This window comes from Dreissena polymorpha, chromosome 2 (assembly GCF_020536995.1).
Source record: "Dreissena polymorpha isolate Duluth1 chromosome 2, UMN_Dpol_1.0, whole genome shotgun sequence".
Lineage (NCBI taxonomy): Eukaryota > Metazoa > Mollusca > Bivalvia > Myida > Dreissenidae > Dreissena > Dreissena polymorpha.
In genome coordinates, this window is record NC_068356.1 from 71,470,870 (window position 1) to 71,603,369 (window position 132,500).

Here is a 132,500-nt window from a genome sequence, read left to right on the forward strand (position 1 = left end):
TTTATATTTAATCACCAATCGATTTAATACCTATAAAAATGAAATATGAATGTATTAAAAATCAAACAATCTCAGGTAATTTGTTTATTTAACAATCTCCATTTAATCTTAATATTTCGATTCAAAGCATCAATCATCATCCGTTATTTAATTTCCCCTTTGAATAAGATTCTGTACACTTTAATTCGAATGGCATACTAACACTTCTTAGTTATAAGTAACACTGTTATAAGATCAATGAGTATACAAGTATACATATAAAATACAAATCTGAATCCGTCAAGCAAAATGCTCATCCCTTCGTGTTTATTAGTAAATAAATAACGTGGCATTTGAAAAAAGTGAAGTTAGGTTAATTATTGATAACGCATGGATATATTAATGCATGTTTGAGATGTTCAACTGTTATTTAATTATATAAAATAACAGTTTTTATTTATCTTATTTTTTTTAAATTTAAATTGTATTTATGTTACAGCAGACAACAATAGATAATTATCGTTTTATACTTTGATCGTAGTTAATCATAATAAATCCTAGACATGATATTTTTTACACTTGTATTACCCATCTTACGCCTCTTCACACCTATTTGTACGGTGTATTGAATTTCTAAATGTGGGACACTCGGGACGACACCGTTTTTTATCTATTAAAATCTGTCATTTAATCTCGTAATTAACAACACTCATTATGATGAAGGAAAAGTAATAGTTATGCAATAATGGCGGGTTCTTATACAAGCATTATAAATTAAAACTATAAAAAATGAAAACACATTCTGACCCATTCAAACGGAGTGCGCCTGTGAATGTATGCTGTATAACGACAGACAAAACAAATATTTCGGTTAGAACAAAATAAGCCTGTAAGCATATATATATATATATAATATATACTATATATATATATAATATATATATATATATATATATATATTCACACATATGGCCAGTTACGGGTCTCTGATTTAGAAATAGGTTATGGGGTTCCCACTTTAAATACATGTATCTCCATACCCTTTTTTATCCGATATAAACACGAATTAAGGTATATAGGGGTACCTACTATATTATTGTATATAAATACGTCATTTATTTAACGTCTTATACAAGGAAATATATAGCGAACTTATTTGCGAGGTATATACAATTTCAATTTCAGACGTGATTGTGGTTTTTCGATTTAAGACCTTATTGTGGGATTTGATTGCATTACCTCCCCTACACCCCCCTCATAGTAATTAAAGGAGCCTAGAATGCGGGGTTGTATATAGACCCCGTTTTTATATTGACCTCGTAAGTACAGTCTGAAAACTACCGAGACCGCGTAACTGGCACTATATATTAGTATATATATATATATATATATATATATATATATATATCTATATATATATATATATATATATATATATATATATATATGTATATATATATGTTGTATCTATATATAAATATATATAAATATATAAATATATATATGAGGGTCTCGCAACAAATATTATATAGGCCAAACTGGCGATAAACTTAGAAATAGACGATCTGTTCATAAACAACAAATGCGAGACCCCTCAACAAGACAGATGCCTTTAAGTAAACATTAGATGAATGTTCACATTATGAACCAAAATTTAAAATATTGCCATTTTATTTTCGATCAATATTTCAGCTAGGTTAGCCAAAGGACAACATGTGTATTTAAACCCCAATTAAATTTGAATATTTATTGACGTTATGACGTCATAATTGATATGACGTTATCTCCATGACATTTTGACGTTGTAATATATTGTATTATGCCCTGATGAGCTATGGTTATATCAATATATATTTTTGTTATATACCTGTTTAATGTTTTAACAAAATACAGGTTGTACAATCGTTGAAATAAAAAATCCCGTATTACGCTACTCGTTATTTCCAATTCCGTATTACCATACTAGCCGGACTACTTTGACCCATTTAATGACGTCACATTACTTGCACGGAAAATAGAAATATTTTATATTACGAAATATATTACGTAGTACATCGTGTGACGTCATTTCTGTGGCGAAACACAATAGTTTTATCTAAACTCTCTGAAATTGAAGGACATGTCGGACGTGGTGTTTTTTAACAGTAACTATGTGTTAAAAACGTTTTTTGGAGTGTGTGTTTATCATGCATAAATGTATATTTATAAATGTAAATGTATAAATATCCAATACTTTGCTTTAAATTGTACCGATATATTTTTGATGTCTATGATTCGAATGACCTGTGACTTTGTTTTTTTGCATATTGTATTTGATATTTCATGTATACTCATGGTCATATTGCCTACTGTATTATCAAATAAACTCTAAACTCTATATTTTGATAGGAATACAATACAATAGTGTGGTTTAAAACTAATTTTCGATAAAGACATGGAAGATAGAAGTGGAAGTGCATATCGTTTAAACGTTTTTGTTATAAACATCGGATTAAAGTTGTCAACTTAATTGTTATAAAAAATTGGATGAACGATGGCATTAAGGTAAGCGTGTTGGAAACCTGTGTTTTCCCGATTCGAATGTTTAAACGTTAATTTACATAATCTGTATTCATACGCGTCTTTAATAAACTATGGCGTACCGTTTTAGTCATTGTTTTGTCAGTTTTGTTAAAGTAAAAAATACATTTGTTAACTGTTTTCGTTAGTTGTTTATATAATAAAAGGAATATTACGCTAGTCAATTGTTCTCGAGTGATACAAACTCTTGGAACAATTGACAAGCGTAATATTCCGTAAAAAATCACAGACACGTGTTTTGACTTTTATTATATCGCTATAAGAAAATTGCCTGCGCATCTGCACAGTCTGGTCAGGAGCTACTATTTCCGCTCATAAGATCATGGAACCTTGCATGTCTTTATAGCATTAAGGGTAGCTCCTGGCTAAACTTTTCAATTGCGCTGTCTCGTCAGAAGCTACGCTGGTCGGATATGGCATAAGACCCATGTTCGCATGGCGTAACGAATATAACCCTAACTTTGCATATTTCGTGCTGACTTCAAACGTTACTGTTTAGTAGATATATTTTTTTTGCGTCGACACTTCAATGTGTAAATAGCGGTATTCGGAGCTCAGCTAGTCACATGTACGAACAGCGTTCTAGAGTTGTATGCAGTTGTGTCACATTAAAGCTACCCGAGTTGATGTTTGTATATTTTTCCATTTTTGTTATGTGTCTCAAAAAAGTGAGTTTGAGTCAAAATGTGTTTGTATTTATGTCAGATGTGCATTTTTTTCGGTAAAATCGGTCAAGAAATGCCCAAAATTCAGTACAAAGATAGGGCTTTTCATGTCTATACATGCCCAGAAATAATCTAAATTTAAACACGCGCGGGTCACATGTAAAACCACGTGACCATTGCATCATTGTTCACAACGCCAGTTGCATGAATGATGAATAATTATGTCATTACCCGTTAACAATGGGACAAGCAAACAGACAGTACATAGCAGCGTAATCTTTTTTGCAGCGTGATTTTTTGTCAATATCTATGCATATTACTCAACATATTTCAATAAAGTTTCATCAAGCTTGATAAAAACTCCCTTTGTTTTCAATCCACAAATCGGCCTTATTGAATTCGCTCTGATTTGAGAAATCGTTTCTATGCAATCAGCGTGCATTCTAACTGTTTACTAACATGATATTCAATACACAAATCATGTTTTATAATCACGTTACTAGGGCTATCCGTCGAAATAATTCGTTCGTAAATTGCTTGTGTTATTTAGTAGTTCTTCTTTGTTTTGTAAATAGCGTGCTAGGTGGAAATCACTTGAAATTGGCGCTCACATGACCCAAAGCGTGTATACGTTACAGGTTAATAATAGTCTTGAGGATTCCGTCATGTACATGATTAGGTTCCTTTTTCTATTTTTTTGGCATTTTTTGTCACAATTTTTGCGAAAATCAGTATTTAAGAGTTAAGCTTTAGAATATATCTGACGAATACTGATCAATTCTGGTCAGTTGAGATAACCGAATTGTTGTGAGACATATCAATTTGGGCGACTTTAATATTCGCTTATTGACAAAAACTCGAGGTCATCTAAATGTGAATGAAAATACAAAAAAACACGTGGATTGAGGTCAGTTCTATATTAATGCCACAAGTACATGAGCTGAAACCCCAGACAGTTTACTCAGTTACAATACAAATATTAAGACAGCTTTGAGTAATGTTACACGTATTATCGGGTAAAGACTATCCAACGCATGACTGAAAACACTAACATTAACGTACATTACATACATATAGGCATAGCATTTCAATGCAGTATCTTTGAAAACATACATTGCAAGATAAACAAAACTACTAACAATATTTTAGGAACTGTAACTACCTGATATAAATATAATATCAAATAATATTAATAGAAAAATATTCTAACGTTAAAAAATAAAATTATAATTTGAATACAATAAAATATTATCCTTGTCATGCGATAATAGGTCTTATGTCATAAACGGCCAGGGTGGATCCAGACCAGCCTGCGCATTCGAGCAGTATGGTCTGGAGCTATCTTATCCACAATGAACCGTGTGTGACTGTATAGCGGACCAATAAATGCGAGCGATTATAACACATTTCACATTGTAAACGTGCGCTATTTACACAAATACAACAGACAATGAAACATTCAAACTGTTAAACATAAAATAGATCAGATTCACGTTTAAAATGCGAACGTTTTAAAAAGATCATAAGACTTAGAGAACGTTTATCAAGAGTTAAACAAACATAACAAATGCGACAGGCATTACATGTACATGTATATTATATTGACTAGCATAAGTAATGCATTCGAATTGTTGTCTCCTTATGCAACGAAACAGCACAATAATTTCCATAAAACTGGAATCGCCTTCTATTGTGCAAATACGTGTCTAGAAAATACCAGCAGTAATACTATGTACAATTCATAAGAATCACATTTCTTTCCATTGAATCGAGTACCAGTAGGGCCATTTATGCATTTGCAAGAACCAGGGACGAAATTTTCCGCTTTGATATATTTTTTGTTAAAATGATTTTTTTCTAAACGAAAGCGATTCTGTAGGGAAAGTTTCGTACATGATTAGTCCGTGCGGACTGCAGACGATAATCAAGGACGATGCTTTACGAACATGCATTAAGTCCGGTTTTCCCGCGGCACAGTTGTGTGTTTACACAGTTTACACAGTCAAATGTCAATTTATTCAATTCACGGCCCCAGATCAATAAAACACAGTCAAAACAATCATTGCGAAATTAATTTCGAAATGTTGGAAAATACAAAATGTAAAATACAGCCCAATTATTAGACCAACGGCCTGTGTGTAGCGATGGTACAATACCAAACTATTGCATATAACTTTTTGTGGTCAATACTCCGAATATATGTTTCATTGACCCATCCATGTAGTAACTGCTTGCCATGAACACATTAGATTGGTATAAATTGTGTCCCCACATATTTAGTTGCACTATACACATAGCTTGTACCCCTAAATTTATCCGTTTTATTATCACAGTCAGTTTCTGAATTATTTATCACAGTCAATAACAGCCACTAGCCACAAGCACGATCGTAATTTCCGGAACACTTACGCCGCCGGGAGATGTATTTCATCACAGTCACGTATATTCATAGGAACGCTTTATTGTTGGCATTTATTATTCGAGATCTCATGCATATCCTAAGTACTCGTAAACATGCAAACGATGTTTACGGTGTAAGAACGGTATACCATTAAATCATGTATCCCACGAAGCGCTTGGAATGTACCATTATTTAATTTTGAATGCACATGTATAAACGTCGGGAGATATTCTTCACTGAATACCCATGCCTTACATATAAATCGTATCCCAAAAGCTATGCCGACTTTATCCCACTGGGATTAGGCCAGCATTTGTTTATTATCTGTTTTATGGGAGCGACCAACCCTATTTTTCGACAAATACAGCTAAAAATAAAAGTCACTTTCGTTTTTTTTTATTTACATTTCACCCGCCGACCTACTATTGTATCCAAGACTAGAAAAAATTGCGCAGATTGCCGAAAGTGTTGTTCAAAATTTGTTTATAATACGGGTTGTTTCGTTGTTCCAATTCGACTTGCAAAGCGTCAGCGATTTTCATTGGCTATTGCAGCCAATACCACACGCTATTAGCCAATCGGTGAGTATTTGACAAATGATTTTCATATTGCATTTCCGAAATGGCGGACATTAACATCAACGAGACAAATGTAGCATATTTTAAAATCAAATTAATTCAAAACGGAGCAGAAACAATTTCAATTAGAAAAGATAATCTTCAGAACACCATTGTTGATATCATGCCCATATTATGTGATATGAAATTCAAAATAATAATGAGTTTTTGCAGATGATTCAGAGGTGTCACCATCGATAACTTTCGGTGTGTAAAAAAGTTTTGGGTAGGTTTAATAAATATGCGTATTTATTAAAATGCATATCCTGTAATATTTTTATAGATTAAAATCAACATCCAGAAAATGTCCAAGAAGTACTACTTTACGTTTCTTTATAATGAACATGAGGACTGAACCACAGGTACTTGCATCAATAATCCCATTCCCCTGCCAACCATTTATATTCTTTATTTAGAAAAAAGTATGCAACCCAGCTTCTGAAGAAAATAGTATTGGGTCCCGATGTTCTTATGTCCGTCAAAGTCACAAGAAAGTTTTATTTATTTTTCTTGACATTATTTTTCAAAAATGAGTTATTATTTAGCCGAAATATGATGTTCTATCAACTGTAAATAATGTTTTCATACTGCAAGATTTGTACTGCAAGGAATGCAAATAAATTTATCACACCTCAAGCTCTGTTGATAAATGTACTCAGTGCCCTCGTTTGGCCGTTTTTGGGGACGAAATTCGGCCACATTCCCACCTTAAAATAGTATACTTTCTTCCCCTATTTCTTCTAAAAACTCCACACTCCAAAACATTTTTTTTTAACTTTTATACCTATGTTGCCAGCTGGTATCTTACTATAAATCTTTGATTAAATGTATATTTATGTAAATTACATTAAAATAGAGCAATATTAAGTGTTGAATGATTGGTGAAAAGATCTTGTAAAATTCCCCTTTTCGCCGAAAACAACGTGAAATTCCCCCCTCTAAGGGCCCCGGCCCCAATCCCCCAAAGTGTAGCAAGGGCCCTGGTGCTTAATCGGCTCTATGTATTTGTTCCAAGGGTTATTATTATCTTCACATTTATATAGCTCTCTCTGTTTATATATATCCAAAACATGTACTTGCTGTTTCTCCTTAAAATAATACAGACAACACATTCCATAGAAATTTTCATTTGAACTTAAACTGTGAATAAGGGAGGAACAAAATAATATGTGCAACAGTTTACACCATTTTATTTTGACAATGCTGTGAGTCTTTTACGAAATTTTTAAAATAAAATACTATTTTAAAATATACAATTACATAGTTCAAAAGTTGTGTTCTATATATAATTAATCTTGCGAGTAAGTTATATACAGTCAGCAGAGTAATTCTACTAGAACAATTTAAATCCTTGCTACATGTGCTATTTAATTCTTTATACGGCTTTCACTTAAGAAAATGTTCAATGAATTAAATCTAGGTTTCAAGGTATATTGTGTCTTTTACCTCAATATTTTGTTGGTGCTTATGTGAAGCCAATGGACATGATACAAAACCTACGAAGATTACCGCCATAAAATGTCACATACAAAATACTAATCACATAACCCATGCGTTTTGAGAGAATAATATTGTTTAACTCTTTATTATATAAGTTTACATTAAGCATGCGAAACAAGGACGGGTTATTTTTAACTCCAAATGTATGATTTGATCACATCTAGAAGAAGAAAACACTAACATGTTACACACCACATATGGAACCACTGACCCTTGCGGTGTCTGTGTTGTTAGGGAATATCAAAGACATTAATCTATATAAAACAGTTGACCCCTGAAGCGCAAACAGTTTTGACCACGGAGACATGCTTTGAGGAAACTTAGCAATGAAGTACTATATGGTTGGCATGCAACGCAACAAACCAAAGGGCCTTGCGATTTCAGAGAATGATTATATTATTTATATTTATAAGCAAAACAGTAACCACTAGGGAGGGCAAATTTTCTGCATGATTTGAACAAACTTCAAAGAGAACCTCATAACGATGTTGCACACCAAATATTGTAGTCATGCCTCTTGTGTTCACTTTACATATATATCCACTATAACTCTCTCTGAATATAAAATGAAATGCAGCACATGTTTTTATAAGTCTATAACTCACGGTTTTTAAATAAAATATTCACATTTTATGTACTAGAACGTTCACTACACAAAGTTTGGATCAAGATCAATTTAAGCGCAGTCTGATCAGGATCCAAAGTGTTCGCTTAACATCTTTAGAAGTACTGACTGAATGACAATTATGTTGAACAGTTTGGATCCTGATCAGACTGCTCTTTTTGGAGCCAAAATGGTCGCAATCGCCCTAAGGTCCAATTTCCTGTAATGTGGCTCATTTTTTTTTCTTATGTCAGATTGATACAAATTATCATGATATAAAGCAAGTCTGTTGTATATTAAATAGTATTTTTAGTGTGCATATTCCACCCATGGATGAAAGTTACAAAGTTGGTTGTTATTTAAAGCTATTAAACAATTTCAAAAGTTTTCAATTCTTTTTTATTTAAGTCAAATGCATGCTATATTTGTTATAAACATGCATATGATAAACACTCAACAAAAGTTTAACGATCACTATAATACACTACACACCTGGCGTGGTTAATGGTCTCTATTGAAGCAATATAGTATAATACATGCGAAAGGTGCTTTTACATATAAATATATATAAAAATATGTTTACTATTATTATAAAAAGCTTCTACAACAGTGTAATAAGATATATAAAACACTAAAAGGTTAATGCAAGTATACATAAGGTTAAATTGGCTTATTTTTAAATTTTCAAAAATAAAAAAAAATATATCAATTTAGACAGTTTTATTTTTATCTTTTTGGTAGACTGCTCACTTTTCATGATTTTATTGTTATTTTTATTTATCCCCCCCCCCGACTCAATTTTTTTGAAAAGTTTACCGTTAAACAAATAAAAAAATGCTGGCCTTAAGGAAAGTATACTACGAGTAATGCTGACGGTCGTCTATGCGGTGGCAAAAGAGGCGTCGCGCCAGGCGAATCTCTCGTCCCCGAGGAAAGCCGCGAGCTGCTCGTTGTAGGGCCGATAGAGCTCCACCAGAAGGCGCTTGGTTTCTGGTAGCATGGGCCCGGCCGACTTCCGCTTCTTTGACTCGTAGAATGGGGCCATGTTTGCCATCTGCGTGAGAACGCGGTCGTTGGGGACGTCTAAATGGTCAATTTAAACAAAGTCGGTTTTAAAGTTGCAAATGCTAGTGACCGATTTCAAATAAAGTGGCATTTCAGAGTTTTTCTTTTTTAAATTGTTAACACATTGGGAACTATTAACAAATGTTAGATCGTGTATGCGTTTATTAATACCACGTGCCAAGCATCACGTTGTAATAATCACTGATAAGCGGACCGCATAGGCTTATCAGGCACGACACTTTATGCTTAGATGGGTTTTCGTTAAAAAGAGAGAGAAAAAGAAAACCGATAAAACCGGAAACCTTATTGCATGTGCTTAAAGTGTCGTCTTAGAATTATCTTAGACAACACTTTAAGCACATGCAATAAGTGTCGTCCCTGATAAGCCTGTGCGATCTGCATACAATTATCTTAGACAACACTTTATGCACATGCAATGAGCCCTGTATTACAAGAGCGCGTTTCTCATATATGTATTTGTTTGAATGAAGTTTTAACTTAACAGACGTCTAGTATGTTCCTCTCCATCCAGACTTATATATGAGGGTAATACTTATACTGATGTGTCGATCTGTTAACAGAGCCGAGTGTTAACAGAAGAATTATTATCCAGTTTTTGGTAAGACTTATTCAAGAAAGTATTTTTTTCTCGATTGTATCGAAAGCCGTGGGCTTCAACAATCTCTCTCAAGTATGAGAACATTTTTTTTTAAAGAACATGTACTTTGTGACTTAAAGGGACCTTTTCACGTTTTGGTGAACTGACGCAATTAACAAAAAAGTGTTTCAGATTCGCAAATTTTCGTTGTAGTTATGATATTTATGAGTAACAGTAATACATTTACCATGCTCTTAAACATACATTATATGCATCTATTGACGATTCAAAAACCTGAAAATTATAAAGCGTTGCAACTCAAAACGATTGAATAATTTGGCGAGTTATGTTGTTGTGGTTATATTTTGTGACACAACGAGGATTGTTTATCAAAAGTATAAAATACATCATTCATCGGATAAGCACGGATGGCCGTGTTGTCTAAGCGTCAGACTTTTACTCCAGGGGTCAGTGGTTCGAGCCCAGTTGATAAATACTTTTTTTCTTATTTTTTTTTTACCTTGCTTTGTAGGTCCAATGTTTACATTCATCAATATAAAGCATATAATTACAAACTTCAATACATGCCAACTCTGTGAAAAGGTCCCTTTAAGGAAGATCCGGAGAACAGACGCGAATGATGATCAAGTCAGCGCCTCACGGTCGTAAGTAAGAGACCTATCCAGTGCACCTCTAAAACTAAATAACATGTTTGGACTATTGCCTGACGGACTCTATTATTATTATTGCCTTTTTGCACCGGTGTGCACCACACTCGAACACTCACCGACGTTTAAAAAGCGGAATATGTCCGTCATGGTGCCCTTTATGTCCACCGTGTAATCCTCGTTCCGGAAAATCAAGATCTGCTCCCGCGGAAACGCATTTAGCCACTCCAACAGGTGCACGATGTAAAAGCTCGTAAAGATTGGAGCCTGCAGTAAGCAAAGACAATACGATAACATTTGAAAGCATTTTCGCGTGCTTTCTCAACGTCCGTGCGGAGATCGGACTGTTTTTTTATAGCTTATCAAATCCTTGCCGTCACTACGAATGCCTTGGTGACGATCCATGTAAACGATATTTACTATTACATATGATTTTAAGCAGACGTTGGTAAACCTTTTTCTATTATTTTTCACTGTAAACAATATATAAAAATGCCCATTTACGTAAAAAGCTGTATGTACGTCGTCGCCAGAGAAGGAGCTCTGTCAACGGAATAATGAATACATGTTCTTCCGTGTACCAGGTTTTATTCCGCCATCATTTTATACAATAAGAATTGAAAATTCATAAAAAAATCTAAATTATTTTACTTTTGTAGCATTTTACTAAATTGTCAGAGTTGGTGGATCCATATTTATGCCCCCGGTAGGGTGGCATATAGCATTTGAACTGTCTGTCCGTCCGTCCGTCAGTCCCTCCGAAAACTTAAACATTGGACATAACTTTTGCAATATTAAAGATAGCAACTCGATATTTGGCATGCATTTGTATTTCATGGAGCTGCACTTTTTGAGTGGTGAATTGTCAAGGTAAATGTCATCCTTCAGTGTTGAAAGTAAAAAAAATACAATCCAAAGGAAGTAATAAGCTTTATAAGGGAAATTATTTCTCAACCTGCCAAATGATATATTGAACTTTCATTTCCAAGTGGCGCAATAGGGGGCATTGTGTTTCTGACCAACACATCTCTTGTTTTTCTATGTGTTAACATACTGAGCTTACCGGCAGCGTTTTTCTAAAGGACTGATCGTAAATTCAGTGACGAATGCTATGGGAGCTCGTGCATGCCTTCCATCGTTCAATGGAAATTACCACATGGTCATGGAAGGATTGTGCCGTTTTGCCGTATTGACCATGGAAATAGTGAGAATACAACCTGAAAAGTCGGATGCAAATGTGTAATAAGGTGGTCATTGCGAATGAAATGGTCTATAATCGTTATTATTTTCTTTTGTTTACATTTATCAAATAAAACATTTAAGGATGAGCTTCAAAAAAGGCCAACATCTGTCATATCTTTGAAAATTACTGTAACCCCGAATAACGTTACCTGTCGACGGGATTCCGTAGCATGAGTAGCAGCTTGACGTTCGGGTTGACGTGGTGGACGGCATATGGCGTCGTCCAGAGCAGCTCGTCGGCGCCGGGCGTGTTTTGCGGCAGGTTGCTCTCACGGAAGCGGTCCCAAAAGTCCATTGGATCACCGTTACCTAATACACGTGGGAAATGTAAAATAATGCATGAATCCGGATCTGCATTACTTTGAGAAAAAAAAACACCTTATAATTCGTATGTTTACTAAACGCTGACTCATATTACCCACTATTTCGCAAAAATAATAACGGTTGAGAAAGTATGTGATTTTTTAACACAATTATATGTATAAGGTTTGTTTGTACTCACAAATTAGTATTTTTTTTCAAAAGCTAGAAAAATCCTAAGTTTATTGCAAATCAATATAATGTATAAAAAAATACATAATTGTATTTTTGGTTCGTTCTGGTATGGAAAACACCATTTATATACGACGTCGAGAACCATGAAGTTGATGTAAAATGTTATAAATGCATTGATGGTATGACATGATATATTATTGTATATAGATTAGGAGCGAGCATAAATGTAATCAGTGATAAAATGCAAGATTAACTTATTTACAAACAAACCCGTGATTTTGTTGTGTTTGCCATTGGTATTTGTGGTCTGCAATTTGGAACTAAAGAACTGGTTTGTAAACTCTTCCAAGGTCATTCCCATCTTGAACTTGCCGAATTTACCCGCTGTAAACCACAAGAAACAAGGGGTGAGAAACAATAAATTACGAAAGTTTAAGCTTAGGGCCTTTCCATGTATAAGTGCTTCGTTTTATTTGTGTAAACATTAGTAGTGAACATTGGTCTTATATAGGTGAACATTTTATGGAGTTTAATATTGCATAAAACATACATAGAAAACTTCACAATGGTATGCGGGTAATATTATGTTTCGGGATTAAATAATATAAGTTGTAGTTAAAAAAAGCGTGTCGTAAAAGCAACATTTCTTTACATTACCGTACCAATAAATCGCATAAAGACGACATGTTATTGGCTCATGGCTATTTTTACTGAAATTTGCATTTCAATACTGTGTTAATATATATAATTAACTGGTTTAAAGTGTGCATACTTTCCACTCGAAATCGCGATCATAACTTACTTGTTTCAAATCGCCTCCATGACCAGTACCAGATTTCTTTCCCAAAAATGCCCCTGTTCGGAATGATATCCGGGTGCATGTGCAGACGCTTGAATAAGTCGGAAGTTGCGCTCTTGCACATTCCGATCAGTTGGAAGTATGGAAGGCAGCGGAACGTGTTGCCATCGAGCCAACAGGGGTTCTTGTAATCCGGCAGGAATGTCGGGGGTTTCTGCAAAGTACATACTACAAAATAAAGGGTGATGACGATACGTGCTGCAAGGCTACAGTTATTGTTATTGCCAATAGACCATAAATGCAAAATAATAATGGTGTGAGACCAGGCCCGCAGCAATGGTTTTGAAAAGGGGGTGCACATTTTCTCATCAATGATTGTTATTGACCAACGAAGTGGCGAAGGGGGTAGGTGCGGGAGAGACTACCCCCCTCCTGCAATCGGGGGGTTGGAGGTCCTTCTCCTAGAAAATTAAAATGCAAATTAAAATCGTGCATTCTGGTGACTTTTTATTTGTAGTTAGAAACTGAAGTCAGAGAGCATCTTTATATGAAATTTCACTTTCATTGACCATACTCAGTGACTGACACAAAAACGCCCCCCCCCCACCTGGCTACGGGTATGGAGGCGGTTGTGAGGGAGCGGGGCCGCTGAGCATTGTGAAAACTAAGAGGTCACGATGCGTATTGCAACCTACAACATAACTATACCACGCATTCCAAAATATGCCTTGACGATATGAGTCGTGTTCTGAGACAACTGGGCTTAAGGCCTGTGCGTAAAGTGTCGTCCCAGATTAGCCTGTGCAGTCCGAACAGGCTAATCAGGGACGACACTTTCCGCCTAAACTTGATTTTCGGTAAGGAGGGACTTCCTTGAAACTAAAAATACCATAAACGCGGAAAGTGTCGTCCCTGATTAGCCTGGGCGGACTGCACAGGCTAATCTGGGACGACACTTTACGCACATGCATTAAGCCCAGTTTTCTCAGAACGCGACTTTTTTTATGTACTTCTAATTCATGGCAACTGACAAGTGCACACATTAAAAAGAAAGACTGGCGAATCTACATATGGCGAAATAGTGTTGGCGTGCGTGCATAGTGACAAATATGTTGTGACGCGTATACGTTTTGCAAAATAAGCTTATAAGATTAAATAAAGAAAAAAAGGGCTTTTCAAACAATGGAATGACTGCTGAATTGTTCGCTGATTCGATACGCCTCGCTGTTTGGTTTTGTATGACTTCGTGGTATTTGAACATCTGTGGACCAATCTTAATACATATAAAGTTGGATGCATCCTGTTTTGTGTGTTAAGAGACAAACTCATTAGATGTTCTACTATCGAGGCATTTACCAAAAAACAAACATACTGTATGCCTTACCATACAGAGGATGTCCTCCACACCCGTCATCCGCTTGGGCCCCGCGCAGGGATCCGGCATGCCTGGAAACTCTGGGCTCTCCTTTATACCCGGACCGAGGGGTTGCAGATTAGTCAAGACGCCTGGAAGCTTGTTCGCTATCTGTGATATATCCGTCATCCTCATAGAAACCATGCGTTCTGCCTTTGGGACACTCCGGTCTGGAATAACTTGCGATATGGCGTCTGTTTGCTTATCGTTTTGGGGTGCTTGCGTTGTATTAACCGTATCTGTTAGTTTGTTCCCTGTCTGCGATATATCCGCCATCGGCAAACGAACCAGGCGTTCTGCTTTAGGGACACTCCGGTCTGTTGGAATAACGTTTGCGTCCGTTTGCGTTTCGTTTTGGGGTGATTGTGTGTTTTTAACTATTCCTGTATTAAATCTGTTTGTAAGTGAATCAGCGACATCGAAAGTTTTATATAGCCCCACTCGTTTACCGGATTCGCCAGTCATCAATACTCTGTACCCATCCACCTTTCCGTGTTCAGTATCATACCCGTGCATGTTTAGCGGCTGGAATTTTTGCGTGATTGTCATGTCGATATATTTGAACGCGACCCCGTACAGCGCCATCAATAAGAAGCAAATAATCGCTAACTTTACCAATAATGTCCGCCGGACCTTCTGCAAGCAGTTTGTCGCACTCGCAGCCACTCCATGAGCTTTCATTGTCAGTGGAAACTGAAAAGCTGTGGGCTAGATCGATGAGATAATCGGTATAGGCGGACCGGTCAGAAAAGAGACTCGAAGATGACCAGTAATGTTGCCGGTGATTTGACTGAATTGATGTTTAGTAAGCTTACAGGAGTAGTTTCATCGTATGCTTCTTTTAACTTCACGAGGAGCGCCGTCTGATTTATTTTTTTCGTACCATCTTTGCTTCTGAGACGACGTAAATTCTGGAAACAGAAGGAAATAGCACCTGAAAACCATTTTAAGTAACTGTATATGAATATGATTTCCTCAAACGAGTCTGTGTACGACCCTTTAACGAGACTTTGAAGCTCTGAACAATTAGGCTGTACAAGTTTATGGGATTTACAAGTTTATAAGTACATGTACACATTTTTATCGACGCTCCATTGAACGTTGTCGACTCATGTACTACTTAGAACCCAAAAAATCTTAAGTTTCCTACAATTTACCCTGGTTACGGAACATAAACTAATAAGTACACCGGCGTATGACCGTGTGCCTTTAAGCGTATTTTGCGTACCCGGAGTACATTGCATGATAACTATGAAAACATGGGCTTCTTTTAAGTAGTGCCTAAACCGACAATGCAATCGAACTGTATTAACCTATCAGTAACAATTGATGAATTTAAAGTTCGAAGTTAAAGGAACGATTCGATCATGAGCTCTAATCGATAGCAGTAGTAGCAATCACAAACGACTATATAAAAGCACGAACAACACAATGTATAGTTTATAAATGGTTTTCTGCTCTCTGTATAGTAGCATTTCGTTGAAAACAAAGTTGTTGTTGATTATTTGAACTCGCACGTTTACACTTACCATAATATTATAAACTAGAAATGGCGCGGCAGAGGCCGACGGGTATCCCCACACCGCATGTTTGACCCAGGGAGGCGCCCCGGGGTTGGTAATGGGGCAATTCATAGTTGAGATTGACCGTATTGTCATAAGAGATGTTAAGTATCAATTGGAAGTGAATCGGTGTAGAAAAGAAGAAGTTAATGTAAAATAACATAAAACAGAGATGTATTTGTCAGAAACATAATGCTCCCTACTGCGCCGCTTTGATTTAAAAAAAAAATCATTTGGCAGGTTCATTAATTACCTCCCTTTAAAGCTTATTACTACCCTTGAATTTGTATTTTTGACCTTTGACCTTAAAGGATGACCTTGACCATTCACCATTCAAAATGTGCAGCTACATGAGATAGACATGCATGCCAAATATCAAGTTGCTACCTTCAATACTGCAAAAGTTATGACCAATGTTAAAGTACATAAAATAAAAAAATGAGTAAAAATCTCTGACCCGGCCCCACCTCAACCCCCATAACTTTTGACCCAGGGGTCAGATCAAAATTCCAAATAGTGCAGGGTCGCACATATGCTCATAGCTACCATGTGTGTAAGTTTCAAGGTTCTAGTGCTTATAGTGTAGGAGGAGATAGTGGCCAAGACGGACGGACGGACAGACAGACGGACGGCGGAGGTAACTCCAATATCCACACGCTTTTCAAAAAGCGTGGGGATAACAATTTTGTAATCGCTAAATTGTTTGCACAATGCGTCCGTATGCAGTCCATTAAGAGGATTATTTTAATACCCGGTCAATTATTTACGTACTGATGAATAGAATAGATATTTAATTGCTGCATTCTATCCGAGCTATTTTAAAGAAAGATCTAAGACCACAGAAGATACGGGCATCGTTTAACAAAGGAGATAATGGTATTAAAGGGAATGCCTGCTGGTCCTTTTCCTCAACTACTTGCTTTAATTTTATAAGCATGCTGAAGAGTATATAGCATTTAAATGTGAATAAATTTTGTATTAGATTTAGATATCCTGTATAATTCCCCGTTTATTTAAAATTGCATGGTCCGTAGCGCCACCAGGGAACTAGCGTTAGATCGTTTATTTTTGCAACTAAAAATGAGGTGGTTCCCCTCTCCTTAACGGCCGTGTGTGCGTGTGTGTGTGTGTAAACTATTAATGGTTGCAAGAACATACAATTGCTTTCGAGATTTGAGTGCGAAACTGTTGTATCCACCTAGCCTCTTCTTAGAGAACAAAGTACATGTAGTTTTAACCCATGTATGCCTAGTGAACTCTCCCATCCTTCTAAATTGGATCAATTTATTTCCAAAATTAGGGATGTCTAGTATATTTATTTTTATATTTAGAATATTTCTTACAGAAATTCCTTTAAGCAAACAGCGCAGACCTTGATGAGACGCCGCATTATGTGGCGTCTCATCTGGGTCTACGCTGTTTGCCAAGGTCTTTTTTCTAGACGCTAGGCATAAATGGGTTAATCTGAACACGCAGTTTACAGCGATTTCATTTTAGATAATGAAGGGCTATAAGGTTTGTACGTTTTACTGCCCCCAAAAGATTAATTAAATTTATAACAATATAGGGATAATACACGTTTTCGAGGGCATGATCATCTGCGGGCGCTCGAAAAATCCGTTCCTGCCCGAGTGCGCAGCACGAGGGCAGGGGCGGATTTTGAGAGCGCCCGCAGATGATCATGTCCGAGAAAATGTGTATTTTCGCTATTATTGCATAAACAAATCACACATACCAAAATAATTTTAAATAACATTGAAAAACAATGTTTTGTTAATTCGACATCGACAAAATAATTCGATTATTTCAATACAGTTCAAGGTTGTGTTTTACATATGCCTCACTCGGTCATCATCCGAAATGACGAGGCTTTACCTTCGGATAGGCAGTTTTCGATTTAAAATGTGTTTAAACAGTGGATTAATGCAAAGTTGCAATGCAGCCGCGCAAAGTAAGAAATGGGGAATTATTTTGGAATTTACAGCAGAAACGTTGAAGGTAAATTTAAACACTTACATTTTCAGGATAGTCTTTTGAAAGTGTTGAGTAAGTAACCTTAACTTCAATGACGTTGCCAATGCAATAAAGCTGTTGTCAAGAGGGTGCAGATGGTATAACTTGAAAAGTTGATTGAAATAGTCATTATTCCTGCATGCATGAGGAAACTGGTGCTTTTTCAGTTCCCCATTTATGCTTGGAAAGTCATCGAAAGCTGGAGAAGGGAAGTAACTGCGCGTAGACCAGATTATGGATATGAAAAACACATAACAGGGCTTGAACGGCACGTGAATCGCATTGATAATACACGATTTCTCCCGTTAAAGCCCTCCTTTTGCCAAGTTTCTGCACCCCGCCAGAGGGCATTATAGATAGAGCTTATGCAATAATTAATTAAAATATACTGTCCAAAAAAAGAGACATTAATTATGGACGAAAACCCGTATGTCCAAAAATTAATAGTCACAAAATAATAAAATATTTCAGGGCCGTATGCAGGATATTTTGACTGGGGGGCCCAAGCGGGGAGGGTGCGGGAGGGGCCTCCCCTTCCGAATTTTAAGTTTTTCTTAATTTGGCACTTTTTAAGGTGAATTTTTATTCTTTAAAAAACTTATTTCGTGATATAAATTTATGGAATATAACATGTAAATCATCAACTTTCTGAAGTCTAGAGCTTAACATATTGGTGTGAAATTCACACCGATGTTTAAAGCTTTGTATTTCAGAAATGTGTGATGATTGATGAAGAAGGAAAGCAAACTTAAAAAAATCAAACAACTTTATTAAGAAATGTATAATAACGTATGACTGACATATAACCATAATATTATTTTCTCTTTGAATTCAAATTTTCTCTAAAATTTCATATTAAATTCGTAATAAAATGTTTATCACTACTACACATTTTCACTTTAACCTTCATCAATACAGATTAACCATCACAATCGTCTACAACTCCGACATTTGTTTGGAATTTTCTCTATAAAAACCGTTTTCCGGAGGTTTTTTAAGCAACGCTTTCAGTTATTGAGCAGATTTTTGGTATCCGGAGAGGCTCCCCCTCCGAGAGGTGCTCCCCGGAGAGGTGCCCCCTAATTTTAAGAGGGCAGAGAGGTGCCCTCCAAGCAAATCTGGAGGGGCGGATAAGTGCCCCATGTCAGAATTTAGTAGGCGGATATCTGCCCCCTCACAATAATTAATATGGCGGATAAGTGCCCCCATTGGGACTTTCGTCTGTTCCAGTTTGCAATCAACCCAGACACTTACCGTAAGAACAATTCGCAATTAATCGCACCACCTGGTGCTCTTCCATGTGCAATGGCGCCAAGATGTACGAGGCGAACAGAACAACTGCGGCAGAGAAGAGGCAAGCCCGAAACGCCCGTGTTGCAAGCCCAACTGGAGACGTCCCACTCCTCCCCTTTGTACAAGAATATTCCGTGCCAGGGGCCCGTTTTCACTAAACAATTCTTAGACTTAAGTCTAAGAATAAAGAAAATTCTTTAAATTAGAATATTCAATAATTTCTTTAATTTTTAGTCAAACTGCAGTAAACATCTCTGTCTATATTATTCTTCATATAGAACAGTTTGTTCATGACATAAACACCAGTGGAGGCCTGCATATATTCAAACACTGAACTCATTTTTCTTGGTTCCAAGTCTATTCTTTATTCTTAAGTCTAAGAATCGGTTGGTGAATACGGGCCCAGATCGGCCACATCAGCCATTTGCGCACATACAGACAAAGCCAGTCCCAGACCCACAGATGACTTGAGTGGTCCTAGTCGAGTCGACGGACGAACGAATGAACAATCCAAATTGTTAACGGAATAATTTAGAAACAAATAAATGTATTTATGTACAATAATTTCTATCGTAGGACTTGATGGATTGTAATAAATATCAATGTTAATGGATACTTATTGTGTTTACTTCTATCCTTATAGCAATATTTGATGAATGAGCAATGTCATTATCAATTGAAGTATGCTTCTTATCATTATATTCTTTGTTAACTTCTGTCATCACCTTATTTTCATCATACTTAATCTATGTATTTTACTTATGTTATTTTGTATTTTGCTTCAGATGAGGGATGAAGTTATATGTGAATCGCGCTCTGAGAAACAAACCTTTATTGGTTAATCACATAACAAGTGACATATGAGTCATTAGTAAGCTACCGTTCGCGAACTGTAGATTGCATTTTTGTGCAAAAAAATAAAATAATAAAGTATGGACATGACATGATAACTTGACATTGCACATGATCACGCTATTTCCGCGCGTTGTTGTAGCAGAAAAGCATCGAATATATGCATTTTCAGTTGAGCCCAATGTTAGGATTTGATAGTAATAGTTTACCGGGACTGAATGAGCATTTTCACATGTTGTATGCCAATGTTCAATTAGTTTCATTTAATTAAAATCATGACCATACCGATTACAAACTTTTTTTAATAGACGCCGCAGACGGCAAATGTTTAGATTCTCAATCAAAACTTTTTCAATGCGGCGAGAAATCTCTTCACATTTTGCCGTTCTCATAATAAAAGTATTTATCCTATTATTTAACATAGTTGAGTTGTCATAACATTGGTATTAATGGTATGACTTCAATAGAGTGGTCCGATCTAATGAAATGTAATTTGTTTGACCTAGGTATTAAAGTATCGGTTGATTAATTGTTAACAAAATCGATTGTGATTGTGTTTAACTTGTATTTATCCAAAGAATTTGTTAAAATCTGTCTTAGTTTTACAACAGCATTTCAAAATGGAATAAACGTTTAAGCTATTATAATAATAGCATTACTGCAGGGCGTCCATCTGAACCAAACAATTACGCAGTTTCTGCATGACTTGTACGTTCGGTCAAGTTTCTCGATGGATCAGTTAGAAAAAACAGCACATACATGTGTATCATTTAAAAGGATATTAACGAATGGTCGGATATACAACTCCACACACACGAACACACTTACACACACTGTGATTTAGTATACGAATACTCGTAGGGAAAACAACAACACACACACACAATTTTCCTCGTTTATAAGGCACCACCTGAATAGACAAATCCTGCAGGATCAATCTGCTCAGGGTGTACTTTAAGGGGAAGACAAAATTTAGGGGGCACTTATCCGGGTCATCAATTCTGACGAGACGATATTACTTCGCCCCCTAATTTTTAGCAAGAGGGAAGTTCTCCGCCAAATAAAAAATTTGAGGGGTCATATATCCGCCCAGTGAAAAATCTTTGAGGTGGCACCTCTCCGGGGGGGGGGCGCCTATCCTAGAGTCAGAGTTTAGGAGTACATTTAATAGTACCCGAGCCGACAATGACCAATCGAACTATAACAACCGTTTTCAGGAGGTTTTTTACGCAACTCTTTCTAATGTAGAGCTGATGTTTATGCTCCCGGTAGGATGGCATATAGCAGTCGGACTGTCCGTCCGTCCGTCTGTCCATCCGTCCGGCATTTCATTTTCCGGCTTTTTTTCAAATAGCTTTAAGATATTGACCCAATAGTTGGTGTGTGAGTCTAGCTATATGACTTACAGATGAAGTATCAGTTTCGTTCCGGTTCATTTTTTTTGACGAAGTTATGGGCCTTGGACTTAGACAAAGACGATTATCAACATCACCGCCTTATTGCTTCCAACATTATTTGTTTTTCACAAATTATTAACGTCAGCAATGTCCAGACCTACGATCTCCTGTGGCAGTTGTTTCCATTCGCTGCTTCTCTTTCCTTGGTCAATCAAACGACCTGTTTAATCAAGCATTCAAGATCCCAAGGGGTAATTGACTGAGCGGGGATGTGGGTACAAGGAGATACGAAAACATTGCCTTAGGGCTTGTCGCCACCGGCGAGTAAATTAGCGCTAATCCTTTTGTTTAACAGGGACAAGAAAACACGTCTGCTCTTTTGTATTGAGTGAAAGTGTACTGTGTTTCAGGAGAGAAAATTTGCAGTAGGCATATTATTTAAAAAAAATCATAACTCAACAGCCAGCTGGGAGGGCCCGGGCCCCTGGGCCCACCCCCTGGGTACGGGCCTGCATTTTTGCCCGAAAACATAGTGTCCAAAAATAGAGTACCGTACTTTCTCTATGTTTTCGGACACTTAAAAATATAAACAATAAATATCTTTAAAAAAGATATACGGCGTTGATTGTGGTTGGAGTTTATGGAAGGTAAAGCTTTGAATGAATGAGATCAAGGATAGCTAATATCTTTTTCTGTGCAGTTTTTAGCTGCATCAAACGCAGTACGGGATGTTACGCGGAGTTTTCGCGGCTTATTTTACATTATTACATATTGCTGGTCATAAACCTATAGATACAAAACAGAAAACCAAAGTCAACCGGCCACACGCGAAGTCTCCGTACATATTTTAAATATGTATACGCGCGTTCTTCGAACAAACCTGTTTGAGTGGTTGATCGGGCATTGCTACGTGTATTTGATTCGATTATTAACAGTATCGAGAATCATCGCTCTCAAACTTAATACATTAGTCAATATGCTGCAATAATACATTAGTAAATATGATGGAATAATTCTTGTTAATTAATTAAAAATAATATTTATCATGGTATTGTTGAAAACACCTTAAGAATCTATTATTGACATGCCATAAAATAATATCGCTGGATATCTTCATTTCACATCTTTCTGGTGGTAAAGAAAATTCCAATTCACCTAGTTCACGCTATAGCGTCTTTATTATATAAATATTATGTTACTGACCGCGAACTCCGAACAGCACATAAGGTCTGACCTGTATATAAACTCTGACATTCAAACACACTAACCGCGAACTGACCCCTTATACCTCGCGGGTTGAAATGCAATGCATTCAAGTGAGGCATCGCTTCCACTGCACTTTATACTTTTACATATAACATGTTGACAGGAATATGGAAGTCATTACTAAATATGAGAACATGGCCTTTAAGTACACAACGTTCTCGCGCTGAAAATCCTCTGAAAATAAAAGGTGCACGCACAAACTGTATTGATGTCGATATTGAGTGTAAAACTGTTCTATCTATTAAGCCTTTTCATTAGAGATAAAACTGTTTCATGCTGAACACGCAGTAAAACAGTGTTACAAAGACGCGGACATGTTTCCAATGTTCTAGTGGTATTATCAAATCATCCAATGCAGTCAATGAAGTGTATTCATCTGTACTTGGCCGCGGGAAGTTTTATTTGAATTCTATTGGACGCTAACAAAGGTCAGGCTAAGGTGAAAAGCTGGCGTATACAGCTAACGCCGAAAAAAAATTCGTGTCCGAAAACTTAGTTACGAAATAAATTAACAAAATACAGGTGTCCGAAAACTTAGAGTAAAAAATGGAAGTGTTCGAAAATAGCGTCAATTGTATCAACGACTACCGGTAATAGCACGCGCTTGTAAAATACCATGCCTTATAGTATGAATTACAGGTATACATGTTTGCACTGCATTTTAAATAATTGTAAATGCATAATTTATTTTACAGAAAGTTACTTCAAGGTGATACTTTGACCAACGAGTTCAAAATTGAGCATGTGATGTACCGATACACGCTTGTATGAACCTGTAATTAACGCAATAAAAAAAGCAAACTATGAATTCTTTGTTTGTTCATTTCCGATAGTTGTTGTATAACACCTTCCGTTGTTCGTAAAACTTGTAATATGGTGCATCCCAATTTGAAACGTTTAGTATTTGTCACAGTTATTTTACTGAGAAGGGGTAGTACCATTGCGGTAGATAATTGAACTGTTAATTGGCACTACTCCTGGCAATTGTCATAATGCTTATGCTATCGGGCGAAACCATGGTTTAATACCGGTTTACAAAGTTATTTACCCAATAACGCAAATGTAATGGTCCATTGCCCTCAGGCATGCACCCGCAATGTTTTATGATGTTAATCTGGTTGTAAAACCCCATGATCGAAGTGTCATTAGATATCGAAAACAAGTTCGAAATTTGGTAAAATAGCGCTGTAAAATATACTGTCCGAAAACTTAGAGACATAAATAACGGACGAAAACTCGAGTGTCCGAAAATTAAGAGTAACAAAAAATAATTATTTTTGCTAAAAAAGGGGGTGTCCGAAAACTTAGAGTGTCCGAAAACATAGAGTTATTACGATACTAAACATTAACCATGCTCTAAAATATCCATTATATGTATCTTTTGACGATTTAGAACCCTGAAAATTATAAAACGTTGCAACGCAACACGATTATATAATTTTGCGAGTTATGTTAGTGTCGTTATATTTTGTGACACTACAAGGATTGCTTATATAAAGTATAAAATATTTTATACTTGTATAAGCACGGCTGGTCGAGTGGTTTAAGCGTAAGACTTACTCCAGGGGCCAGTGATTCGAGCCCAGATAAGGGTTACTGTTTTTCTTTCTTTAATTTTATTCTTGTCTTTATCTTGAGCTTTTTAGATACAATGTTTACATTTATCAATATAAAGCATTTAATGACAAACTTCAATACATATCAAAATATGTGAAAAGAATATATTTTTAAAATTATGTTTTACCAGGTATGCTAAGTTCTGCAAAACTCCAATAAAAATAATCTTAAATATGTGTTACCGTTTATATTCCATATGCAAGCTATGTCAATATGATTAATAAACGCACGCGCTCGCACGAACGAACAAACGTACACTACGCTGATATATATGACGTACCCTTTGGGTCAAAAGTACAGATACGCCAACAGCTTAAAATAGATATCACAGCGGTGACAAAATTGTTACCGCGGTGACATTTTTGTCACTGCGGTAATAAATTTATCACTGCGGTGATATATTTGTAACTGTTGTGATACTTTGTTTGACCCAAACAGTTTGATAAGAGCTAAATCGAACTAACCAATGAAACAACGTCTTGCAAAACGGCAAATCGGCGAATATTTACTGCGAAGTTTTCAAGATGTCTGCCTCCATGGATACTGTAAACAACTTTTCAGATCACAGGTGGTTAGCGTGTGGCTATGCTATTAATTAGTGAAAACATCATTTTGAATGATAAATAATCATATAATAACGAAAAATTAACTTTTCTGAAAAAAAATATTTCACTATCAAATATATATATAACAAGGTATGCAACTCAAAATCAGCCCAAAACGGGGTGCATCGCTTTGAACAGCCATATCTTCATCAATTTTGCAGCGATTTTCACGATCTTGGTCTTATTCAACGCAGAAATGAATTTCCTTTCTGGAAATGTATATGTCTTGCAATATTTTTACAAATGCTGGGTCAACTTTTAAGAAATAACACGATACACAACACGCATGACCCAGTTGACAGTGATCATGTATTCTTTATGAATGAAATCTCCAGTTGTAAAGACACACCTCCGCATTGGACCAATGAAATCACTCGTATGTTTAAAATGTCAGTTAGTTGAAATGTATGTAAACAAAGGTTTCAAACGGCGCTGGACAGTTAGTCTTGATGCAGAATGTAACGACAAGAACGGTAATAATGTTTTTTCATGCGTTTTATTGAATTATGGTATCGAACTACATGAACTTTATAGGGAAGTTGCCCTTTACTCCGTGAAGATTTCAGTCTTAAAGACAGCATGATCACTGTCAACTGGGTCATGCGTGTTGTGTATCGTGTTATTTCTTAAAAGTTGAACCAGCATTTGTAAAAATATTGCAAGACATATACATTTCCAGAAAGGAAATTCATTTCTGCGTTGAATAAGACCGAAATCGTGAAAATCGGTGCAAAATTGATGGAGATATTGCTGTTCAAAGCGATGCACCCCGTTTTGGGCTGATTTTGAGTTGCACACCTTGTTATATATATATTTGATAGTGAAATATTTTTTTTCAGAAAAGTTAATTTTTCGTTATAATATGATTATTTATCATTCAAAATGATGTTTTCACTAATTAATAATATAGCCACACGCTAACCACCTGTGTTTCAGATCATGAGTTTGGTAATTTTAATCTTCGGACACAAGGATGACGACAATTAAGGTATACTTACATAATCATTTATCGATTAACATTCCTACATAAAGTTTATAAGAAAGTGTGTCGAACTTACGCTATGATATTGTTTTTTATGTATCACGATATCGACAAATGAAGTCTTTATTGTAAATGATCTTGTTTATACTGGTTAAATTATATTCTAGATTAAGTACTAGATCTGCGTTTACCCTTTGTTATGGTCATGATAATAATTGATGCCCGCGATACAATTCATTTTGGAAACAATAGTGACAACCAGGTGATTTAACATACATGTACCATTGTCAAAATTAAGTTAAATCATGTTGACATTGGTGGGGTATCATGTACATGTAAATTCATTGGGCCCAAATTGCAGAAAACAAATTCAAGCAAACAACTGTACAGTTTAAATTGAAAAAAAAATGTGTAGATGAAAGACTGTCAGTCAGCCTGACAACAATTTTTTTTTTAAACCTATTTATTTAAGCTCGATTGCATAGAAAGCCTAAAAGTAAGGAATATTTGAAACACTCTCGAGTCTGTTTCCTGGGTTTCAATGGGGGAGATCTAAAGAACGCTCCCACAGAGGGGTTCCAACCCTTGACCTCATAATCGCTAGGTGGACACCATATCCACTACGTCACGGCGACAAGAACATTTGATACCACTACCAGTTTTTATATCCAGGGCCCTCAATCCATTTTAGGGGAAGCGGGTCGCTACCCTCATGAGGGGGAATTTTTGCGGCGTTTCCATTTTTGGGGGATTTTTTTACTACTCTCTAATTATTACATTTGTACATGTTTGCACTATATTCATTTCTTTTCTCATAATAAAGTATGTTTAACAAGATTAAATTGAAGTAGAATTGAGATATAATAATCATGATACACATCTTTAAAATATATAAAAAAAATTAATCAGGGGGAATTTTTCCCCCCAAAAGGGGAAAAAAATATACTTTTCAGGTGGGGGACTGCGGCCGAAATTCAGCCGCAGATTTGATAGATTGAGGGCCCTGAATAATCATTTATTCAAATTATGCCTTTATTTATAACGGGGTATAACAAGGATCCATCTTCAACAACACTATTCAACTGTAAAATACATTGCATCAAAACTGTTTCCTGTTACTGTAGATTTTGACAATTGAGATGCGTTTGTTTAGTCGGAGTCAAAATTCTGTCAGACTGTTTTAAATTTTGCAAACAATGTTGCAGGATACAAAAATGCATTTTTTTTATGTTCCTTACAAACTAAAAGAGTCTCTTGTTGACAATTTACCTTTAAGGATTACATGTATAGTCACTAAGTGTTTGTGTTCATAGCTCATTATTGAAAACGGTACTCATTATCTTGATAATATTTGGACTAAATTAATTGTGACAATAGTGGTTAAAAACTGCACAATAATGTTAATTTTACTAGTGCGTACAAAATTTGTTTGTTTCCACTAATATTGCAAAACAAATATTTCAATATGATTTAGAGTAGGTAGGTTGGCATTTCCTTTTTTAAATGATTTTTATTTTATACACAAGCTATTCCTACTGAAACAAAGATATCCAGAGACAAAAATCTCCCAATTGCCTATATAACATTCTTTCCATATACTAAGAAGTTGGCCAAATTATGTTTTTGAGATATGATAAAATGTAAAAAAGAAATAAAAAAAAACAAGTACTTTTTATTTCAAACGGCAATAAAATGCTTAGGGTCTGCTCCGCACACAAAAAGGGTCCGTCGGCTTTTGAAAACAATTTTTTTCTCGGCCTAGTTGTTCCTGTTGTGGATTACCCAGTTGCTGCCTGTTTCGAGTTTTATTTGTTATCCCAAAGCCCTGCTTTAAATCTGTGTGGGACTATGTTTTAGCTTTGCAACTTGAAACTTGCTAATTTGATTAAACACCTATTTATATAATTATACTCAATGGCGTTGTACAAAACATATTTATGTACATTCAATTGATAAAATATAAGAGTGATTGATACTATTATGCAGCATTACTTAAAGGATTAATAATCTAAAATTGTGTGATATAAATAAAAATGCCGTACAAAACTTAAGCAATTAAACTATACTGGCTACAATATTAAAACACAGTAAAAATAAAATAGTATGTAATAAATTGATATAACTAGGTTTAAGACAATAATTATAATGATATTATGAGCAAATTTTTGGCAACATAAAGACACTGTATTTAATTAACTTTAAATAAACATTAACATAAACATTAGCTTTAATTAATAGTAAAACAGTATAGCTTTAATCAGGACATTCCAATTTCTATTAGGCAGTTTATGTCTGTATTTTTTCAGAGATATAAGACATGGTGTTCAAATTGAGTATGCATGTTAACTATAACCAGGGGAAGCATATTTCCCAATAGCTATTTGCAAAAAAATTAACAATTTCTACTTTCCAACATTGAGTTTATTGCGCTTACTCTAAAATATCTTATTAGTTTAAGTTATATTATCTTTTTTTGTATTTATCCATTCAGTCATTTTATCTCATTAAGATTGCCACATTTTAAACAACTCTCTTTTATACATTGTTCTGGTGGACTGTATTACTGACACTCAAAATAGTGTAAAATGTTGTAAATTGTCATAAAACATTTCAACAAACAATTGTAAAACAGTTGTAAACAATCATGTTCAACTAAATTTGTTTTTATACATTAATTTAAACATTTGTAATGGTATAATAGAGAGTCCTTAACAATTGTCAAATTATATTTTCAGAGTCCATCAATGGTTGTGAAATCAAGGATATTCTATTGGAAGGAAAGACATGAATGCATTCAAGTTTCCTGTGAGCAATATGATTTCCTGACTTTGCCTTACAGTATAAAACAAGAGAGTTAAACACTTGAAACTTGAAAAGATGTGGTCCTAGAACCTGAAATGGCAACTCCAGCTCTCTACAAAAGCATCATCTGGAATCCAACTATGTACAATCAAAAAATTAATGTGTGTCTTAATTTTGTCTTTTTAGAGCCCTGACGGGTCTTAAGATATCAGATGTTTTAAAATTCATTGTGTTTGTGCTGCAAGTTTTATGAACTGGTTATAAAGCTTATGTATGAAGAACCGTTTACTGCCTGGTTAGCTGCAGTAGAGCACTCATAGGAATTGGGAGATCTGTGGAATCCCTTTGTGGCTTGCAAATTTCAACCTGTTTTCAAAAATTGCTTAGTTGGTCAGTGTGTTAATATTTCAATTTTCAGGTCTGGTAAAGAAAGTTATTTAAAGGCAATGTGCAAGGTTTTCCTTAATAATAGCATGTACACAGGAAAAAAAAGCTTAATATTAGATATTTTGTTATAATCAGTTTGTGGTCCGTCCATAGCTAAACATGAACATAGATATTTTTTACTTTTATTAGTACTATATACATATTATAAATAAAAGGTTGTATCTTGCATCTTCTAATCCTTAAAGTGGCATGGTGGCCTAGTGTGTGTGTTGTTTATCTATGAAATTTATACATGTATACTAATATCTAGGCTACATTATGATGTACTTCTCAAAGAACAGTATGTTTAAAATGCAGGTTTATACTAATTTAAATGCAGGTACAAATTAATCTTGTGTTGTATATAGCAGAATGTCCCTTATTTTCACTGTTATCTTTTAAAACTGTTCAGGTACACTTCACCTGCATAAAACTAGTTCAGATATATATGTCCCATAGAGCAAAACAATTGTCACTAAATCATTGTATAATCGTTATTGGCAGTTCACTTCTGTAGTTTCTGAAATGAAAAATTGTTGTTACCTACCTTCACTCTTAATTCAGTTTTAGTGGAATGCTTAATTTCATTTTTTTTTCTTTATTAGTTGTAAGTAGTGGGCTCTGTGTTCTGATTAGTTCCTAAATTGAACACATGTTTAAACGTCGGTTGTTAAATTGTATAACATGTTAATGCAGAATTGTACCATAACATGAAATTGTATTTTTTGCTTTGTACATTGTTTGAAATGTTACCATCTTGTTTCTAATAAATGTTTTTTATAATTCACCATCTAGTCCTATTTGCAAAAAAGTGAACCATTTAAATATTGTATTTAAAGTATACACCCGTTAGCCTTACTTAAGTCGTGAACATTTCGTAGGCATTTGTTATCCCCAGTAATAGGCGGAGGGATATTGTTTTGGCGCTGTTTGTCCGTCCTTCCGTCCGTCCGGCACTTTTGTGTCCAGAGCCATATCTTGTTAGTGCTTTAGCGGATTTCATTGAAACTTGGTATGCGTATATTATATGGATAAGAGGATGATGTACACTTTGTATCTTGAAAAAAATGCTTTTTAATATAATCTTAGAGCTTTATCTTCACTAACACATGAGCCAGAGCCATGAAACTTGCCATAGTTGTTCTCAATCATCTAGGGGTGCTTCACATTCAACATCCATAATTCTAGGGGCTAAGGTCATGGCCCTTTGTATCTTGAAAAAAATGCTTTTTGATAGAAGCTTAGAGCTTTATCTTCATTAACACATGAGCCAGAGCCATGCAACTTGCCATAGTTGTTCTCAATCATCTAGGGGTGCTTCACATTCAACATCCATAATTCTAGGGGCTAAGGTCATGGCCCTTTGTATCTTGAAAAAAATGCTTTTTGATAGAAGCTTAGAGCTTTATCTTCATTAACACATGAGCCATAGCCATGCAACTTTCTATAGTTATTCCAATCATCTGGGGTTGTTTCACATTCAACACCCATAATCCTAGGGGCTAAGGTCAAGGTCACACATTGAGGTCAAAGGTCACAAATTTGAGGAATTATTCATTAATTGGTAATTCCTTTACTATGCATCAAGGAATTCTGTTATAACTGTCACAATTGTTCTCAATTATCTAGCTGAGTTTCAAATATAAGATCCAGGTTGCTAGGGTCATGGTCAAAGTCACACACAAAGGTCAAAATCACACATTTTGATCATATATATATATATATATATATATATATATATATATATATATATATATATATATATATATATATATTAAAACTCAGACCCCACATAGATTGCAACCGTCAATATTTTCTACACCGAAGTACCATTAAAAGACCAGTATTGTTAGTGAGTATGCACATTAAGATCTTATGCTGAATGTTCAGTTGGAGTATGAATGCTATTCCAACCACTATTTCACTTTTAAAATATGTAACCACCAATTGCGAGTCCGCATGCAAAGATGTATTGTATTTATTAAATTTAGAATTTCTAAATTCTGGATATTATTTAGAGTAGCAGCAATCTCAACATTTCTTACACAAATTTTATTCTGTTAATAAGACGTGTATAGTATAGTGCAGGTTATAATCTGTTTTTAAAACTATTATATCTAAACATGTAATATACTTTTCTATTATTGCATAAAAATAGTCATGTATTAGTTTTAATACATTTTAAAAGTACATAGGTGAGACTGTATCAATTTACTGATGTTTTTATCAGTGTAAATAATGAATAACATGTATGTACATTAAGGTCCCTTATAAGTCTTTTGTTGAACGGTCATATAGAATGCAATGTATCTATTTTATGAATGTTGAAAGACATTTGTACAATACATTGTATATAGACTGGGACTATAACAATGAACTAAAATTGCTTGCTAAAACATTTGAATGAAGTTGAAGAAAGGTAACTCTTTAGGGCTTAAAAATGGTTGGCAATATGGTTCGAGTTACTTCCCTTCAAGCTTACGTGTGGCTAGCAATTTTACTTAATACATTATGAAAACTGATTTTAAGTTGATATTACATTGGAGATTTATATTATCACCACGATTCATCTTAATCAAGGAATGACCATGGTAATTGGAAGATCTTTTAAGATGTGTAATTGTTTGCGCAATAATGCATTTTGTAATGACGGGCACTATATTGGAAGTGTATGGCATTCTTGATAGGGTCGGTGGTGGTAATGTAGTTTTTACCATGTATAGTCATGATAGTCATGTAACGTACATTGATAAGCGTTGAATAAGTCTCTTATAATTCCTTTCATGAATGGCCAATGTTGTATCTATAGCTTTATGTTTTATATATGCATTGTGAAAATTGTAAATATTGGATGAGACTATAATAAACTATAAAACGTGCACCTTGACGCTCATGTACATTTCATTCATAAATATTTTACCTTTACGTGTACTACGATTTGCTTGTGCCTGCGAAAATTTTTCCGGGAACAACGTGTTATGCCCCCGAAGGGCGGCATATAGTGATCGCACTGTCCGTCTGTCCGTCCGTCACACTTAGCGTTTAGGTTTTGAAAAATATGTATGCCCCCCTTCGAAGAAGAGGGGGTATATTGCTTTGCTCATGTCGGTCGGTCGGTCGGTCGGTCCGTCCACCAGGTGGTTGTCGGATGATAACTCAAGAACGCATACGCCTAGGATCATGAAACTTCATAGGTAGATTGATCATGACTCGCAGATGACCCCTATTGATTTTGAGGTCACTAGGGCAAAGGTCAAGGTCACGGTGACCTGAAATAGTAAAATGGTTTTCGGATGGTAACTCAAGAACGCATACGCTTAGGATCATGAAACTTTATGGGCAGATTGGTCATGACTCGCAGATGACCCCTATTGAATTTGAGGTCACTAGGTCAAAGCTCAAGGTCACGGTGATTCGAAATAGTAAAATGGTTTCCGGATGGTAACTCAAGAACGCATTCGCCTAGGATCATGAAACTTCATGTGTAGATTGATCATGACTCGCAGATGACCCCTATTGATTTTCAGGTCACTAGGTTAAAGGTCAAGGTCACGATTGATCATGACATGCAGATGACCCCTATTGATTTTCAGGTCACTTTGTCAAAGGTCAACGTCCGCCCCCACCCCCCCTCACCCCATCACATTTTTTTTAAACATCTTATTAAATTAATTACTTCATCCCGAATTATACACCCTCTCACCCTTATCCTCCCACGCCCCAACCCCCCCCCCCCAATTTTTTTTTGTTTTTTTGTTTTATCAAGAGGGCATATTTGGTATTGCTGTTTGGAATAAATTACAATAACATGTAGCAATATGCATCACACCACTTTGTTTTCTCAATCACATTGCAGTGTAAAAAGATGTAGCATTTAAAAAAAAAAAGAACATTTTTCCAAACTTATTTTTTTTTTCTTTCATATTCTTGTTCTTTTGTGTCTTTCTTATCCAAATTTTGTTTCTCCTAATTTTTTCGTATGTTCAATTATTTTACTATCCAAAATGTCCAACAATCGTACCAAAGTCAAAATCTGTTTAAGACTACTTATAAAACAATGCAAATAAATATGTGGGACTTTGTTCATAAATATTTGTACATAAAGGAAGTGGAATGCATCTAATTAAATACAGCTATTGTGTTTATGCCAATATACATGTAATTTTCTAATGCACTGGAGAGCCTGTTGTTTGATCTTTAGATGAGCCAAGTGTACCAACTGTGTTTTGTTGTATCAAATGAACAGTTCAATGAAACTGTTTCTATGGCAACTTTGATTTCAGTACAATGTACTGCTTTACCAGTCAATATTTAGTGCAGTTTATAACATCCATCCATAAAGGAGACATAACATTGATAAATTGCTTGCATCTTTTCACAATAGGGTGTCATTATTTTGATATGTGTACATACAGTCCTACTCAGTTACTCCCAGGACGGCTAGATTTTAGCCATCGGCTTATCAGCAGAACTAATTAGTGTTAACTGTTCTGTGGTCAACTGCAAGTAAGTCATTAATAACATAACTCTGTAATATCATAATCTATATATGTCATGTTTATATTCAAAATGAAGCATTTTCTTAGAGGAACATGAGGGTGCTAATTGTTGTTTTGTATTTGTTTTACTCTTTTTTATGCCCCCCTTTGAAGAAGAGGGGGTATATTGCTTTGCTCATGTCGGTCTGTCGGTCTGTCGGTCGATCTGTCGCTCTGTCCGTCCACCAGGTGGTTGTCAGACGATAACTCAAGAACGCTTGTGCCTAGGATCATGAAACTTCATAGGTAGATTGATCATGACTAGCAGATGACCCCTATTGATTTTGAGGTCACTAGGTCAAAGGTCAAGGTCACGTTGACTCGAAATAGTAAAATGTTTTTTTGAATGATAATTTTAGAATGCATACGCGGCCAACGGGGCACACTCTGAACAATATTACTGCAGCAACTGGTCTGTAATCCTAAATCTATAATTATCAGTCCAATGAAACATCATCCTTTTAGTAAAATACAGTGGATCAGTAAAAATATTATCAGAATATGAGAAATTTGTGTATATTTTATATATTAAATATTGTGTTAATGTTTAATTTTGTTGATTAATATAAATATAAGCAGGACAGGGGAGGTAATACACTACAGGGGAAACAATGCAATAAGTTTAAATTTATTGTTACAGATTTGCCTCCCTTGTAATATATTTAAATTTTACCAAATGTAATGCTAACTGCATTTTTGTAATGCATACTACTACTACTACTACTACTGCTACTACCACTACTACTACTACTACTACTGCTACTGCTGCTGCTGCTTCTGCTGCTACTACTACTACTACTACTTCTACTACTACTGCTACTACTACTACTACTGCTACTACTACTACTACTACTTCTACTGCTATTACTACTACTACTACTACTACTACTCTACTACTACTACTACTACTACTACTACTACTACTACTACTACTACTACTACTACTACTACTACTTCTACTACTACTTCTACTACTGCTCTTCTACTTCTACTACTACTACTACTACTACTACTACTACTACTACTACTACTACTACTACTACTTCTACTACTACTTCTACTACTGCTCTTCTACTTCTTTGGCTTAAGATGTAACATTCATATTTGGTATGCATGTGTGTACGGACAATGCCTTTCCATACGCACACACATTTTGACCCCTTGAACTTAATGTCCGCGTTTAGGTTTTGAAAACTGCGTTTAGGTTTCGAAAAATGCTCATAATTTCTATCAAATTTATCGTGGGCATATGTCTTCCTAGAATATTTAAACAACAAGGCATGTGTTTTGAGAAATTACTAAATAATTTTATTGTAATGGATAAATTTATTTATAAATTAATATACCGTCCAAGCCGTCGATATGCCCCGTTTACAATGCGATATATTTATCACCATTGTTGTACACTTCAAGGGACGATTAAAATCATCACAGAAAAAATACTAGCAACGTTATTGAGGTATAAAAAATATTTTTTAGTCACAAATATTTCGGAGGCCTTAGATAATTTACAATTATTAATAGCGCTAAGCTATGGCAAGCGGTTCGACGTATAATCCCAAGATTAGGTTCTCGCTTGAAGATTGCATATGGCTTCCAGAACTCAAGTGTTTATTCGATATCATAGGTTTTCACCAGAACCCAAGTAATAATAAACTGTGCATCAAACGGTGATAGCCTAGGTTCTTATTTGAAAACGAAGGTTTCGACATACGTTAAATACACGGGTCCGGCTATGTGCTTATGCCTACTTTCGAGAATCATCGTGAAATTATTGACGTACTTAACGAACAAACATGCCTAAGCTTATTGAATTAGAGAAACAACAATCAAAACGGAAAAATTAAATGTTCATGCATATGGCTATGTAAAATCACGTCCGTACACTTAACATCATTAACTTAGGAAAGGAAACAACGAAATACAAAGTTTGGTATGATATACATGTGTCATTAAAGATCAGGGTGTAATTAAAGAGCATGTCAAGTTTTAAATATATATATGCTGAAACGTTATGTTATAATACACAAATGTTTTACTGTAACATAACTTTTTTTACGATAAGTGGTACAGAAACTACACGCCGAATATCTTTATAAAGATATTTCTTGTTTTTGTTAATGACTAACCATAATTCTTGTACAGTAATTTACCATCAATAACAAAAGAAACTCTATGGATATATTTTAATATACTAGTATGCTACTAATATATGTATGCAGAGCTCCAGATCAGACGCTTAAAGTCGTACAAAATGAAAAAAAGGTTTAGTAACAAACTTACATTATGTGCGTACGGTAACACATTGAAAAATAAAATAAGAATTCAAAATTTGCGATCATGCGTAAAACTCAGTATCAATGCATATATTGTAAACATTTGATCAATGAGTTCTCACTCGTCTAGGCCCACATTAAACGTTATTATGAATTACAGACCATCTTTAAAACAGTAAAAGCCAAACGTTTTCCATTATCTGGTCCTTTTTTCGCAAATAGTCTGCTGTAACCCGGAAATTGTCATGAGCTCTTCTTAGACTATACACCTAAATGCTGATGTGCCAAAAATTATACTTACCGGTAAAAACGAATTAATAATACACTGTAAGGCTGGATTTTTTACTAGAGTGTAAACCAAGATTTTGCTGAAGAAGTTATCTGGAACTCTGTATGTATGTTGAGAGGAATGCCATTACTTAATTTCAAATTTACTAGAGTACACTTATATTGCACCACATAAAAGGCTATAAAACTATAAAATTGAAATGCACATATAAACTTAAATATAGATGGGTAGGTATTTCGTGTCAATCTCTTTCACATATGAAAGAGCAGTCGGTCATTTGGAAGTCATGCTATGCTGCTTAAAGTACATATAGATGCATGACTTAATTTAGATTAAGGAAACTAAAACACTAGGTATTTGCCAAGATTCATAAGAGTCAAATATATACGAGAAGTAAGAGCGTAATCGTGCGCAGCGAGACTTGACATATAGAATTGAACCTCTTATTTCTTTCTTTTGAATAGTTTCATGTCTCCGAACTAATATGCAATACGCCCGGTGTTTTTTATATGCGGATTAATACTCCGTTTTAGAGCCATAATTAATGAACGCATCAATATTTTCAATGTTCACCGACATTTTTCATACAGTTTTGATATAAACATTATAGAGCTGAACAAAAAAAAATACATTAAGCCCTGTTTTCCCGGCACACGTCAACAATGACGGTTGAAATCCGTGCGTGGAAATTTTTCTAGTAACCAAGAGCGACGTCAACGTTCATGAAGCGTTTCATTCATAAATATGTGCGTCGGATGTCAAAACCAGCTCCACCAACACATCGGCTCCGTTATGTCCTGAATAAAATACATGTATATTTTCTTGAGTACCAACTGCAACTTACAAATATAAAAAACATTCACGGCAGTATTTTTTTGTGCAGGCCTACTGGTCTTAATGGCAATTATAAACGCATTTAGTTTAAGGTTCATGTAGAGGCTTCAGTTTGAAAAATGTGGAACCCCTAGCATTAAACTCAAATTTGACTAAACGAAGAGTGCCACATTGAAAATGTTTACATATTTGCTTAAAAGGGTGGTTTTCCTTCAAACTGCTACCAATTTTGTGCAGCAAAATCTTATACCATCGACAAAATCAATCAAAATACAAAGCGATTTTAACGCAAAAATAGACATTATTTTCAAAAATCTGAATGAAGTTTATTCAACGTTTTTCGGCGGAAAATTATATAACTAGTTAATAATATCGACATTGATGAGGGCAAGTTACGCTTAAATAATGAAACTTAATGGAGATTATTAAACAAAGGGAACTAACTCAGCTTTTTCAGTAAAGTAGTCAAAATGGATCGTATGTTTTCTCTTTTTTCATTTATTTAACATACGGAAAATAAACGTGCGCCAACTGCTGTCATAATTTTGTCACTTGCATTCTGCGTAGTTACATTATGTTTACTGTCTGTTGCTAACTGCCGTTGTTAATGACGCTTAGTGGCATATCCGATTATGACTGGTTACAGGAATAATGAAAACACAAACATTGGAAAGTCACCAAGCATGTTGCAACAATCATCAAGTATAACCGAAAAGACAACAAGCATGTTCGAATTTTCATGAAGCATATTAGAATTAACATCAGGAATAATGTATATATTCACCATCAATGATGCCACAATCATAAAGTATAAACGAATAGACAACCGGCATGTTTGGAATTGTCATGAAGCATATTAGAATTAACATCAGTCATAATGTAAATATTCACCACGAATGATTTTTACCGAAATACCGTTCCATATATACCCATGAAAAGGAATATAACACAATTTCCTAATGAGTCATGATGTATTAAACTATCTTGGGAAATTATTCCGCTTGAAATGTCTGGCTATTGATGAGCAGTTCGGAGTAATGTTGCACAACATCTTCAACTTCGCGTGGCACTTCAGCCAGCGTCAACACCAGGGCACATGTGTTAACCCGAAGCGTGTCCCCAAATTCCACATCAATAACTTTATGGAAGCCCACTGCCGGCATTGTCGCTGATCCCGTCAGCCACATCAGCACGTCATTCGGCTGTAGCTTAACCCCGTTGACAGATGCAGTTGATCCTGAAATATAAATAAAATTGCGTTTTGTACAATAATTGTTTCCCAGTTGTGTGTGTGTACATGCGTAAACGAGCGCTTACTTCGTTTTGGAATTAGCTATAATTATATATCAACAACATAGCATAAAACATATAGAATGTCGGCAATATGATTCTTAAACTTGGACGAATTCATTTAATCTATCATAAATGTTTCACACCAAAAGTCCATTATGCTTTATTTAAATCCCTTCATTGTAATGCTGTAGGTAAAATTGACTTCTTTCTACCACATAACAGTTAAAAATTGTTTATTTTGGTGGCCGTTTCTAATTTTGGCGGACATTTTTGGTCTGTAAACAGTATTAGATTGTGTCATTCAATTTAACATAGATATGTAGCAAGTTTAAGCTTTATGTAATAAACATAAGTCCGGCAACGATTATACAAATCCCGACAAATCAATAAGACTGGCTATACTAAATTGTAATGCTGTGCCTCGTATTGTCATACAGTTTAGCAGTATTGCAAAATTTTATAGAAATGACTTAAGCACGTACAGGGCAGAATCCCCTGGTATTTTGCATGTAAAACATTGACACATTAACATACTTAAATAATTATATAAATTAATATGGGTGCTCTATTGCATTTCAAGGCCTGAAATGAATGAAATTATGTGCTATTGCAATGATAACCAATTAATGCAAGCACTCGCGCTTATAATGATACTGTTAGTTGCAACAATATATCTTTTAGTTGCCACAATATATATATATATATATATATATATATATATATATATATATATATATATATATATATATATATATATATTGCAATACGATTTCTATGCAGAGAAATATATAACAAAACGTTTTGCGCGACAAACCCCCTTGTTAAGATTTTTCGTTGTAAGTTAATATTTGGAAACACTGTGTCAGTCATCCCATGTGTTCATAATGTTACATAATACGTATGATCTACGCTGTAAACGTTTATTATCTACCTTTGGTAGCTCGGAGGAACGTCAGAAAACCTTGAGCTGTCTGCTGATCAGTTTCTGCATGATTCCCAGTCCGATATCGGAAATGCAAAAGCAAGCGAACTGCTTCTACAGTCACCGGTTTTGTTCGGCCGCTGAATATGCAGTAGCTATCATCAGGCCTCAAACGCAGCAACTCAAGGACCTGATGAGTCTTCAGTCCTATGAATATATTTAAAAACATTGATCAGCAATGTGTTGAACTTGATACGATTTACTAAATCAAAAAGTTACAAATCAACGAGCTATTTTTCACAGCGGGGAGCACAGCCTCTGGCTGGGACCTCCGGCAAAAGATGGCGCTATTCTTCTTTACTACTTAGTAATTTCGCACGAAGAGGAATTTCAATGGATGCAGAAGGGTCAAATATGGGAAGGATAAAGTAAAAGGTTAAGCAGTTTTTTCAAAATAGGTGAAAGTGTCATTGTTTGTATGACTTATTTTAAAGAGTTCGGCATTAATTCAATTAGCAGTAGGCTGAAAGACATATCTTACCATCGACAAACTGGTCAAGCTCAACCCGACTGCTCTCAACCAGGTTATTGACTAGGGCACCAACCAGGGCTGGTATGAAGCTCTTGTTGAAGCTGGTGGATGGGATTAGAAACCCAGCAGTACAAGCTTCATCAAACATCTGTTGGAAGAGTGTTTGTGCTGCAGCGTCACTATTGGCCTCCTTCATCTGAAAGTTCATACGATCGACATTACACGGTGCTTCCATTCTTTACTTACATTATTGTAACTACACATGGACGTTTTCAACTAAACAATTACAACCGTGCCACCCGGCAGCGCAGCGGTAAATACATCCAAAACTAGAACATGGACACTCCTGCTCAAACCGACCAAATAGAACAGAAATGAGACAAATTCACAAACAGAATAATGCTTGGCAGTTAACCTCCAAAACAATTAAATCTTCGGAAGGAGACCTATGTCCGGTTTCGAGCCTATCCTTGACCGTTCTGATAGCATAGGCGGCCCTGCAGTGGGAGCCACACTACCATATCCTGACTGTTATAAGGCATGCAGTTATATAACTATTTACTATATCGTCACAATTTCAGACATCCTTCTGCAACCATCACATGCAAAGTAGCATAACAAATATACAACCGTATACACAAGAAAGCAAAAAAGACACAACCGATCAAGAAAACTAACAAACAAATAGGCAAGAAAAAATTGACACAAGTGTCCAAACCAAGGTGTCTATAGGATGGGACATTAACCCTTTTTATGCTGAATTATCAATTTGATTGCATTAACATGACTTTAATAAAATTTATGAATACTTTATGATGTACATCTTAAAGCAGAATGACAACTCTCATCAGACTCTTCATTTATTTTGAAGATAATTATGTAGAAACGTAAGGAATAAAGAGCGCTCGACTATTGTCAGTGCTTGATAGTATTATATGTGTCAACAAGGGGACTTAATTCTGTCCAAAATGCCATCTGGTCTTAATTATCTATTAAATTGTGATAATTATGGTAACAAGTAGGTATGAAAGCTGTATGTTGATGAGAACGAAAATATATCAGAGTTTGTAAAACTTTAATATTTTGTTTAACATTGTGTATATAACAAAACTGACCTGTTCTATCAGCTGAGCAAGGTGCTCTGGCAGATCCCCCTCGCTCACTACACTACGGTCACGGTCCAGGATGTAGTCGGTCACTATATCCGAGAAAATCGGCAGACCGGGACCGTCCTGTAAGACGGACAGTGCTACTAACTGCCCAAGATAGTAGAATGTCCGCTTACGTTGTTCAATGAAATTCTTCTGGAAGGCCAGACGTCCCGGTCGTCCTGAAATATAAAAAAATGCATCAATTGCAAATCATAGCCAAGTTTTTATAGAAATTATACAATGTCATACATTTTCTAGGTTGAACGCATGTTTAAAAAAGACATCTCTAAACGGAAATGTTTTTCAAACCTAACGGCAGATGTTAACTCTTACCAGTTATAAATGTCGAATGAGACACCTGGTACAGAAAAAGTGTCCAAAATTCTCTTCTCAACCCTCCCAGGTCGATGCCTTGTTCTTCCAGGTAGCGGATGTGCAGGGGGCTGTGTAGGTCCTCCTGTGAAACTCTTATATACTGGAGAGCATCCCGCAGCACAAAATTCCTGCGAACCTCCAGTGTCAGTGGATCTTCATCTGTCTGTCTGATGCATGTCCTCGCTTGCTCGCGCAGCATCTGCGTGAGTTCTTCAGATGTTGTCACAGGTCTGAAAGAAGCAAATGAAAATTAGAACAAATGGGTTCTCTAGATTTTTAAAGTTGGCGTATGCTCATAAAGTATGGGTATATACCTAGATCAGACAGCACCATAGTTCTGATCAGGGGTTAATGTATTCGATTATTTATGGCTTCTGAATAAGTGTTTACTTCTTCTGGTAATAATAGAAAGCATAATTATTATGCAAGTTGCACAATTTATTTGGATATCTGAGTAAGTGCATCATAAGGTATCATTCGTTTTGCCCATGTTTAGGGCTTTATGATTCAAACAATATTTATAACGTGTATCTAAACTTAATTTAATATAAATTAATGCTGCCAAAAATAAACATTGAAATAATATCAATCATTCAGATTTGGTATTGCTTCTGTCGTATTAATGCAGTGCAGTTAAAGATTCTCCTATGAATGTCAAATTCTTGCAGTGCGGCAGCGTCTTTCCTGTATGGTGTTATCTCCACATTCATTTCAATTTGGTTGAGGTTAGGAGGTAGATTGGTCGAAGCTACTGATAGTTTGCCACTCTTCTATATAAATAGGAATTCATGCTAAAATCCCTTTATTTTATTGAACATTTCAACTATAGTTACCCTGAACTTGTTGACGTTCTTATTTCAGGTACCTCAGTGTCTCCATATTCGTCTTCTGGTTGAGAAACATCCCTTAAATGAAAGGAAAAAATAAAACACAGCAAAATACCTTATAAGGCTGTGTGGACTGCACATGGTAATCTGGGATAACATTTTACGCACATGCATTAAGCCCAGTTTTCTCAGAACAAGGCTCATATATTTATTATAACTTTTATGATGAATTATTCCTTAAAAGGCAAAGTCATACGGAAAAACTTTATTTAAACTTTACGGATATAAAATACGGAAAAATCATGGTTATTATAATATATCATTCCTTCACTCAACTGAATAATATATCTTTGAATAGCTGTCAATTTTGTAGTTGTAATTTGAAATGATCTTACAGAGTATATTATATATTACGATTTTGTAGTGACTGTCATGTTTTATTGATAGCAAACACAATGTACCCATATCCGTTTTTTTCATCATTTAAAGTTTAAAGTTTCAATTGGTTGAAAACTATAAGTTGGTTTGTTAACTACTTTTAAAATAAAAATGTTTCCTAAATTGACAATGGGCGTATAAACAACAAATAACGTCATTTTCTGCAATTTCTTATACCTTAAGAATTGTCAAACTGTTCAATAAAGATACATGTTTGGCCAATTTCAATAAACAACATCAGTGTGACAATCGCTCCGTGTTGCGAGTAAAAATTGGTTATGCACTTTTTTTATTGTCGAACTTAAACATTATTGGAAAACGATCTAGTATATCAACGGACTATTAATAAAGAAATCTATATTGATAGATCTTAATGTATATTCAAAAACTTAAATTATTGTTTGCGTGATGCGGGTATGAATAAGCCAATCAAACATAATTATTTCGTTAAAATTGGTTACGCACGTAATTTCAATTTCAATCGTAATTGTGAAATGTTTACGGATATAGCCGAGATACATTAATGCATTAAATTGTGTGTGCGTAAACGATTTTTTTGTAAGAATTATAGCTTACCTTCAAACTCTAATCCAAATTCAATGTCGAATATAACAGAAAACAAGATATAACATGTAACGCGTTATTATCACGCAAACTTTCGCCAATAGGTTTCCAATCAGATGGGTGAACAAGTGTGTCTTAATTGGTATCGAGAAAATTGTACTGACTAATTGGATAGGACCACTGCATTTATAGTGTCGAATTATGAGCTATAACAACAGCATGTCATGAATGTTCGTGGATAATTATCTGCACCCTTTTTCTTCAGGAGGTCGCGAAGCCCCTTTCCTACCAACAGGCTCCTGTCAACAGTAGATTATTGTAAAAACAACATGCCATCGATTTGTTAGTTGTCACCAAAGCAATAATGGTAACTGTTTAAAATAGTTAATAAATAAATAGATGAATGAATAAATAAATAAAAAGAAGTTTGCTCTATCTGATGATTGGGGACCTTTCATTTTCAAGAATCACGAGAAAACAGTTTTACATGTAATACACGTTTATTCTCAACATAATTTAAAAATGCATACTATGTATTTTAATCTGTATACAAGTATGTGATAAAATACTGCAGAAATCTGCGATTGTCTCCATCAATATCCTTGTACTGAAGACAAGCGACCGAAAACTAACGGGTTACGGACATAAGCCGTCTGGGACATTAGCCCCTTCAAAAGTGTGCACTAGGACGTTAGCCCCCAGGTGTTTTTAAACGTTCATAACTTATTTTAAAGGAAGTATTTTTATTCCATTTTCATTTCATATGTAAATACATACAATTATTATAAAATGTTGAAGTCTTATATATATTTTTTCCAATATATAGCTTGTACAACACGTATTTTTTTGTGTTTTTTACAATTTCTTTACTGTTTTAATTTTTTGCAATAGTATTATGATCTTGAATAATTGCCCCCCCCCCAAATAAAAAAAACACTCTTTGATGCCTTTTTTTAAATAGATTATAAGTAATTACATGTGCTTACACATACAGCCATTAATAAAGGTGTGAATGCATAATGATGTTAAATGCATAATCATTTTTCAACAAACACCAATACAAGACAAGACAGTTTATTTCAATCCAATAAGGCATTTAAGCCCACGAGGACATATATACAATACAAGTATTGGCGAACAGTGCATACAAGAATACAAAAATTTAACAAAAGTTGCAGTTGTATGTTTCCAACATTTGGAGAAGATCGCTTTAAGAACAATATTTCAAAAACATACATGCAAGATATTTATGGAACGTATTCTAAGCATTTAGCCAATAATACAAACTATAATACAATACAACTATAATACAATATGTTCTCATCTCATCTTAGAGTTTTATTTTAATTAATAAATTCGGGTAGTAAGGCTGCCTTTATTTACTTTAGTCTTGTAACGATCACTTCTGCTTCTGCTGAATACGGTGAAGGGCCAGTTACGGCGTAGTACACCGGGGAGTGCGCCTAGTCAAAATGGAGGGCAGCTTTAAAGCCCTCAACTGTCTCTGCGTGGACCACTCTACTGTCTAGGTGGTTCCACTCTAACACGGTTTTCACAAAGAATGAGTTTTTAAATTGACTACTATTTGAGTTTTTCACTACAAAGCCTCTGTCATTATTTATTACTTGTTTATCTATTATATTGGATGTAACACAGTCACTATATTGTTTCGCCTTAATTTGCCTTTTGACCCTTGCTGGTTTCAAGTAATCGGATGCTGGTATAGCTGGCACCAGCCCCTCGGCCACTTTGTAGAGCATCACTAGACGGTTGATTTTACGCCGTTCTTCTAGAGGTGGTAATTCTAGATGTTTTAACATGTTGGTAACGCTGCCTGCCGTTCTTGATTTGTAGTCTCCCGTTATGAAACGGGCAGCTTGTTTTTGCACTTGTTCAATTTTGTCAATGTCACGAATTAACTGGATGATATTCTATTAATAAAGTAGAAAACATAGAAATTGGCTTTTAAAAATGTAGCATATATTTATCCTAATTTGTTTCGTGCTATCAAATATCATCATATAACCATGATAGCGTGTTGTTTAAAGAAGCCTTTTGAGGCTGTATTCGAAACATACACGACGATTTCACACACAATGACAACAGAGTACTCATATATACACATTAACATAAATATGCTATATTACACCACTTTTTCCTGCATTAAAGGTTTCTTTACATCTGCCTCTTCACATGTGCATCTACCGGATATGTTTATAATTTAGTTCGATTTTACTATTACGAAAAACAAGTAAAACAACCAATCGCAGAGAAATCTTTAATTACAAAGAGATAATAAAGTTTAATCATTCAGCTTGTATGAATTAAATATCTATCACTGATGGTATTTTATCATCTATAGAATAACATTAAGAGTGCCATAGATATATATGCCTTACCGAAACCAAAATGTCAGACTTATATCATTGGCAACTGCTATCACTAACATCTGGACTAAACTTAACACTATATATTCACTTGTCGTATATTTGTCTTACCGAAAGACAAATGTTGTGGAAACTAGAGTTATAATGACACGTTATAATACATTAATTGTAAGATCTTAAAATACCTTATGCTTTAACGAGTAAGACATTATGGATGTTTTTGTCATATTTATTCATATGATAGAGCGGTTACATGGTATGATATTAGCATAAACATCAGAATCAATTCTGCATTTAACAATTTCAAATTAGGTCACTAAAATACTAGTTGTACAGAGCAAATCTATTATAGCCTTGTAACTATAATAATACAAAGGGGCTTAAGGCAACATGTCATATCTATTTATCGTAATACAAAAAGCATGTACAGCGAGCAATGTGCTCGTATTTCACTAAAATACATTACAGTTGTAAATAGCAAACACTAGCATAGTCTGGTTAGACTTAACACTTAAAACGTCATTAAGGCCTCATATCATACTTTATTTTCCCATATTACAAAATGTATGTAAAAGTAACCAACAAACATGCAAACATAGTTTGCGTATGGTTTCTGTATTATACCAAGGAACATACATCATACATCAGATATATTACTGTTTCTGCAGAAACACATATAAAACACATAGAAAACATGAAATATAAACAATTCAAGTACAAATAAACACATAGAAAGCATGTATTTACAGTATCGCAAGGAACACACATTATACATAAGTCAGCCATCTGCTATCAATTTGGCAGGGAAGACAATAGATACGTTCAACCTTGGATATTCGGCACCAATAATAAAATAGTAAACTGTAATACCAATTAACCTCATAATGTACTTGAATTAGTTGATGCAACACATATAGTACAGATTATGTAATACTATTGTTTTTTATCCAGTTGCTAAAATCTTTAATAACTTTTTCTTAATTTTTAATCACTCTTAAAATAACACAATTTCACAGTAGAACATGATTATTTATACATATTAATTAAGTGCTCTGTTACTAAAAATCTAATAAAAGATATGTCAATCTGATATTTTTAGCATCTTCTACCTTTTAATTGCATTTTATTTTTAAAAAGATGACATTTAATACCTAAGAAATATTTAAAATGGGTAGGGGCTAACACACAAAGGGCAAAAAGTCCTATGGGCTAATGGGGCTAGCGTCCTGAGGGGCTTATGTCCTAGGGGCTAATGTCCAAGAGGGCTAATGTCCTACACTCAAGCTAACACGGTTAATATCTATAATTTGAAATCTCGTTTACATACATATTGCTTAACAAAACTAAATCATTTATTCAGAAAACTTTCAAACATCAAAAGCTAGGAGCGATAAAATTCCAGATATCAAAAGTTAATTGAAGACAATATTAAACATTACATTCATAACGTTTACTAATATTCCTGATTCTTCAGATAAAATCAGAATAGATAACACATTTTCAGCATTTTCATTTACATCCATCTGTGAATGTCTACCAGATAAGTAAGTCACACTTTGGATCGTGTTTGTTATCTTTTTTTTTCTATCTGCAATCTACATCAATTGAGTATACAAATTGGAATTAAACATTCCCATGCAAAAACAACAACTAATTCTTTTAGAAATTATGTTAAGTTAAACCTCAATAAAACGCTACAAAACTTTAATATTCAACATGTATTTACTTTTTACTAAATAAGTACGACAAATTAGTCCTTTGAGGAAACTTCATACTGGTGTTCATATGTATAACAATATACATTAGGTACATCAATCAAACACTAAGTGTATGATAGCTTACAGGTGTGAAAGCGGGAATATGATTGCAAGTTTGTATCCCCTAACCCTTTGGGGGGGGGATGACAACTTGTTCAACCACGCAGGGCAAGATAGAGCATGCGGGACGTGGTCATCGAGGGTGGATGACGTTCTTTGAACCTCAGAAAGAACAACTGAGTAGATGAGGAAGCTACTGAAACTTAGAAAACGACGAAGCCAGAGGTGTCCTCTGTTACAACCCATTGACCATTTAGAACTGTTCAGTATACGTCATTATATGTTTAATGCCTGAGAACAAAAGGACACAGCCTGTTCAAACAAGTCAACAGCCAAACCATCCTCTGAATCCAAGGGTCTTATTCTATTAGTTAGTTCTGCCATTTGTTCATGGTCAATGGGTGTTGTAACAGAGGACATCTGTAGCTCATCGTCATTTGCTGAGGCTACAGGAGCTTCCTCATCTACTCCATAGTCCTCCTCTGAGACACTCAGTTGTTCCTCCAGAGGTTCAAAGAACATGTCATCAACCCCTCGATGACCACGTCCTGCATGCTCTATCATGCCCTGCAGATAAAGCTGGGTGGGTGTTCTGCCCCTCTCCTCACTCAGTCTGTGGCAGTTCCATCCGTCACGGAAGCGGTCTAAGGCCCGCTGAATGAGTGGAACATACACGAGGTGTAAGCACCACATGTGTACTTCCGAGCTCAGGTCCAAGCGACCCGTCTCCTCTAGATGTTGGAAGAGCTGGTGGAACACATTGGTACATGCAGAATACATGTCCCTCCAGAGCCGCTCGATCCTCTGGTTGTGGACGCTCTTCCCAGTAATGAAGGATCCACGACCAGGGCCTCGATAGGATATCATGAAGGCTCCAACTCCTGTGTTTTCCAGACCTTTATCAGATCTCACTCTGGAAGGTACACCATACTGCCTAGTACCATTTATGAAGGCTTTCGTCATCGTGGTTGCACGGTTGTTGGTGGATACTTTCAGGAAGACACACAGTCTCGAGTATCCATCAATCCCACCGTGGACGACAAAGCCCCATCTGAAGATAAATAATTGGCTTTGAAATGACAGTAATATGTAATAGCGACATTTGCATGATGCATTATAAATTGCAACATATAAACATGATAGTAATTACATATTAATTCAATAATGATTTATTATATGCCTTTTGCTGCTTCAGCGGAAATGTGTGGCTTAAAATTTTAACCACACATATCTCTCTTTACAGCACCAATAATAATTACTACCTACATGTATCTAGGAATTTATACCAGTATATAACATAGCTTTTTGCTATCAGATAAAAGGCGTATAGAAGATGTTTATTTTATATTCTATGTAAAAATAAAATATATTAATTAGGCATGTCAAATCCATAACTAGTTAACCTGTTTTGGTACATGTATTTTATTGTTAACCAATTGTCATCATTCCACCTAAATACCAGAAAAAGTAAAGAAGGATATGCAAATATACCCTGTCTACTTGATTGACTTGAATCCGTATTATCTCATCGATTAAAAAATGTTTGGTACTAATTTTCATTGATTTTGTTGGCCACTTACACCATGATTTAAAATTCATTCTTTATTTTATACATTTGGAATCCTAAAAGGATTTAAATTTTGCAATACTCCACATCCAAGAGTTGAACAAGAGCTGTCAGAGGACAGTGCGCTTGACTATTCGAGTGCTTGACAGTATAACGTAAGCCATCATGGAGGAGAGGGGGGGGGTATAATGAGGGTGTGTGGTAATTTAATAGATGATCTTTCAAAATAAGGAAAAAAAATTATTATTTTTATTATTTTTCTTTTAGGGGGGGGGGATTCTGGGGTGGAGCATGGGGGATGGTTTGGGTGGAGTGCATTGTGGTATGTCAGGTAAGTGTTGTTTTGTCAAAGTATGAATCAAATGTGATCATAAATAAAGAAGTTATGGCAATTTTAGCAAAATGTTCAATTATCTAAGTATAAAAGGCGCCATAATTCTGTCAAGATGCTTGATACAGTTGCCTGCTCTTGTTTATAGATTGGGATCATGTTGGTAAAGAAGTATGCAAAATATGAAAGCAATATGTCAAAGGACATAGAAAATATTTGAGGTGGTACGCAAATTATTGATCAATCTAAGTATAAAAGGGGCAATAATTCTGTCAAAATGCTTGATACAGTTGTCTGCTCTTGTTTATAGATTGGGGTCATGTTGGTAAAGAAGTATGCAAAATATAAAAGCAATATGTTAAAGGACATAGGAAATATTTGGGGTAGTACGCAAACTTTAACATTTGATGCATATTCTAAGTGGAAAAGGGGCCATAATTATGACAAAATGCTTGATAGATTTGTCTGCTATTGTTTATAGGTTGAGGGTCATGTTGGTCAAGAAGAATGCAAAATATTAAAGCAATATGTGAAGGGAGAATGAAAATATTTGAGGTAGTTCGAAAACTTTAACATTTGCAAGCGGACGCAGACGCTAACGCTCACGCCGACGCCGGGGTGAGTAGGATAGCTCCACTATATATATTTCATATATAATAGTCGAGCTAAAAATGAAGGTTTTGATGCTTCCAAGCCTGCTTTGTTGGAAGTTTGGAGAACAAAACTTGAGAATATTACTCTTAAATTTTCCTTAACAATAACCTTGCAATACTCAATATTTCTAATGGAGGACTGACTTTTTTAGCTGAAATAAGGCCCCATTCCCCCAGCAAAATATTTTTTTTTCCCCATATTAAATACAAAATTCTCCCTTCACTTATGCAAATTGATTGCCATAGACTTCAACTTGTCAAGATGTAGAACACAGTGTTAAAATTAAATAAAATTGTAATACCTGTATAAGGTGTTTCATATAAGCAGATTGTGGCTAAGTGGTAAACAAATACTCTAATAATATTACGTTCTATGATCTATGCCTCATTTAACCCTTTATCACTTAGATATGTATTTTGACGCATTTGTAGTCTCTTAGAAAGTTACATATAATTAAATATCTTTTTAAATGTATTCAAGTTTTAAAGGTTTCATTTCCAACCCTGAGATACTGATGAGCAGCTAACAGCATAAAACCTGAACAGACTGCGAGTTACTCGAAGGCTGTTTTGGTTTTATGCTGTTTGCACAAAGTGATTTTCTTTTTTCTTCTGAGTGGGAAATGGTTATTAAACGTTAGCTGTTTTAACCTGATTAACTTGTGGTTTCCATCAATATGCCACAATGAATTTGGTGCTGCAACCTTGTAGACCCGTCGTCTTATGGAATGACACCATCTCAAAGCCACTGCTGCGGCATCAACTCGTATTAGGCTGTCAGCAACTCTCTGCCTCTGAACTCTATGTCCTCGGCTCTGCAGCAGGCCTTGAACCATTCTCTGACCAAGGGACGGGTTCCCTTGGGTCACTTCTCGTACAAGATCATCTAATGCATTATTTGACAGCACCGAGTATGTCTGCCTCAGCTTTAGACCAAAGGATCTGAAACAAATTCAGCAGGCTTTCAGCTGGTTTTCTCACATGTGTATCATGCAAATTGCATTTGAATAATGATAGACACAATCTTCACTTTAGCATTGTTGAACAACTAGCCCAAATCTTTATGCATTAATAGAACAGATTAAAATACCCACTAGCCCGATTATTTGAATCTGGAAATTTTAATAGCCAAAATTACATATCACTAGCCCCGGGCTGTCGGGCTAGGGGTTAGCGTCAAGACTGTAGACATATTTAACTATAACCAAAACTATTAAATTTACTTAAAACTAGTTAAACCATTTCTTTGTAAATAAATCTTGTCTAATTTATCAAAAAAGGTTCGATCTTATCCAAGTTCACCAACCAGACATGCACACAATAATTCATTGATCAATAAAAAGGGTTTAATAAGACCATTAATTATGAAATAAGTGACAAAACATTAGACTCAAACCATGGTTTAATGCACAATCACAAACTGAACTACTCAATCTGTGTCTATATCAGGGGACTTTCTGTTTTTGGGGAACAGTACCTGTACCCTCAAGCAGGTGGAAATTATGCATTATTTATCCAAATAGGGGAATTTAAACCAAAAATATAATGAAACACAAAAGTATGTTTTTAAATCTCTATTTTAAATCTATAATTATATATTTTTTACCACAAACAACTAACATGATGCAGTGACACAGGCCTTCAGATTATCTGGGAAATTTGTGAAATGAAGGGTGCTTACAGGTAATCATTATAAACTTTCTTAGGTAACAGGAGAAACTTCATGTAAATATTTCTTTCAAATTTCAAATATTATGCACTATACCTAAGCCTTCGCTTGACCGATGAGTCAGACACATGCAGAAGATCTGCCATTTGTCGTCTTGTAAAGCCAGCTTCAATGAAGAATTCCAGCTGTTCTCGAGAAATTACATACACAGGACGACCTCTTGTCCTCTGTTGATTGGCAGAAAAGAACCTGACCGATGGAAACGAGGAACTAAAATCAGATAAAAAACACTTTGAACTATTAATAAGCAATGCTCCTTAATCATATGTCAGCATTCGTTCCCAATTACCTGGAACCGGACCTATTCCAATTATTGCAAATTAAGAACAATCCAAAAAGAACACATAGTTATACGAAAAAGGCTGAATACCAAAAAGACTACAAACATACCACAAAGGCAGAAAAATGGTTTTGGGTTTTGATTTTCTGCCTCTCTGGATCCCAATCATGCCCATTATCTATATTGATACATGTATGCATACTCATGATACTGTAGTGTTTCCTTCTGCAAAAATATTTCCATTGACAGTGAACATTCAGAATAAAAAACAACATGATGTGTTTGTAAAACAATATGTCGCCCATGTAATTGACATTTGACCTTGAACAAAGACCTTGACCTTTCACCACTTAAAATGTGCAGCTCCATGAGATACACATGCACGTCAAATATCAAGTGGCAAATATCAATATCGCAAAAGTTATGGCCAATGTTAAAATTTGATGCAAACCAACAAACCAACAGACAGGGCAAAAACAATATGTTCCCCAGTATAGACCGGGAGACATATAAACAGTGTTAAGGCTTTTGGTCAACATTCACAAAATGAGTAACCGCTGCATTGAGCTGGGAATCCTGGAAGAACTATGCAAATAATATGTTGTTGATTAAACATAAAACTTATAACAGTGTCCAAATTATAAATACGAGCAACATCTATTTAATATTGTCGTCGGATGTTTCGGGCCCCAGGTGTTTCCACCATGCATGTTTCCCCCTTAGTCATTTCACTTCAAACTTGAAGTGTCATTGCATGGCATGGTTTACCAAGTATCTTTATCTTCTATTTACAATAAGACGTTTACGATAAACTAAACTGTATTTGTTTTAAAAACGTTTTATGTGTCATTTCATGCTTTGTTTTGAATAAACTATACACGAAAATAACAAAATTAACAATAGCAAAGTAAAATAAATGTTGTTTTATTTAAAAAAAAACGATAGCAAAGTGTAATCAAATTTGTTTAATGTATGCGAGTTAGTTTAAAAGTAAGTTTCAAAATAACACGGGTCATACAGATATCTATTATATGCAATGTTTAATAATAAAGAGGAAGTGGTATTTTGCTTTCTTTTTTTATTATTTGTTTTTCTATTTATTTATACGTATACTGTGTGTATGTACATTTCTGTATACTTATTTAAGAACGCGACCGATTAAATTTTTGGCAATCGATCTATTGTCGACCTTTTAATTGTACATGTAGCTTCATTGGTTGTAACTTAAGAATTGTTACTTAATGTAACTAACTAATGGGGTTGTCTACCCTCGGAACTTCAGTTAAAAACCATTGCCCGAGCACACTGCTTAACATAGATAATATACTGTGCGTTAAAAAGGCCGAAAACAGGCCATATGGTCAGCTCAATTTTACTGGGCTGAGCCATAAACACAATAGGGTTCTTTGCAGCGTTGATGCGGTGCTTTTATAACAAGGGCTGTTTGTAAAACATGCATGCCCCCCATATGGGCTGTCAGTTGTAGTGGCAGTCATTGTGTGAATACGTTTTTTGTCAATGTGACCTTGACCTTTGACTTAGTGACCTGAAAATCAATAGGGGTCATCTGCCAGTCATGATCAATGTACCTATGAAGTTTCATGATCCTAGGCCTTATTATTCTTGAATTATCATCAGGAAACCATTTTACTGTTTCAAGTCACTGTGACCTTGACCTTTGACCAAGTGACCTGAAAATCAATAGGGGCCATTTGCCAGTCATGATCAATGTACCTATGAAGTTTCATGATCCTAGGCGTATGCATTCTTGAGTTATCATCCGGAAACCATTTTACTATTTCGAGTCACTGTGACCTTGACCTTTGACCTAGTGACCTGAAAATAAAACGGGGTCATCTGCCAGTCATAATCAATGTATCTATGAAATTTCATATTCCTAGGCCTAAGCATTCTTGAGTTATCATCCGGAAACCATTTTACTATTTTGAGTCACTGTGACCTTGACCTTTGACTTAGTGACCTGAAAATCAATAGGGGTCATCTGCCATTCATGATCAATGTACCTATGAAGTTTCATGATCCTAGGCCAAAGCGTTCTTGAGTTATCATCTAGAAACCATCTGGTGGACGGACCGACGGACCAACATGAGCAAAACAATATACCCCCTATTCTTTGAAGGGGGGCATACAAATCTAATAAATTTAAAAAAAACTTTACTTTAACAATGAAATATATAATATAACAAGATACTCAAGAATCTATGCATATAAAACTACGCTAAGAGACAAGATTTCCTATTTGCTGACTGCATTTTAAAAACATGGCGTTGATTGGTCCGAATTCCTTAACTTGCAAAAGCAAGTAGGTCAATCTGTTTTGAGATGAAAAATTTGCACAATGAAAGGCCTTGACATTAAGTTTACTATCTATAACGTAAACAATGTAGAATTTCATGATAGGAAATATATGGAACAAAAAAAGGATAATTACATCCATTAGTACTTAAATTTATTTGCATTTAGAATGATTGTTTTATACTGTTAAACTACCATGAAGGTGTTATATTGTTATTTTCATTATAATTATTATCATTATTATTCTATTGATGTTATTTGTGATAAAAAGAAAGAGGAAGAAAGAGAATAGCCCAATTTATATAAGTAGTGATGGTGAAAACACATACTATTATAAGTGGCATCATCATTACTAGACCCATTGTTCAGCGTATGCTGCAATGGAGTTGTTGTTGGAGTCTTTTAACTTTGTGATCTGTGTTTTTTGATGTTATTATAATATGAAATTATTTATAGTTTTATATAAATTAGAAAAAAAATTCACAGGTGTGTACTTTATTTAAAATAAAAATAATATTAATAGTTTTGGAGTTTTCCAGACCACAAAGTGGTTCAACAATGCCACTATTTGTTAACAGACATTATATGACTAATGATAAGTATAAATCTGATGTTAAGGTTGTATTAATGCATATAAAGTCATAAATTTACACCGGTTGTATTAATGTATATAAAAAAAATAGACAAACATGGAAAGTTTTTTTAAAACTTTATTAAATTATGCAAGTAGAGCCTGGTAAAATAGCTCCCCTTTATAGTATCCCTATTGCTTAAGTGCATTAATTTATAAGGAAAATGGTAAATATTGTATTTATATTTGTATTTTAGTACATAATTGTATGTGTATTGTAATTTAGTATATATTTATAGAGTGGTATAATGTTGAACACTTGCAGACAGGGAATATAGCGGTAATGCTCCAACATAAGATCCTGTCTGTATGGGACTTAGAGAGAATGGGGCTATGAAGAAGAAACATCCCCCAGAGTGACGTTAAGACAATATTTAAAAGAAAGTTAATAATAATATTTATATATCCAAAGGTAATGACGTACTTGTCGCCATACAGTCACCTTTATAGGGCCACATAACAATTTGAAAGTAAAACAATGTACATGTACTTTACAGTTAAAAATTAAACAAAATAACTATTTTATACATAAAAAAGGATTATTTACATTATGTACAGTACTATATGCATTTATTTATAAGTTAAATTCCAGTTACCACCCTGGGGGCTAAAAGGGGAAGTTTTGGAAGTGTAGGCAGGAATGAATGGGGGGTTTCCACTTTCCAGCAGGGGTAATACCACTGGGGTGATCTAAGGGAGATAATTTGTATAGGAGAACTATTTTAGGATGGTTTTGTCCCCTGGACCAGAGGGAGTGCATGGTAAATAGAAACTAATAAGAGTACAAATGGAAAGAAAAATAAAACAATATGATATTTGAGGTACTGGCATATTTCCGATAAAATATAAAATTGGTAAAAAGACCAAATTATACTTGAATGATGAAAAAAAACACAAAAAGCTCTTATCCCTCCAATATAACTTAAATATAGGGGATAACAAAAGAGAAAATAGTACAAAAGTACCTTATTTGCTATATAAAATAGCATTTTTAACAAAAATTAAGGAAAATACAAAGGTACATTATTGGCTATAATGAACAAGATAGCAATATTAAGAAAATCTACAATAATACCAAGAAGTTGGCATTACCCCGGAGAGGGCTAATTAAGGGTTTTGCAAGGTATAAGGCACTGCACCGTGCACTCCAGTCTGACATGGCTCTTCGCATTTGAAGGGGAAAGGGTGGGGTGTCAAAGGGCAAGGGAGGCGGTGCAATGCAGCCAACAAACCCGGTTTACTGGACAGCCTCGTCCCTTCTTTTAATAAAAGCTGCCATAAAATATGGTTGTATTAAGAAACTGAAAAATGTAAATGGCAATCTAGCGTTATACTAATTAAAAAATGTGTTAAAATAAAGAATATCAGGTCAATGCCATTGGCCTGATTTAGAAAGGGCGGGTGGAACAATAAGCCCAATAAAGCTAAAACAAAGTTGTGTCAAAGTGACACAAATCCAACACAATTACAATAGGATTATGTCAGATTTGTGTAAAGATTACACGGTTTAAAAGAATCAGTCTCATGACTGTATAATTGGGTGGGGATTGTCTGCTCTCCCTCACCCAATGACCTAGATCTTGTCAGTTATCTGACAGTCTATAAGGTATTTGGCGAGGGCAGAGTAGACCGGGCCCCTAGCTGCTCCCTTGGGGTCTAGCACCTTGGAAAGGTTAAAACTAGTCCATGGGAGTGCAATGCAGCTTCGAGGTGGTCCCTCTGCGTCTTATGGTTTTGACATTGCAGCAGCATGTGGGGCGCAGTGAAAAATTACGGCAATTTAGAACTTTTCTTTTTTTCGTTAATTGTGGTTGACAATCCCATTAAAGTCTTTATGATCTGAACAATTTTTAATATTTCATTATTTTGCAAAGTACTGAGCAAAATAAGATATAATGGTCAGGACAAGATGTTTTTGGGTCAGGACATATGAAATTTTGGTCCCTGGTGCGACCAGACAACTGGCTTCAAAAGTTTATGTCGAGCCCTGAAATGTACGATTAACTGACCATTTATTTACTCAAACCGATAAATATGACAAACTGTCACAAACACAAACAGCTGGCGATCTCTATCAAACTCTTAAAAAAGTTGGTTTACTAAGAATAAATCTATATCAACTTAAACTTATCAAGTACATGTAGTTAATTATTATTTTGTTTAAAAGATCCATGTATGAGTAATTAAACTTTTGTAGACCACACTAGACAATGAAATAAAGCTTGACATGATTTTGATATACATGTATGAGAGTGAAAATGTAATGTAACACTGACCCGATCTTATCCAGAAAATGAACTATAAAAGCGCTAGATGATCCAGAACGATTGATTGGACATCCTGAGTGCATGTGAAAACTGTTCAGACCACCTGAGTGTACTAAAGTATCAAACAATATTATTGATTACAATCTGCGATTTATGTTATAACATTACACACTAAATGTCCAATAGTGTAATTGACATGAAAAACTACAGTAACAAGTATCAAATTTTAAAAAAATGGGGGCGAAATGATCAGGGAGGAAAAACCTTGGGAGCGAAACAAAATGCGAAAATACTTCGGCGCAAAACGTCCACAAATCTTTAACATAACAGTTAAGCAACTCCAAATGGAGTTATTGTTCTGCGCTTCGCAACAGTGAAAATAATATCTATGATCACTCAGGTGGGCAAGACTGAACTTTAACTGTACGCAGCTGTTTACCACTATCAACAAAGCAGGGCTTTGGGGGCAGAAGGCTATAAGCCCCAGATACTAAGGAATTATTTAGGATAAAAAGGGTTATTAGGTGTTGCGTTTTGTGTTAGGTGTTGCATGCTTAGCAACGACGAAAGTATATGCTTTTCCATTATTTTTTTACGTACTGGTTAAGTTCAATCGTCCCCACTCATGAAATAAAATAATAAGCTACCCTGGTCCATATAAACATACTCCCAGAGCCTTTGATGATTTTTGCTATGGCGGCTTTGGGTTATACAGCTGAAGGTTGATTTATTGCAACTTATGCTACCCAAACCAACAAAAATCCAGACATAGTATCAGCCATAATTAACACTGTTAGCCATATATTTGAAATGATGGTCATCAAAATATTCAGTGACCTATTTATCAGACCTATTCACACACCCATGTGCATTGTCACTTTAAATATGTGCCAACACAATTAATCATATAATCATTAATTCAATTTATTAAAACAAAACTCACTTCTTATGTTGCTCTATGGATTCAATCATACGGACAATGATGTTAGCAAGTTCTTCCATCCTCGGATGTTCGGTGCACATTCTCCTAACATTTAGCAACAACGAATTAAGGGTAAGGAGAGAGTCGTCCAAAACATTCCTACTTTGATCACCAAGTACAATTCTACCGCATGATAAAATAATTTCTTTAGCTCTCTGAACGAATTGCGCCGCCATTTTCTTCGAATATAGCATTTACTGCGGGGTCAATATTTCTTTTTTCAAATTATTTTACTTAATAAAATCATTAAAGGACAAAAACATATGAACACACACATGAATAAGCTCATTAAATATCTTTATTCTTCCGTATTGATTTTATTTAAATTTATTGTTAAATATTTAATTATTTTCTTTTAAAAATCTCGGTTTGTAGAGGCAAAAATGATTGGTTGAAAAATGACCCAAACAAAAAAATGTAACAGCAGGCATAAAAATATACCAACAGTCATAATTTGTGAACGCTGTGAAAAAATTGTAACCGCAGTGACAAAATAAATATCACCCGCAGTGATAAATTTATTACCGCAGTGACAAAAATGTCACCGCGGTAACAATTTTGTCACCGCTGTGATATCTATTTTAAGCTGTTGGCGTATCTGTACTTTTGACCCAAAGGGTACGTCATAATTACCCTGATAAAGAACGGTGTACAGATTGTGTACGTTGTCTCACGTAGAACTTTTCGCGCTCGATTTGCGCGCTCGATCTGCGCAGTGAAATATCATATCCGGTAACTTCGTATATTTCCGAGAATTATCATGAATATTTGTTGTTGTTTTTTTTTCATGTTATTTTTTCTTGAATGAGACATTCAAGAAAAAAGAATAAAATAACTCAAAATAAAATAACAATAGCTTAAAATATCTTTATAAATACTAAATGTAATGTCTTCAAAAAATGTATCAGAAAAAAACATTTTTTTACTGTCTCCGTAGAATGAATATGCAAACAATAATAAAAACTATGTCGTAGCCAATGCTTAGCAATTTTGCTTCAATAATATTTTCTTACACGTTTTATGAAACTGTCATGTTATATAGGGATGTTCTGTATTTACAAGGCGGGTTATTGAGATCTGCGAAGAACTTCTTTGATTGCGCATGAATTACCGCCAAGTGGTAAATCGGACTTTTGGGAATTCATTCATTCGTGGGTTTTTGCAGCCAGCCAATTCTGACTGTCTCAGAAATTTGTATCATTTCTATGGCCTTAGGGCTACGCCCCAGGCCAAAAATGTTTCAGATTCGCACATTTTCTTTGTAGTTTACCCTCGTTCCAGAATCATTTGACATGTCGTACACCGAGCGTGATGTACTTTATATTTTGTTTCTACAGTTTCTGCGTGAAGATTTATTTGTTGTTAATTTAAAGAATTGTAAACAATAGAAAATAATAACGATTGTTAAAGTAACCTTACTACTCAAAATCAACGAAAATTTCGTACAATTGTTCGTAAAATAAAACTAAACAATTAAACATCAGTGTTCCTTATGGCAATTACCGAAATTTCAACGCCAGATGTGGTCTGGTAAAATAGATGTTTGTAGATACAAAATGCTCGTTTTTATTATTGTTTTGCATATCATACGACACATGAACCCTAAAATGGTGTTCGTGTGTCGTATGAATAGATATATTCGCGGAAATTAATTGTGGCCACAAATAAATAAAAACGAGCATTTTGTATCTACAAAAATCTATGTAATCATACCACATCTAGCGTTGAAATTTTGGCTATTGCTATAAGGAACACTGATTGTTAAGGTGGTAACTTTATTTAACGAAATACTTAACGAAATGTTCGTTGATTTTGAGCGTTATAGAGACTTTAACAATCAAGTTACAATGTATACAAATGTACATACAAATGTAACAAAAATTTCTAGAACTTTGCAAAAATTATACGGTCTGCAATATCGAAATATACATATTCATTCACCAAGGCCGCGGTGGTCCACCGCGATCATGGTGGTCCACCGTGAGATCATTTGACATGACGCCTTATCTATGATCGCTCCGCCCACTAGAATTGATCCACCAATCAGCGATCGATTAATCTGGCGCCCTCGTTAGCAACGACCTGTCCGCCATTTTCTAGACAAGCTACATGTTTAGGTTCACTTTTATTCCAACGAGTTTCTTTTGTTTTCCTCTTTAAAAAACGATTAAAAATGGTTAAACGGTGTCAATGGGGATTATGTAACTCGGACAATCGATATACTGAAAGATTAGTTGGTGACATTTAATTTATATCGTTTCCAAAGCCGAAAAGAGATCTTGAGAAGTGTAAGAGATGTATAAATACATGCGGTCGTCACCACGAACAACTGAACGTCAACACTGTCAAAGACAATTATAATATATTTTTATCTGATATACTAGCAGATTTAAATAGTTTATGTTATCGATCTGATTATCACATAATATTTCACTTTTTTAAAAATAGTTTAATCAGTTACTAGGTCAGAAGCGAGGTTCATCTCTCAATAATTTCAATCCCATGGCTGCCTTAGTCTGCAAATCACTGAATCGGGTGTCCATTTCGTTCACAAAAGTGTTAACAAAGGGAGTCATTAGGTTTCTGTGTAGTTTAATTCGGGTGTTGCTGCCTCGATGTTGTCACGCTTTAAGAAAATGATTTAGTTTCATATAGCAAAGTAATTCTTCATTTTTGAGTCTTTTTTAATTTTAAAAAGTATGGATGAACATCAAAGCAGTTAGCCCGATTTGTAAAAAAAAAAATTAATCAAAAAAATAATTGCCATTCATTAAGAGTGCAGTTGAATTTCACTGGCAATAACTTGTTACTCAAAAGATTATCACTCTAAAGAGCTAATACCAATAAAATTCATCAAAGAAATTACCGAAAAAATAGTTATGATTGTCCATTGCGTTCGTCTAAACTCTTTAATTGCTACAAATTGAAATATTGTTTTTCACAAGTCTCATGCGGCAGCCATTTGTAAACATTTATCAATAGCTAAATGTATGGATGAATTTCATTAGTTGAATGTATCTTCTTCAGCCAATCAAATAGCGCAGTTTTTTACTTACAGTCAATGAAGCGTGCACGCTGACGAAGGTTAGATCGTCTGTACACATGCCTGGGGGCTAATCACACAAATCGACAGCTGTTTATGGCTTAATTAGGGACATATGACAGGAAATACACAAGTGGACTGAAACTGTAAGGGGCTCATTTTTATTAAAAATCGTGTCTAGCCAGCCAGCTGGGGGGGGGGGGGGGGCTTTAGCCCCCTAGCCCCCCACCTAAATACGCCTCTGATCTGCATTACTTAAAGAGAAATAAAACCCAGCATGAAGCCTAATTCATGCTGTGTTTTATTACTCTGATAGTAATGCATTTAATTGACATCATACATGTTATTTGAAGGTGGCATGTGATATATTATCTTATTAACGGTATCTACACATTTGCACTTATGTGGTGTCACCAATAAACGCTTTTAATCCACACTAGAAACTCGAATGCCTAGATCTCATTTTTTAAACGAGTTTCGTTTATTTTGTTCGGACTAAAAAACGGAAATGAAATATGGCAAAAACGGTGTAAAAAGGGTTAATGCAACTCTGACATTTGGTATCCAGAAAGACAAGTTAGATGAATTAAATTTATTCCATTTCCAACGCGGCAATGCGGTCTTGACAAGAGCGAGTGGAAGCTTCAAGAATAACCGAGATCCCCTTTATAGAACATTAATTTATTTCACTAACTTGAAATGTCATATAAGCAATAACTAAGCATTATTAAGTATGTATTATGTCACGTGTGCATGTAAAATAATTGAGAATTTTGGTACCAAATTCGTGTAACTTTACGAAATCCCCGTTAAAAATCGCGTTTCTGTGTGTCAGAAACAAGTGAAAACCATTTTGTTATTATTTTAATAAAGACGAATCGATTAATGCTATTGTAAAACAGTTATTATTACTAATATAAGTTAACCAATAAATGCGGTAACTTCGGGGAAGTCGGTACCTGCGCGAGCGTCTGATATTGGTAGCCTTATTAATTTATAATAGCCTGCCCGTATTCCATTTCGTACAACGCTAATTTTATATCAGACAATGTCCAAACTTACTGTGTTATTTTTGCGCTTTAAATTATAGTGATTGATAAATGTCCCATAAGCAATGTTTAATATGATTAATATCAATTTTATACGCAATACCATGTGGGATTGAGGTACCCACCCGGCGTCAGAAAGCGCGTAAAACTTAACCGAATTCCCAGTTATAAAGCGCTATTTTGTGTCAAATACACGGGTAGGGGGGATGTTTCGGTAATAATTTTGTTAATAACACTGGTAAATACCGGTGAAGTGTTAATTTATTGCAAATACCACCATTACACGTAATAACGGGTTCGATTTCGGTAAGCGCGCAAGCGTTTGAGAGCGTGTTTAATGTACCGATTTACTCGTTATAAATAGCTGATGTTCTCTTTAATCGTATATTTTTTGCATTTGCAGAATAACTAAATGGCATCAACCCCTTTACAAGTGTAATATGGTGTTAAACAAGTCCATAAAATCATCCGAAATATCGCGTAAATCTATATGCAGTCTATAGGCAAAGAAGCCATTTTGGTGTTAGCTTGTCTAGGTTTTCTTCCCGCTGAGCCACGTGATTAAGTGGGCGGAGCGATCACTGATAAGGCGTCATGTCAATTTCCCGATAACGCAGAAACTGACACCGCAATTCGCCACGGCGAAATCACCGTGTTCAACAGTGTATCGTGGTGAGATAGTAACTGTCCACTCTGGGCTGAATCACGGTGATGCGATGTGGGTGGCAGAAATCGCGCTAGACGTAGTGTACATGGCAAAATCTGTTAAAAGGCCCCTTTAACAAAAATATCAGTTGTTGTACTTATCTGATACTTGTGCTTTAAATTTAGATATTAAATTTAGATATGTTATGAAATCTTGTATGCGTCATTTGTGGAAAGAAACGAATAAAAGGTAACATTCATTAACTCCGATTCGCTCATCCTGTAATATATACTTATGTCATGTATATCCAAGCTCATATGCAGAATGTGTTGTCTTGATATTAATAACAACGACGCAGTTGCAGTTTTGGCAGAGTATGTTTCATGACATGCTATCTAGTATATTATATGTAAATGGTCTTAGTACCTTCATTAGGACATCATTAAACATGCTTTAAATAAGCCGTTTCGCTACAAAAAAATGTAATTTAAAATTGTTTAAGATCGTGTACTAAAATCCATCTGTTGGGTGACTCGAAAACTGGAAAATGTATGGTCATATAGACTGTACTCATCAGACATATCGAATTATTGTCATATCTATCTTTCACATTTATACAAAACCACAACCATATTCCAAAGGGATAAAAATATTTCGATAATTCTTTTTTAATTTACGCCAGTGCATACATTTTTATGTATCGCCTGCTTACTATAACAGTATTTCACAGCGAATTCTGCATTTCTGACTCATTAAATAGAGTGTGTTATATCTGGTAAAAAGTGTCGAGTAATCTGGAATACAAGTGCCATTGTCATTGAGATGGTCGGTAAACGAAGTTTCAATGAAAATTCGGCATCCGACTCTTTAAACATTTGAATTTCCTAAAATACGTTAGTAAACTAAAATGTAACATGTTGTAACATAAATGGACATATTGATCTTTTATTTGGAATAGTTGGCACGTTCTTGATTTATTTCAACGTATTTTTATTTTCTTGAAATACGTACTGATCATCTAAATCATGATGATTATCGATGGAATTTTATCATTTTTTTGTATAAAATCCACCGTTTTTCCACGAATTTCTTTCTTCGCAATTTGAAATACTATACCATTAATCGACCAAACAATGTTTCGTTTCTGAACATCAAATGAACAGAACATAAATGCAAAAAAAAACCTGAAGAACTCGCCGCTCGCGCGTGGCTTTTGTTATTCTCTGTTATCGAAGTGCCATCTGTTATCATAGTATCCGCGTACCCGGCGTGTTCATAGTAGTATAGTGCAGCTGTCGTAAATATAAGTAGTTAATGTTTTTTATGGCACCAGCCATGATAACGTAACTTAAACTGGTAGTGAGCAGTATGCACACTTAAGTTGAGAGTTTGTATGACATTTTTATCTTGTAGGGAGCTAATGTAAGGAATAAGGCGTTTTAACGTGAACACTAAAGGTTTTTCAAAACAGTGTGTTAATCATAGGAACGTATTGTAAACAAACTGGTGAGTTACCATTTGATTTAATTTCTTTTCAACAAGTTCATTAAAAGATTACAGTGACAATATTTAAACTCGTTTCGTTGATCAAATTAAAAAAAGGAAATATATTTCATTTGGCGGGAGAGTCAGGGCCGTACCCAGGATTTTTTTACTGGGGGGGCCAAACCGGGGAGGGTTTGGGAGGGTCCCCCCTCCCTATATATATATATATATATATATATATATATATATATATATATATATATATATATATATATATATATATATATATATATATATATATATATATATATATACTTTTTGAATTTGGCACTGTAAGGTGAGTTTTAATGCTTATAAAAAACGCATTTTGTGATATGAATTAATGGCATATAACATAAATCAGCACATTTCGGAAGTCTTAAACTTAAAACATTGGTGTGAATTCACAACAATATTAAAAGATTTAGATTTCCGAAACTTACAGGTTTTAACTGACAATTATCCACATCAACTCTCGTATTGGTTCCACCATTTTTTTTACAAATCAATAACGTCACAGGTTTTTTTAAATCTGATTTTTTGGGAAAGACCTGGTCATTTTTGAGGAAAAAAAAATGCGCGAAACGTCTAATATTTGGGGGAATTAATGAAAGTCTTAAATAATCAATTTAACATATTGACTGTTTTCAAACAAATTCAAAGAAAGAGATGATTTAATTATACAATATTTTTCTACACTGGATCAGGTTAACTTATATAATGAGATCAATTTGTTGTTTCAATTTTCATTTTTTTACCAATGAGCCATTAATAGGTTGATATTACTCAATTCTCGGTACTCAATTATTTTAAATACTGAATTCTGCCAAATTCTTATCTATAGCTCGGCAAATTTATTAATCTGTTTTTCTTTTAAACAAACATGTTAACTATCTCATCGTTGTCTTTTTCAGTGATTTCCTTTCAAAAATTATAAATACTCAGTTTTAATACCTTTGTCAGTGTTTTTGTTCCGGTTTAAATTCAGGGCCCTATTCTCAATGCAAAAAGTATATATTGGGACCTAAAAATTCCCAATGAAAGGTTTAAAAAAAACTTTTAGAAGGGAAAAATACGTTTAGGGCCTTCTCAAAGAAGAAAAAAACTTGCGACGGCAATTATCAGACCATAGTCTACGAACTCCTGTAGCAGTTGCTTCCATTCGCTGCACGTATCATAATACATGTTACATCAACCATCGATAGATGGAGCATTCATGATCACAATGGGGGACTGATCGGGGATGTGTGTACAAGGCGATAAGTAAACATTGCCTAGAGGCTTATCTCGATTGGCGAGCGTTAATACCCTTGTTTATCAGGGACAATAAAACATAGCTGCTCTTTTGTTTTGAGGGAAAGTATACTGTGGACCCTTGCACGAGAGAAAAAATTGCAGTGGGCCGATTATTAAAAAAAAAATCATAGTTCATCAGCCAGCTGGGGGGGCCCGGGCCCCTGGGCCCATGGCCTGGGTACGGGCCTGATCTGAGTTCATATGTTCGCATGCTAGCTGGTGGTCGTTTTCAAGTGAAAACAAGAAACACACGCTGACACTGTATCGTACTCATGCTAAATGAATTTCTCATTTAATATCAGTTTAGTGGAATAACCTGTATAACAACTGTATTGCCGTAGGAAAGGTAAATACAAGTCTTTATTATATCATTAATAAAAGTGTGTTGAATAAAAGTAAGATACACACATTCACACACTGCAGCTGATGTAAATGCAAAAGCGTGCTTTCAGCGCGTTAAACGCGTTATATGATCCAAAACTCCATTGTTTAATCAGCAGCATGCTGCAATCCGATATGCAAGCAGGTAATAAATGTCAGAAATGGAAAATGGATATGACTCACCTGCATCATTCGATGCAAATCTAGCAATGTTAAACCAGGTCAGGGCAATATTGGTTGCACTAACATAATACATCATCAAGCATGACTGGTTTTGATTTCGCATTTAAATGCGCACATGCACTCAAGTTATAAGTGAAAAAACCCATTTCATTGCCATGGTTATGCATGCTGCATCTTTGTTCAGAAACTTAAAAAATATAAGCATTTTAATATCCAAATGCACAGAAAATGTATTCGCATATATAAACCATGTGTGTCTTGGTTTTAAATCAGTACAAACACAATGCTACTGACATTCAATTTTCCTGCTATATTTCTTATTGCAATGGATGTTAATATTTTATAATTTTGGTTTTAAGTAATGCCGAAAATAAACGGTTGAAGACAATTAACAATCAATGACTCAATTTTTGTAAGAAAGACTGATGGAACAAACTTGTGAGAGATCGCAAACCTTCGCTTTTTCCAACAAAATTAGTTCATAGAGAGAAACAACAAAAGCAGCTGATTCCGTATATTTGGCTGGTTATTATTATTTTGAACGAAATTGAGAAGAAAAAATGCCCGATACATTTTGCATAACTGAAAAGATCAATAAAAGGAAGCATAATAACCAACATTATATTGTATTATTGGTTGATGAATTATTTGTTACAAATTCCTAGTTGCTGTTACAACGACGTAGCGCATTTAAACAACCCGATATCAATTTCAATCGCTTAAATATGAAAACCATGCATAGTACATGTTATGCGCTTACTGGTTTAAGGTGTCGGTTTGTGGTGGATAATTCAATCAATGCCATATAATATATTTATGAAAGGTTACTACAGCGAAGACAAGCTCGGTAAAGTGTATTGGTCTACTATTTGTTTTACCCATATTTTTTTTATCCGAAACATTCCATGTGTAAAAGGCGTAATAAACATGCCATTGTTGGATTAGGTTACGCATGCGCAAATTATTTCCTTCTTTTTTATATATAGAATTCGCAATCTTTGAATTCAAATTTCACCATGACCAAGCGTATAGCCAATATATCACTATACATGACTGGAAAGGTGGTTTCATAAGCTTCCAAAAACTGCATTAGAAAAAAATCCATACGTTGTAACTCAAAATAATTACCTTACAACATATGCACCGGTTTTGACAGACACCGGCAAACATCATGCCCTACAATTGAGGCTGGCAACCCCAACATACAAAGAAATGCACAAATCAGGCCTTTTGCCCTGTGACTTACACATGTACCTTTAAACTGATATCAAAACGTATCATTTGAAATGCATGTTTAAAATCGTATGCACCAGGGCCTGCATCATGTGTGCTTAGTAGCAAACTGACTGCATGTTACCCCCCAATGGGTATGTAACCATTACGCTGAAAAGTTTAAACTAATCGTGTTATGACTGAACACAGGCTCCTCTTCCGTGAGGTTAAACAATTACCATCCGGTTCGCCTTATTAACTACACTCAACCCACCGAGTCCATTTTTAAAGGCAGAAAAAGGACGTTTATCTCCCAATCGATAATAATTGTTTGCCTTTCAAAACATTCGTCTCCATCGTTATCGTGCATTTGTATCACATGAAAGCGTCTTTATCTGACCTTGACAAATAACTTCAAAACATAAAGGCATTCATTTCAAGCCTCATCTGCTTGAACAAGATCAAAGGCGCGATAATAACGTTTCCCGCCTAGTTCTGCTTTGCTGTTAAGCAGGAACAACGCTCCCTATATACTGCTGCGTAAACAGCACCTACGAAGATAATGCTGATTTAGTAGGATCAGCAATAACGCAATTTATTTCGCTTGCGAACAACTAAGGTTAGTACCACGCGTTTCACGCCAGTTCTCTCTTAACTACGATAAACCTGATAACTGCCGCTTCTGCCGCATCCGCGCGCGAGAGAGTTTTCATTCACAAATGGAAACATAATAGTATATCGCAATACTCCACATCATGTGGTTTAAAAATTAATGTTAACAAAACTTAAGTATGTATATTTGAAAAGCGTAAGAGTCGACATAATTTTCAGTGGACTATTTTTTATCAAATCATTGAAATTGTTGACAGTTTCAGCTACTTAGGTGTAAAATTGCATTATACAGGTAATATGCGATATGCTGTCAAAGCTCTCTCTGATCAAGCCCTGAAAGGATATCATGGTCTTCTTTGCTTATTTAATAATGTTTAAATGGATGTTAAGACTAAATTATATCTATTTCATTGTTTGATTTTACCTATTCTGCTGTACGGCTCAGAAATATGGGGAATATATATCTTTAAGGAAATAGATGCCTTACATTTTAAATTTTTGAAAATAATTCTTGGTGTAAAACAGTCAATATCAAATATGACTGTATTAGGTGAAACCGGCAGATATTCATTAGCAGTATTATGTAAAGAACGAGCTCTTAAATTTTATATAAAAATAATGAATAATATAGACTCCATTATGTATAGAGTGTTCTCAAATCAACGAAATATTAATACCTTTTGCTGGTTTAAAGCAAGCAAATCCTACTTTGATTGTCTGGGGAATTGTGATCTTTTTGAAAATCCTAATGTCAACATTAATTTTGCCTCAGTGAAATAACGGAAACGTGACCAGTTCCAACTAGCATGGTTAGAATCCATATCAAATATGCCTAAGTTATCTTACTTCTGTAAATTTAAAAGTACTTTTGAATATGAAGACTATTTAGACTATGTATCACATGAAAAAGCAAGAATATCCCTTACTAGACTTCGTCTGAGCTCTCATAACCTAGAAATTGAAACAGGTAGATACAGAAATGTAGGTCGCAGTAATAGAGTGTGTAGATTATGTTCATGTAACACTATTGAATCTGAATACCATTTCTTATTATGTTGTACTGCTTTTACTGACATAAGGAAACAATACCTAGTAAGTACTTCCTGGCCGTTTATGAAAATGTTTATTAATTTCATGTCATCTAGGTCTGAACGAAACATCAGAAGAGTTGCTAAATATTGTCATAATGCTATGATTTTAAGCGATGCATTGCTTGCTGCGTGAACTTTGAATATACTTACTTGATGTATATATTATAATCAAAGTACTGACAGTACTGGTTTGACGATGCTTTTGAAGAGGATTGATATAAAAGCATCTATTTAAGTTTATCTACATCACCACACTTGTGTATGTGGGTACGAAAATTTTGGGTAGGAAAAAAATGGGTACGAAAATTTTGGGTACAACAATTATGCCAAAAAAAATTAAGAACGTAATAAGATTTGGTTACGAAAAAAAATTGGGTAGGAAAAAAATTGGGTACGAAAAAAAATTGGTTACGAGCAAAAATTTGGGTACGAAACAAAATTGGGTACGAAAAAAAATGGGTACGAAAAATGTAGGGTACGAAATAAAAATTGGGGATACGGGGATGTAGTACCCGTGGGGAACTTGATCCTTTCAGCGAAACTGGGAGGCGGGTTACATTCTCGATCAAATATAACAAGAAATATCTTTTAAAAGATATTGGACGTGTATTTTCTGTACCACTTATCTGAAAAAACTGTCTGTTACAGTAAAACGTTTGTGGGTTATAACATTACGTTTCAGCATATAAATTCAAAACTTGACATGCTCTTAAATTACACCATGCTCTTTAATTTCACATGTATATCATACCAAATGTTATATTTCGTTGTTTCCTTTCCTATGTTAATGATGCTTTGTGTACGGACGTGATTTCACAATCCCATGTGCATGAACATATACTTTTTCTCTTTTGATTATTGTTCTTTTTCTCTAATTCAATAAGCTTAGACATGTTTGTTCGTTAAGTACGGCAATAATTTCATGATGATTCCCGATCGAAAGTGGGTATAGGCACATAGTCGTAAGAGCACTTGAATACGTGAGTTCGCCCATGAACACATGGTAAGGTTAACTAAATCTCCGCGATATGACCTAATATGTGTTTAAAACAGCAAACAATATCCAACAAACGAATGAATTGTCAAACATAGTATTTGCACACAATATGATATGGCTATTATGCTGTTTATATACCATAGTCGCTACAACGTTTACAAATAGCAGGTTCGAAATAATGCATTTTCTTTACACTCATGATCGCGTTGAAAGTTAATTATACACGTTTTAATTCGCAATTTATTTACTGAATCACGACAAATGTCAAATACAATACAGAAAATGCATATTGTTTCATTGATCTATAAACATATAATGGATTGAAAATAACTGATTTAAAATTAATGTTTTCAAACTATTGTTAAATCTTTTCCCAGAATAAGCTGTCCTATTTATAGCTGAGCTGCCTATACCTTTATCGATGATAATCAGCGAGGTATGCCGATTAGAAAAATCGAGCTATCTCAATCGGACTGACTCGGTCTTTTACATAGGTTGCCATTGTGAAGATTTTTTTTCATTTTTTCATGATATGATAACTTAGACGATGCTTCGCAGCATCGTCAAAAATAGTCATATAATATGCAGGTTTATTTATGTATGACCGTGTGTTTATATATGATACTTGTCTTTGTGTCTTGGCCATAATCTTAATAATTTTTGTAAATGGCCCAAGGCAAAACACCGACCTGCACTTGATCCAATGACTCGAATTACATTTAAAATTATCAAAGATTAAATGAGTAAAGGAAAAGCCAAATTGGTGTAAAAAAATACCGTATGGCAATTAAAACACCGACCCGTCTTGATCAAATAACTCGAATTACATTTAAAATGATCAAATATTAAATGAGTAAAAGCAGAGCCGACTTGGTGTGAAAAACAAAAAAGATCTTATGGTTATAATCACGTTGTCCAATCAAAAAAGCCTTAGAAAATGCGTATCGTATGGTCCAAACTTTAATTAATTACTCAATATTAAATCAGGTATCATACTTAAATAAATGTTTTTGGTAATTCGCCCTCATTTAATTGAAAATATATTAATTGCTACACTCATCAAGTAAATCTCTGTCCACGCAAAATGCCACCTTCGCCTTCCGCTGCTTGGAAGTATTTCACGAGATCATCCGATAAGAAGTCGCCGATCCGAGTGACTTTTAAACGTGGAAAAAGCTTTAAAAGACTGACTGTTTAGTCTGTTAAACAGGTTCAATTTGTGTCGTGGCTATGTAAATAATTCGTTTTAGTTCATTTTAAATCATATTTAAGTCTAACTGTTTTGTCATGTAATTATTTTGTCGTCATGTAAATATTATGTTTCTCGTTCTATTGTTGATGAACAATATTATAAGTTTAAAAACAGTTTTTGTCATTCAATTTTAATAATAAAAAGTAATCAACAAAATCAGCTTCGAATTAGCGACGGCAACGCTGTGTCAATATTTAGTCACTTCCGGTGAACTTCCGGTAAAAACGAAAGTAAAATTCATGGAGTAATGGTACGGTAAACAAAGTTGATTTTTTTCCAACTGATATTGACCGAATATCCGAATATTCGTTTGGAAGGGTGACCGAATATTCGAATACCAAAATCGGTATTCGTTGCCATCCCTTATATTTAAATATGTTCAAATACTAAAATATTTCATTGATATACGCAGTAGCTACGTGGATTATTAAACAAGTTCAGTCCTTATAAATATCTAAATGCACCGGTACATTGCTTAACGCCTAAAACAGCTTCAACTGATACCCTTTATTTGTTTAAGATTGTTAAGGAGTTTAAAACACAAAGGGAACAAAGCATCACGCGCTCAACAAGAAACAAATTAAAATAGTTATGTTCATAAATACAATTATCAATAATGAAACCGTAACCGGTATGCAATTAAGCCGCCCTTTTCAAAACATGTCAATCGAACTCTGCCTTCGTTTCTACATAGACATTACAATCTCGTGTATAACGCACTGATTCATCGTTTATGTTCAACACCTTATTTAAGCTGTATTTAAATCTGCTTGAAACGGTTAATTTAAAAACTCACTCGTACTGATTGTTGCAGTATAATATCTTTTGTAATACTTGTATCGCTTCAGCGGATCTAAAAAATCTGCTTGAAACGGTTAATTTAAAAACTCACTCGTACTGATTGTTGCAGTATAATATCTTCTGTAATACTTGTATCGCTTCAGCGGATCTAAAAAAATGATCACACTTGAACATGCACGGTGTTATGAGCATTAATCCGGGTGAATACACATTTCGCAATGCATTACTATGTCAAATCGATTTTTTTTTGAGATAATCTGTTTGAAGACATTGACAATGATGGGTTTAAAGGCGCGCAGTTTGCTTGTACGTTGAATATTTTTGCGACAGAGATTGAGTTACTGTACACGTTCTAATTAATTTGGCTTATTTCGTTCTAACCGTAAGTTACCACAACTATTTGTTTTTAATATTATAGGTTAAATACGAACAGTTGTGTTATTTTTGTTAGTTCTTAATGTGTCTTACTTTTAACTGAATGGTTAACGTGTTTAACATATAATAAGTTACTCTTTCACCCAAGATGTGCTTTGTTACATACTCAACAGCAATCCAATACGGGTCAATTTAAGAATAGAAACTGGATATCCGTAGGTTTCATCAATCTCAATGCTTTAGTGAAGGCAGTATCTAGATGTTTATTTCATTAACGTAACCACAGCTATCACAATTTTGGTCTGGCGGAAAACCGAACTTAACGTGCATAGTCATTTTACCTCTCTTTTTCCACATACCACATTTATTAACCTAGTTTAAGGATTTTTTAAGTTGTCGAAGGATCCAGATTATAATTTAATCTCATTATGTAACAAAAGCAACCCTAATTTTGAACGGCGAAAACACCAATTTACATCCATATTGCCAGTCTGATAATATATCAACATACAAATAATCATGAACTGAGCTTTAGTACTTTTAACCAGAATCAAGAATTCAAATTTTAGTTTCTCTTAATTTTGTAACAATACATGTTGCAAAGAAAACATTTATCGGACAAAACAAATGGTAAACGTGTATATTGCGAGTATGACCTTATAATCACATACCTTAGTTCATCAACCTAGATAATGATCTTTTTAGCTCACCTGTCACGAAGTGACATGGTGAGCTTATGTGACCGTGTGATGTCCGGCGTCCGTTGTGCGTGAGTGCGTGTGTGCGTGCGTGTGTCCGTCAACAATTTGTTTGTGTAGACAGTAGAGGTCAAAGTTTTCATCCAATATTTATGCAATTTGGTCAGAATGTTTATCTTGATGAAATCTGGGTTGGGATTGTATTTGGGTCATCTGGGGTCAAAAACTAGGTCACTAGGTCAAATAATAGAAAACTATTGTGTTGATAATTGAGGTCACAGTTTTCATCCAATCTTTATGAAATTTGGTCAGAATGTTTATCTTGATGAAATATGGGTTGGGATTGTATTTGGGTCATCTGGGGTCAAAAATTAGGTCACTAGGTCAAATAATAGAAAAACCTTGTGTATACAATAGCGGTCACATTTTTCATCCAATCTTTATGAAATTTGGTCAGAATGTTTATCTTGATAAAATCTGGGTTGGGATTGTATTTGGTTTATCTGGTGTCAAAAACTAGGTCACTATGTCAAATAATAGAAAAACATTGTGTAGACAATAGCGGTCACAGTTTTCATTCAATCTTTATGAAATTTGGTCAGAATGTTTATCTTGATGAAATCTGGGTTGGGATTGTATTTGGGTCATCTGGGGTCAAACACTAGGTCACTAGGTCACTATGTCAAATAATAGAAAAACCTTGTGTAGACAATAGATGTTATAGTTTTAATTTGATCTGTGTCTGTCATTCATTGCGTGTCCCAAAACTTTAACCTTGGTTAAAGTTTTGCAATAACTTTTGCATTATTGAAGATAGCAACTTGATATTTGGCATACATGTGTAACTCACTAACTCATGGAGCTGCACATTTTGAGTGGTGAAAGGTCAAGGTAAAATATATGGCTTTAAAGCGGCGCAATAGGGGGCATTTTTTTTATAAACACATCTCTTGTTTATCTTGAAAAACAAACCTAGAGGTCACAGTTTTCATCACGTCTTAATGAAATTTAGTCAGAATGTATTAATTAATGAAATCTGGGCCAGTGGCTTGGGATTGTATACGGGTCTGATAGAATTTAAGTTTATGTGGCAATGTTAGTCAGATAAGCGATTCAGGGCCATCTTGGCCCTCTTGTTTAGTTATCGCAGGATCCATAATTTAGTGTTTAAATGTATCTAAAACCATTGCAGTTAAATATTTTGCCGACGAACGAACTTAAATTACGTTCAAAGTTCACAGACTACGTTTTATGAATGTCGAAAGTGTTTTTTTTGTATTATCACATGATAAAGGTGTTATAGGCGTTAAACGGACGTAAACAACTCAAATAACGTCAATGTTTTCCATATAACCTGCTATCCACACCCAAATTTTGGAGTCATCGTAGGTTCATATGCTTGTGTTCAAATATATCTGTAACCATATCGTTTGTAAATGTATTCGACGAAATTACTGGAATAAGGTACATATTTTTCATATTACTTCCTATCCAACATATTATTACCTATCAGCACAACAAGTTCATCAACCTAGCTTAAGTACTCTCTGAATAATTGCAGAATCTAGACTTTATCTTTTAATTATTTATGTTACCACAGAAACTATTATTATTTTCTGACAGACACACTTAAATTACATGCGTATTTCAAATGTCACCATCTTTCTCTCTACCACGTGAAGTTAATCCTTTTTGAGTTATTGCAGGATCCAGATTTATTTTCAAATACTTATTTGAACATTTCAAGTAATTTTGACTAATCACTTGGGGCTGACGAGGTCAAAGCCTAGTTTGTTTGTATACGTCGTCGGGTATATGTTTTGCTACGAAACATTGTGTCAATACACTACTTAATCAGGCGAGTTTCATCTTTACTGGTATTAATGGATTAGAGAACGAAACATCCCGTAATGGTAGGTACTTATTTTCAATAACAAACTAATTACAAATGCGCGTAGTTGCAACCTTTACATTGATTATGAGCAAAATTCGAAATATATTGATTTGAAGTAATGCATAAGGACGTTATTCTGTTAAAATAGCCAATTACAGTAATTTATCTTAAATGCAAGTACATTTTACTTAGATACACGGCACATTAAACGTTTAAAAGTACAAACAGGTTACGAACATATATTTTAATCATTCAAATGCTTTGTTTCGATGCAAATTACAAGTCGCTTTATGTATATGTTTTGCACAGCATATGTATTGATTATGCAACGCACTACAAATATAATATATAGGTTACTCAACGAAGTACACCAATCTGTACTTCGATGGCATGTGCATTGACACAATGTTTCGTAGTAAAACATATACCCGACGTCGTAGACAAACGGACTACGCGTTGACCTCTTCAGCCCCCAGTGCTAACGAAACAATGAAATATAGTCCCATATAACCCGTTTCTACTTCCGATATACGAGTACCGATCCAGATACCAATTTTATAAACCTAGCTTTAGTATTGTTTTAGTAATCATATGATCGAGATTTTGGTTGTTTTTTCTTACGACAGCAACAACAATTTGTAGCGACTGACGAAAACAATGTTCGTATTTCACATATTAGGTTTCATAAACCTATAGACTTCTACGATAAAACCGGAAGGGAACTACTAAAAGCATTAAATGAGATTGGTTTATCAGAAGTGTACAAAAATGTCAAGTGCAATTATTGAAAGGTATTAGCACATACACACAGTTGTCGTGATGTTTTATTATTTTGTAAATATCTTTCAAGAAAAATACATTATTTTCTATCGGAATTGTATTGGTCTTGGAAATAAACCAGATAAAATTGATTCACTAGATGCAAGCGATAAATCAGCTGTTCACCTTTGGTGGCCTTTGTAAGCGACCAATCAATTTGAATACATGTATACAATTTTCAGGTGGTAGGCCTGAAACTGTTTCGAAGTAGAAAACGAGCAATCTACAAACAGTTTTCACATTAACATTAATATGTTATTCATTTGACTTTCTAATTTTGTTAGTAAAAGGTATGAAAAGGGATACTACAGTTCGTTTAGCAACGAGATTCAGCATGAAATAATTGTATCTGTAATGATAAGGCTTGAGAGATAGAGCAGTTTCACACTTAACTCTCGACATCAATACAGTTTGTGTGTGTCCCTTTATATTAAGAATATTGTAAGCGCCAGAGCGTTTGTACTTAAAGGCTGTGTTCTCATATTTTGTAAATACTACGATATTGCTTTCTGTGCACTCGTATACTTTAGATCATATCAGTAATATTGTTAAATAACCTGATGTACGCCTTAACAAATAAATGAATAATTGTTTTCGAAATGGACCGTTAAACCTGTAAATGTATTAAGCTTTAAACAGGCCGTCGTTCAAGCAGTGGAATCGTTGCCTCACTTATATACATTGCATTCCAACACGCAAGGTATCAAGGTCAGTTCGCGGTCAGTAACATATATAAATATCGTTACATAAATGCTAAAACTATGTGAACTTCATGTTTGTTTTGATCAGAAAGATAATACATGAAAAATAATAGGCGATATAGTTATGGTATGTCAATGTAGATTACTAATGTGTTTTCAACAATTGCAGTATAAAAATAGTTTTGATTAATTTAATTAGTACTATTCCACCATATAAACCAAAATATTTAGCATGAGCGCGATGATGCACAATACTATTAATAATCGAATGAAATAACAATGTCCGACAAACCACATAAACATGTCTGTTCGAAGAATCCGCGTATAAATAATAAAAAAATTACCGATGGTCAGCTGACCTTTATGCTTTCATTTAATTTCATTCTTCTCGGGTTTTTCTATGCTGTAAATATAGTCTATGCTGTAGATATAGATATCTGATAAATAATATATAATACTGCGAAATAAGCCTCGAAATCTGGCGCAACACCCCGTAATTGAATTGCTTGTGGTGCAGCTAAGAATTGCGCAGAAAATAGGCAATCGCTATCTTTGATGTCATAGATATAACTTTTAATCGTTCATCAACACTGTCCACAATCAACGGCGCATATCATAAAAAAAAGATATTTCTTGTTTTACATAAGTCATATCGCATTAAGTTTTCAATTTCAGTATCCCAACGTAAGTATGATTGAACATATACAATTAATAAAAATGTTCTATATACATTACACATAAAATTGTCGTGGTTTTTTAATAAATATAACTTAGAGGCTTTTGCAACATGTGCTAAAGAGCACTAATGTTTCCAATATACTACTATTTATTGTTGTATAGGTAAATTTAAAGATGTCTTATCAGTCGAGATACCGAACTCATATATATATTACAACTATGATTAAGGAACAGAGCGACACAAACGCTGCAGAAAAGATAACGCAGGTAAAAGTTTGAAATGTCTCTGTTGCTTTTCACTTTTTGCAAGAAAATATTGATAGCTGCAACTGTGAATATAATTAGAACCACGCAAAATTGATAAGATCGGGTTCTTTGTCACCTAACAATCGTTAAATGAATACAACTTTTTTATTGCGCACGCATGGTCAATTTTCCCGCGTCCGATTTTTAAACGTAGAGTTGACGTTTATGTTTTGTTTTTATTTATTTTAGTAAAACCATAATTTACACGACATAAACAGTTAATTTTCGTGAAATATTTAAACGTACAAAATGGCAGAAAATGCTTTGGTCATAAATGTTAAACCAATTTGTACACCATATGTGCAATACTGCGCTTTGCACCCCTCTGTTTGTATTGAAATCAAAGCGCTGAAGGCACTGAAGTTGTTCGATATTGTTAATTTAAGACGCAACTCATCTTTCAAAATTAATCGCAAGTTTGAAATGAACACACGCCATTCAAATTTATAAAGAGTGTGTTATAACTGACGGGCCGAGATTTGTGTACTCTTTTTATCATCAGATTTATTTTATAGAGATAACTTAGACAAAATAATAACAACATGGCCCTTTTTGAACGTTCTGAAAGCATAGAAAGTATGATGAAAATGGTAACGAGAACTGAATATAAAGACAATTTGCAATCACCATCATATTAAATGAATATTGTTGGAATATCGAATACCTATCTTATTAAGAATATAATTTCATGTTGAACATTCCATGTACAAAACTGTTGATTTTTGACACCATATACAAATTCAAAATATACAAAAAGATAATCGATGAGAATAAATAAAAAATAAATCTGCGAGCAATACTTTTTACTCACGAATTAGGTAGTCATAAAGACAGCACTGTTGACCCGTACTTTGTTGTTTATGCATTACTTGTTAACCTAGCAGTTCACACGGTGTCAACAACTCTGACCTAAACATAGGTATAGAGCACTAATGCGCTTTTTCGGCAGAGCTGTTTTTTTCTCCAGATTTTCACCTTAAATGATTTTTACATAACGCCAGCAGACACGCGTGAATATTTTCGAATATTTCATAGGCTGATTCCAGATCAAACCTCTGAACTTTGGCTTCATCACGGTGTATGTGCTCAGAGCAAAGGATGTTGCACTGTTGAGTGTAAGGAATTCCGGACTACTCTCTGTATGTACAAACGACACAAATTGTGGCCCTGTTACAATAACGCGATAAAACCTATCTCGCAGAATTTCAGGGTCAGTAATTGTTCACCAAATCGTCCGGGGAATATATGATTGACTATCGATAAGCACAGTTTTGCTTTCAAGATGAGAAAACAAACATTACAGAAATAGTATAGTGTCAAGATAAGAGGAAAATCGTTTAATTATCCAACTACAATGTTTGCCGTACTCGGTAAGCACGTCTGGAAATCGTTCCTGAACGCCTTGATAGGCTGCCCTTATTAACAAGTTTGCAATTTTGAATTCACATTTATATCGAAAAGCATTGTTCTAAAATGTGCCATTTACAATTCGCAATGAGATTTTTTAACAATCCCCTTCATGCAAAAATGGGTCTTATTCCATATGCGCCCATCATATATATAGCGCCCATCATATATTTAGCCCACTCAGCCTGCGCATCTCTCAGTCTAGTCAGGGGATACATAATGAGACCATAACACATTGAGTGATTTTATAGCGAACAGCATCGCCTCTGACCAGACTAAGCAAATACACATGTTGGGTTTAAGAAACGCTGGCCGAAATGCATAAGACCCATTGCGAAATGACGCGGCTATGAAAGTGTGATTTACATGTGTCGCAAGAAAACTGCGTTTAAATCAAATATTGACATACGATATATTTCGATAGTGAAGAAATATACTCATAATAAGGCACGTGAGGACACATAGTGTGCACTCCCGTAGTATATTTTTCCTCTACTTACACTAATGTGTGGTTTGACAATGATAACACACATTTCATGCGGTGAATATGCGACTTAAAAGGGAAAGAACATCACAATAGTTAAACTTTTATTTTGAGTTTATTCATTTTGAAACGAAATTGCAAACTTTATTATTAAGTCAACATTTACGCTGACTACTTTTTAAAAAGATATTTCTTGTTATATTTAGTTGTTTTTCAATATTCGGTTTTAGCGATTATAAAGCATATTTGAGGTTGTCTATAGTATACCTGTAGTATTTGGTGAACTCATGTTCAACGCTTTATAAATTGAGAACTGTGAATGTAAACAAGCTTAGCCTTCTACTATTGCGTTGTTAGCACCCGTAAATACAAAAGATCGCCGAAAACTGTTGAGAACAAAAGAACGTTTCCCAGAAATATCAAATTTAACCCTGCGGAAGAAGCTTGAACGATCTTACGAAACAGATAATTCTTGTTATATTTGATTGTTTTTATATTCGGTTTAAGCGATTATGGAGCATTTTTGTTGTTGTCCATCGTATCCCTGAAGTTATTGTTGAACTCGGTCCAACGTTTTATAAACGACATAAATTTATATTAGGCTAAACAGATAAAAGCTTGTTATCTACATGATCTGAAGAGTTTTACACACATATACAAATATGTCTATTAACATATTAAAATCTTTTTCATTTTACCAACTTATTAGTTTAGCTAAAATGTGTCTTTCTGTTTTTCAGAAAATGTGGCGGCCTTATGCGTTTGTTATTTTCCATCTTTGTAAGTATATACAAACTAGTGATTTAGTACATTTGAAAACAGGGTAAGAAACTAATAATATTTGATTGACAATTTGTTAACAGGCATAATGACATTCATATAAATGCTATACACATTGCTCATTGAAACGTTGCCATACATTAATTAAATGTCTATTTCAGTCATATAGGAAACTGTAACTATCTGCTTAAAGGGACTGTCAACCACGAATGAAGAAAAAAGAAAAGTTCTAAAATACCGTATTTTCTTACAATTATTAGTTTATAGTGATAAAAATTTAACGACTGGTAAATTACATTACTTGAAAAATGTTCATGATTTCAGTATATTCGTTAATAAAATTTTGCGATGTGAAATCGAAAGAACATCGCGAAAATAGGTGACATACCGATATAAACACTATAAATAAAACAAGTAGATTGATCATTTTTTATATAAAATATATACAATTTACTATACATGTACAATTTGCATTCCTGGGTTTACCACGTGACGATTATGATCAATCTACTTGCGTTATTTATAGTTAAATATAGTAGTTACCTGGTAGACATACCCAGTTAAATTTATTACCGAATATACTGAAACTATGAAAACTGAACAAATTTTTTCAAGTAATGTAATATACCAGTCGTGATATTTTAATCAATTTAAACTAATAATTGTAAAAGAATACGGTATTTTACAACTTTTATTTTCTTCGTCGTCGTGGTTGACAGTCCCTTTAAATGTTCCAGAGAATAATGTATTTCATGGACCTAAAAATTAAATAAGTGTATAGCATGATTTGTAATTAGCACAGTTCCATCGGTCTAGTAAGCGGTCAACAAAAGCTCATAATTATAGGACATTCAGGGAAGTCTGACTTGCACGTATACTATTTTTGATATAAAAATAGCGTCAAAAAACCTAGTTCCGCATTTTAATACCAGGGGCTTTTTTATAGCCGATGTGTGCATAAGTTGCCTTTACACTACACAATATGAACGATCAAATGGCTTTGATGCGGATTTTTTTCCATTTGATTCTTTTACCTGACTTAAATTGTGTAACTGATGTTTTGCTATGTGTAGAGAATAGCAATTGGTGTTTTGTGTTAATTTCAAAATCTAATACTTTATTTTCAAAAAATCTGAATGGGAAAAACGTATATAATATACATCATGTTAAATGCATGTGTATTTGCATATTGTAAGAACATAAAAACACACTTATGTAATTGTGGGACAAAAATGTGATGTGAATGCAATATTGATTGTGTATACAGCCTGTCAAACTTTATTTATAATATACTGCATATTATTACGCCTCTACTTTAACAGTGGTCGAACCTATCTCCCTTTCCCTTCTCCGACATTTAGTCCTACCGTTCAATTCCGTTAGTCTGTATGTTTCGTGCGTTACTAAAACAGTATTATTGCTTGACTGATGATTTTTTTTATTTTTTTTTTATTCAATATCATACATACAATGTAAACATGTATATGATCATACAACATAGTGATTGTACAAAGCAATAAAGTTCAGACATGTTATACAAGATATGCTAATATATATTTTTTTAGAGAGAAAAGAAAAGAACAAAAGAGGAATAGTTATGAAAAATGATGAGTTGTATATAGTCGGAAGAAAGCATACTGGACTTGTGTGTTTTGTTGTATATTCACAATGATCTTGTCAGATTGAAAAAAAAATAAAAAAATACACAAAACTATTTTAGAGAGCTAAACTAACATTAGAATGAAATGTACATAAGTGGACAAAACATTATGAGAATTTAATCCGATTCCATTTTTGTTCAAAGATTTGTAATGTGTCATTACTGAGGGCTATTTCTTTCTCAATCTGGATTTTTAGTTTAAGACTATGGACAAAACAATTAAAATTTGGTACTTGTTTTTTGTACTTCATGTTTAAGATAAAATATTTCATCAATATAACCATAAAATTCACAACATTATTACAGTCTATTGGTTTCAATGAGTTAATTCCGAAACTTACATTTAAGAAAGATAGTTTAACGTTTAGTTGATGTTGTTCAAGAAAAGATATTAATTGATTCCAAATAGGCTGGATGTGTTTGCACTCCCAAAAAAGATGTTCTATAGTTTCAATGTTTTCACTGCAGAAGTCACACAGATTTGAGTTAGATAATTTGCATTTAAAGAGATATTTATTTGTAGCTATAATTCTATGGATGAATTTATATTGAAAATTTCTCAGTGTGCTTTCAATAGTTGCTTTAAATGGCATGGTAAATATGTGTTTCCAATTAAGTTCCTTTCTCCAAAAATGACTTGCCTTTTATTTTGGATTTTAGAGTTTTCTGTAGGGTTTTTAATTTGTAGTGTGTAAAATATTTTATTTGTTTTGTTTTTTCTTCCAAGTATGTTTTCTACAAATGTTGTTTGAGTACATGGAGTATTATTTGTATTGATTTCAGATTTAATATGTATGGGTATGCTTTTGATTAGTGTGTAGTACTTCAGAAAATTATTTGAAGGTATTCCGTATATGGAGCATATATTATGAAAAGAGTAGAAATCCTTAATTATGTAGTCAAATAATTGTTCGACATATTTAATGCTTCGTTCAAACCAGTCTTTATAGAAAAACGTCTTATTGTTTGAAGTTATGTCTCTATTGTTCCATAAAATTGTTTTACTGTTGGTTTGGGTTTCTAAGTTATGAGTGACATCACTCCACGCTGATAGAACATCAGGCAGAAATATGTTTTCGTTTGCAATTTCATGTAAGATAGTATTGCTGATGTTACATTTAAAGAGTAAGGAGTCACCATATTTTTTTAGGATTTTCTGGTAGAATAATTTCCATTTACTCGTATTGGTATTATCTAGGTATATTTTAACCCAGTTGCATTTGATTGCATTCAAGAATGAGTCAATGTTCCTTAATTGGATACCTCCATTTTCTACAGATTGAATTAGCTGAATTCTTTTTATTTTATCAGGCTTACCGTCCCATATGAAATTAAATATTGCTGATTTTATATCGTTAATAACATCATTTGGTTGATTTGGAAGAACTGTTAATACATACATTAATTTAGGAAGTGCAAACGTTTTCAATACTGTGTTTTTTCCGATTAGTGTACGTTTACGATGATGCCATGATTTTAAGCATTTTTTAAAATTCTGTAATTTAGGTAGTATGTTTTTAAGAACTGTATCCTTTTCATTATTTGTGAAAGTAATTCCTAACGTTGTGGCTTCATCGGATGTCCAATTAAATTTCATTTCTGTTTTATATTGAACATTACTTTGTTTTAATTTACCTACTCGTAGCACAGACTGATGATACTTAACTAACCATCATGTGAATTTGCGATAATATATATTTTACTTTGGATGTTTCCGAAAAAAAAAGCAACGGCCCTTACTCAGTCAAAACTGAGACATTTACTTATCTTAACTATATATGTATTGCTGCTAGATAGCGAAAGCTTTACAGTCATATTAAACAGAAATTAACTTCTGCACTAAACGACCACCGGAAAAACTTTGCGAAAACCGAAATTTTGCAAACTTTAGTAACCTAATTTTCTGCAATATTTGCCACTTGAGATTAAGCATGAGATAAAAGTCTAATTTATTATTTATAATTGATTATATTTGCTTAAACAATCATTTTTTTTTTCACCAGGATTTTTTTGGTAAAACTTATCTTTCCATGGGATTTGTTCATTTTCTCATGGGATTTTTCGTTTTCCAAAGATATTTTTTGCTATTTGTTCCAATAGAAAAAAATCTTCAACTTTCTGTGTGGGTTTTTCGATTAAATAATCATTTCCTTATGTTTAGTTATCGATATTAAGCATTGTAAAAAGTATTGTGCTGTTTTTTATTCAATTTTCTTTGATAGAAAAATCCCAATTTTAAATGGGAAAACACTCCCATGGGAAAACAAAAATTGAAATGTGAAAATAAATTAATATCATGGAACAGACTATTTCGAAAAAAAATAATTAAAAGAAATTAATATTTTATTTAAAAACTAAGAATAAATGATCACAAAGAAGCTTTACTTAGCAAAGTTTATATAAACTATGAATATCTTAAACGAACAAAGTACTTACATTTGCAAAATTTCGGTTTCGCTAAGTTTTTCCGGAGGCCGTAACTACACTATTTTGGTCAGGATTGTTTGCTCTTTTTTGCACAAGTGGAGTTTTGATTTCAAAGTCTATCTTTGGGGCTTCTTCTGTTACCGATGTCCTAGTTTTTAAATGTACCAAGCTTATATTCATCAATATAATGAATATTTCTGCATATTGTTTATATCGCATTCCTTAAACTATATGATGTAATGTGATAATACATTTTTAATAATCTGTATAATAAAATATACGATGCTTATTTCATTGATGAATTGATCATCCTGGTCTTAATTGCATTATAACTATTATGTGTATATATTTTCAGTTCTCGTAATATGTCGAAGCAATTTTGTGGCTGCCAAACGCAATGAGACGTTACTCGAATGTGCCTCTGATGCAGATATAACATTCGGATATATCAGCAGTGTATCTAACACGTCAATATCGATTGCAGAATGCGACAAGACAATTAAAGCATGCTTTTTGAAACCGTCTCTAGACAACAAGTACCACCTGTCCTATACTGATCATGGTGGAATTTTGCATATAAAAAATCAAGACGAATTTTTATCCGGAACGTATACATGTTATAAGACGTATTCGCCTAGCAATTTTGTCAGAATGGGAATTATTGTTAATTCTTGTGCTGATTTAGATAAAGCAACGGATTATACCGACATTATACATGTAGGTAAGAATAACACAGATACCTTAAACACGGTTTTATGTGCTAACATGATGCTGATGAACATGTATTGTGAAACGTTCAGGCATAGTATTATATAAGTTATTCATGAAACCGATTCCAATCTTTATTGTACACATATAAATTGACTGGACAAGTATTTAAGATTATTATTGTAAAATGCAATTTCTTTTATGAGTAATATCAAGTAAATGTCATTTTGCAAACTCATATACGTACAGCTTAACATTATAATGATCAGGTCCTGATTGTTTCCATTGATATGATTATTATTTTTTATTCGGTTTATGTTTAAGAACCTTCAAATGATGATATCATTGCAGTGCGCGTAACAACCATTGAAAGGTCCATAGTGTACCCACTTATTGTCGTACTCATGCTCCTCCTATGCACTTTACTTGCAATTGAATATAGAAAAATGAGTAAGTATAAATGTAAGAATTCCCATTGATAAAAATATGTTACTTATTTTTTTTTTTACATTGTTTGATTCTAGAGTTGCAATAGTTAATATAAAGTAGCTTAAAGTAGCTTAATAACAAATACTAGTATAAACAAGAGATGATTGATATAAGCGTGGGGTTACGATTGATGACTGTCGCATTTAAATGTTTATAATTTCAGAAAACCTCAAGGATTTAATGGAAATGAAGGTAAAAACCATTTAATTATTGTTATTAATGCACTTGAAATAGTCGATAATATCATCATGTTCGAAAATGGCATTCAGTTGCATACTTGATATGTCTATATAATGTATAAATCGTTCAAAGAAGCACTTTCATGGGAAGTAATTAAAGATATGATGCCTGTGCGTATTAAAAATCATTTAATACATTTATTTAAATGGGAGGTTCATAAAAAGTGACTCAATTATTTAATGCACATTAATTATAATATAACTAGCCATAAACGTCGAAAAGATTCGTTTTTATAATCATTTAAAAAAAGCGGCAAAGATAGAAAACTGAGGACTGCATTGAGTAACACGAATTAACATATAGTTTACCAATACCATATGAACATTTTCTCTCGAGCAAACATACAAATAAAATGAAACTACATAAGCATGTTACCATCACAACGATGTCTTTAATTTAGGGCAACTGACATACTTGAGAACAAAAATATAAAACAACTATGGGTTCATCTTATTATGCATTTGACTATCACACCAGTAGTGCTGTTAAAGTATGTTTAAATGAATGTAAATGTAGTATTTCGAAAATAGTCGTGTATTAATATGGTATAGATTTAGATTTTAATGTCGAAATAATGTTAATGTCTGTTTTTCACTTTGTGTGTTATCTGCCTGTCTGTACACTGTGATTAATATGAGACATATATTGCTTACACTTAAATAATTGCAGAATACATCAGATAACCTACTAACAGATCGTCCAAGAAAGGTAATTACCGACGTTCTCATCATACGTTACATAATTATGATTAAAATATTCATAGGTGAATTGTGAACGTGTGAAATAATTCGTGGTAATCAAGATGCATTTCATTTGGATAAGTTACACTTATAATATAGTATTATTTTAATATCATAATTATGATGATATTTAAATATAAATAGGTGAATACTGAATTGTTGCAGTAACTAAATGTAATGAAGATGCATTTCATCTGGATACGTTAAAATCATATAATAATAAAACGTTGACTCGTATGAACAAAAATAGACATATATCAGTTGCTTAACAGTAGATAAAACAATAGATATATAGAGAATAACAGGTTACTGTCCCATCGTTTTGTAATATATCAGGCGAGGCTTAGAATAATATAACGGCGCGGCTTGCCGAGCCGTTATTTCACTCATGCCGAGCCTGATATATTTCAAAACAATGGGACAGTAACCTGTTTTTCTCTTTATCACACCACATTATACTAAAAATCTGCAAAACAATTCATTTTTCATATTTTAAATGTACGGATTTCCGCTGATTTTGCTGATCCGGCTTTTACATGTTGACATACATGTAACAACGGCGTTCGAAAAGACGACACGACTAATCGCTTATTTTAAACATCGTATGGAATAAAAAATTGTTTACACAACGAATGGGAAAAGTACACCCGCTTTTATTATAAACGTCTTGAATTGGAGATCAGGAATGGACTGCAGCGACAAATTTAATCGAAGAATACACTTCACCGAATAATTTGGAGACGCAAATTTGGAGATGTGTATTGAAATTGACATTTTGATGATGTTGTCAATTTTGACATAAGCGTGTTAAATCGCTTGTTTAAATAGTTGAGGATTAGCATACAGTTATCATTTGTCTTGACATTATGTGCAATACTTTCGAATGCAATGACTATTTCGATATTTAAGATTTATGTCCCATTGATGACGTCGTTTAACTTTTGTAGTGCGGGCTGTGGTGATTTGTTTTAAATAAATGTTTTTGTGATTTATGACTTTAAACTAGAATAAAATATGTACGTTCTTGGTATCAAATTGTTTGTTTTGTTGAACCTTATTTATGTTGATAGAAATTGTTGACTTTATTGCAAATCCCTCTAACTCTAAACATTGACTGATATTAGAACTTCCTGTTGACCATGATATAAAACAAATATATCAAGCAACGTTATATCAGGCAGATATCAATGCGGTGGTAAAACAAATAGAGAATAACAGGTTACTGCCTGATCGTTTTGTAATATATCAGGCAAGGCTTAGAATAATATAACGGCGAGGCTTGCCGAGCTGTTATTTTATTCGTGCCGAGCCTGATATATAACAATAAGATCAGACAGTAACCTGTTTTTCTGTTTATCATACCTCTACGTCCCCGATTTTAGAAATAGCGAAAACATCGCGTAAAAGCTGCAGTTTTAGCGGGAAATAATATGACTTTTGTCGTTTGACGTGTTTATAATGACGTCATGAGCACGCGCGCTTTAAATTTGTTAAAACTGTTTTTTGCTGTTTATGTTTTATCTTGTGTTTCAAATATATTACATCTTGTTATCAAATTGTTTGTTTTGTGTAATCTGATTCGATTTTACTAAAAACGAGTACTTAATAGTTGATTCCGAGTAATATGACTATCCTCCACACATGACTGATATATAAGAACTTCCTGTTAACCATGATACAAAAAAATATATCAGGCAACGTTATATCAAGCAGATATCAATGCGGTGGTATGATAAAGAATGGTTAAATTCCATGATGGAAAGAGTTGTGTTGATAACGCTCAGATTGGATGCGTCAACTTACTTATAGTTAATGAATATAACGAATACCGCTATATCAATACATGCCTTAATTTGATATTCATCAGGAAGAAGACGACATACACGAACCTGGGTGTGGATATACCGAGGTAAATCAGTGTCATAATTAAGTTGTGAAATAGCAGTTCATCCTTTTCGACTACTCTAGCTTAACGCCCAAAATAAAATATAATTATCTTCCGATAATATTACATTCCACTACGTCATTAGGTATCAGTAGTCCATGTAGTGCCTATTTCTAACGAGTCCCTTTTCTCTTTTGATTTAAAAGCCATTTAGCGAACGCACCCTTGACGTTTGTGGTCATTTCGTGTATCCTATGTGTCTCTGCAACATTTTGAGGAGTTACATTGGGATTTGTTTATGAAAGAAATGCTCTTTTGTCGAAATGTAGCTCTCTAAACCCGGTTTTCTGAGGAGCTTTCTTAGAAGTTGCCCTCCATACTTGATTGCTTTGCAATTCTAAAAATAACCCACTATTTTCTTAACTTGTTGCACAATCTGATGTAAAGACAATGTAGGAACAATGCCTTAAAAATGCTGTTCATAATAGATCCTTAGACTAATACGCGTTGTTATCCCCACGCTTTTAAAGGCGTGGGGGTATTGTAGTGATCTCCGCTTTCTGTCCGCCTTTTCTGACCACTGTCTCCTCCTAAACTATAAGCACTAGAACCTTGAAACTTACACACATGGTAGCTATGAGCATAAGTGCGACGGTGCACTATTTGGAATTTTGATCTGACCCCTGGATCAAAAGTTATGGGTAAATAAATAAGTAATATTGGTAAAAACCCCTCATTTTACTAACAGCATGCGCTGACATGATACTAACTTTTGATCCAGGCGTCAGATAAAAATTTCAAATAGTGCATAGTCGCATATATGCTCATAGCTACCATGTGTGTAAGTTTCAAGTTTCTAGTGCTAATAGTGTAGGCGGAGATACTGGACAACCATGCGCACCCAAAATTTTGTTTTAACATAACTTCTTCATTTATTCAAGGTAAATGCAGCTTGGTTCCCGTCCTCTTTCAAATTTATGGAGAGTTCCACGGGAACTACTTTCCCATTTTTTTTGTACCCAAAATGTTTCGTACCCAATTTTTTGCGTACCCATTTTTTTTTCGTACCAAAATCTTTTTTCGTACCAATTTGTTTTTATGTCCCCCACTATAGTAGTGCGGGACATATTGTTTTTGCCCTGTCTGTTGGTCTGTTGGTTGGTCTGTTGGTTGGTTTGCGCCAACTTTAACATTTTGCAATAACTTTTGCTATATTAAATATAGCAACTTCATATTTGGCATGCATGTGTATCTCATGAAAATGCACATTTTGAGTGGTAAAAGGTCAAGGTCATCCTTCAAGGTCAGAGGTCAAATATATGTGGCCAAAATGGCTCATTTTATGAATACTTTTGCAATATTGAAGATAGCAACTTGATATTTGGCATGCATGTGTATCTCATGGAGCTGCACATTTTGAGTGGTGAAAGGTTATGGTCAAGGTCATCCTTCAAGGTCAGAGGTCAAATATATGTGGCCCAAATCGCTTATTTTATGAATACTTTTGCAATATTGAAGATAGCAACTTGATATATTGGCATGCATGTGTATCTCATGGAGCTGCACATTTCGAGTGGTGAAAGGTCAAGGTCAAGGTTATCCTTCAAGGTTTGAGGTCAAATATATGTGGCCCAAATCGCTTATTTTATGAATTCTTTTGCAATATTGAAGATATCAACTTGATATTTGGCATGCATGTGTATCTCATGGAGCTGCACATTTTGAGTGGTGAAAGGTCAAGGTCAAGGTTATCCTTCAAGGTCAAATATATGGGTCAAAATTGCTCATGTAATGTCACTTCTGCAATATTGAAACTAGCAATTTTATATTTGAAATGCATGTGTATCTCATGGAGCTGCACATTTTGAGTGGTGAAGGGTCAAGGTGAAGGTCATCCTTCAAGGTCAAACGTCATATAGGGGGACATTGTGTTTCTCAAACACATCTTGTTTCGTACAAAAATTATCGTACTCAATTTTTTTTCGTACCAAATTTTTTTCGTACCCATTTTTTTCATACCCAATTTTTGTTCGTACCCCAATTTTTTTTTGGCATAATTTTTTCGTACCCAAAATTTTTCGTACCCAATTTTTTTTTCGTACTAATTTTTTTTCGTACCCAATTTTTTTACGTACCCAATTTTTTTTCGTACCCAAATATTTTTTTGTACCCAATTTTTTTTCGTACCCAAATTTTGTTTCGTACCCACATTTTTTTCTTACCCAAATGTTTTTTCGTACCCGAATTTTTTTGGCATTATTTTTTCGCGCCCAAAATTTTCGTACCCACATTTTTTATCGTACCGAAAATTTTGTTTTAGCATAACTTCTTCATTTATTCACCAATTTACTTCAAATTAATACTGAACATCTCTTATGACAACACGGTCTATCTCGGCCATCCATGTTCACATTACCAAACCCGGGGCCCCACCAACATAGGCCTTGCCCACCCAAAATTGCCTTTCAATATAACAATTTTGCGGCGTGGGGATACGCGTTGGCCTCTGCCGCGCCACTTCTAGTTACATTTGATTTGGTAAATAAAAACAAAACCTTAACCAACGGGTCATTAAGAGCATTCGCGGAAGTCCTTGATTAATGCATAAACATTATACAAAGGGTAGATTCAAATTGAACTCTTTATTTGTAGGAAGCAGAGACGAATAAGTAACAGGCTGCAGATACGAAAAGGTAACGTAGGATCATTACAAGTTTAACTACACCTGTGTATGCAAATTAGTTGTTTTAAGAAATAATCCAGTCAACTATTTATAAAACAATATTATCAAAGTAACGTAACGGATATGAGTGTGCATTCCAAATGTTTTACTGCAGAACTTGCTGAACCTGGGAACGTCAAGAGCATAGCTTTAAAGGTAGGTCTTCAGGACTTGCAATGGTATTTAAGTCTTTTTGCTACAAAGTAATTTAATAATTAGCCACTGATGTGATGAATTAATATTAGGTGTGAATATCAACGCTTGTATGTTGCTAATTTTTATCGGTCCATCCACTGAGAACAATTAGTGCTTTACCATGCTCGCAAAAACTTATATACAATATGGTAGTTTCAATGATCTGACTCGAGTGGACTGTTTTATTTGATGGAATAATTTTTATTGTTTTATTTCTTTATTTGTGTGTAAAAGCTCTTATATTTAATCATTTATATATCAGGTAGAGATAGTCAAACTTCTCAAAGATGCTGAAAAGAAATTATAATCTTCTAAAACAGCGACGGATACTTTCTTGCAACAAGTCAAAATGACCCTTAAAGAGTTAAAAGATGCCAATATCTGGTTAAGAATTGTGTCTCCATCCCACCGATGATGGCAATCATTTCAAAATTGTGGTCGAAATAGGACAAAGCATCCATGTAATGATCATAGCCGTCCACAATAACCTAAAAGGTACATGCACTTTATCTTCTATTTTGATGAATCAACCGATAAATCATATTCTATTACACAAATGTATTGTTTACATATGTTGTATTACTTGAAAACGACATGATAGATCTATTTTAATTAAAATTCACACCCAACAGTAAATAGAGAAGTTTAAATTACTATTAAGAGTACGGTAAAAGAATTACAGTACTGTATAAGAAATGTATATATTTTGTAAAACCTCTTTAATATGAACGATATTTAGATTTACTCTCTAAACGTCTAAGTTTATTTTGTACGTGTATGATTGAGAGTTTGTTTACAACATTCCACGTAACGAACATGATAGTTTATGTATTAATGACTTTTATTTAGAAGACGAAAATCATTTTTCATGTAAATGCCGCTATTACAGTGATTAAAGAAAAATGTATATAATTCGTTTGATTTAAATTAAAGCGGGACTGGACGATTTTTATATGTGTTAACTTGTAATATACCGATAAAAATATGTTACAATAACACAAAATAGGCAAGAAAAATTATACATTGAAGACAAATTTCATAAAATGCAGCAAAGACAAATTAGCGCCCCGAGCCGATTATGACGAAGATATGTCGTACATATTTTCCTACAATAACCAAAGCATTCGTCTTTTTATTAGGATCGGACTTAGTGTTCGCGTGTCGTATTGATAGATATCGTTGCAGGAAATTAAAATGATCCGTAAAACTAAATTTAGATTCACATCGTACTAGCATGATATACATGCTGGCGAATTTGACTGTACAGACATTTTTGATTTCAGAATTAAATATCTGGCTTATTTCGCACTTTTCGACACATTTCGCACTTTTCGACACATGTTCTTCTTAACTTTTAATTTAATCTATATTGAAATATATGTATAATAAGTTTTTTTTTTTACACATTTTATATAAATTCAAAAATATTTGACAAAATCGTGCAGTCTCACTTTACCCCTTTTGTAAATAAATTCCACTATTTTTTATTTCATGTGATAGAAAAGTTATCTTTAATGTATGCAGTTGGGAATGCAATCTGACATGTATATAATACTGTTTAATAGATGTCATCACCCATCGACCATCTTACATGTTCTTGTCATTTATTTCGTTTACTTTGTATTTGCATTTGTAATAAACTGTTTATGCTTTATTATAATGTTTCGCTAATTTTTACAAGATTTGTGTATTTTAATATTGCGTACTGATGTAAATAACTCTTCATCACTATTTTTTGTTCAAGGAAAGTTTTAAAAAGATTTGGGAATTTTAAATTGGCGCACTGATGTAAATAACTCTTCATCACTATTTTTGTTCAAGGAATTGAGACCCATTTTTGAAAGATCCATTTATTAAGACAAAATTGAAAATTCGAATATTAGAAACATAATAACAAAATTGAGATTTGCTTCTCATGTTCTATTTATAGAAACTAGTAGGTACCAACATATTCAAAAAAATGAAAGAACATGTAAATTTTGTACACTAAATGAAATTAAAGATGAGTACCATTTTGTTCTAATATGTCCGTTATATGATAATATAAGAAATACACATGTGTCTCTAGATGTTCGTACCAGATTTTATAAATTCGTTATAAGGAACACTCCATCACGGGTCAAACGAATCATGACATTAATAACAAATGATTATTTTCAATGTTTTAATTGTGAATGATTAATTTATTCTGTGTATTATGAAATATACGTTAATGCAAATGTATATATTATATTGTGTAATCCATTATCATGATATGATTTATTATTATTATCCAGTATAGTATACTCACCCAAATTTACATCTATGTTGTTGTTTCTTAAAATTAATACATGATCGATTTGATATTCTGGCGGTAAATTAAGACTTTCCTTTTTAAAGCTATTGAGAAAGGCGCGCCACCAAAACTGTTGCAAGTTTTATTGCTCAGCATAATGATAGAACAGCAAGCTCTACACCCTGCACCGTCATCGGCTCCCATCATATCCTAGTCTGTCATTTTTGTCGCTAGGTAGTAATACACCTGGTCATGTGTCAGGAACTGGAGTGATTACATTTGACTAAGAATATGAAAACAATACTGTCTTAGTAGATTTCAATTGATAAATAAAGAAGATGTGCTGTCTTGTTAATATAATTGATTTAGTATTTTTTACCGGAAACTTTAAACATATTATGTTATGAAAACCGGATGATATCCTATTGTGGGTTTGTTTCCTGAACCGTTCAAATAACTTGGTAATACAATCATTTGAACGTCATTCACTCACAATCTCTAGTAGTACAGTTATTCAACTTTTTGTCATTTACTGACTCAAGTATGATCACTCCATAAGTTATTACTGGCAAATCAAGTAGCCCAGAATACTATTGGTAGGTTAACAGATTGGCATGAAATGAATTAAATCTGTTTAAAATAGCAAACAAACTTAATACACATTTTTTATTATAAGTTTAAGTGTACATTTCAAAATTTCAAATATGCTAATATGTAAGTTCAGAGTTATTCCAAGGCAGCCAACAATTGAACCGTGATGCCAATTAATAAAATGAAGGGATACACATACAGCCCATGCTTGCATGTCGAGTATACCTTTGGGTTTGAAGGGAATGTTTAACACTGGCTGTTGGTTTTGTACTGTCAGTAGATGACCGTATTATTTGAAATGATGCCTGCATTTATTTGTGTCAGTATAAAGCCGTGACCAAATGCGTGACATTATGGTACTGTCATCATAACGAAATACTAATACTTACTGATGTGATGAAATTCATTATATTGATAATTAGAGAACTGCTTATAAACAAAGGGATAAATACCATAGTTAAAATACTCATTAACATAGCATACACGTGTCCTGAAATCCAATGAAAATAGTTTTTTGAGTTTTAAGTGTGTAATGTACCGTGAATTGCGTGGGGTTTTTACTGGGAGACCCATGATCAAATATGGCTTGTTTATTGTTTTGTAATTACAATAGAGGATCCAAAGTATTCGATCATAGGTAACTCTAAACAGAAGAATTGGTGAAAACATTGGCCAGCAAAGTCCTACATAAACATTTGGGCTAAGCATTTGTCAGATTTTTTTGTCAAGAGTCAAGACTATGAACAGGAAATGTTGACCCTAATTTGTATTAGCTGCCTTTCTCAGTGTTGAGTGCAAGCTGCACATCATAGTTATAACATTAAAGCATATTCCATTATCAATGACGTCAAAGCACAATGATTTTCATAGGTTACGTAACGTTTTCCATTGTTTATCAGTCTATAAATAACCATTTATTGCAATTGGCGTACATACAGATGATAAAGTGCTGTTTAGTCATAGATAAATAATTGATAGAATTTGGAAATAATTTTATCCGGCAAAATGTTCAAATTCGGAACCTTTATTCAAAATGTATAGTTTTGTTCCATGAATATAAAGTATTATGTTTTGTGATCAATATATTATGGTCTTTGTTGGTCTTCTGGCCCCATGTTGACAAAACATTTTACTGACATCGAAAATCAATTTTGGATGACAATGAAATCGTTGTCAAGTGACATCGATGACAAAGTTCGTGTTCACGAAGCTATTTAAAATTGATGTCGTTCAGCATCGATTTTAACGACATCGATTTGTTTCGACTTGTTGAGGACGTAAGCGGTAAAGCGGAAACCGAATTGTTTTTTGTTTACTACGTCTGCTTCAATGACTTCTCAGTAATTTACGTGGTCAATGTCAGAAAAAACGTTCGTGGTGGGACTTATCAATGATCGGTACGATCAGTTGTATTGTCGATTTAAGGGCGCCACACTAGGTGGCAAGAAAAAGGAGCAAAGCTGGCAAGAGGTGGCTGATATCTTCAATAGGTGAGTCGTTATTAACTGGTTGTTTTAAAATGTCATCTTAGTGTTAGTAAAGTTAGGCTGTAGATAAAACATTCATTTGTTTTGATCGAACTAACACATACCTGTATAATCGAAAGTAATGAAATTCGGCATTAATGTGTTCATTTTGTTGCAATATTTGATGTTCAGAACAAATAATGATCTATGAACAAAAACAATGTCTGAACAGTTTTGGTAGCTTTATGTTTACAACTGAAATTATGTTGTTTAAAATCTGGATCCGTTTGCCATATTTCCTGTTGGCTCTAAGATCTGATCGCCCTTTGCATGTTTTCCTTGGCCTGTCTGCCCTAAATCCATTAGCAGATTATGTGAAATGATGAATAGAGGCTACACAGTAGATTTTATACAGTATTAAATATAAATAAGATAGTGTGATAAGTCACAAAGTGTGAAATATGCCATGAGTACACATGAACTTGATTGGGGACAAGGGTTGCCAAGTACCCATCACCCTGGTGATTTGGGTCACCCTATTATATGTCCTGTTACTCTAGGCAATGATTGTTTCTCTACCATACAAACACTTTGTACTAACAACTGACTGAAATGCAATTTTTCAGGAACTTTCTGAACTACTGTGCAGTTTCAATTATTTAAACCATGACTGATTATAATGTATATGCAATGAAAGAGAAAAGCCTTTACAATCCGAAAGTCTCAAAGTATTTCAGATTAAACTTAAAATAGTTTCCACACAATGTTTGTTTTTGACAATTTTGATTTTTTTGGTTATTATATCATGATATATGATACATACATTGGTATATGTGCTGAGTGCTTAATCTTTCAGTTAATACAATTTTTGAACTGTTCAATTCCATAGTTCAGTATTCTAATCTTACAGAGGTTTTTTTAAACAAAACATACATGAAGCATTTTATAGTGCAATTTAATATATAAAACAAATAATCCCCCTTTTATAATTTATGTCAACACGCGTTTTTCCCCACAAATTGGGCACTGACCCTCTTCCCCTCAAAAATGAACAATAATCACTGCCAATTATTATTTCACATCAAATATAAATTTTCATAGTTTAATATTTTTTCAAGGATTACAGTATTAGTGAATTTAGTTGAAAGCAATGGTTAATAAATGTATCTCGCTAACTTTCAGCAAAAAAAAGAGAGTCAGACAGAAAAGAAACTGGAGGGGGGCCTCCAGCTTTATTGAGTACTGTGGAGGATCTCGTCATAGACGGCATCCGCGACAAGCCACAGCTGATTGGCATTCCGGATGGCATTGATTCAGGTGATTGTTATGCATGAATAATGATCTTTTTAATTTATTTTCCACTGTTGCATTGCTTTCAAATTTGTAACATGCAATGAATATGAATGGAATATTTAGAACCACCACTGACCTTTTGTAGCAATATATTTGACCAGATTAATTTTGAAACATTAAACAATGAACCATACACAATGGCTCTGTTTCAATTTCTTTGTATTGTTTAATATTTAACCATTATATACATACTAGGCAATAAGGTTCTGTTGATTGTAAGTTGGTTTTATTATGCCCTGTAATTCGAGAAATGTTGAAGGGGCATTAAAAGTAACCTCTGTCTGTCTGTCTGTCCGTCTGTCTGAAGTTGTGACCAGTGCCAATTAGTGGCGCATCAGTGTCTTATGGACATATTTCTAGTTTATTCTTATGTGGTATAATTTGTTGTATTGAATGAGTGGCTGATGTTGCTGAGATTGCTGACAGTGATGAAGCCTCAGCCAAGTGTACAGTTGCTGAGTTTACATCCAAGCCTTCCACTGCCTTGAATGTAGCCAATTCTTCTACATTAAGACCGTCAAAAGGTATACATGTATTTTAATATGTCAGTATTTCAAGACCAAAAATCTTTTGATATGATCTGAATCTGGAAGCATACTAATACATCACACTATTCTGAACTTGAGTATTCAGATAATGTATGAAAGTCATATTGTCATATAAACAATAAACCAATACACAAATAAACCAATACCCAAAGCCAATACTTATATAGAGAATATACAACTACTTGTTTCTCAGCCTCGCGTGATAAACTTGATCTCTATCCGACACTCACATAATATTCTATTTATCCCATTATTTTGTGGTCGTTTATAATTCCAAAAGAATAAAAATACTTAAAAAATCAAAGAAATAGTGCTAGTTCCCCTATTTGGCTCCGAGTTGCTTGTTTACTTCAAACATCATCTTTTGCTATGACGTCGCATTGAAATATATAGTGTTCTAAAAATAGAGATCGGAAAACCATGATCTAAAAATGTCGATAGCATAGAGCTCTTATTAATACGATCGCTTGTTATTCTATCGGTTTTCGTCTGGTAATAGGATAAATAACATGCACATAACTGAAAGAATGATTAAAACTTTAAAAACTGAGTCATTTTTAGCTCGACTATTATATATGAAATATATAAAGTGGAGGTATCCTACTCACCCCGGCGTCGGCGTGAGCGTAAGCGTTGGAATGTTAAAGTTTGCGTACCACCTCAAATATTTTCTATGCCTTTTCTTAACCAACATGACCCCAAACTGTAACACGAGCAGACAACTGTATCAAGCATTTTGTTAGAATTATGGCCCTTTTTGCACTTTGAATATGCATATTATTGATAAATCTATGTTAAAGTTTGCGTACCACCTCAAATATTTTCTGTCCCTTGACATATTGCTTTCATATTTTGCATACTTCTTAACCTACATGACCCCAATCTATAAACAAGAGTAGACAACTGTAAAAAGCATTTTGTAAGAATGATGTTCCCTTTTTATACTTAGAAAATTGAAAATTTGGTTTAGTTTTGTGTTTAGGTCCACTTTATTCCTAAAGTATCAAAGCTATTGCTTTCATACTTGCAACACTTACTAACTATAATAAGGGGACTGTGCAGGCGGCAAAGTAATGTAACTCTGACTGGCATTTTGACAGAATTATTGCCCCTTTTATATTTAGAAAATTGAAAATTTGGTAAAGTTTTGTGTTTTGGTCCACTTTACCCCTTAAGTATCATAGCTATTGCTTTCAGAATTAAAACACCCGCTAACTATAATAAGGGGACTGTAAAGAAAAAGTTGCATAACTCTGGTTGGAATTTTGACGGAATTATGGCCCTTTTCGACTTAGTAACTTTGAATATTTTGTTAAATTTTCTGTTTAGATTCACTTTACTTATAAAGTATCAAGGCTATTGCTTTCAAACTTCAAATATTTTCTTACTATCATAAGGGTTCTGTACCTGGCAAGTTGAATTTAACATTGACCTTTGAATGACCTTGACTCTCAGGGTCAAATTATTAAATTTTGCTAACATTGCCATTACTTGTTTATTTATGATCAGATTTTATTCATACTTGATTCATACTTTGATAAAACAACACTTACCTGACGTACCACAATGGACTCCACCCAAACCATCCCCGACGCCCCCCCAGAATCCCCCCAAAATTATTTTTTTCTTATTTTTGAAAGATCATCTTATAAATGACCACACCCCCACATTATACCCCCTCTCCACTGCTATATGAAGGTACTTTTGTGCATATTAATTGTTAAAATCATCACTGGCATAAATCAGTTGCAAAACCATACATGTAAACATTTATGAAATAAAGAAAGTATTTCAATTCTTAAGCACATTTGAACATGTTAATGTATAATAACTTCCAGATTCGGTGAAGAAGAGGAAGAGATCTTATGAAGAAGACCTTCTAGAGATGGAAAAACGCCGTGCACAGGCTGAATTGGACCTGCTGTTGCAGAGGCAACAGCAGGAAAAACAGTTGCACGAACTAAGAGTGAAGCTGATCACAGAGGCTGCAGATCAAGAAAGACAACTTTTTACTTTAAAAATAGAGTTGTTAAACTCCAATATCAAATCTGCACTAGATCAAGGCCTTTATTTGTTTGAATCGTAATTAAAAATGTTTCAAGGGGCATATATCGACGGCAAATTGACAAGTTAAATAGCTCTTATTTGCAGCAACAGCTACATAGGACTGATTCATGCATGCTGTATTAATTAAATGTATAAATAATGTGTGACACTCAAATATGAAGAAGTGAAACTCAAGCTACCCAGCAGTATAGCACTGTCATCATTTACCACACTTGGTCCTTTATGTATGGCAAGTGACCAATTAACTCAAGATATGTTTGTGTCCGGTGAAAGATGAGAATGCATTTGTCTTTTGGACACATTTCTAGTTTCAAATATATCTGTTTAAATGGAAAATGCAGTCGATATGCCTCTTTAATAGCTTGTTACAAGTACAGCATCATAACATTGTGCCATGCTATTGTCGTAACTTGTCTTTCTTGATCTGCAGCCTCTGTGATGCTTCTCTATCCTTTTGCTTTCGCTATTAATACTTTGTGTGTTTATGTGAATGACATTATAATTGTTTATTCAACTCAATTCTACAAATGTAAGAATCTGAAATGTTTTCAATAATTTATTTTTCGAGTACAGCAAACTTAGAATATAATTTGCATGAATAATAATGAATAATAACAATTATATGAATTTGAAATGCCTTAAATAAAATACATTTTCCTCATTTGTTCTGCAAATGTCATACTTGTATGCATGTGACACAAATATATTTAATTAAGTGCTTTTATGTTATGGGCCTGTATTCATCAACGTTTTAAGTCTATACAATACTTATATTTTCCAAGGTTAAAATCAGTTTTCTAGAGGTAGTAAATTAAGTTTAAGTTAAATTAATGAAAAGTGATCTTTGTGTAGTTCTCTTCAAATTGAATGTGAACGTTTTGTGATCAGACTCATAGGTAAAACGTTTTTCGATTCCTTCCTTAAGTTTGAGTCTTATAATTTTGAATTAAAACGTTGGTGAATACAGACCCTAATCTATTCATTAATGATTTTTATGAAATAACTTTATGCTAAAAGAACGCTGCTGCGATGTGGTCTCTGTAACTGTTTCCAGACCCATCTCCTTCATACACAACATGTGGTTGATCCGTGTCATCGTCACATGTCCGTGAAAACATGTCTTGTCTCTCTAATCCAATGTTATGGAGAATGACACACGTGACTGTTATTTTGGCCGCTCTGTCAGGTTTCACTCTAAGTCCATAATGTAGACATGGAATCCTACGCTTGAGAACGCCAAAAGCTTGTTCGATCACCACTCTTGTTTGACATAAGGATATGTTAAATCGTAACTGTAGGTCAAACAACATACTAATAATAGTGCAATGTTTAAGCATTCAACTTAATGTTAAGAACTGAATCTATTTAGGTGGCATTGCTTTATGTTTGTAAGTAAATATTTAAACGTTTTCATGATGATTAATAGCATTTATATATATATGTTATGAATTTTAGCATTGTGTGTATTTTCCATAAGTTTAGATTAAAAATACGGGTAATTGAATTTATATGATAGATTAATATCTATTATTGTTTGCTAGCAACTATTGAAATGTTCTGCATATTTATATAACCAAAACATACCTTTTTTATTTTTTTTCTTTGTAATCTAGGGGAAACAACATTTAATTCTGAATATATGTTACATGGTTTTAAAGATCCATTTAATAACCATACCTTACATGGATTGTCTGTGTTTTGATATGGTGTCATAAGATACCTCTTGCATCCATAGCCCGAGTCCCAAAGCAGAAGACCGTTGATATTACCTGTTATAATAAAAAAGAATGATCATTTTACATTATTGACGGACTGCACAGCCTAATCTGTGAAAACATAAACATACAGTAAACCAACTTTTCCCAGAGCGAGGCTCAAGTATTTCTATAATGATTGATTTAGTCTTCACACATACAATCTTTAAAGACACACTCAGTGAAACATGTTTGATAGCAGGCGCAGGAAAATCAGTAGTACTTGAAGTAAAAATATTCATGAAATGCATATTAAGTTTAACTTCACGGTACAATAGAGTAGTATAAATGTTATTTCAGTTTGTAATTGTTAACGTATACTTATTTTTTACATTAAAATGCTTTGAATATATGGTGCTGGATAAAACTGTGGAAAAAGTGTGAATATGCATTGCTAAAATACATGTTAAGTTTCTAAGAACGGCCCCTTTTATTAAAAAAAAAATACTGTAAGTATGCACCTGTAATATTTCTGACAAACGAACAAGATAAATTAATAATGAATTATTGAACGGTTCATTTGGTTTTCATTTTATATACAAAGGACACTTATCTTGATGCTCTTATTATTTACACTATATTGCAAGAAATTAACATTACTTCATTTAATAAAGAATGAATCACTGAAGATTAAAATTTGAAAAACCATTTATCCACTTAAATGTTGCGAACAGTCTTAAACATCAAGACTTGAAAAGGTATGTTAACCATTATCACATAATGCTTCCCGTGAAAAACGAAAAAGAATGAACAACGCTAAAAACGTAGACTTTCTGATGATTAAACCATTATGATGCAACGTCACCATCCTACTCCTCGTCCCGGAAGTTGCCAGTAATACTTTGCTATTTATCTCGCATCAAATTCAAACAAAAGACAGGAATAGTTTTGCTGTTATCCCGTTGAAGGTGTCCATGTATACAAAGCATTTACTGTGATCAATGTGTGTCCTCCACATCTTTAGTCTGATGTGCTATCACATTGTTCCAAAACGTTTGCTGTATATGAGCTTTTCTAAACTTTTGATTTTATGTTGAGACAATTTCATGGGTAGTTTTAAAATTGTTTGATATTGCTATTAAGACAAAAATATTTGATATAGAAAAAATGCCTTATTTATTCTTTTAACCAGGCCCACAGAAAAATTTAAATGAACAATGGGTACGATTCATCGACAGTAAACATACTGGTGTCTGGCTTGTACAGTATTGTGGGGCCATGTCACAACAAAGCTCGTCCTCGTCACAGTCCATCAATGGACAGTGCCTGCAAACAGATCAAGAAGGATGGCTGATCCAGACTGGTCTGGGACAGGCTGTCGGGTTTTTTTTATCCTTTAAGAGCTCCTATGCTTCGTCAGAAGTATTTAGGTGGTTAATGATATCATAGAAAATACATGTCTGCATTTAAACAAAAATACAATAAATGTTTTGAACCTAAAGCTCAGATTGTTCACATTAGTTGTAATGACACGTACAAATAGAAAATCTTAATATTCACGAAACAATTTTTTAACATTTATGGCAGTTTGTTTGGTAAAATTTTAATATAAATCTTGTATAGTGTCGGAGCTTTATTTAAAATTCTTTGCTCATTTAGCAACACAAGCCTCTCTCATTGCAACTCCATGGTTCTCGCTTCCGTTTGTTATTTTTTAGTAAGCACTGGCTTATCCAATTTATCTATTGCAGAATGTGTTGAGATTGATTAATCGTATTAAATATACAAAGACTTTGTTTTATGGGAAAAACAATGGTGTTGAACTCTGTTCTTTCGATTTCCATTCAAGATTAATTTCACAATAAAATATTTGTAACCACAACAAGTCTGAATATCTTTAAATATGACTTCAATATTCTCAAATAAAATACATAACAAAAATGTCCGCGTGTTGCACCAAAGTGACACAATCCAGTGAACCCTTCTTAATGAACTTTTTCTTGGCTTAATAATGGCTGTATCCTATTAACAACGTAAAGGCATAGTCTCTATTAAATACGTGAATTATAAATATCCGGCACTATTATCTAATAAGTTATCTTAAATATTAAGGATAATCAAATCTTAAGGATATTAAAAAAAAGAAACAGAAAACAAGAGGAATATCCAGCAAATTCTTAGCTTTTACTAATATTATGCTACATGCATTTCAGGCGACATGTATTCAATTTATTCAAAATACTGATCAAATACAAATACATTGTATATTAAAATACATAATGCCTTGCTAACTTAAAGTATTAGCATTCGAATACACTATTTTGATTTTCTCTTCTTTCTTCGCATATTTCTGAGAGTTATCGTATTCTGCATTGATAATTAAAGATTAAATACAATTCACCGTAAAATATTTTTTTTTATTTTAAGTTGTCAACCCCAAAAATATTTGCTTCCCTTTTCTCTGAACCATATACGAGTTTCACTCTCATTAATCCAAATATTGAACAAACAACATTGTTTAGTATATATTAAAAGATAAAGGCATACTATATACGTATATGGTAGTTTATAACGTGTGAGAAAAGGAATAAAGAAAATATAAAAGATTAGGTGATGTCAGCATCACTCGGAAAACCAGAAAAATTACAACCACAAGTCTTCTTTAAAAAACATTTTATTTAAAATAAACAAACAACAGAAATGGCAGCTGGAAATTTCAATTTGTTAACATAGAAAGTATCTACAATTTATGTTTGAGTGGAAAAAATGGGGGTCACCAGTGAAAACGAAAACTTCCTGCTTTATAATTAAGGGTACTTCCGTTTGCCAGAAACGTCATACTGAATTTGAGACTTTACATGTGTGCATATAGACTAGTTCAAATTTTCAAAATAAGATATAAAAATGAGTAAAAGCTTATAATACACTCATAAACAACATACATACATATATCTCATATCATGTGTGACATGAAACCTACTCCGTGCAGTAACATTTTCTAACCTCGTTTGAAATTGCAAATGAAATGCGTTGTTTTTTTATAAAGATAGCACTTGAAAATGTGACAGGGGAAATAAGACAATTCATTATTAAGTAACAATTAAGGCACATAAAATCATTCAATCATACAAATTTAAAGGATAATAGGTTTATCAATCAATAGTGATGACATTCAACATATTCTGATGTACACAACAAAAACATGATTTTCGTGGTCGGTTTCTGAAAAACTTCGCCAGGTTGCAATAAGTATCTCTAAATCCCGAAGGGTATTGGTGACCCTGGGCTGACCGCTTTCATTATGAAAATGCTCCCAAGACCATCCTCGCCATTATGTTCATTTTAAGATGCATGCAGTTGAGTCCAGAGCCAGCTTTAATATTTAATATTGTTGCGGCCTTACACACGACAGTTAACAAGAACACTCAGTGACTGCAAGTTCCTTGCTTATTTTTGGTTGAATTTTAGTCGGTTATCTGTCGGGTCTCATTTCCTCCTGCACAGATGTATCAATGAAAAGATAGCAAAATTGTTCCTTTGAAGTGTATGTTTGACTACAAGTTATATTCATGTAGGTTCAATAAGTTTCAGTCAAAGATTTGCAGCGTTGACAAAGAGTAGTTTAACCTTCCTGTACCAACAATGTGATCAATCATCACTGAATAGATGATAAACATGCGTACATTTTTATTTGGATAACCACAATACATATTATACTAATTTATGAGATCACACAATTCCTTGGCATATCGTTTTCATAATATACTTATGTTGTTTGTTTGAGGAAAACATCATCACTTAATCATAACATTTAAACATGCTGTTCTTGATTTCCATGCATTTACAACTCAACTTTTTCCTTATATGGCATCTTTTCTTTAAAAAAAATGGAATCGAATATTTGCCTGATTATATAGTAAACCATCACTGTTGCAATTGTTCAACTCTCAGTTTATTAACCCAAATGGTTGCTGAGAGTTGCAATGCACCGTCTATTTTCCAAAGATGCAACATTTTATCACCAATACAAGGGCTAAGGAACACTGAAACTGCGAAAATATATCAACGTTTACCTGACTAAACCACAAACACATGCACATGGTACCATAAAGCACGACATAATTGCCTTTTATTTACTTTGTTCTTCTTTCGCACTCTCTATCCACCATCATGAAACATTGTCGCAATGTTGCCGACTTATATTGTCGTTCGGGTTGCAGTACACCAATCATTTCCCATTGTTATTTGTGATGTAACCAACGTCGATAACGATTTTCGAATATTTACGCTGTTCCAAATTTCAACATACAAATGTCAACAAGAATAGTGTGTTGAAACACTGTCGTGTTTTTTAAGGGTGCATGCAAAGGATAAAGTGCGTAGGTTGCCATTCATATACATTTAATCCGTTTTTGAAGTTTTTTCAACGCTTTCCTTAGTTGGTTACGTACAACGTCTGTGTAGTGATGCGTAGTGATCAGCTGCGGAAAGCTGCGGTTGTGTTTATGACGAGGTGTATATGGACTCACTGAGTCGTCACATCACAAATTATCAAAGGCCAAGGGAGTCCGTTCATATGGACTATCTTGAAGACTCTTCTTTACGTGATGGGTTTTGCAGTTCCATTCCCGGTTCACATGGTTACAGTCAACATTTAATTGGGTTTTAATTAACAAACTACAAGTACCATTTAGATGCATTTTACTGATTAATAAACTCCATTTTCATTAAAAAATCAATAATGAACATGTCAATATATATGCATAGCATCTTGATGTACCTGCCAACAAATAGATATGTCAATTATGAGAAAAGTAAAAAATATACTGTAACTGTAACGTGTTTGTTTTAATTACCTCTGTTCCCCAAGGCTGATGATAAATTATATTTATTTGTGCGAATACCAACTTATTCTTGAGTCAACTCGGCTTTGAGTATTGGTCTCTGTCGCTAATTTCTAAAGGGGAGATTGGGTATTTACGCTTTGTGTGCTGTATATGCATATAGTTCAGAAACAAAAACCAATCATTTGATCAGTTATTCCATGAGGTATTCATATTTTACACAAAGCGTATGAACTACCGACATTAACAATAAAAACATAGTTTAGTTACTTCTTCCATGTTTGACAATACAGGTTACACCATATTGTTGTTGTTGGTTACCTTAGCACAACACGTGACGGCACAGTGTGCTTTTCTGTTAAGTCGGGGGGAAATCCCGCCGCTGATGCGATTTGATCAACGAGACGGTAATAAAACGTTTTTTTTCAGCACTTACATGCAGAAATGTATCAAAAGATGGTTAATATATGGCATTTCTCGCCGATATTTACTAAGAATCATATCGACCATGTATATGGGGTTATCTGTGAAAAGGTTCCTTTAAAATTAATATGTTCAAACTCGTAGGTTGTATGTCTGTTAAGTCATAACCACTTTCTTTTTTATCTTAATTACACATTTGTTGGTAAATTAAACAAGGAATATTATATCTCTGTTTTCAATTTTTAATGCAAATATTATGATTTTGTTTTATATTTTGAGCGTATTTTGAGCGGCACAACTGATGGTGGTTGTGATGGTCTCATATATTGCTCATATTAATATTACAAAAAGTACACGTTATTAATCTATACAAGCGCAAGCGTCTCATTTCACTTTATTTGTAAGGAAAGAACATGTGTAGGTCTGTGGTCCATTAACAAGCGAGTCACGGTGTCTGTGTGAGTAACATCTGAACAATTGCCACTTCAAGTACAATATTCGTTTTCTTCCCTGTTTCGGTCGTCAATGGTCAGCACGTGGATATAGACGAGACGCATAAACAAGTTCTTTATTTAAATTGTGCACGGTGACATTATAATATTTCGAATGGATTTTAATGTAGCAGCAAAACTTTCAAATGCAAACATGCTTAGGATCATACTTATCTGCAGCCTAACTGCGCATGTCATTGGAAACCAAAGTAAGTTTTCGCTATCAAATTATAAAGGTGATGATTTGAGAATTACTTTGATGTTATTTCTGTTCGATGTAAACATGCTTGCATAAATAAAAATAGTTATTACATATATCTTTCGTAATCATGTCGTTATTGTATTAGCTACTTTCATTTTTGTAGTCAAAATGTTTGATAGAAAAATGCTATTCAGTGTTTTGAAGACCAATCAAATAAATGTTTCTGACTTTTGCATTGCCCACCAGTTGGTTGCATTTAGGTGACGAAGTAAATGTTTATCATTTAGCGATTCATCTTAATTTACACTTACATTGAAATAGGAATAAATCATGTCGCCAAAACTACTGGATTGCTTGTCTGAAAATCAGCTAAACTGAAAAGTTAACAAATCATACTTTTACACCAGTAAACAATGTCGAAGCATAATGGATTTAATGGGCATGTATTTATCCATGTTTTTGTTCGTTCTTGTCAACAACTAAAATTGAAAATATTGACAGATATAACATCAAATGCTAGTAGACTTATTTTCATTTCATCTTCATTAATTTTAATAAATTAACGACAACGATATTGTTGTTTTGTTTTTTTAAAAAGCTCTAAAACAAGGTATTGATTTTATTGTGTGAATTAATTTAATTTTAATCTATATGCAAATAAAAGATCCATAACAGATTGAAAATATTCCATAAGCGTTTGTAACATGGACAAACATTTGAGTAACCTTGAACATTTAACACAAGTATGTATATCTTTTTGTTTACCAAACAAAATTTAAATAATAAATTGTATAATATAAACATGAAAATCATCAAGAGTCATGGAAAAACTCTCGAACTAACGTCACGAAAATATTTGACTTAAGTTTAATATAATTAAGATTCATTATTATATGGTCTGTTAACAATATGTAAACTCTAAGCTATCATAAAAATAACATCGTAAGAATGCTTTAAATTCGTTGCATTGGCAAGTTAAATTGGTAGTCACTGACACACGGTGCCTATACCACTTGACTTTTTAAGATCTGTGTTGGGAGAATAAAGCGCGACCCATTTAGCTTTTTTAATTATGTCTTTTAAAATATTTCATCATTTTTAATGGGATAAAGTGGAGAGCCCGCTCATTCGTGAGAGTTTTCTATAGGTATCATGATCTGTTTTAACATATAAGTATTTGTGCAGTAAAGTGCAACCGCGCGTTCGTAATATGAAGTCCGTACACTGATCCGACATTTTTCTAAACGTTTAAACGCGCGGTTGCACATTACTGAAAAAAATACTTATTTGTTAAAAAAGATCATGATACCTATAGAAAACTCTTACGAATAAATGGGCTCTCCACTTTATCCCATTAAAAATGGTGAAATATTTAAAAAGAGATCCATAAAAATGTTAACTGGGTCGCGCTTTATTCTCCCAACACAGATCCGAAAAAGTCACGTGGTATAGGCACCGTGTGACACGTGGCATTTAAAGTGTCACTGCCTGAATATTCACAAAAGAAGTTCTTTACACGGACTTTCTTATAATTTATATACAACACAGGAAATACACGTGTTATTCTACACTTGGATACTTGTGTAACGCAACATTTTACAAACTTGAATATTTCATGTTTTAAGATTTTGAATAAATATTTCACATGCGATGATGCAGATCATTTGACTACATTCTGGGCAAGCTCACGATAGAATCGTTCATCCGTGACGATCAGTCAATGGCATTTGTTATCTGTAGACTCTAATTTGTACCCTATTACTATAATATGGTTTATAAGGTCATAACAAATATGTCAAACTTCTATATTTTAATTTTATCAATTTGCTTTATTTAAAATGAACGAAGCCCAACATTTTGTTTAATGGTTCCACTCGATTATGTTATAACAAATCTATTTCCATGCATTATGTGTGTATTTGTGGATATGGCGAGTTCGAAAACAATATGTTTATAACATACCACCATAATGCAAATACACTGCTGCGTAAAATGTATTATTGGGCGTTTTCAAAGGTTGAATGCACTTGAAATTCAACAATACCAGCATATAATGTTTATTTTTCATTACTAAATGGAATTAAACATGATTTCAATTCAGGAACACAAAACACATGGCTTGAGGTAGGAGTGGTATGTTCATCAACAGTACAAGTAACGTGCAGTGGTGTTGGCGTTACCCAGCAGTGGAATATTTATAAGACTTCAGCTACCCATCAACAAGAGGGCAACATGATAAAAGTAGTACAAAATGGAACTAAATGCGATACGAAAAGCATTGAAACTATTAAATCGTCACAATGTATGTGTTTACATGACACACATATAAGTTGCAACTTATCTTATGAAGGGATTGCTAACGAGGGTGACTTATGGAAGTGTACAAGATTCTCGCATGGATCTATTTATCGCAGTAATACCATACGTTTGCCCAGTCAACGTAAGCATAAATCCGCTTTTGGTATTCCATATTCGAATGGAGAATTAATTGGTGTCAAATAACCCTGAAAAATACTGTAATCACAAAACACAAAGACTTTTTAACCAAATGGTTTGTGTTATAAAATGTAATGAACATTTAAGTACATGTATCCAACAAAATGTTATCGAATTGTAACTATTCACAACATAATATTATTTATTTTGTCATAAAATATTTAAAAAGATTCCCATTTAGAAGTTATTTTCCCTAGAAGATACATATTTTTTAGAAATCAGCATATGCTCAACGACGTCAGTTCCTGAAATCGTAACTGAAAATGACAGTAGCACAAAAAACGACCTTCACATGAAAACAGTTACCCAAGTTACAGAAACAGTCATAACAGAAACGTTGGTGAATGGTATATATAAAATACTTTTCACATTTATGCTTTTATTATTGACGAAGTGTTATTATATTCAGTATGTATTTGTTCGATTGAATGCGTTTTTTTGAAGGTTTGATACTTTTGACCGAGTATCAATAAGCATTTTACGTCATACATTATATAAAAACATAGTCAGAATAAATATTTACATTTCCGAGACATAAACAAAATACAGAAATTATAAATAACCTTTGACCTGGAAATTTTGCTTATACCTTTTACCGAAGAGCGTGACAGGTTCAGGCTTCACATTTGCTAGAATAATATCCGAAATTATATTGAAATTCTCCAAGGTATACATATGTTACAGAGCGTAATCTAAACTCTAACCTTTAACATTGAACCTCTTACCTAAGACCATGTGATTGGTAAGTGACACATTTTTGGGGGGGTCATTGGGATAAACAATCCGAAGTTTTATTCCAATCAGTCAGGCATTTAAAACTTATACAAATTTATGAACATTGACATTGAATTTTCACAGAGGATAACGGAAAAGTTTTGTGAGGTGCCCATTGGTCATGGAAATCAATAATTTGACGTTATATTAAAATACGTCCATGCATGTTCAAGTAATAAAGCAATCAAGAAATAGAGAAAAACGATAATTTAAGACCTTTGCCCATAAGTTTTGACATTACGAGCGCTGAAGTTGTTTTCGACACATTGTCCACTGTGCAATAATAATTGAATTTATATTAAAAACCTTTTAAAGTAACATTACTACTCAAAATCAAACGAAAATTTCGTACAATTGTTCGTAAAATAAACTTAACCAATTAAAAATCAGTGTTCCTTATGGCAATTGCCGAAATTTCAACGCCAGATGTGGTCTGGTAAAATAGATGTTTGTAGATACAAAATGCTCGTTTTTATTATTGTTTTGAATATCTATTCATACGACACATGAACACTAAAATAGTGTTCGTGTGTCGTATGAATAGATATAATCGCGGGAATTATTTGTGGCCACAAATAAATAAAAACGAGCATTTTGTATCTTCAAAAATCTATGTAATCATACCACATCTAGCGTTGAAATTTTAGCTTTTGCTATAAGGAACACTGATTGTTAAGGTGTTAATTTTATTTTACGAAATACTTTACGAAATTTTCGTTGATATTGAGCGTTATAGAGACTTTAATCACGTTGAATGTAAAGATCGGAAATTAAAATCTAATATCGCTGCCTTTGAATGAGGACCTTGTAAGTTCTTCATGACACATTGACTGGCCTGGAAATAATAATCTAAGGATATCAAAAATTCGCCGAGGGTCGTAAAAGTTGCATAGTAGACACGAAATTCGCACGGACGGAAACAACATGACTACCGAAACACGGCCACCAGCCCCATAAGGGAGAATAAGACTAGTATAAGAATTTAAAATAAAGCAATTGTTTTCTAACGTTTTTTTACACCCAACATGTGTTGAATTTGTCATATGCGAACAGATTACATAACAACAACAGAAATTGTCACGATTAATACAACACAATATACAAACAACTTGGAGAAGAATGATCGTCAGAAAGACATTACTAATAACAGAATGTTCTTGAATGTATTTTCATGCTATACTGTCAAGTCTTTTGAAACTATCGTATCTTCCAAACGCGGATCATTTATAAATTGCCATCAATAAAAAAAAGTCTATGCATGTACGATTTTTATAAAGTGTAAAAATGTCTGAAGACATTGTTACATGCATATTTACTATATATTATGGTACAGAAAAATTAAAGACATCATGTCTGTGAAAAAACTATGTACTTTTAAAAATCCAGATTTATGATATATGTTAAGTATAACACGTAAATGTCTATGATTTTGTTCTTAAAGGTTCATATTGTTAAGAATTGAAACTGTGTATGTTACCAATGGTTGAATATCTTCAGTAAAGAGTTAGCTCTTTTTCGCCTTTATTTTTTAAACTATATACATCGTTTGCGTTTACAGATCCATTAAAAAGAAATTCGACAATCATTATGATCAGTGCCACTGGCATTCTGTTTCTTCTTGCAACAACATTCTTGATATGCGTCTACAGAAGATACCGTACACGAACAGGTTGTATATTATGCATTTTCAAAAGTATTAGTCAATCCTGATACGCAACGCATCGTGTTCGATATGTTTGTATTTTACCAAAGAATATTTTTTTAGCATGTGGTAAAGTTCCATTTTGACACGTCTAGCTTTTAAACGACCAGTATGCTTCTGTTTAAGCAGCCGTTATGCCGTCATGTGAAAGTACAGGTACTGTTGGCCAAATTATTGAAAGTGTTATGTCTACTGAACATTTTTCAACGGAACACCAAGTAGATCATTATGAACAAATTCCAATAATGGATATGCCTCCTTTGGCTGAAAGTTTTCCTCTAACGAACGAAGCAGAGACGCAAATTGACATGTTGGAATCAGGGGCAGATCAACGTGATACAAGTATTCACTATTACGAATTTATGCCAGACACGGCGAGTGCTAATGAGGCTGATGTTAACGGTAAGTACCCGATCAAGATATACCAACAGGTTTTAGATTCTTTCACTTTGCAATCATTTTAAAGATTTGATTTGAACTAGACAATATATCATTGTTCCAGTAATACTATATACGCAAGAGCGTTTGTTAGCCAACAGAGGTTTAAGCTCAGACCAAATACGTTCATTCTTACATCTGATTGTACTTTGATTTGAAGATTTGCACTGATTTGCACTTGCCTTTAAACAAGACTTGCTGATGTTTACAAGTATTGTATGGTTTCATAAGTTTGTTTTGTAATTTTTAGATGTGCAAACGATATCAGAGGCACAAGCGTATGTATCGATATATTGAAATAAAAGCGCAGTTTGTTTTAATTATTTTGATTAATTTGACTTTAAATATCTCATTTTAATCCTTTTTAAAAGAGTAATAAAAAATCCTAACAAAACAAATGCTTAGTGTGACGGTTTGCGATACGCAATATGCAACCCGCCCTATATATTTCTTCTTAAACATATAAAAAGTGTGATGTTAATGCGTACTAGACCAGTCATTTTCATAATATTTTTCATTCACAATTCAACTTTCCTTTAAATGCAGAATCGAAAGGCAGTTTGTGGACATTAAATAATGTATATTCTTGCCATGCGTGTCGTTTCAAACTTTCTCAGTGTCGCATGCATGCATTTAGTTACATCTTGTAATTGCTTGTTCTACTTATTCAATACAGTGCGATACGGATTGACGTGTTTCGTTAAACCCAAATAAATACTCAAAAACAAATATTTCGTAACATATTTCGTAAAATAAAGTTATCCCATAAAAAACAGAGTTTCTTATAGCAATAGCCACACTTTTAACGATAGATGTGATATGCTTACATAGATTTAACAAGATACAAAATATTCGTTTTCATTTTTTGTCAAAATATATTCATGTATATTTCCCGCTTCGCGCAGCGTCGGATGCACGACGTAGTTATCATAAACTGTTTAAGACATTTTAAAGAGTTTATGTTGCAGAGGAGACCCGATTCGCTATGAAAGTCTTCTGGAAACCAGGACCGCTGGGGAAACAGACTACAGCTAGAAGTGAACAAAAACGTTGTATTTCATTATTTCCATGTGAATAATTCTAGAAAAAAAATAAAGATTAATATAGCGAGGCGCTTGACTATTCTTTTCTTAGATAACCCCTGCTTATGAACAAATCCATGTTGTTTATACTTTGTTTTGTAAATTTCCAAATCCATTCTGCAAATATAATATGATATGTTAAGGAAATGTGTTAGCCTTCGCGTTAATACCTTGTTTCGCAGTTAAGTCGGGTCGGAAAATAAATATATTTTTACGATCAAATGCAAACAGAAAGAGAGAGAGAGAGAGAGAGAGAGAGAGAGAGAGAGAGAGAGAGAGAGAGAGAGAGAGAGAGAGAGAGAGGGAGAGGGAGAGGGAGAGAGAGAGAGAGAGGGAGGGAGGGATGGAGGGAGAGAGAGAGACACATACACAGAGATGACAAAAGAAACCGCATAAAGGCACTAATGGTCTTAAATAACTGTGTTTATTTACTTTTATTCTATTAGGCAATACTTATAACGAACCATACATGTGATGAACAAGACATGCAAACACAACTAACGACCATCGTCAACCTTGGTATCTGGAATTCTCTTAAAGTGATATTATGGGCATCTAACAGTTTATAGGTGTCTATCGCAACCGTTGTTTATTTTTTGGTGTTTTCACTTCATATACACTTATATTTGTTAATGCAGCATCAACATACTAAAACAATATCCCGGAAAGAGAGAAATAATGCATTGAATATCAAATATACTTTCGTTTGACAAATGTTCATGCATGTACGATGTGATACTTAATTTAGTTTGGAACAGATTCGTTAATACCACACAAATACACAATTTTGTTTTACGGATCATTTCGGCTTACAGGACTCACCAGTCACGTAAAATATCGAATATAAAATATGTATTTAAAAACAACTAGTAGTAAGATGAGTTGCAGATAATTGGTCAGTAACCACATGTTAACTAATTATTTTTCAGCTCAATTCAACAGTGAAAAATGCCCATAATATCACTTTAACGTTACTTAGCTATTTTAGGCTTTTGTGACTGGTTGCTAATGGTGGCCGACTAGTCATCAGTATACATTTTGTCGCAGATTGTTTTCGAAAATGTCATTCTTTAACATTACATATTACTATGTAATTTATATCATGCAATTTACCATTCAATAATAAGATATATTTCGGATTTATTTTAATATTTGCATAAAAAATACATATTTAAATAATCGATTAGTAAAATATTTAAGTTGCCCCATTTATTAATTTTGCTTACGCGGGGAAATAAGATGTTTATCAATCGTAGTGAATGAAACATACATGAAATACAGCAATAAGCATACGCATCATTGAACACGGTACCGTCATCCTGAATATATCTCGTTTACTGAAGTAAGAGATGTTGGAGCCGGAAATGCGACTCCCAGTAATTGTCAGTGCATTTTTTATGATTTTATCAACATTTTATTATTTTGGTAAATATATAAATTATTCTTGTTTCACGTGGGTTTGTTATCGGTGTTCAGGACTCCGTAGTATTTGGTAGTTATATATTCTGTGGTCTAAGGTAGCTGAGTTTTCGATTCCGTAGCCTAGGATAGTGGTGGTTCTGCTTCTGAAGTCTCAGGTAGTTATTCTCTGGATCTTGTAGCCCTTGGTACAAGTGTTTTTCAGAGTCGCAGTTATGTGTTCTCTGGTTTGTTTCTTAAAGTTCAGCGTTTTATACTTTGAATTCTGAGGCATTGTTCATATTTTATTTGGTTTCTGTAACCATGGTAAATTGTGATTTTGTTTTTATATCCTCGGTACTTGTTGATTTGGCTTCTGCAGTAGTTTTTTAAACATTATAAATTTCAGCCAGTTGTTTGGTCAATTTCTCTCAAAATCTGTTTTACGTAGACGGCATTTGTATACTATATTGGAAAAATGGAAGTCGTCTTATAATCTTCTAATACTTATCAAGTTATGAATAACTCCTGCAAATAAGAGGACACATATGAAAATGATCAATTTCATTTAGGTTATTTATTACGTATAGGGCTTTTAAATAACTTTGCTACCTCCGTTTGAAATAACCCCCGTTCATTTCAAAAACGCAATTACGTAACGTTCATATTCAATATTCACGGACTTATTTTCAGCCATACATTTAAGCTTGTTCAAATTGATAAAACACGTAGAATTTAACTTTTACAAACAACTCGTAGTAACGTATTTTAAAAATTGACAGCGCAACCCAGGAAATTTGATTTAATTTAATATTAACCGTTTTAATCGTTATAAAAATCGATTATTAATACGATTGCCTTGATTGACGACACAATCTAACATGATCAGAAAGGGTCTCTACAGTACTTTAAATAGTTATAATGGAACGACGCATACATTTTTATAGGAAATCATATTAAGTAACATGTGAACAATGCATTCAAATACTTCGCAAGAAGCTTTCGAGGAAACGTCAACATCGGACAAATTAATTAAATAAAACTACTGTAATCGTAAACCAGTTGTTTTTCGCATGTATAACGCGCCACACAACATCATTTCTTAAGCTTCACCAATCACCACATGACAAATAATACATACAAAAACGTGTTAACCATACCAACTACTAATACATACTCATCTTAAGCGGATGATTCGTTGTATATACCTGGATGGGTATCGTCATTGGATTCTGAAAACAAATGGCATCATTGTATGTAGCTCAATGTTAATGAAAGCGTCATAGCGAGCGTATCCTTTACAATTTACAGGAATTACAAAATTAATATTCATTCTAGTGATACATTTATCAAATCCACTAATATATTAAAGGTTTAACTTGATTTTTATAAATGTTCGACTGCTCCTCGATATTACGGATAGTAGTAAACACATATGCAGATATCGTATTTGGTGAATCGTCAATGTGATTAACCTTCTACCATGTGTATGTGGAAACGACAAATGTAAAGCATGTTGTTCGCGTTCTGCTATCAAGAACTTAATAGGGAAAGTACATGATAGTGGAATTAATACAACTGATAGATTCTGTAAACTTTCACAGGATCACGTTCAGCCGTCGATATGTATGGTTGTGTTTGGCATAAGTCATGTGGCATTTTGATGCTCGACCGTTACTAATAAACGTTTCCTACGAGCCATGTTTTTTTAGCTCACCTGATTGCTCAGGTGAGCTTTTGTGACCGGTCTTTGTCCGTCGTACGTCTGTCCACATTTGTTCTTAAACACTCTAGAGGCCGCATTTATTGTCCGATCTTCATGAAACTTGGTCAGAAGATTTGTCGCAATGATATATTGATTGAGTTCGAAACTGGGTAATGCTGGGTCAAAAACTATGTCAAAAAAAGAAAAACATTGTAAACACTGTAGAAGTAACATTTAATGCCCAATCTCCATGTAACTTTTTCAAAATGTTTGTCTTAATGATAAGTTGGTTGAGTTCAAAAGTGGTTCCGGCTCGTTGAAAAACATGTCCACCAGTTGGCGGGGCAGTTTTCCTTATTTGGCTATAGAGAATCCTTGAAGAGAAACCTTGAAGTCACAATTTTTGTCCAATCATCATGAAAGATGGTCAAAACAGTGGTTTTATTGATGTCTAGGACGAGTTCAAAAATGGTCCAGATCGGTGAAAAAAACATGGCCGCCAGTGGGCGGGGCATTTTTTTCTATATGAGTATAGTGAAAACATGTGAACACTCTAGAAGTCACCTTTTTGCCCAATCATCATGAAACTTGGTGAAAAGATTGGTATTATATATATATCTCAGATGAGTTTGCAAATGGTCATGATCGGTCACAAAAACATGGCCGCCAGGGGGGTGGGACAGTTTTCCTTACGTGACTATAAAGAGAGAAACCTTGTGATCGAACACTATAGAAGTCGCATATTTTGCCTTATCATCGTGAAACTTAGTCAATACATTGGTTTTATTGCTTTCTTGGACAAGTTGGAAAATGGCTTAGATCGGTGAAACACACTTTTGAGCACACCTGATTGCTCAGGTGAGGTTTTAGGATTGGTCTTTGTCCGCTATCCGTCCGTCCACATATGGTTTTTAAACACTCTTGCATTCACATTTCCCAAGCATTCTTTATCAACGATGCTGAAAGATCTCGGTCAAGTTTGATGATGAGCAAAATCACATAATGAATGACATAATTATTGCCCTTAGATTGTCCTAATTTTCATAATTTTATACAAAATCCTTGTAAACGCTCTAGAGGTCACACTTTTGTTTCAGATTTTATTAATTTTGGTCATAATATTTATTTTTGTAAGCAAAGTTTGATGTTTGGTAAGGGGGGGGGTCAACTAAAATTATATAGGTCACCAGTTTAAATCTTACAAAAACAAAAACACTCCATACGCCAGAGTTTTGGTTCAATAATGATGAAACTTTACCAGGATGTTTGTCTGGTCAATATTTAGGTAAAGTTTGGCATTAGGTAAACATTGAATGAACCGACTCATCTCAGGTGAGCGAACTAGGGCAATCTTGGCCCTTTTGTTTTAATGTAATACTCCCTTAATCAATTTTAAAACGATTAGAATCTTATCACTAAGAAAAAGGAACAATGTTCCTTCCAACTTATAAAATTTGCTAACATCACTGGAAGATTATACTGTTACAAGAAATATAGAGAAATATTTTTACCTGAACGAGCATTGGTTTCTTTGCGGCACATACATGTAATTATTTTTATAATAAAAAATATAATCGCAAAAACTATGACTATCGCAATGGTGCCAACTAACGCAATAATCAGCGTTTGAGTGAGCCCTGTGATTGGCTGTGTATGTTGGTCAGAAATCGGAGTCAGGTTCGTAAGCGGGTTAGGCGTTATATCTTCAAGAAATAATGAACCAAATAAAATTGCATATAATTAAACAATTGTTAAGTTTCAACCTGTTTCAACTACATGTAAGATTGATTCTCTTATTAAACAAGGGCTGTTTGTAAAACATGCATGCCCCCCATATGGGCTGTCCGTTGTAGTGGCAGCCATTGTGTGAATACGTTTTTTGTCACTGTGACCTTTACCTTTGACCTAGTGACCTGAAAATCAATAGGGGTCATCTGCGGGTCACGATCAATGTACCTATGAAGTGTCATGATCCTAGGCAAAAGCGTTCTTGAGTGATCATCCGAAAATCATTTTACTATTTCGGGTCACCGTGACCTTTGACCTTGTGACCTCAAAATCAATAGGGGTCATCTGCGAGTCATGATCAATCTACCTATGAAGTTTCATGATCCTAGGCATATGCGTTCTTGAGTTATCATCCGAAAACAATTTTACTATTTCGGGTCACCGTGACCTTGACCTTTGACCTAGTGACCTCAAAATCATTAGGGGTCATCTGCGAGTCTTGATCAATCTACCCATGAAGTTTCATGATCCTAGGCGTATGCATTCTTGAGTTATCATCCGGAAACCATTTTACTATTTCGGGTCACCGTGACCTTGACCTTTGACCTAGTGACCTCAAAATCAATAGGGTTCATTTGCAAGTCATGATCAATCTACCCATGAAGTTTCATAATCCTATGCGTATGCATTCTTGAGTTATCATCCGGAAACCATTTTACTATTTCGGGTCACCGTGACCTTGACCTTTGACCTCGTGATCTCAAAATTTATAGGGGTCATCTGCAAGTTATGATCAATCTACCCATGAAGTTTCATGATCCTAGGCGTATGCGTTCTTGAGTTATCATCCGGAAACCATTTTACTATTTCGGGTAACCGTGACCTTGACCTTTGACCTAGTGACCTCAAAATCAATAGGGGTCATCTGCGAGTCATGATAAATCTACCTATGAAGTTTCATGATCCTAGGCATATGCGTTCTTGAGTTATCATCCGGAAACCACCTGGTGGACGGACCGACCGACCGACCGACCGACATGAGCAAAGCAATATACCCCCTCTTCTTCAAAGGGGGGGCATAATAAGAAATAGTAAAAGAACATTAAGTATCTGCTTCAGTAATCAAATATCTGAAAATGTTGGCTTAAGCATGTGTATGGTTCTTTATTGGCGTCGAACTTAAGTGCGGCGACTAGTTTGTAATGCATTTTTTTCGCTTATGGGTGGAGAAGTCATTTTACGGATCAATGTATATATTTTTGTTTTAAGAATATCTTGCATAGTGGTGATTTTTTGTGTAAATTAGTGTAAATAAGTACTGCATTTGTGCCTATTACATTTATTACAACATTTATTGCCAATAATGCAAAACTAATTGTTTTAAATAATAACGGATCACAGGGGAAAGACCACAGGGACTTGGCAAATGCGCGAAACTTTCTGGTTTTGAATAAAAACAAAGACATAATCGAAATATATTTATTTTGTGTTTTTTCTATCAATAGCGCAGACTTTTGCTGTTCGAGTTTTGGTTAACGCGTATTTTCTTCAATTTTACAAGACGACAGCGATTACACGGTTTATTGCTTTATTGATAAACGTTACACTACAGCCACTTATTATAAGGTAGTAGGTGCCTAGTGAGATCGGGAATAGTCGGTCGATATCGCCGTATTCGGAAAGCGTTTCGGCTATAAGCGATATCTATGGTAAATTCCGGAAATTATACTAAATACACGAAATAAATTTGTATTTTTTTTATTTAAGAGTTAAATTTGCTTATCTCTTAAAGATTTAATAACTATACAATACAAATATAAGTTAAATTAATTCGTTTCGTTAAATATTTGTGTTCATGTCGTCACGGTTGTTGACATTTTCTTAGCGAAATGAATGTGCGAAATAAAAGCGAGCGATTTGCAAAATCGAAAAACAAGCAAACACCGATCGACAACGTTGTGTTTGATAACAATTATTCTTTACAGAGCTCTGCAAAGGCGATTTGTGTGAAAAGGACTCACGTAAAAGCTATTCGCATTTGCTAAATGGCGTGAAAAGAGTTAGCAGAAGTGGGTGGGGGATGGAAGAAGATTGATTGACTCGTTGAGCTGGAGGTTTTGCTAAACAAATTACAGTATGGTCAGTTTTGTAATCTGTGTCCCATTCCTTTGACAATATATAACATTGTTGGCGAACTACAAAATGGCCTCAGTAGTTATTTGTACGTTGTTTGTGAAAACCCTGTATGTAGAAAAGTCAACCGTGTTGCTTATGGAAAGCAGTACCATCTCAAGATCAGGGGAATGCCATGCTTTGACGTAAATACCAAGCTTGGAACAGGAATGCATGTCTTCATTTTTCAACCTGCCATTTCTATCAATGTTTAGTCATTGTACAATTGCCATTGATCTTTGGACTTCTTACACATTTCCAGACCCCTTAAAATTCCAAGTGTTATTCCCAGTGAATATTTGTTTATTGTGTAATATATAAGGAAACATTCCGGTGTCCATCATATTCAGTTTTCAAATTTAGTTTCGCATTTGTGTTGTTAAATCCAATTGATTGCTCATTCATTTTATTTAATAGTGTAATGATGATACGAATGGATTCTATGAAAATACATTGTGACGTCATTATTAAGTAGGCAGTGGCTAGTCGTACGGCCCCGTACGGGTAGACAAGAGTCTAGCCGTACGGCCCCGTACGGGTAGACAAGAGGCTAGCCGTACGGCTCTGTTCGTATAGCCTTTCCTATGGAGATTGTCTAGCCGTACGGCTGTTTTGACACATACATATATGGATTAAATATTGATCTACGTGCAGATTCCGAAATTTCTAGCCTTTAGACTGGCTCGTGTAGTCGTCGTCACGGAGTTTGCAGTCTGGTTTTTGTTTCGTCGTGGTTGGAAATCCGATTCGTGCATAGTATATAAAGGGTGTAAACAAGTGAGATATGAAAATGTAAATTTATTTCGCCAAACAACAATTACAACAATCAATAGAAATCAAAGTTATGGAGTATATAAATACGCATTGTACATGCAAATATCAAATGTATACAATAAAAATATAGTAAATAATCTTAACTAAGTCAATGAAAATTGCGATATCACAATGAGAAAAGTTTATAACAAAACAAATAAAAGGAAACTTTCAGATAATATGACTTGACAATAGCATATACAACACGAATTTATATACCCTATGTTCACAATATGAGGCAGCATTTCACGACAAGTAATGTCGAATATGCAAACAAATAAATCATCGGCACGACAATGATTGCTTTTTGATGTGTAATTTTTACTAATTTATATAGTAATGATGCAGCGGCAAAAAAGACGCTGATTAGACAGTGTGAATACACAGGCTTATCCGTGTCTTTGTTGTTCGCATGTATGACAAATGAAGTTGCTCATATCTTAAATCTTGTCACTTTAAATAATTGCCATGCGCGATGCACTAGAAATCACACTATATACAAACTTAACTAAATCCACCGATATAAACAGTAATAGTTCGCTCAAACCGAAGGAAACAATGATAATTGTCTTAAATTTGATGAAAAGCAGAGTTTGTTGTATATAAAAGCTTGAATCCATGTACAACTTGCTCGATCTACACCGAAAATAAGCACCATGTTCATTTTAAGTCGTACTTACATATTGAACCTTGTATTATCGTAATCATTTAAGAAAACCTATACCTCTTATCTAGATTATACATTATTTACAGAATCATACGTTTGTTAAACTGTACTCAATTTTGCCTATTAATGCACCATAAGAGGAGAATTGTTCCCCAACAGTTAAAGACACGGCCATTTTCAGGTAACTGATATATTGCTTGCATGAAACCATCTATTAATCAATTGTCTAAAAGATAATTAAATTATTTATGTAACTCAATGTTTGAGAACTATCTTTGACGGCTGCCGTCATTGAATTTAACAATATCGATGCCTCAACTAATTAAAAACAGTTTTTACGCCTAACATAGGAACGTCGGCTAATTGAAGAATCAAATTATAAACCGAATTAAATTATTTGTGTAACTGAATTTCTGAGAACTACCTTTGACGGCTGCCGTCATTGAATTTCATAATATCGATGTCGCAACTCATTAAAACAGTTGTTCACACCTTACTTAGGAACGTCGGGTAATTAAAGAATCAAATAAGCAACTTTATTACTTGAAAGGAAGCCGTAACAGATGAAGACTTTTTATAAACTTTTATGAGCTTAAACAAACTTATAACTGATTAAAAGCACTGAATGACAATTCTATACTTTATAAGCCGTACGGCTAGACAATCTCCATAAGAAAGTCTATACGAACAAAGCCGTACGGCTAGCCTCTTGTCTACCCGTACGGGGCCGTACGGCTAGCCTCTTGTCTACCCGTACGGGGCCGTACGACTAGCCACTGCCTATTAAGTAACTACGGCTTTATTTCGTTTTCATGTTCTTATAATGTTTAATTATCTTTTCAGCAATGAAAGTCAGTTTGGGCAGGCTGGTGAAGGTAAATAACTTACTAACCACTCTAAACATAACGCTTATTGCAAATAGAAATCTTAAGAAGATGGAGGCTCGTGCTGGGGAGGCTATCAAGAAAATCTCAACTGCGTCGTCTAACACGGCTGCCATTGATGCTTATGAGAAAGAAATGGAGTCAGTGTAAAAACTAACTTTTAATACAATGTTATTGACCATCCTAGTGCCAAATTTTAGTATTTTTTCTCATCAACTGTGTTCTTATTTCCTATTCCAGATGAACATGAAACATATTAATAATAATTGTTTTATTAAAGGCACTGTGTTCATAGTTTGATAAAATTACATTTTTTTTAAAGATTTTTTGTTAGAACACCAGAGCAGGCATATTATTAAAAATATTTGTGATTGTTATTATAAATATTAAGAGCTATTCCAAATATAAGTAATAAATCTTATGAAGGAGCATAGGTATATTAAAATTCTGAGCTATTCATATAAATGGTGAATTCTTTCCACAAGCGATAATTTGAGTTCAACGACTTGTCAATATGTAATGTGCTTGTTGTGCTGAAAATTGATTTTTCTCATAACCAACGATCATATAAGGCGTCAGAATGAAACTTAAAGGGGAATTATAAAATTCATGAAATAAGCATTGTGTGAATTTAATTTTGTATTTCAGTTCGAGGTACAGTAATGCCTGATATTACACAGATTGCTGCTGTGCCTTTGAAGACGGGTTTTAAGTTCTCGACATATGAGAAGACAACAATGCAAATTTCTTCCGAAGCTCAGAAAGTGATTGGCATCTCTGTTGATGATCATGGCATAATGCGTGTAAATGGTGGAAGTGTTGATAGTGTATCAATTAAAACTTCTGTACATGATTGTATAATGTGGCTTGCAAAGTTTCCCAGAGCCATTATTGTTGCTCATAATGGGCGCAGGTTTGATTTTCCGGTTTTGGTTATTGCATTGCTGAACACACACTGTTTTGAAACGTTTTGTAATTGTGCAAGCAGTTTTGTTGACTCTTTGCCGGTTTTCAAAAATCGTATCCTGGACAGTCACACAAACAGGAAGATCTAGTGAACGTGTTCTCCAGGCAACCTGCAACGCCCACAGTGCTCCTGATGATGTTAAAGCGCTGGGATCTTTGCTTAAAACATGTAAAAATTCTGACAATATGGCCTACATCTTTACTGTTACTGCAATCAATAATACGGTTTGTTTAAGTCATGAAAAGCCTTAAAGGCAAAGAACATTAGATTGTTAGCCGTGCTGTTACAAAGAGGAACTCTAAAGCGACCAACAGCTGAAAACATTGCGGGATATGGACTGGCCTTGTGTCATTTGAAAGCCATATTTTTTAGTTCCGGAGAGGATGACTTAAGCGATACTTTCATTGCTAAAAACAATGAGGGGCTACCAAAAGTCACAAACGCAAAAAAATATTTTATCTGAAGTGGTCCCTAAAACCGGTCAGTTTTTCAGTGACGAAAAGTGACGGAACGAGATAACATGGCTTTCGAATGACACGCGGCCAGTCAAAATCACGCAATGGCTTTATACTGATACTAAATTATATACATCTAGTTGCCATTAATCTGGCTGTTTTTATTAAAATATAAAATGTATATTATTGTGCTACATGTTTAAAGAAACGTTATAACTTATACATCTTTATGCTACGTAATATTGGGTCAACATTGAAATTTTGTGGTGAACTGCGCCTGTATTCATACGTTGCCTTTTGACTTTAGGTGACCTTAAGATTGTATTGTTAACTTTGAAACTTCATATGTACATGCAGCTTGATGAGTTTTACACGCCACTCCCTTTTTTGGGTCACTAGGTCAAAGGTCAATGTCACTGTGACCTCTAATATAAAACTTTAATTTTGCCTCTAACATCATAGTTCTTTTACCTACAACTTTGAAACTTCATATGTACATGCACCTTGATGAGTCTACACACCACACCCAGTTTTTGGTCACTAGGTCAAAGGTCAAGGTCACTGTTACCTCTAATATAAAACTTTAACTTTGCCTCTTACATCACAGTTCTTCCACCTACAACTTTAAAACTTCATATGTAGATGCACCTTGATGAGTTCTACACGCAACACCCATTTTGGGTCACTAGGTCAAAGGTCAAGGTCACTGTGACCTCTTAAAAAAATTTGACAAGCTTTCGCAGCCGAGCGTTGCACCCGTTATGCGGTGCTCTTATTAATGTATTATTATATTAATATTAATTCAAAGTTAGATAAATTTCTTCACATGTCATGGATTATAACTGTAGCTTTTAATAAGCAACTAGACCCCCCCACCCACCCCAAAAAAAAGTGATATACACATTTATACTTAAATTCATTGCGTGAAAATGAATTGGGGTAGGCATACTCAAAGTAAAATTTCTTGATATAGGAACGGTAAAACTTCCTGAAATTCATTCAGCGTGTAGAAAATATGTTGTGTTAAATAAATATGTACAATATATGCATTTCATCACACTACAAGTGACATAAAACGTAATTAAAGTTTCTTGTCACTGAACCATTTATTCTCGTTTTTGCCATTTTATCCAGATAAGTGCATAGATTATTGGACATCAAAGGCACAATTGTCTTGTAATGACACTTTTTTAAATTCTGTATCTACTTACAAAATCCAGTCGAGTACGTTTATTAACTTAATTGTCAAAATATATGTATATCCCATTACAAAAAAACTATATACCGGTATTTTAGATATAGGGTAAATCCATAGAATACGCCCAACCGAGATAAGGGGTAGGTGTTTTCAACCAAGTATAAAAAGTTAACCGGCTGGTAAAAAGTTTTAAAATTTTGCAATTAGTTGTCATATACAATTTACTATGTGGAAATAATAACAAAGAGTGTTTCTGAAAAAGTACCCATTAGGCTCCCACTACCTTAATATCTTAGTTAGGAGGTGAATTTTCAAGCGGTTCCGTAGTGCAGTGGTTACACGCTCGCTTAACATGTGAGAGGTCCAAGGTTCGAGCCCCAGTAGAATGAATTTTTTTTTTTAGTTCTATGTTAATTTTTTGTTTTGATGTAGACATTCTAGTTTAAATTAATATGCTGTTTTATTGTAACCATTCTTGTTTTTATTATGCCCATGAAATATATGTGTGAGAGGGTTGGGGGGGGTCGTAAACACATTAAAACCTTCTTTGTTCCACTATCCTAGCAACCAACTAGTTACTAATAAAGACGCTATAGAGCGCGAAGCGCGACACGTATTATTAATTGTAATAATGAGTCTTGATAAAGGAAGCAGCCGCTTATCAATAAGGAGCACCATCACAGCACCCCAGTCTCATTACTGTCAAGTCCTCTTACAGGTTTTTTTAAGAACCACATAAAGAAGGCCGCAGGCCTGACCCGTATCTTGCCAGTGGTATGAACCCTGTGGTATGGACCTTTAACCCCGCTCACTTTCCAGCGTTTAAACTTCCGGGTTTACATTTAAACCGACTATTAATACCTTATTAATATCTTAGTTAGAAGGTGATTTTTTAATCAGTTCCGTAGTGTAGTGGTTACACGCTCGCTTCACATGTGAGAGGCCCAAGGTTCGAGCCCCAGTAGAATCAATTCGGCTTACAGGACTGGGTGAGTCACGTAAGATATCGAATATAAAATACATTTTTATAAACAACTGGTAGCAAGATGAGTTGCAGATAATTGGTCAGTAACCACATTTTAACTTACTCTTTTGACCTGTTAATTCTTTTCAGCTCAATTCAACAGCGAAAAATGCCCATAATATCACTTGATCTGTTTATTTGAATTCCCGCAACGATATATATTCATACGACACCCGAACACTTACTTCAATCCTAATACAAAGACGAATGCTTCGGTTATTGTCGGAGAATATGTACGTTACAATCGGCTCGGGCGCTAATTTATCTTTGCTGCATTTTATGAAATTAGGCTTAAATGTATAATTTTTCTTGCCTATTTTGTGTTATTGTAACATATTTTATCATTATATCACAATTGAACACGTATAAAAAATCGTATAATCTCGCTTTAATATAACGAAACTCTTGTACAGACGCTTTCTCCGAAAAAAACTAACTACAAACATTTTATTGAACGACATTAAATGGTTGTGTGTATACATATATATATAAATATATAAAAATAAACAAAACGACAATTTCCAATACGAGATATATCTTAGAAATAGTTTAATATTTGAAACACTTTTTAATCAATTTTACTCATATTTGCGATTTATATTTTTCGGCGCTTTGAAATGTCCAAAATGGATGTTTATAAAACAGTTAACTACCTAAATATTCATTATTCGTGTAAAGCTCATTTCATGCGCTGACTTAATGATGTATTTTTTCTAGGGATGGGAATCGTATCCGAAACCGAAAATCATTTCATTTATAAGAACAATGTTAAAGTCGCAAGATACGTAATTTCCTTTAAACACACACACACGCACGCACACACGCACGCACGCACGCTCGCTCGCACGCACGCACACACACACACACATCGTAAAACTAAAACAAAAGCATACTACGATATATACTGTACATTCTACATACATTTAATACATTCAGTTTAATTTCATTTGTATTTGCTAAGATGTACAGACCTAAGGTTCTTGTTGATGAAAATAATTGCATCGACTAAGTCGCTATTGAGTCTGTTCCTTAGCTTGGTAAGTAATAAGCCGGCCGACGAAAACACGAGCTCAGACGGACCCGATGTTGCCAGAATTGCCAGAATACTTCGGCGACAAATGCCAGTTTTGGAAATCGCAATTCGTATTCTCTTTTTTTATGAGATAAATATTGATTGACCAATTGAAAAACTTTTATTTGAATGGGCGAAGATAATTTTTCCATACGGTTGCACCCGTCGATTGAAGACAAGTAGCCAATTGACATCTCGCCTGGACGATGATCGCCCCACCCACTTAGTCACGTGGCTCACTGGTAAAAGAGATGTGTGCCACATATTTATTATGCAAATGCAAAACAATGCAAGTTTATAAAGAACATAAGCTGTGTATAACGGATGTTTCGGTACTTTAAAGGGATCTTTTCACGCTTTGGTAAATTGACAAAATTGAAAAAAGTTGTTTCAGATTCGCAAATTTTCGTTTTAGTTATGATATTTGTGAGGAAACAGTAATACTGAACATTTACCATGGTCTAATATAGCCATTATATGCATCTTTTGACGATTTTAAAACCTAAAAATTATAAAGCGTTGCAACGCGAAACGATTGAATAATTTGGAGAGTTCTGTTTTTGTCGTTAAATTTTGTGAAACTACGAAGATTGCTTATATAAGGTATAAAATACATCAACTAAGTGTACTCGGCGGAATAGCTCAGTAGGCTAAAGCGTTTTTACTTCAGGACTCTGGCAGGACTCCAGGGGTCACTGGTTCGAAACCTGCTCCGGGCAATGTTCTTTTCCTTTTTTTTAATTTTATTCTTGATTTTTTACTGGAGCTTTTACGATCCAATGTTTACATTTATCGATATAAAGCATTTAATGAATAAGTTAAAAAATGCCAAAATCTGTGAAAAGGCACCTTTAAACACGCTGCCAAATTTACTTGCGCACTTACCGGAATCTAACCGGTTACTACGTGTAATGGTGGTATTAGTAATAAATTAATACCTCTACACTGGTATTTACCCCTGTTTTTTTTGCGAAAATACTAACGAAACATTTTGTCCACATGTATTTGACACGAATAGCGCTTTATAACTGGAATTTTGTTTTACACGCTTTCTGACTTCGAGCGGGTACCGAAATCCCTCATGGTGTTATGTACAAAAGTGCAGGCAAACAAATCGGTGGCATCGATACGTTTTTATTAAAATAGTAAGATGAAATAGTTTGCGCTTGTTTCTGACATAAAAAGCGCTTTATAACGTTGATTTCGTTAAGTTACGCAAAAACCAATATTCCCTATTAGTTTACATAGCATGTACCACTATGTTAGAAATAGACATATTTGCAATGAAAAGCTTTAAAAAAGCTTTATAATTATCTATTTTAATTGATGATAAATCCATAACTGAAACCATTACACCTGTTACACTTATTTTTTCAGACGTCTTTACTTTTGGATTTATGAGAAAGATGATAACCGACATGTTGTGTATTTAAATAAGCAGTTCATCTTTGTAGATTTCTTTTTCTAAATGTTCGCATGTTATAACTTCATGTTCAATAACTGAAACTAAAAACTGACCCTGAATTGATTCTTTTGCAGAAAAAAATGTCACATACATGTATAATAGAACAGAGTTGGTGGAAAACTACCTGTACATGGTATCATTAAGACAGATATAGCCCGGGGGCAAACAAACATCGTTGTGTGTTAGTGTTCACTGATTTCACCTTCAATGTGGCGTCTTCAATAACCACTGTGGTATAGGGTCGAATTTGACATTTAGCCCTTCACCACTTAGAAACGTATTTTGACATGTTTGTAGTCTCGTAGAAAGTAACATTTAATTAAATATCTTTCTTACTAAATTCAAGTTTTAAGGATTCATTTCCAACCCTTAGATACTGATGAGCAGCAAACAGCATGAAACCTGAACAGACTGCCAGTTGCTCGCAGGCTGTTCTGGTTTTATGCTGTTTAAACATAGCCACTTTGCCTCTGAATGTGGTATAGGACAAATTTGACATTTAAGCTCCTCAGATTATAAATTAATTGAACAGTTGCTGCTTTAAAAGACATCACAGACTAAGTTTACCGATAATTGGCTTATACTTTTGTTGTAAAATTAGCAAATGGTTGCATAGTCAGATTGATTTCAAATGTATAGAAACAGATAGGTTTACTAAAGCATGTGAATTTGTATCAATTTTAAATTCAACCCTTACTGTATTTAGAACTGTATGCATACTAAGATAACATTTTTATATCGAATAGTAATAATTCAATATGTTGATTCAAAATTCACCAAAAATTAAAAGTTCATACTACATGTACTGTGCTGTGACTTCAAATTTTGCAACCTAGTATAAGAATGGCGTAAGTTGTCAACAAAGTTTTTCACTTGATTATAATGCTTTAACATTTTGAACAATCATCTTTGAACAAAAACCAGAGGAAAGTTATCACTAAGAAAGTAAGGAATTTAATTCGACTTGATAAAAGTGCAAAGCCATTTTGTTTTACTTTTCTCATTGTATAGTCCAATTATTCATAAGCATCTGACAAGGAAAGTATATTTCATTGTATAGTCCAATTATTCATAAGCACCGGATAATGAAAGTATATTTACAACAACAATTAACACCACACCTATTGTGTATGATACATATGTACTATTCAATTGGTCGGTGCAATTTAACTGGGAGAAATAATGCAAAATTTTATTTTGCTGCAGCAATATTGTACGGTGTCTAATAACTAATGCTATTTACAAGGAGTATAAATGGGTGTAAAATTCCTATGACCGACTAGTCTGAAACGGGTAATTTACCATTGTACAAGTCACAATTTCCTGTCAGCCAGTCTGCAGACAACTGCAATATTGATCTAACAAAACGATCAAAAATGTTTTGTTTACATGTTTTAATTTTTAATTTTATCGCTTGAGAGATGTGAAAGTAGATTACCACAAATCAATCCTGTGCAGAGTGACCGACCCAGGGACTCCAATAAACATCCTTAAAATCTTTGCTTTCTGAGGTGTAACTAAACAGGAAACCAATTCATTTCAAACTAGAGTGTTTTCAATTTAAAAAAAAGATGCAAACATGTAAAGTATTGTTAGTTTTATTAGGACTATTCCCTGGCCAAAACATGCAACACAATATTTTGCACGTTCAACACCACGTCATAATAATTATGCAAATAAAAATAAAAATGTTTATATTTGTCGCTCAGAGAACATTGAAATATATGGTGGCATGTAGGTTACATCTAAAATATATATTTCTGTATGAACACACATGAAGACCTAAACATGAGACCTCACATGCCAACATGAAGAAAATTATATATTCGATTTCTCATCAATGCAACAGGATAGATATGTACACTTGGTAAACAGATTTGTAGTGCATGTAACAAAATTTCATCTTGTATGATTCGAAATGGATTTTGTTTCTGCATAAAATACTAATCAGTTTCTCTATATCTATCTACATGTACATAAACAATATTTACACCGTGTATTTATATTTCGTTTCCTATATTTCGAACAAAATAAACGAAACTCGTTGAACAAATAAGAACTAGGCATTCGGCTTGTGTAGAAAATGGCGCACGATTTATCGATCGCTGTTGGTCGATCGATATTTAGATAAGAATCTGACAGTTGGCGAGATGGCAATTGGTGTCAACGATCGGGAAGTAAGGACCATAAAACAAAACACGGAGGCGCAAGTTGGCAATTATGCAACTCGGCCATTATCACCAAGGTGATCAGGAACTGGCTGGGGCACTCGCTGAGCAACAGCCAATTAACCGATTTGTGTCAGTCTGTCAAAGATGTCTGGTATACAGATTAACGTCCAAATATCCGATAAGGAACATAGTGTGCATAATAACAGGGGAAATATCGTTTAATCAAGTATTCGGATCCTCTTTTACAATTCGGATACTTGACCAGTATTCGGATATCTGGATAATCGTTACCATCCCTAATTTTTTCTTATTTTAGCCGTAGTAAGGCTGAAACCACGACGGTAATATTTGTTTTATAATCATTCATTTTCTCTTATAACTATTTTATATCACAATAAATATTAGAAACTCAGTTCACAGTTTTCCATTTTCGTGTAATGCATTGCATTTGGTAAACATTTCAATGTTAAGTATTTAGAGAAATTGAACTGTAATGTGCCCTTAACTGAACTTAACAATAATTCAAGGTGAGGATAAGAGTGAAGTATTGAATTACACTAAACATTTAACAATACTTTATACATGTTTTCAGAGGTTTT

At 34.2% G+C, this 132,500-nt stretch overlaps 3 protein-coding genes and 3 long non-coding RNA genes across 9 annotated transcripts; 4 read left to right on the plus strand and 2 right to left on the minus strand.

The window, feature by feature from the left end:
- Nucleotides 1-9,226: 9,226 nt before the first annotated feature.
- LOC127869798 (carbohydrate sulfotransferase 15-like) lies at nt 9,227-14,756 on the minus strand. The gene is made up of 7 exons (XM_052412458.1): nt 14,598-14,756; nt 13,217-13,427; nt 12,685-12,798; nt 12,069-12,228; nt 11,831-11,894; nt 10,797-10,944; nt 9,227-9,429 (listed from the first exon to the last, which is right to left on the minus strand). Exons 1-7 carry the CDS (start codon nt 14,754-14,756, stop codon nt 9,227-9,229), a joined length of 1,059 nt encoding a protein of 352 aa, XP_052268418.1.
- An 11,406-nt stretch (nt 14,757-26,162) lies between these two features.
- LOC127867560 (uncharacterized) lies at nt 26,163-30,227 on the plus strand. Its single transcript, XR_008043556.1, has 2 exons — nt 26,163-26,220; nt 28,950-30,227. It is a non-coding gene; the product is annotated as an uncharacterized LOC127867560 (long non-coding RNA).
- A 7,913-nt stretch (nt 30,228-38,140) lies between these two features.
- LOC127867561 (uncharacterized) lies at nt 38,141-58,663 on the minus strand. Of its 3 annotated transcripts, XM_052408830.1 has the most exons (9): nt 58,403-58,663; nt 52,002-52,175; nt 50,888-51,178; nt 42,486-42,557; nt 41,611-41,882; nt 41,242-41,456; nt 40,136-40,322; nt 39,604-39,801; nt 38,141-38,616 (listed from the first exon to the last, which is right to left on the minus strand). In XM_052408830.1, exons 1-9 carry the CDS (start codon nt 58,633-58,635, stop codon nt 38,372-38,374), a joined length of 1,887 nt encoding a protein of 628 aa, XP_052264790.1. In that variant the 5' UTR covers nt 58,636-58,663; the 3' UTR covers nt 38,141-38,371. The 3 variants fall into 3 exon arrangements, with proteins under 3 accessions (XP_052264790.1, XP_052264791.1, XP_052264792.1); XM_052408831.1 differs by lacking the exon at nt 42,486-42,557 and having other exon boundaries at nt 38,143-38,616; nt 58,403-58,662; XM_052408832.1 differs by lacking the exons at nt 50,888-51,178; nt 52,002-52,175; nt 58,403-58,663 and adding an exon at nt 48,294-48,454 and having other exon boundaries at nt 38,144-38,616.
- On the plus strand, nt 41,706-44,312 carry LOC127867562 (uncharacterized). The gene is made up of 4 exons (XR_008043557.1): nt 41,706-41,855; nt 42,514-42,621; nt 43,747-43,848; nt 44,056-44,312. It is a non-coding gene; the product is annotated as an uncharacterized LOC127867562 (long non-coding RNA).
- A 5,853-nt stretch (nt 58,664-64,516) lies between the features above and the next one.
- LOC127870304 (uncharacterized) lies at nt 64,517-93,944 on the plus strand. Its single transcript, XR_008044747.1, has 10 exons — nt 64,517-64,685; nt 80,631-80,670; nt 85,113-85,478; nt 85,817-85,915; nt 86,118-86,146; nt 86,864-86,902; nt 88,802-88,843; nt 91,472-91,512; nt 91,657-91,697; nt 91,999-93,944. It is a non-coding gene; the product is annotated as an uncharacterized LOC127870304 (long non-coding RNA).
- A 13,608-nt stretch (nt 93,945-107,552) lies between these two features.
- LOC127870305 (uncharacterized) lies at nt 107,553-114,202 on the plus strand. Of its 2 annotated transcripts, none has more exons than XM_052412939.1 (7): nt 107,553-107,697; nt 109,792-110,130; nt 110,402-110,533; nt 112,519-112,629; nt 112,789-113,064; nt 113,351-113,378; nt 114,069-114,202. In XM_052412939.1, the coding sequence occupies exons 1-7, from the start codon at nt 107,604-107,606 to the stop codon at nt 114,133-114,135; spliced, it is 1,047 nt and encodes a 348-aa protein (XP_052268899.1). In that variant the 5' UTR covers nt 107,553-107,603; the 3' UTR covers nt 114,136-114,202. The 2 variants fall into 2 exon arrangements, with proteins under 2 accessions (XP_052268899.1, XP_052268900.1); XM_052412940.1 differs by having other exon boundaries at nt 112,792-113,064.
- Nucleotides 114,203-132,500: the final 18,298 nt, after the last annotated feature.

Bases quoted from the DNA above. Each gene is read 5' to 3' on its own strand.
- LOC127869798 (XM_052412458.1), bottom strand. From the start codon at position 14,756: ATGACGGATATATCACAGATAGCGAACAAGCTTCCAGGCGTCTTGACT. The intron at 13,428-14,597 runs GTAAGGCATACA...TGTACTTTGCAG, and splicing joins TGGAGGACATCCTCTGTATG to AAACCCCCGACATTCCTGCC. The intron at 12,799-13,216 runs GTAAGTTATGAT...TGTGGTTTACAG, and splicing joins ATGGAGGCGATTTGAAACAA to CGGGTAAATTCGGCAAGTTC.
- LOC127867561 (XM_052408830.1), bottom strand. From the start codon at position 58,635: ATGCTATATTCGAAGAAAATGGCGGCGCAATTCGTTCAGAGAGCTAAA. The intron at 51,179-52,001 runs GTATAGTGCATA...AATTTGTTTCAG, and splicing joins TCGGTCAAGCGAAGGCTTAG to ATCCTTTGGTCTAAAGCTGA. The intron at 41,457-41,610 runs GTAAGAGTTAAC...TTTATATTTCAG, and splicing joins TCATTCGACATTTATAACTG to GACGACCGGGACGTCTGGCC.
- LOC127870305 (XM_052412939.1), top strand. From the start codon at position 107,604: ATGGATTTTAATGTAGCAGCAAAACTTTCAAATGCAAACATGCTTAGG. The intron at 112,630-112,788 runs GTTGTATATTAT...CTTCTGTTTAAG, and splicing joins AAGATACCGTACACGAACAG to CAGCCGTTATGCCGTCATGT. The intron at 113,379-114,068 runs GTATGTATCGAT...TTTATGTTGCAG, and splicing joins ACGATATCAGAGGCACAAGC to AGGAGACCCGATTCGCTATG.